Source organism: Oncorhynchus kisutch, linkage group LG8, assembly GCF_002021735.2.
Source record: "Oncorhynchus kisutch isolate 150728-3 linkage group LG8, Okis_V2, whole genome shotgun sequence".
In the NCBI taxonomy this organism is placed as follows: domain Eukaryota; kingdom Metazoa; phylum Chordata; class Actinopteri; order Salmoniformes; family Salmonidae; genus Oncorhynchus; species Oncorhynchus kisutch.
In genome coordinates, this window is record NC_034181.2 from 46,349,688 (window position 1) to 46,462,204 (window position 112,517).

Consider the following 112,517-nt stretch of genomic DNA (forward strand, 5'->3'; position numbering starts at 1 on the left):
ACCTATAACTCAGATCTCTCCCCCAATGTCTAGCGCCTGGTGACTCATACTGTCTCCCAGTCACCGGCCCTCCTCTCAGTGATTCAGCACTTTCCCACCAGAACACGTTTGCTCTCTCTCTCTGGGAAAAATCCCCTGTTCTTTTCTAAGCCTTTTTCACAAAATGCACACACAAATATACAGGATCCATGTGCACAGGCTCAGGCTTGATTTGTAAACAACACACAGTGGACTTATAATAATTATGTTCTAGTTTCTTTGGGATTAACTGAAACAAGCACTATTATTCTATACCAGACAGTTACCATATATGCACTGAACAAAAATATAAGCACAACATGTGAAGTGTTGGTCTCATGTTTCATGAGCTGAAATAAAATATCAGATAAAAGCTTATTACTCTCAAATGTTGTGCACAAATTTGTTTACATTCCTGTTAGTGAGCATTTCTCCTTTGCCAAGATAATCCATCCACCTGACAGGTGTGGCAGAACAAGAAGCTGATTTAACAGCATGATCATTACACAAGTGCGCCTCGTGCTGGGGACAACAAAAGGGCCACTTGAAAATGGACAGTTTTGTCACACAACACAATGCCACAGATGTCTCAAGTTTTGAGGGGACCGTGCAATTGGCATGCTGACTGCAGGAATGTTCACCAGAGCTGTTGACAGATATTTTAATGTTCATTTCTCTACCATAAGCCGCCTCCAACGCCCAACTGGCCTCACAACCGCAGACCACATGTATGGCATCGTGTGGGAGAGTAGTTTGCTGATGTCAACGTTGAACAGAGTGCCCGATGGGGGCGGTGGGGATATGGTATGGGCAGGCATAAGTTACGGACTACGAACACAATTGCATTTTCACAATGGCAATTTGAATGCGCAGAGTACAGTGACGAGATCCTGATCGTGCCATTCATCCCCAGCCATCATCTCATGTTTTAGCATGATAATGAACGGCCCCATGTCGCAGGGATCTGTACACAATTCCTGGAAGCTGAAAATGTCCCAGTTCTTCCCTGACCTGCATACTCACCAGACATGTCACCCATTGAGTATTTTGGGGATTTTCTGGATCGACATGTACGACAGCGTGTTCCAGTTCGCACCAATATCCATCAACTTCGCACAGAAGAGGAGTGGGACAACAGTTCATAGGCCACAATCAACAGCCTGATCAACTCTATGTGAAGGAGATGTGTCACGCTGCATGAGGCAAATGGTGGTCACACCAGATACTGACTGGTTTTCTGATCCACGCCTCTACCTTTTTTAAAGATGTCTGTGACCAACAGATGCATGTCTGTATTTACAGTCATGTGAAATCCATAGATTAGGGCCTAATTAATTTATTTCAATAGACTGATTTCCTTATATGAACTGTAACTAGTCAAACCTATGAAATTGTTGCATGTTGCGTTTATATTTTTTGTTCAGTATGAGTTCACAATGCATACCAGGTGAATAGGATTGTAAAATGTATTACCAATGTTTCAATATTTGTTAATTAAATTGCTTTTTAGTTCACCTGACTCGATGGATTGGATCATGTTATGACAATGTCTTTACATGGTTGATATGTTGCTTTTTGCTTGGCAGTGGAGCGGTATCATATGAAATGTGATAATGTCAGCGTTTCACCATTTTGTGTTGCCTTTCCTTTCTCCAGATCTTTTGCAGCACCGCACATGTAAGACAGATACCTATAGCATTCTTCAAGACAACTGTGTTTGAATGTGCGGGCATGGGCTATTCAGGGCTTTCTTTGGTGAACACACACTGCCTCTCATTCATCACAATAGTGTGACCTGGTTTCAAATAATGTGTCTGAAAACACTCTTTGTCAACCACATCGATGTGACCAGACAAGACATTAGAAGGTCATGGATTCTACTGTCATTACGGGAACTCATAAAGGACTTTGTGTTTTTCTATGCCACAATTTGCCTGGTCTTTGAAGACATTCATACCCTAGAAATTCTTGACTACAGGGCAATGAATTGACTATGAGCTAAATGGGTTAATTGTTTACACAGTTAGATGTATATGGCTCTGTAGGCTATTTGGCATGTCTGGGCTTGTGCAAAAAGTGTTCCCTTAACTCACAATTACTCCTGTGTTACTACTTTACATAGGCATTGGCATAAGTCAATTCCCTAACAAATCACCTTCTGCTGATGTTTGTTGAACAGCCAATGGCTTGTTTAGGGTCATTCTCAGTTCATGGGTGCTCTTCTGACTGAAGAAGCAGATGCAACAGACAGAGAGCAAGGTTTTAGCATCCATCACTTGATTAAATTAACCGGAATCTAAAGACTAAACATGTACAGTGTTTACCGTACTCCTTAATCCTTTCACATTGCCATTGAGGATTCTATTGCCACTGCCTGCACCTGATTTCTGAGGTTAACAGTTAATTCACGTCTGTTGACGTGAAAATAAATGTTATATCGTATTGAAAAGGTACAGGAAAAACTATAGAGGCATGGAAGTTCAGTTGCCAAGGCACATGTCACGGTAGATCTAATCCAGTGCGGACCAGAGCTAATTTCATAGTATCTTGATGACAATACAACCAGCATATACTGTAGAATCAGGCTCTTTCAGAGAAATTATTGGATAAGCACTTAAGTTTACGACATGCTCTGCTCTTAAGAAAGTAGTCTGTAAAAACGTCTATGATTTGTGCTTCTGTAAAGCTCGTGTCACCCCTTCATATTACAAACGGGCCCTTTGACAGCTAAAGGATCCCTGTGTCTCGGAACATCTTTCTCAGAAAAGGGACCCCCAGAAGCAAACTTCCCTGGGGTCACAGAGTCAGTGCTGTGTGAATTTATGTCAACTTAGAGCTTTTTACAACCCCACTGTGACGGGAAGGGACCGGCGCAGGATGAGAACCCACAGGTTGGTAGGAGACGAGTGGCTCTCTAAGTCTGCGACGTGCCTGTGTGTCTGCTCTCCCTGGGTGATTGATGTGTTCTGAAAGCAAGCAGGGCCTCATTAAGGCTATACGATCACAGGCTGTACTACCAATGCATTCCTTACCTCACAGTCACATGCCAATGGCTTTGAAAGCAGTTGAAAGAGCAGGTTAGAGGGGCGGTGGAGGATGTGAGGGGGAAGCATTAGTCCAAATGCACGTCAAAATGAAGAGCACACAAATGTGAAAGGACTGTGCTGTGTAGAGTACTGTTCTATCACGATGTCCCGTACACTGACATCATCACTAGAGTCTTTTCTGTTGCATGTCGTCTAGTTCTGGTCCTGGGGTCGATCTCATTGGCCCTCAAGGACTATGGTTGTCACAGTGCTCCACTGGGTCCTATTAACTAGATGCCAGGTCAGCCAAGTCAACATAGTCATGCCCAGAATGGTGGAGGGGTGGGGGGGGGCAGTAATAGGAATGTTGGCCATAATGGCGAGGATGGCTGAGCAGCAGAGGGAACTCAGTGAGCACTGGAAGACGAGGGTAGTCCAGCGAGGGTTTTCAGAGGAGAGGCTATGGGACGGGGGACGGGGGGGGAGGGACTGTTATCCAGTGCTTACAAAGAGAGGGGGGTGCAGTATTGGAGGGGGTAGGTCTGATAGCAGGTTGGATGAGGAGAGAATAAAACAGGTGACAGAGGATAGGATATAGATCAGGCTATGATTTAGATGGTTCAGGACAGGCATCTGCATTTTTATGAGGTGTGTAGTGGCCAATGTATTTACAGTCAGACAATGCCATATAGTATGTATGTACCTCAGTCCGATAACGTGACGTTTAGGCACTTACGTACCACCCCATCAAATGTCAAAGGGCTTTTTGATTGACATGCCTTGGTGAGGGCCAAAACGCCACAGACGACCGTGAACGTCTTGAGCCATGTTGAAACACAACCCTCTCCGACATTGGCCTAATTGGAGGGGGGGGGGGGGGGGTCGGAGTCTAGCCGAAGTCACTGGAACATATGGTGTGCGAAACCCACCGTCTAGTTGGCAGAAACCCACAGCGGTGTGTGACAGGGACTGGTTAACCCTTTCTCACACAGGAAGCCAGGGTCCTACATGGACAGCTTGGCATTTATGTTTAACCCATCCGCGAGCTGGGAATAGATACTAGGTTTGGCGGGCCTACAGTATGAGTTGTATTGCTATAGCTGTTGACCTTAGCTCTTCGACTGAAGCGGTTCAACTTACTACTACCACACATGGCTCAGTCTATAAGCAGTTGTGTTTAATCCGGCACTGCTTTAGGTTATGAGGACTCATAATGAATAGATATTTTCAATGTGGCAGTACAGTGTATGCATGTCTCACTGCTATCATAGAGGACTGAACTGGCTTTACCCCTGGCCCTCTTGTATAATTGTGTCCTGCTCATCTCCATGTGACACAGGGTGGGTGTGTGTGTGTGTGTGTGTGTGTGTGTGTGTGTGTGTGTGTGTGTGTGTGTGTGTGTGTGTGTGTGTGTGTGTGTGTGTGTGTGCAGTCGCATAGTAGCAGATGACATGCAGGGCCCTGATAAAGCATTCTAACCCCAAAAGCTGTGCCAAGGAGAACACTGAGTCACAAAGTGGTCTCTAAGCGTGGTCATCGAGCCGGTCTCAACCAGTTTGGTTTATCATTCGCCACTTCTGCTGCCCGCGACAAGGAGAGACACGCCTTAAGGAACAGAGCTATTGATATGGAGGAGGAGAGACCCTGAGCAGACTGCACTGGGTTTGCACACCCTGATCCACTGTAAATAGGTGAGTGCAGGGGCTGAATATCTTTCACATATCTAGTTTGCTGCTTGGTTGGACTTCTAGGTAGAGTCAGTATTGCTCTTCCTCTGGGTGAAAGGAACAGACAGTAGTGGTTAGCATGATAGTGGGAAAAAATCATCAGTGACCACAGTGAGAGGCCATGTGCAACAGGATGTGACACATCAAAGAGCCACGGTCACAATGACTCCGCTGTGTGCCAGACACAGCCGGTCTTACCCGGTTAGATCCAGCGGCTGCAACTGTGTCTCAGAAACCGGTCCAGTCACGTTTTTTTCTGCAAGTTGGCCCACAACATTTCTTTTAAACACAAAAAGCATATCCCATCTAGGGCCTTAGGGTGGGTTGTTGACTGAGAACAAAGAAGCCAATGTGAAGTTAACAAGGAGAAGTAACATGAAGTTCGGAGTTAGAGGCCTCCTGACATCAGAGCTGCAATGCCAGGCTCCTGCGAGTCACCTAAATAGTTTAAGGAGTGCACACAATCACATCCAGGTCATACTATAGACAAGTTTAGTACAGTTTATCCAGGGTAACGGTGCTGCTTTGCATAATCTTTGTTTCACAAGTCTCAAACAATAGGCCTTATTATTGAGTTTGCATATCAGGTCAATATTGGTCATCCTTAACTGCCTGTTGAAAAATAACGTTTTGCGCAATGAACATAACCCTGCTTCTCCAATAGCAATCCAGCTAACAACGAAATAATGAGAGAATGTTCTTTTAAGAGTCTCATTAGGTCATTACCATAGGAATGTTCCAGTGATATCCAAGGACTGTTTCCAAGAAACAATTCCCTCAATGTCAAACAGAACTTACCCAGAACGTGGTTACCATGTTCTCAGAATATTCCATGTTAAGGTTCTAGACATGTTTCATTTAAATGTTGCAAGAATATTCCAGTGTCCAATCTTCCTGAGGGTTAGGAGAACTTCCCATCAATGTGACACCAAACAAACGCAGAACATGATTGCCATATCCTCTGAATAGAAGTTATTCATGTTCTAGTCACATTTCATGGGACGTGGCTAAAGCGCTAATGTGTTAAAGTAGTTTTTTTTGTCTGGAGGTTTTTGTCTAGTTCCCGGCATCCCTAAAGACATCTTGTTTCATTGCACATCACTCCTTGTTACTGTTGCTCAGCTTGACTTGAGCACCACAGAGGTATTTACCAGGAAGTGTTTTTCTATGCTAATGTGAACTTTTTATACTCTACATACTTCTTAGGTCAACCTGTTTGTAACGCACCACCCGTAGTGACATTCCAGCAGCGGTGGGAAAAGAAAGGGAACAGCTACCCCACTGGGCATCCACTGGTTGAATCGCTGTTTCCACGTCATTTCAATTAAATGACTTTGAACCAACTTGGAATAGACTGAATTAACGTCTTTGCCCAGTGGGACATCCTTTAGCTTTGAGATAGTTAGCAGTTAGCTATCTGGCTATTCTGATGATGTCTGAGATCCTTATCAGAAAAAGGCGTTCATGGCTCAGGGTCCAAGCCAATAACCTAAGGATCAATCTCCTTAACACATGGTGATTTGAAAGGTGTCTCAGCATTGACTTAGGTTGTTGTTATTGTCTCCACAAGCAATCACACACTGACCTGCAGGATTAATGCAGTAAATCTGAAATGAATCATGAAGGCCTCAAAGCTCAGCTAGAAACGTGGCAGAGGAAATGCGCAAATAACCGGGACACAGAACTTTAGGGTAGGCTTGAGTAAACCCAGATTCTGCAGTGGCCTACTTCTAGTAGGCCTACTTCTAGTAGTCCACTAGGCCTTCCCATCATGCTGGCTCTGAGGACCAGTATGGTGTCCTGTTGTACTCTCTATGACATATTCACATTCTGAACAGAATACGTTTAGGTTTCAACTGGATTGTTCTGCTTTGGTGCTGCTGCACTAGAACGAATGGCCTTGAATTGGATTTCAAAGTCCCACCCTACCTCTTGTAGAATCACATCATCCTTTTCAGGGAAATCCTCCCCTCAAGAGTGTAACTAAGACATGGGCGAGTCCAAAATGGAAAAATATTTCTTACTTTTGATCAGGGCCATAGGGCTCTGGTCAAACGTGGTGCACTATATAAGGAATATTGTGCCTTTTGGGACACCAGGCCAGGCATTATTAAATAACCTGCTTTATATAAACCAGAAAACTTGTTGAAGTATATTACACTGACTATAACGTGCATCAATCCACGTATTATCCATATACAGTTCTTGACACAGCAAATAGTTTCACACATCATCACCCATCTGATTTAACTGTGTTAAGTAAATGGGTAGGATGAGAAACGCTTTTCACAGAATCCCCAGTACAGTCATTCACAGTTCACCCACCCACACTAGCCTGAGTGCACTCAGTCAGTGGCGTGAAACGTGGTCTGGACTGGCACATGGACAGATTGAAGGTGTCTGGAGAGGATTGCACTGGTATGTGTAATACATTCCTCACAAGCAACTCAGCAAGCGATGATGTTTGAGCAAGCCTGCCAAAGTCTTTTGTCTATCTATTGTGGTCTCCTGAAACTGGCTGCCAAAAACTGAGTCAGATGAGAGGCTTTTTTTATTTGGCACTTCGTCCCAGTGCTCACAGTGAGTCACAGAACTGGAGTAAACTGGACTGCTCTTGTCCCAAAGTGACTCTAACTTTTACTTCTCACTGCGTGTGGGGATGGATAAGGACCATAGGAGACAGAGAGACAGATGGGTTCAACAGATGGACAAATGTTACGTCCCCCAGTTTCTGTGTTGTTGTGGGTTTGTATGTGTGTGTATTTCAGGAAATGGCTTCCTGGAATCCTAAAGCAGCTGATTGGTCGGCCCCATCGCTGATTGGAGCTCTGACACCTCCCTCTTGTCAGGGATACAGCTGTCTCTTCATTAGCAACTCCTTCTCCAGCTTGATAAAAGCCAGTGTTCCTTCATCAGGGGAGAGCTTCTTTTTATGTCCTGTGTTGATTGTTGTGGTGGTCAGTAAAAGCTTTGTGAATACTATTTTGTAGCCGCTCCTTCGGAGGTATGTGTATGCCGATAGGACTTAGTGTTTTTGGTTATTGAACTTGTTAAAGTTAGGTAAGAAGTGGGAAGGCAGGTAAGGTAGGAGAGGGGACTCATTATTAACTGTTACTTTTACTTGCTTTGGTTCCGTCCAGACCCTTTCCCCCACATTACCGTGTTAAGGAATAATAAATTCCCTGTAAATGGTATTTTTCTCTGCCTCTGTCATTCACATACTTTTTTCACTCCACGGGGAGTTGAGATGCAGCGGGGTGTTGCGTTCCCTCCTCCAAGAGACGTACGTAACAACAAAGACATGTATTACATAAAGGGGGGCCCTGAGAGAGAGAGAGAGAGAGAGAGAGAGCGCATTAGAGGCTAAACTCTGGTCTCGATGGCGCGCCATGGAGCTTCTGTCAGAAGACAGACTTAGAGTTCCCCAGCCACATCGTAATTCACACAAGCACAAACGACTAGACAGCCCAGCAGGAAAGGGTGGCCACAGCTCTCAAGGAAGTGATTGAAAAAGTTTCTTCCTCATTGTGTAGTCATCTCCACCCTGCTACCACGAAAATACATTCACCCTGCCACCATACAGCGGGTGAATGAAAGAATTTCCCAGGACTGTGCCTCAAAACCTAACGTCTGCCTGGCCCACCACCCCACCCTGGACTTGAACTGCCTCTACAACCAGTCACACCTATACAAGGCAACAGTCCCCACCTTTGCCAGGACCCTGAAGGACATCAGCCTCAACTGGAGCCCCAGCACCTCACACAGGAGCAACAGAGAAATGGACACCCCGCCAACACCAGCAAGACACCCTCCCAGAGGACCTGCACCAAGTGGATCCACACCAAGAGTACCTACACCCAGACCACAGCACCACCAGCCACATCCCCACCCCAACCAGTTGACACCCCCCCAAACAAACCCTAGCCACACCCTATATAGCCCTCCCAGATCAGGCCTATGCCACTTCTGGAGGGTAGTGCAGAAACCTAACAGAAGGAAAATTAGCCAACAACAAATTCATTCCCTTTTAGACAACTTCCTGGACAAAACGTTTCACTGCAATAGTGATGGTGTAAACCTGGCAGTAGAAAGCCTAAACAGTATACCTCTCAGCTTCGCTATCAAATCTAAACATTTCAACCTGAAAAAATGTACAACAATGAAAAATGGTTTGATGAAGAATGCAAAAACTTAAGAAAGAAATTGAGGAACCTATCCAACCAAAAACGCAGAGACACAGAAAACCGCAGCCTATGCCTTCACTATGGTGAAACACTAAAACAGTACAGAAATACACTAGGGGAAGAAAGAACAGCACATCAGAAATCAACTCAATGTAATTAAAGAATCCACGGAATCTAACCACTTCTGGGAAAATTGGAACACACTAAACAAACAACACGAAGAGCAATCAATCCAAAATGGAAATGTATGGATAAACCACTTCTCCATTGGTTTCTGGCTCTATAACAAGAAGCTAGAACAAACAGCAAAAACCTATACATGATCAATTAAAAATCGCAAAGTCCGCTGTTAAAGACTTCCAGAACCCACTGAATTCTCCAATTACATTGAATGAACTACAGGACAAAATACAAACCCTTCGACCCAAAAAGGGCTGTGGTATTTATGGTATCCTAAATGCAATAATAAAATATTCAGACCACAAATTCCAATTAGCTATACTTAAACTCTTTAACATCATCCTCAACTCTGGCATCTTCTCCAATACTTGGAACCAAGTGGATCACCCCGATCCACAAAATTGGAGACAAATTCGACCCCAATAAATACCATGGGATATGCGTCAACAGCAACCTTGGGAATATCCTCTGCACTTAGATTAAGAAAAGCTTTGACTATGTATAGACTCAGTGAGCATGGCATTGCTATCAAGAGAGTCCACCATATGCAGACCTGGCTCTCAAGAGAAGCTGCACTTCCTAACCTCCTGCCAAATGTATGACCATATTAGAGACACATATTTCCCTCAGATTACACAGATCCACAAAGAATTTGAAAACAAATCTAATGTTGATAAACTCACATATCTATTATGTGTAATGTCACAGTGCTTACAACAGAAGCAAGATTTGTGACCTGTTGCTACAAGAAAAGGTGCTGCAAATAGTTGAGAAATGGGCTGCAAATAGTTGAGAGAGAGAACATTTCCTAGCAAAATGTTAAAAATATAAAACCATTAGAGAGTGTCATTTCCCCAAATTTGAAACCCTTGTTCAAGGTTTCAAAGACCTCTGATGAAAAGAGGCTACCTGTCCTGTTGGGGGAGGAAGCAGAAATCTGTGGGTTGGCAGCGCACTACATTGCTACCTGCCATAAAAAAAGGGACAAATGTCCTCTATGCTATTGTTATTTTTATCGTGCAATGTATGGTTATTTTGACCTTTGATTATTGTTGGTACTGTTGTCCTGTTGGCAATATTGATTATTATTATTTTAATTATGTTATTCCCTTTGGCAATATGTACATTGTTAGGTCATGCCGATAAAGCAAATTGAATTGAATTGAGAGAGGGTACAATGGAGTTTCAGCGACTGAGAAAACAAAAGAGCGACAAAATGACTGAATGTATGTCAAATGAGACCATGTGGACTGGAACAGTACAGAGGAGAATGTCTGAGTGAATAGATAACGCAAAGGAGCAGTGTGTGTGTGTGTGTGTCGTTAGGGGACGTGTACATGTGTAAGTATGCAGAGGGGTGGAGCTTTAAGGGTGTGTGTGGCCAAGCCTCTTGCTGGTCATTGGCTTGGCTGAATCAGCTAAAGTAATTTGGTACACCCCCCGCAATGGAGATTTCATGAGTCAGGGCCTAATCATTGCACAGAAGAGAGAGGGAGTGGAAGCATGAGAGGGTCATAAAGAGGACATTTAACTAGGCAAGTCAGTTAAGCGTAAATTCTTATTTACAGTGACAGTCTACACCGGCCAAACTGCACACCACCCTATGGGACTTCCAATCATGGCCAGTTGTGATACAGCCTAGATTTGAACCAGGGTGTCAGTAGTGACACCACTAGCATTGAGATTCAGTGCCTTAGACTGCTGAGCCACTCGGGAGCCCGATAAGAGAGAGGGAGGGAGGGAGGGAACGAGGGGGACAGAAAAGAGAGAGGCTTAAGAGAGAAAGTAAAAGGCAGGGCTGTGAGAAGAAAAGATAGAAAGAGAGAGAGTGGGAGTCGGTGGCTTCAGTACAGCAATGCTGGCAGTCAAAACTCTCTCCCTAACTCACCCTTTTTCTCTACGTGAGGAAGCTCTCACTTTCTTCACTGCAAGCACCGTTCTAATCATCCCCAAATCTTTGTTTAATCAGTGAGTGTGACAGCAAGAGCCCAAGAGCCTGGCAAGTACAGCCAAGTACAAGAAGAGCTGCAGTTTGCCCCAATTTCCTCCGCCTCCCTATCTTTTTCTCCCCTATTGACTCAATTATAGAACAAGGGAATACAGAAAATGGAAGTACCATGCTTGCTGTTAGGATTCAACACATGGGCAAGAAGAGAGATTTTTTTTAAATGGTGTGCATAAATCATAGCTAAATCAAAGGTTCTGGAGATAAACATTTAGCTGAAACAATTGTATAACATTGGCCTTTCGAGTTTGAAGACATCTCCCATCCGATCACCATCTCAAACACAAATTTTGTTTAGGATTCTGATCCCCTTGGTGGCTTTCATCAAATTGTAATTGAACCAAAACCAAGGTTGTTGCTAAGAGATTATGGGAAACACAAGCCACGGACTTACATAGTAGGCACGGTCCTGGGAGTTTACTGTGCATCACAATGAGGGCAAGATATCATGAATGTATTCATATATTCATGTGAGCAGCGCATTGCAATATACATGGTGAAGACGTATTTATACATTTTATTTTGATGCGGCGTGTTTTGGGTGTTTTCCTATTGTGGATCTGACCCATCTGTTTAGTAAGGTGATATGGTGAGTACCCTAATTATTTTAGTGCAACGAGTAAATGATCAATGATGCTGATTCCCAGAAACAATTGTGTCCCTTGTTGTTTCTTTAAGGCATTTTACTTGCCTATTGTTCCCAGGCCATTCAGTACAGAGACAAAGAGCAGGTCATGTACGGGCCCTTTATGATCAGCTGATAAGCTGTGGTACCACACTTAGGAGTGTTTGCCTTTCGCTAAGGTTCATTCAGTTTCAGTCTCGCCACAGTGCCTCAATGAAACCCCATTGGCCAGTGGACACACTCCTCAACCTCACCCATTGGCCAGTAGACACACTCCTCCACAAAGCTTCTTTTAAAAAAAAAAATGTTTTTAGCTTTTGCATGTCGCCAGCATTAATACTAGCCTAGTCCCAGATCTGTTTGGTCAACTCCATTGTCATTGCCTATTTGTCAAGTTGGCGAGAGAGCAGAAACAGACTGGCACCCAGGCTACATTAATGCAATGAAGGGACTGGAATGATTGGGGTTCAGATGGGGTTCAGATGTACTAGCGACCAAACAATGGCTGCACAACTTTGAAATTGTCTCTCTGGTTCCATCAGCCTTTATTCAGGATGTCAACAGGCAGATTCCCTGTCCTATTTCGGGCGAGGCCAGAGAGCTGGTTTTACCGCACCATAAAGGTTGCTAAATGCCTGGCAGAACAGGGGAGATTTACGGCGGTGTGTGTACAAACTGAGAGCAAATGTCAGGAGAAAATATGGCCGATACACACCCCTAGCCTTTGGTCCATTTATCCCGCAGCTTTTAAGGCTGTGCTCTGCTATAGACAGGGATTGATTTTAATGGGTTTGTTATTGAGGGTTTTCCTGAGCAGTCTCCATAAAAGATGCATTTCCTGACAAATTCCTGGGCAGAGGAAATCTTAAAAGACATAGTTGTCAGCATGTGGGAATAGTGTGCCGTGTCCCATTTGCAGTGGGTCACCCTGCTATTTTAGACTTTGTCAGCTCTTCTAAGACGGTGTTGTACAGAGACCTGGAATAGAGATGTGGAGGTATGTGGTAGTGGTCTCCATACACAACACCCTGACCCCGACCTAGAGCTTGTTCAAGTTCACATTGTGCAAGTGGTGTTCAATACCAGATTGTCACACACAGATGAATTTACAAATGCCTTATTTTATGTGAGGATAGCTAACAGAGAATGATAAGATAGAAAAGTAACTGACGGCTAGACGGACTGTAAAGGCACTAGAATGGAGAACGCTGCGATGTGCCATGAATCTCCAGTGGGACAGAAAGAGGGAATTGGTTAGTGGTCCACGTGGGGCCTTGCTTTGGCTAAGCATCTGCCATACACTCTCAGATCCATAAAGCAGGCATGCTAGTGAGTGCTTTCTTTCAGCATATGTGCTGTTCGTGCTAATTTTTCACAGGCTGCAATCAGATAGAGGGGGAGGGGGGAAGGGTCTTTGTGACTAAGGGAGAAAAACATTTGTGCTGCCGAATGCCTGTGCGGTGGGGTGAGGAGTGAGAAATGGGGGGGATGTTCTTGTCTGGGACTGGCAGGCAGAGCACTCAGGTCCTGCTGCACCTGCTGTTTTGCTGTACTCAGCCACGGGTGGGGGTGGTGGGGGGTCATGGTTCGTTGTGACTCAGGAGAAATGATCGGGTAGAGAGGGCACGAGCCCAGAGGGGAGGCTGGGCACTGAGTCAGCCATGTCTAAAAAAGGAAGCTCACTCCTCCGGAGGGAGGAAGTTAAAAAAAGAAGTGAAGTACTCCCCAGTCTCCCTACCTTAGACTCTTTGAGCAGTTGTCAGTGTTAAGTGACACCATACTAACATTTAGGGCCTAATAAAAGCACAGCATGAGCAACTTAATGCCTGCCCTATGTAATCGGTTGCGTGTCATCCATCCCAAAGTGCACAGATTTGAAACAGAGCAACATATCCCACTCAAAATTACAAGGAAGGTAGTAGACACAAGCAACGCATTCCTTTGCGCAGCTTTTACCTTTGCTCCCAAAGGCCTTCACGGAGAACAATTTTTTGAAAGGATGATTCCACGATTGTCATTTGTTTTAGTCATAATGACATGCCACCTGCAAGAAACACTCCCGAGAAATCTCTATGTTACGGTGCAAATCCTCATTAACCTAACAACTATAGTACAGTGGGGTAAACCGCAATGTCTCCCCCTATCCGGATAAGAATAGACTTGACCCACCGTGGAGAAGCTAGGGTACACTAAAACATGAGTCGGGCAGACTGAAAGGGTACAGCGTGTTGCACCATATATTCCCACATACAGCAGCTATGTCAGCTTGTCACACTGACACTGACTTTGTTTTGCTCTCTTAATCAAAATCAGAGAGTGCTGGGTCTGCCTGTCCCTCTCCTATTTACTCTGTTAATAACTCTCTCTGTTTGACTCGGTTATGTTGAAGAACACATCACTCTACCTAGGAACAGTTGTTTCTGGAGACATCAAAGTCCACAATGGACCAATGTGGAACACATCTGCTCTGGAAGGAATGTTAAAAGAGAAACCACTAAGAGAAGGTATCGCACAAGGTGCAAAGTAAGGGGAGGCATCTGTCCAAAATGCAATCTGTTCAAGTCAAAAATGAATTCTGGGTGACTTTTAATGGTGGCCTCCCATTAGGGATATTTAATCAGGCCTGACAAAGCCTTTTGTTTACCTCCAAGCCCTCCTACACCCGCCACTGGCAACCCACATTTATAATCCCTGCCTGCAAAACTACTGAAATCAACACACGGCTAATCCACCAACAACAAACGTCATACCATATTAATCTCTGCTACATTATAGTGTGTGCGTGCGTGCACGAGTTTGTGTGCATGAACATATACGTGTGAAAGTCTGAGGGCATGATTACGAAACTACAGACAGGAATGGAGGAATTGTTGTTAGAGCTTTATGTAAAGAAACATGACAGTTGTTGTAGTGAGTTGTCACAGTGAACCAAGGAGGAGAAAATAATCATTAAATGCATTTCAGACTGGAACATTTTGATCAACTAAACCAGATATTCAGCGAAACCATTCTGCATCGTCCCTTTTTCAGGACCCTGTCTTTCAAAGATAATTTGTAAAAATCAAAATAGCTTCACAGATCTTCATTGTAAAGGGTTTAACCTCTCTGGGATATGTGGGACGTCCCACCTGGCCAAAAGCCAGGGAAAATGCAGAGCGCCAAATTCAAATAAATGACTATAGGACGGCTATGACTAAATCACACATGCAAGATAGCAAATGAAAGCTACACTTGTTGTGAATCCAGCCAGCATGTCAGATTTCAAAAAGGCTTTTCGGCAAAAACAAACAATGCTATTATCTGAGGATAGCACCTCCGTAAACATAGAGAGAAAAGCATATTTCAACCCTGCAGGCGAGACACAAAACACAGAAATAAAAATATAATTCATGCCTTACCTTTGACGAGCTTCTTTTGTTGGCACTCCAATATGTCCCATAAACATCACAAATGGTCCTTTTGTTCGATTAATTCCGTCGATATATATCCAAAATGTCCATTTATTTGGCGCGTTTGATCCAGAAAAACACCGGTTCCAACTTGCGCAACGTGACTACAAAATATCTCAAAAGTTACCTGTAAACTTAGCCAAAACATTTCAAACTTCTTTTGTAATACAACTTTAGGTATTTTTTTACGTAAATAATCGATAAAATTGAAGACGGGATGATCTGTGTTCAATACAGGAGGAAAACAATCTGTAGCTAGCTTTCTGGTCACGTGTCTCTATCTAACAGTACACTTCAAGTGACCCTCGTTCAAGATGGCCGTTCTTCTTCATTACACAAAGGAAAAACCTCAACCAATTTCTAAAGACTGTTGACATCCAGTGGAAGGGATAGGAACTGCAAGAGGATCCCTTAGAAATCTGGATTCCCAATGAAATTCCATTGAAAAGAGAGTGACCTCAAAACATTTTTTGGAATGGTTTGTCCTAGGGGTTTCGCCTGCTAAATAAGTTCTGTTATACTCACAGACATGATTCAAACAGTTTTAGAAATGTCAGAGTGTTTTCTATCCAAATCTACTAATAATATGCATATCTTCTCTTCTGGGGATGAGTAGCAGGCAGTTGAATTTGGGCATGCATTTCATCCGGACGTGAAAATACTGCCCCCTGTCACCAAGAAGTTAAACACTGTTTCCCATGCATGTTCAATTAACCATAAACAGTGAATGAACATGCACCTGTGGAACGGTCATTAAGACACTTACAGCTTACAGACGGTAGGCAATTAAGGTCACAGTTATGAAAACTTAGGACACTAAAGAGGCCTTTCTACTGACTCTGAAACACATCAAAAGAAAGATGCATAGGGTCCCTGCTCATCTGCGTGAACGTGCTTTAGGCATGCTTCAATGAGGTATGAGGACTGCAGATGTGGCCAGGGCAATAAATTGCAATGTTTGTACTGTGAGACGCCTAAGACAGCGCTTCAGGGAGACAGGACAGACAGCTGATTGTCCTCGCAGCGGCAGACCATGTGTAACAACACCTGCACAGGATTGGTACATCCGAACATCACACCTGCGGGACAAGTACAGGATGGCAACAACAGCTGCCCGAGTTACACCAGGTACGTACAATCTCTCCATCAGTGCTCAGACTGTCCGCAAATAGGCTGAAAGGGTCTTGACTGAGGCCTTGTAGGCCTGTTGTAAGGCAGGTCCTCACCAGAGATCACTGGTAACAATGTCGCCTATGGGCACAAATCCTCCGTCGCTGGACCAGACAGGACTGGAAAAAGGTGCTCTTCTCTGACAAGTCGCAGTTTTGTCTCACCAAGGGTGATTGTCGGATTCGCGTTTACTGTCGATGGAATGAGTGTTACATCGAGGCCTGTACTCTGGAGCGGGATCGATTTGGAGTTGGAGGGTCCATCATGGTCTGGAGCGATGTGTCACAGCATCATCAGACTGAGCTTGTTGTCATCGAAGGCAAACTCAACGCTGTGCGTTACAGGGAAGACATCCTCCTCCCTCATGTGGTACCCTTCCTGCAGGCTCATCCTGACATGACCCTCCAGCATGACAATGCCACCAGGCATACTGCTCGTTCTGTGCGTGATTTCCTGCAAGACAGGAATGTCAGTGTTCTGCCATGGCCAGCCCGGATCTCAATCCAATTGAGCACGTCTGGAACCTCTTGGATCGGAGGGCTAGGGCCATTGCCCCCAGAAATGTCCGGGAACTTGCAGGTGTCTTGGTGGAAGAGTGGGGTAACATCTCACAGCAAGAACTGGCAAATCTGGTGCAGTCCACGAGGAGGAGATGCACTACAGTACTTAATGCAGCTGGTGGCCACACCAGATACGGACTGTTACTTTTGATTTTGACCCCCCCTCCTTTGTTCAGGGACACATTATTCAATTTCTGTTAGTCACATGTTTGTGGAACTTGTTCAGTTGATGTCTCAGTTGTTGAATCTTATGTTCATCCAAATATTTACACATGTTAAGTTTGCTGAAAGTAAATGCAGTTGACATTGAGAAGACGTTTCTCAGAGTTTCTCAGTTGTCACTTAGTAAGATCAGTAGGCTATGCCTTCCTCCACTTGGCTCAGCCTGCCTGGTCTCATAGACCATACGTAACATAGTAAATGTAAATGTTGGACACTCAAATTAATATGATATGCTAAGTTTGGTATGGTTACATGAGACAGATTGTTACTTAAGGCAAAACCAAAAGCTGGGTGGACGGAGGTTGCGAGTTCAAATCTCATCATGGGCAACTTTCTAATTGGCAAGTTAAGTACTTACACATGTTTTGCTACTTTGCAACTTCTTAGCATGTTAGCTAACCTGTCCCCTTCCCCTAACCTTAACCCTTTAGCTCACCCTTCCCCTAACCCTTTAGCCATCTCTTACCCGTCCCCTAACCCTTTAACTCCTAATCTTAACCCCAACCTTAACCTTAACCCCTAACCCTAAACCCTGGCCTAGCTAACGTTAGCCAGGTAGCTAACCTTAGCTACCTAGCTACCTAGCTAGACTTCTTAACAAATCATACATTCAGCAAATTCAGAACATAATGTAAGTTTAGCAAATTCTTAACATATGGTACGTTTTGCAATTTCATAACATTTCATATGAATTGTAATTCGTAACATGTCATGAAATGGGTGATGGACATCCACAGATTAATACACAGCTCAGATTTACGTAGAGACTAATACGAAATGCTCTGAGACCAGGTTGCTGGGCTTGCACAGTTTGATGCTTGCCTTTGAGCTTGTTATTTTTTCCTTTGAGGGGGGGGGGGGGGGGCAGTGAGGTGCAAACACACACAACCCTAATACTATGCCTATTGCCTGTGTTAGTGAGAAGGGACTTGAACTTGTACTGCTTTGGCAGTGGTGCCGACAGGTCTATATGTGTGAAGGAATGCTGAACATGCTGGTCTTTACTGTAGAGTATAGAGCCCCCAGCATGGGAACATGGCTTTGTGACTCGGGCTATCAGGTTCCTCCATAGCACACACAGGTCCAGTGTGGTCAGGGCAGGCATCAGCAGGTGTCCATTTCTCCCGCTTGCAGCTGTCACCTCTTCCTTAATGTGTTTTTCTCACGCATTGCCATGGTGACAGGTGTTGACGATGTGGCAGCAGAGGAGGAGTGTCTCACCAAGGTGCAACACTGTTTCATTGTTTGACTGTTTTCCTGCGCCTGTTCTTCCTCAATGCCTACGCCACATCAAAGCTGACAAGGTGCACTAGGCTTCTGCTCTTTCTCCTGTCCTACGCCGGTCGGTTCACTTCAGCATATTGCATCGCGAAGGTAAACAACTTGTCCTTCGCAAGGTTGTTGAAAATCCCTTGCAGAGTACTTGTCACAAGTGACGTCTGTTGTAATAACTGCACTCTTTTTTTAATAACTGCACCTGGCAGAGAGAGTCAAAGGGCTTCAAACTGGAATGAGCCAGTCTTCTCTTTGTTGTGGAAGATGATGAAGAGCTCTTACTCTCTAAAAGGTTTGGGAACATTATGGCCTCGCTGTCTAACAAACAAAACAGAGCAGAAAAACATGTGTATTTATGTCAGATATGAATAGCAGACTGCTAAGCATGGTTTTTGAAGGAGAGTGTTTGAGCTGAGGTGTGTGCAGTACGGATGGCAGAAAATAACAGCTCTGCGAAAAAACATCTAAACACAATGACTCCTTGTAATAGACTATGCCTGCAGCCTTCTAACAAGGAGAGACTTGATCAGACTGGATTTATCCTTCGTAACTAGGGGCATGTGATCTAAGCAGGAAAAACTCCTGGCCCTTGTCATAATGTTAAAACAGAAAGGAAACCGCTGCGCACTGCTGCTCATGCTGCTAGGTTTCGACCCTTAGGTCTTCATCAGGCATCCATATCCTTGTCATAATGTTGCCTTCTGGTCCCTATGCTCCTAGTCCATCAGGCTCTAAGACGCTATATTGTGCAAGCAATGTATTTGATGGAAAGAAATACTTGGGGGAATTTAATTTATAAAGCACTTTGTGTTTTCTCTAGGTTGACAACAAACATTTGGTTACTCAATGTTCCCTATCATAGATGAGGCCCTTTTAACTTTTAGTTTTCAATAGGAACATGCTACTGGGTATTGGAGTAATATGATATTAAGGGTTGGATTCAATGTTGTAGCTCTATTGAAATTGTTCCCATGTTCCCATGTTCGCGGAGCCTGTATTCACGGACTAAGTTGCATATGTCGGCTCAATCAGAAATTACTTTTAAATGTCTATGTGGATCTTCCGCGATACTTCCACTCTACCGATTGAATCCAGTCGTTAGGCCCAATAGGCCTGATGACGGACGACTTAGAGCTTGAGGCCAATAGGTCAAGGCTCAAGAAGAAACAACCATTTGATAGTGACCTTTACTATTAACTTTACAAGGAGCAGCATGCTACAATCACAATGACTGTAACGTTCCTCTTCATCTGATGAAGAGTAGCCAAGATCGGACCAAAACGCAGCGTGGTAAGTGTCCATGTTAATATTTATTTAACTCAGAACACTAAGACAAAATAACAAAAATAGACCAACACGAAACAGTTCTGTCTGGTGCAGAGACAGAAAACAACTACCCACAAACACAGGTGGGAACAGGCTACCTAAGTATGGTTCTCAATCAGAGACAACGATTGATAGCTGCCTCTGATTGGCCAAACACATAGAATGCCCACCCCAACTCACGCCCTGACCAAACCAAAATAGTGACATAAAAAAGGAACTAAGGTCAGGACGTGACAGTACCCCCCCCCTGAACCTGAACCTATAGGGGAGGGTCTGGGTGGGCATTTCACTGCGGTGGCGGCTCTGGTGCGGGACGTAGACCCCACTCCACCTTAGTCTTGGCCCACTTAGGTGGCGCCTCTGGACTGACGGGCGGCTCTGGCGGCGCCTCTGGATTGACAGGCGGCTCTGGCGCCTCCGGACTGACGGGCGGCTCTGGCGCCTCTAGACTGACGGGCGGCTCTGGCGCCTCCGGACTGACGGGCGGCGATTGACAGCTGCCTCTGATTGGGAACCATACCAGGCCAAACACATAGAAGTACAAAACATAGAACAAAACATAGAATGCCCACCCCAACTCACACCCTGACCAAACCAAAATAGAGACATAAAAAAGGACAATGACAATGACAACATAATTTCACTAGAAAACAGGATTAAAAAGAACAAAGTGGGCATGGGAACTGTAACCTCATGGCAGTCTGCCTATTAAAATCATAACAAAACCTCTTGCCAATGTTAACTTTCTTCTTGTTTCTATTCGACTGTGACAGACTTTCAACAATAATGTCGACTTTTCCGTCTGAAACGTGATTCACTTAGTTATGTCTCACATGCAAGCTGGCTGAAACAAGAGAAGCCAATAGACATGAAAGTAATTTACAGAGAGAGACATGTAAACCCAGACTTTGAAAACTAGTCATTGAAACCAAATCAGTAGTGAGCAGTCAGTAGGGAAAGAGGAGTCAACTTTCTTGCTGTTTTTTGCTCTGTTCCATTGAGCATTCCCATAAGGGCAGACAGGCACTTATTCAGACAGTTTTTGTTAAAGCATTGACCTAGCATAACTATTGTGAATGGTCATTTTCTCCAAACTACATTTTTAACTTCATTTAATGGCTTCATTATCCTCTAATGCCAGACAAATCAGTGTAATATTTATTTGTATTGTGCTTCTATTATGGCAACTAAGCTATTAGACTTTATTCACGATCTTAACACTTATCTCTCCATGTGGGCTGCAGACATCCATCCGTATGAGAATTGGCTGACATTTTTGGGGATTATACAGCCAATTCAAGTAAGAAATTCAATACCTTCATTGCCTCCATTTGCATGAGCTTTTATCACCTCAATTGTTCTATTGGATAAACATTACATTCGCATGTCCCGTAGTTCAAGTTTCACACTATAAAACCGCTATGTAGCAACACCTGGGGAGGGGAATGCTGGTAACCTGATCCCACATCTGTTTGTCATGTCAACTCCTTGTTCCATGATTTGGGACCAGGCTAGAATGCTGGAGCCAGTGGTTTCTTCACTCTGGTTCTGTGCAGAAATGTATATGTGCATCTAACTGTGACAGTGACAGTGATATCACTGTCACAGTGATGATGAGGCAGCTAAGTCTCTCCCATTGAGGCCTTGGACGTGCTTGGTCACAGGTCTCTATGGGCTGACTGACTGACTGGAGCAGTGGTTGCGGTGTCTGAATTAGCCTGTGAGAGGAAACAGCTGAGGCCTGCGTATTGTCAGCACTAGCTAATCAGCGTGCTGCTCCCCCCAATAATCCCACCCTCCTTTATCCCTGTCCCAGGGGTCAGCCAGGCACAAAGGGCCAGACCCACAAGTGTCAAAGAGACCAGGCCAGGGGGAGCGGGGCCCGGGGGAGCGAGGACCGGGGGACACACACAAAGGGACACAAAAGTGCTAGGTCAAAGCTGAGCAGGCCGCTGACTCATCATGGAAAAGAAATGTGCGTGGAACGATTACCTGGCACTTCTATGACAGTGATGCGTCAAATATGGTTAGCATCCATACTTTGAAGAGCAAAAAATCATTTGAAATGTTCTGCTGGAGGCCAGATTTATGTGCAGCTGGGTGTAATAAAAAATACTGCCATAATCAGTTAACTTCACTCAGGCTCGAGTAGAGCCAATAGCCTTGCTTGAGAATAGTGCAATTTCCATTGCTCAGAATGATCCCGTCATTGTGCGTAATATTCTACACTCCTCTTCTTGCTTTGTAATCAATTATTACAAAACACAGCTGACGTAACGCAATGGATTGTCTACGTATTGCATTGATCGTTTTGTTACCTCACAGGTCATGTATCTCTCACCCATGTCAACCATGAAGGCATTTCAAACACAACTTCAAATAGAAAATACTAATGAATTGATCCAAACTTGCTTTGTTTCTTCTGAACTATTACAAAATAAATGTATCGATTTGTCTTTCTTCATTTTGCTCAGTACAAGACAGTTTGAATGAAATGAACAATGTGTACAGTTAGTTAGTACAATGGCTATTGGAATAGAAACACCCCTCCATTGTATTTCATCTTATGGCCATCCTTTGATATCAATGCCTGATTGGAAGAAATCATGCTCCAAGCACAATTACAACCCGGTTTGTTCTGACCAAACATGGTCAGAGACAACCAGGTGAATCTCAACCTAACATCCTATCCCCTTGATGAGGAAAGTTAGAAATGGTCCAGCATTCAGTGTGAATCAATATACTGTATCGTGCGTGGCATTGGACAGTGCCTTCAGAAAGTATTCACACCCATTGACTTTTTGTTGTGTTACAACCTGAATTTAAAATGGATTAAATTTAGATTTTTTTTGTCACACAATACCCCCATAATGTCAAAGTATAAAATATGTTTGACATTTCTACAAATTTATTCGAAATTAAAAGCTGAGATGTATTTAACCCGTTTGTTATGGCAAACCTGAATAAGTTCAGGAGTAAAAATGTACTTAACAAATCACATAAGTTGCATGGACTCATTCTGTGTGCAATAATAGTGTTTAACATGATTTTTGAATGACTCTGTACCCCACACATACAATGAGCTGTAAGGTCCCTCAGTCGAGCAGTGCATTTCAAACAGATTCAACCACAAAGACCAGCGAGGATTTCCAATGCCTCGCAATGAAGGGCTCCTTATTGGTAGATGGGTAAAAATAAAAAAATAAAAATAAAAAGCAGACATTGAATATCCCTTTGAGCATGGTGAAGTTATTAATTACACTTTGAACGGTGTATCAATACATCCAGTCACTACAAAGATACAGGCGTCCTTCCTAACTGAGTTGCCGGAGAGGAAGAAAACTGCTCAGAGATTTCAACATGAGCCCAATGGTGACTTTAAAATATTTACAGAGTTTAAAACTAACCTAAATGACAGAGTGAAAAGAAGGAAGCCTGTACAGAATACAAATATTCCAAAACATGCATCCTGTTCGCAATAAGGCACTAAAGTAAATCCGCAAAACAAATGTGGCAAAGAAATGAACTTTGTGTCCTGAATACAAAGTATTTGTTGCAAATTCAACATAACACATCACAGAGTATCACTCATATTTTCAAGCGTGGTGGTGACTACATCATATTGTGGTTATGATTGTCATCGGCAAGGACTAGGGAGTTTTTTGGGAATAGAGCTAAGCACAGGCAAAATCGTACAGGAAAACCTGTTCCAGTCTGCTTTCACTGGGAGACAAATTCACCTTCCAGCAGGACAATAGCCTAAAACACAAGGCCAAGTACACACTGGAGTACCTTACTGATACAACATTGAATGTTCCTGAGTGGCCTAGATACAGTTTTGACTTAAATCGGCTTGACAATTTAAGAAAATACTTGAAAATGACTGTCTAGCAACGATCAACGACCAACTTGACAGAGCTTTAAGAAGTTTAAAAAGAATAATGTCCAGGTGTGCAAAGCTCTTAAAAGACATACCCAGAAAGACTCACAGCTGTAATCGCTGCCAAAGTTAATTATATTGTTTTATTTCTTCTTTAATCAGGACAATAGTTTTCAGCTGTGCAAACATAATTGCAAATAGGGTTTTCTAATGATCAATTAGCCTTTTAAAATTATAAACTTGGATTAGCTAACACAGCGCGCCTTTGGAACACAGGAGTGATGGTTGCTGATAATGGGCCTCTGTAAGCCTATGTAGATATTCCATTAAAGATCAGCCGTTTCCAGCTACAATAGTCATTCACAACATTAACAATGTCTACACTGTTTTTCTGATCATTTTGATGTTATTTTAATGGACGAAAAATGTCCTTTCTTTTAAAAAACAAGGAAATATCCACTGTAAGTGACCCCAAACTTTTGAACAGTAGTGTATGTAAATGAGAGATTTCTGTATTTCCTTTTCAGTAAATGTGCAAAAAATTCGAAAAACATGTTTTCACTTTGTCATTATGTGGTGTTTATAATGTGTCAATGGGTGTGAATTTTTGGGAGATTTACTCCAATTTGAATTCAGGCTGTAACACAACAAATGTGGAATAAGTCAAGGGGTTTGAATACTTTCTGAAGGCACTGTATGTTCTTCTGTGTTTCCATGCTGCTGTAGCTGTGTTGGGTGTCAGCGGCTGTTCCTGGAGAGGGGGGTCACCGTGACTTCGCAGTCCTATTGTACCTGTCCAATTTCTGTACTCAAACCACTGTGTGTGACCTATGACCTTCACATAGGTCATGACCCCTGGAGCTCCCTGAGAGGAAAGGTCATTGAGTAACTGGAGTCAGTGTCCCTGGTGTCTGTGTGTCCAGCACCTCAGATATCAGCTTTGGCATGACCCCTGAACCCTAATACCCTGCCAGAGGAACACATCCATGTTCTCTCTAGAAGATACAGCCCACGTCAGCATTTCACATCCCTATAAGTAAACACATTGTATTAGACTAGAGTAAGGCCGGGATTCAATCCAAGGCACATTATAAAGCCACGCTTCGAATTTGACTTTTAAAGGTAATTTACACTTGCAGCATTTACAGTGAATGAGAACATCAAGAAAAATGCCATTAAAAGGCGCCTTGTCAGCTGTTCAGCTCTATAACGTGGAGATAAGTTGGGTGGATATAAACTTCTGTTTTGGGTTGGGAGGCCTACAACAAGCTCACTTTACAGTAACATACACAACTTTGACCAAGACAAGTAAAACCATGTACATGTGGATATAACCGTCATGCCTGCATTGGCATTCCTTATTTATTTTGATTGTTTATAGCTACTTCCTTGACATTTCTTTCTAGGAAACCACTACCAAGGGCTCTATTCAATCCGTAGCGCTGAACAGCGATTGAAATTTAAAGGCAATGTTCCCGCATTGGCAGAGACTGCATTCACGGTAAACGTTGCATATGTCAGCTCAATCGGAAATTGCCTTTACATTTCAATATAGCGCTGATCTTCAACATACGGATTGAATCGAGCCCCAAGTTTTGTTTCAGGCTCACACTATAAAATTGGAATAGTGGATGCAGTGTAGTGAAGTCTATGTTTTTAGGAACAACCAGCAGAGGCGCTGTTGCACTAGTTTATGGAAGCTTGGGCTGCGTGTGTAGTGACCATGCTAGTGATGTCTTGCCTTCATTCAAAATGTGGGACTGCTGTACTGATATTGAGCCATTTATCTTTATGTAGTCTATGGTTGGATGAGCCTAACTAAATTGATTTCAGATAACTTAGATCAGGTAAGTTATCCGATTTTTTTAAAACCCATATGCTGAAAGTTTAATTAGGTCTCATCAAGAAGAAATGACTGATTACAACAACAATGTACATTTTTAACAAAAGTTTATTAAACTCAAAAGAAATACTAGACAGAAGGATACAATCATTCAGGACATTCATACAATATCTATATATGATCGTGATTAAGAAACTATAAAAAGACAAAAGGAGAAATTAGACATACAAATAGTGAATGAAACTAATTCAAATTAGTAATATTGCACTTTGTTTCTAAAACATTTCAGATGCACTCTCCCATTTCTAATGTTATAATTCCTCACTTTAGTCAGGAATTTAGCTTTTAAAAACTGGACTACACTGAGGCCCAAACAATGGACTATAGAATTGACCAACCTGAAACAGATTTAAGCTTATTCATTTGTACTTTAGCTTGATACATATTCCCCAAGATAAAAATCAAAACAAACAAAAGTGATTTTATCTTAGAATTAGCGGTCTATTCCATTTGTAAGCTAATTCGTTCTCTGTGGGAAGGGAGGGTTGCTGATCCACAGCTGTTCCCTGAAGCTGAAAGGTGAGTAGAAATGGGGTTGTCTGACTGGATAACAAACCATCAATGCCCAAGTACATAAACTAGCCCAGTCATCACTAAACGCATTCAGAAAAACACACAAAGAGGCTTGTCCAGGGATCGTCAATAAAAAACTTTTTTTTTTTTTTACGATTTCTTTAAAAGGAACATTTTTTTCTTCCCTTTTTGTCCCTTTGAAAAGCATGAAAGGACTAATCACACATACAAAGAAAAGAAAATAGCTAAAAGAGTAAGGTTGTAAATTATATCGACACTTGATAATGAAGCATCATAATTATGTCAGTTCTGTGTCAAGGCCACTAAGATAAGATCACTTTAATTTGTAGTTCTCTCTGTCACTGTAAGCAATATTCTTATAGTTGCTAGCTAGATCTAAACAGAGCACACACACACACACATACAAACTTGTCAACTAATTATAACTGTAAACTTTCAAAAAACGTCTTAGAAGATGAAATAATGCATTTATGTCCAACACAAACACTGCTTGACTAAATGTCTCATCAAGAAATGATGTGGGATGCCCAACTTTTTACAGACCTTCACTGTCAATGCAATTTTAAAATGTTTTCCTTATCAAAAAAAGTGCCTCATGTTTAAGACGATGCCAAATCTCCACTATTACTGGTCTAGGTGTTGAATGAGTTTGAAAACCAATGTATTACTCATTTCAACCTACCACTACTTGTTCTGGCCAGTTTGAGCGGAGCTTTAGCAACGTCCAATTCTTCCCCAGCATTTAGCTAGGCTGGGTTTGTGTCTGCCCCATTATTTGAAGCATATCATACCATGTAGTCTTACTTAAAAATAAAAAAAATGATATATAATTCTAGCATTTCAGGCTTCACTGGTCTGGAAAATAAAACAGTTGGTGAATGAAGTCGGCAAGTGCAGCGATGGCAAAAAGGGAATGTTGTTAATTTTGGAAAGCTGCCTTGCTGCTCTGTGTGTATGTCTCTTCTCTCTTGTTATGGTAATATACTTTTTTTTTTTAAAGAAATCCTCCTTTCACTATTTCAAACAATACAATTAAAACAAAACATTTTCTTTTTCAACCGTTTGGCAAGTGAGAAGATCACCTGAGACAGTGCTTTTTTATAGGCAGGTATATAAGCCTCTGCGTTATGAGTAGAGGGGCTGCAGACACAGAGTGTGCGAATTCTGATATGTCCCACTCTTTCCGTCTCACACACACACACACACACACACAATTCTCTGCGTTTCATGCTATACTTGAGTGGCAAGCTCTAGCCTGCGGCTCCTCTACTCCAGAACAAGCACAACATAAACACGAAGCAAACAATGCTTGGCATAAAAGGCATTCTAAGTTTGGAACTAAATCAAAGGACAAAACATAGTACAGAACCAGAAAAAAGGATGCCACACTTTGAACCAAACTGAGGAGGCAATATCGAAAAAGAGCTTTTGGATGGAGAGTGTTCTGCTGCATTCAAGTCCAGTCTACAAGTCATTAAGGAAATGTAGTAAGGAAAAATAAGATCTTAAAACAGCTTAAACAAGGTCAGTGCATTGTTTTTGTCCAAATATGTTCTCTGCGTTGTTCGAAGTTGTGCGGATAAGGAGTTTATGAGTTAAGCCTGCAGTCTCTTTAGTCCAGCATTGTTACTAGGCAGAAGAAAAACAATTAGTGCTGATTTTCTTCTTCTTAAAATGGAGCCACACAACTCAAGCAAAGAATAACATGTGCAAAAATCCCAAATGAGGCAGGAGGAGGCCAGTCTTTGCTCCGTTGCCGACTGCCGCTGAGCGCTTCAGACAGTGGTGGTTATATTGTATTCTCTTCTTCCTGTTTTTCTTTTTTTTCCTGCTCAGGTCTCAACATGATAGAGCAGAACTATGTGAAAGCCATGTCCGCATGTGCAGTGGTAACAGAAAAGATGAGGTCGATTAAGAGCCATAGGCAGAGATGGCCCTGGCGTGTCATAACTCACTCCACCAAGGCTGTCTCCACTAAAGATTTTTTTTCTTCTCCCCCCTCACAGGTTAGGTGGATGTTCAACCGGCCTTTCCCCGGGCCAGGCAGGAAGGCAGACTTCCTGTGCCTTTCTCTGTGGGAGGGGGCAGGGCTTTGTTCCCCTGTGGTATTTGTTTGTTTGTTTTTTTTCTCTCCTCTCGACATCGCGGGCGGAGTGCGAACGCTGTCACCGGGGGGAAGAAAAATACAAAAACAGAGTTGACTTAGAAACGCCCAAAACGTCTCCGGGCGGGGGCTCTGTGTTTCCTTCAACGTGATGGACAAGTGTCAGGTCTCCGCTCCTCCGTCCGGCTGGCTTGATCGGGATTGGGATCAATCTAGAGGAAGAGGAGGAAACACTGCTTTAACGAAAAGACCAAGACCTCTTGGCTACCAGGCTTTAGTATGATCACTTACTGCAGTGTGTAAAAGCTGGGGGGTGTACGCTGTGCTGATGCATACCTCAGAGTAGAGCGGAGGAGGCTGGAAGCGGAACTCCTGGATGTAGGCAAAGAGTGGTCCCTCGAACTCATCCCTGGCTGAGGTCACCTCCAGGCTCCGTCTCTGCTCCTCTGTCACGATCTCTGAATAGCTTGGTGGGGCTTCAGGGCGCTCTGGCAGGGCCATGCCTAGCCAGCTCATGGTCATGCTGCACTGGCTGCTGACACTGGAGGTGCGGCTACCGAAGGGGTGCAGCGGGATAGTGCCGATGACCAGTGGCAGGTTCAGAGACAGGTTCATAGCTCCGGGGATGTCCACGTACACCTGGAGAGGGTGAGCAGCACACAGAGGGTTAGAACTGAAGGTCCACCTTCATTGAACAACAAACCTGTGTGTTCAACAGTGTTAAGACTTGGGCAAGGGGCAGTCCGATGACAGGGTAAAGAGGTCATTAGCACCTCTAAGACATGGCGTCGCCACTAATATTCTAGACTGATCCTCTTAACTGCGTATGGAGAGAACACAAGGTATGATGGGAGTGTCTTTGCCATGACTGCCTAGGTCACAGGCTTTTATGGGAACCATCGAGAGCTTTCTAGGAACCACTCAAGAAACCTATTAAAATGTGCCTAGTAAACCATGTGGATCCTAATGACGCATATTCTCATTTTACAGCACACTATACTCCATATTTATATGGATGTTAGATACAGATTTCTCTCAACCCGTTTGAATTGGTTTACAAATGTCAGAGCGAGAAAGAGATGGTCTCTTCAGGGCAGTAGCTGTACTAACCATGAGAGAATACTCCACTCGGATGATGCTGCAGTCCAAGATGGAGGGAGAGATGGGGGGGATCTTCAGCATTTTGCCATTCCACGTCTCCGTCTTGCCCGAGGACAACGACTCTCCTCGGAGGTTGGCCACCAGCTGTTTTACCTCCTTCATTTTCCCTTTGGCGTAGAAGGTCTGTGTTTGGTAAATGGCTGCCTTTGGCACGACCATGCGAGACGAGCAATTTTCTATCTCAGCGAAGATCTGAATAGACTCTCCTGCAAAGACAAGTAAGAAGGGGTTCAGTTAAATCAGTTAAAGGATCCTTTGATTGAGATGGCATCAAACATAATATGGCAGTCATCTACAGTCATTAATCTACAAGTGTGCCAAATGACTAATCAATACGAGTGACAGAGTCGGGGTGTTCCTCTTACCTGGGGTATATCCCTTCCTTTCGATTTTGGCACTTAAGGAGATTGGACCTGAGGTGCAGAACCAGCAGCATAAAGTCTTGTCTTTTGTGCCTGCCTGGGGCGACTGAAACAGAGAGCGAAAACAAGGAAACGTAAGTGTTTGGAAAATACTTTATTCTTCTACCCAATCGTCCCTAGGGGGAAAATACATGTTATTGGCCCCCTGGCAGAAACTGCACCCTTGTGCAGCTAGCATAATGACATACAGCGCCTGAGGCCTGTCATTCAAATACAGGGAGATACCAGTTTCTCTTTCCATATACCCGGAAGGCATGATTAGACAGCAAGTGGCTCTCACAGACAACCCAATACTTAAAATAATTTCCCACTCAGCAGTAATTTCACACACACATAAATCAACATCATCGCTTCATTTTAACCATGTGCTGTATGTCATCATTTTTCTACTATACCAACTGATCAGGGATCAGGAAATAATCTGTTAGGTATGGGGAAACCGTGTTTTTCACAACCAATGTCCACTGGTGTCCTCTGTGCTTTGTGTCAGTTGGTACAACAACATCAACAACATGTGGGACAAGCACATTCTGCGACCACAATAATAGGCACTGGCAGCCACTACACCAAATCAGATTACAACAGATGAAAAGTAAGGGGCCTGAGTGCTGGTACTGGCTAATTCTTTCTATATATAGGCAACAATTGCGGCTAGAAATTAGTCATACTTCTGCCTTTAAGTCACTCTCTTGGCTGCCAATGAAACTCGATCGCCGTTACCAAATGAACCATTGAACAATTCTAAAGACCCTGAAGAGATTAGGGGTAACCAAGGGAAGAGCCTATAGTCTACTACACATACAAACACTGTACAGGAGAAAGATCCTTAAGCTCACCAGCAGTAAGGGAGTGTTGATGTCGATGTGTTCGAAGACTGTGAATTCTTTCTTGGTCTTCATGGGCAGAAGCCATGGCCTGTGTAGCTCGGCCTTCACCCAGTAGCGCACACTGCCATGTTTCCCTTCGAACGAGGTAGCCAGGGGTCTGAGAGGAATAAGGGAGGGGTCATTTCAGGAGAACAAAGCCAGACACTATTTCAATCTTCAACTAAGGACAGACATACGGATATTTAATATAAGTATTTGTCCTTGAAAAAAAATATGTATTTTGATAGGTAAAGAGGAGATACTTACATCTGTGGAAGCTCAAGGCTGAATGCATACTCATGTCTTCCTGAATGGATAGTGGTGAGTCCTTCTTCTGAGTTGTCATCATCTGAAACAAGAGAGGGACAATATTCCAACACGTATGCCATACCTGGAAAATATACAGTACGATGTCACCTACGTTTGAGAACACAGACATAAAACAATACCGCCACAACAGAGGGGAACAGAGCACAATAGAACTTCATGTCATAACTATTTTCATTTTCATTTTTGGACACCAGGAAGGCACAGCTTGTAATGACAATGATGAGAAGAAGAAAAAAATGAAAATGTGAAATTATGATCTCTGTGATTAAAGATCCTTTTGACCCTTCTGGAAACACATATTTACCCATGTATAAAAAAAAAACTTGAACAAGAATAATTTGACACATTGTTTAAATCAGTATTGAAATAAAAATATTGTTTTTATAAAAGCACATAAAAGTGATATAATCTGTCCCAATCAATGATTAACTGCAAAATAGAGAATTTAATAATTATTTCTCACATTATGTATTATTCTTGTGTAATAGGCGAAGGGGGGTGGGGGGGGGGACGTTGCGTTATTGAGCATTATGTGATCTGTAAGAAAATTGTGATTTTTTTTTTCTTTACATAAACTCTACCCTGCTGTGTATTATTTTAAAGTTACGCGTTATGGAGCGGGAGCTCCGTTTCTGCCAGCTCAGCGCTCCCACCCAGCCTTAAGCAGCGGCAGAGTCGCGGTAAACAACTGCCGAACTGTCACTCAAAAGCAGACTGGAGCAGGAGAGGACCGGCCTAAACCGGAGCGAGCAGCTTCCCCAAGCCGGCTCTCTCATCACGCATTCACTGTGTGCGGCATTCAGTCCGTGGCTCAACCCAACGTGCTCACTATCAGGCACAGCCCTCTCAAGACCTGACGCGTGTACTGCACCGCGTCCCAGAGAGACTTCACCCACTCAATATTACACGTCAGAAAATATTGTAACGGATAGAATAGAGGAGCACACACAGTTATTGAAAAAGAGGACAGACAAAGAAGTAAATTATATTACTTAAACCTTTATTAAATGCCACGGATACCCTTAAAAACTGCATACATGATTGCAATAGAGACACATAATAAGAAACTTAAAACTATTCAACAATTGATATAAAAACATGAGCAACATGCAAACATTAATTCCCCATACATAGACAGATCAAATACATTATTTTCACCATCAAGAAACATTCAAATCACAGCCAGTAACAAGGAAAAGGTAACTAAGGTACAAAATAGTTGAAGGCATAAATTCCCACCCCACATTAAATTAAGCTACTTCAATTCTCGGACTGACCTTTCTATCCAATCAGCTGAACGATCAACTACCTCAGAAACAAGCTAACAAACCTGTTCTAGCGACTAGGACTACCAAATTTCAGTGATGTCTAATTCTGAAGTGAACAAAAAGTAGTAGCCTACATTTATTATCCGCAAATAGGCTAAATTGTTATGCCTTCAGATAATCATATTCCAATATCTAGTTCATAGCCAATTGCAGGCCTTGTTATGCACCATTCATTAGGCTACACACAGTAGGCGATCACTAAATCACTAGATAAAAGCATAATAGAATAGGCTAAATGGAACGAATGACATTTCTTTTCATGCGACTTTGTAACATTGTGCTGACAGGTCGGATACAAAGTTGCCGAGTTTTTTTTCTGTCATTTTCTGCAAAAGCATGAGGTCATTTGAAGACGCATGAGCACTTCAGCCAATCAACGGAGAGAAAGCTCAGTCCCTTCACCCCACACAACCAGTTTCTGAACAGGATTGAACCAGCTTCGAACAATGGTGGAAACTTAAGAATAGCTACAACGTTCAACTTTACATGATCGCTCGATAACTATTTTTTGGATCAAACTGCACACATGTAAACAGACTGCTATGCACCTTCATGTACTGCGTTTTGAGAAAATAGTGTAATTCATATAATAGTTATATAGGCTAAAATGAAGGAAGGTTAGAGAAGACTCCCATTCAGGATATGCAGCCGACAGCCAACTTGATAGGCTAAAGATACACTTTACAATTATGTAGTCTATATGCCTACATGATTATGAAGTATCGTGCTTAAATACATTCCCATATGTCAAATATAAAAATTAATTGAAGAATACTGTAGTTGACATGTCTCAAGACATAGCCTACAAAATGTGTTATAGACGGCTGTATAGCCAGTAGTAAACCAAATAAAAGGTATCGTTGTGAGCTGCTTCATAGATCGTCCCCAAATCGTTCTCTGTTATACATTAAATTGTGTTCATTGTTAGCCTATATTATAGGTTGACAACACAACAGCATTCTCTGTATGGAACCTCAAGAGCCACCATGACTAGACTACACCGAGCACATCAATAACAAAGTTATTTCTTTACAGATAAGGCTGTATATTCTTACCTCTTTCATGTCCAATTAGGATGTCTCTATGGTTTAGATATTCTACTTCTTCAGTGTAATTTTGCGTATAGGCAGTGTTGGAGCCAGCATTTCGCGATTCAGTCCAACGAACTTTCGCAAATCCTTTTGCATGAATTTTAAGAGATTTCACACGGATTTCTCCAGTGACTTCGATGATCACCCTCCCTGAGACCGAGTCCCCACTTGCGAAAACGGGGACATTACTGTCATTGAGACAGTCGTAGCTGACTGTGAAGCTCTTCACCTTTCCTAGCACCATGGTGTAAAAAAAACACAGGTAGCCTACCGAAAAATGAAAAAAAATATGTATTTGAAACGCCGATCAATATCTTTGCCCTGCAAAAGCAGTGGGCATGATCAGGGCTTTCTTTGACAAAAGTTCATTTAGATGTAAAGGCTTAATAACAGCAGTGGATGCTGTTATCGTCCGCCCGTCTGCGCGTTGGTCTCTGGTCAAAGACAAGGAACTTTCGTCGCTCAGCTCACTTTAAGCGATGATTTTGTGGAAAAACAACCTATAGAGCATGCGCAGAACTTTATCAGCCCCCTCCTTCCGCCTTATGGAACAAGGTAGAGAGTGGCAGTCAGCCAAATAACAAGTTTGGTTAAACAGCTGATGGTATTACAAAAGCAGGCGTGCATCCACCGTAAACAATTAGAGTTTAGTGTTCACCCTACAAAACAATAGTCAAAGTCAAATAAGTTTAAAAAAAACTGTCACTACAGGCCTATATTATGTTGGTAGGCATACAGTGTAGCCTACATTTTACAGGAGATTTCCACAGGGGATTATGCATCACATAGCCACACTGACTTCGCCCAGACAGCATGCTAGGTATCAACAGCGAACCCACTCGTACTTAAAAAATATTTTACTTAAATCGTTTTTTGGGGGGTATCTGTACTTCACTATCTTTTTTTTACAACGTTTACTTTTACTCCACTACATTCTTAAAGAAAATAATGTACATTTGACTCAGTACATTTTATCTGACGGCCAAAAGTACTTGATACATGTTGAATGCTTAGCAGGGCAGTAAAATGGTCCATTTCCTGCACTCGTCCAGAGATGATCCCTGGTCATCTCTACTGCCTCTGATCTGGCGGACTCACTAAACACAAATGCTCAGTTTGTAAATTATGTCTGAGTGTTGGAGCATGCCTCTGGCTACCCGTAAAGGAAAAAAAGTGCAGTCTAGTTTGCTCAATATAAGGAATTTGAAATTATTTATACTTTTACTTTTGATACTTAAGTATTTTTTGCAAGTACACTTACTTGTGATACTCAAGCATATTCGAAACTAAATTGTTTTAGACTTACTCAAGTAGTATTTTACTGGATTTACTGTTACTGGAGTCATTTTCTTTACTTTTACTCAATTTGGCAATTGGGTACTTTTTCCACCGTTGGAAGCTATAGTGGGCTTCGATTGGTCAATAACGCCGCGATATCGCAGTGCTTTTGGATAAATTCGGTTTCCACAACTTTGGTCCCTCCCTGTTCACGCTCCCTCGCCTATGATATAGCATTGCCGAATGAACCCGGGCCACCTCGCTTCCCTCTAATGAAAATGAATATCTTCTGAAATGTAATCGCCTCTCGTCGTCTCCTGTGAAAATCCACTGTTAACTTTACGCTATTATGTATTTATGGCTATAGTAGGGCCTACACACCTGTGCACAACTAAGAATAGGCCTAAACCCATTGCTGGTGGACATATAATCCTGATTCAAATCTAAATAATACACAAAGGCTGTGTTTACACAGGTTGCCCAATTCTGATAATTTTTTCCCACTAATTGGTATTTTAACATCATATCTTGTTCACAGCTGATCTGATTGGTCAAAATAACAATTAGTGAAAAAAATATCAGAATTGGGCTGCCTGTGTAAATACAGCCATAGATGCTTGGTTTGAGTCAAACAATTGTGATCTGGCATCGCAGACTTTGAGGCTTGGGTCGCCATCTCGTGGCTATCTTGGATATTGTTGTCAATGGGTGCAAGTGAGCATGACACCTGTTGCATTTAGACTTCACATCAATTTCAAGGAGAGATAGAAGTGGCACAAGGCATATTTTTTAAATCCCTAATTAATAAATAAGATCATGGATCATTTAAGTAAAATGCCAACTGATGGAGGCGGCAAACATTATACTTCCACAAAGCAATGTAAGATTAGACTTCTTGTAAATACTTCAATCCCGATACAACATATGATCAGTGGTGTAGTGGGAGCTATTTGCTGGTATACGCCATAAAACCACTTTTTCTTTAGTGGGCATTATGTAGGCTATACTCACTTCTTAATCCTCACTGATGTGTATCAAAGTAGTATAGTGGAGGTATACGCCGTATCATTTTACTATCTGTACTAAATGCATGTAAAAATATATATATATATATATACACTTGAGCCTTTTTTGCTGCAGCTCTCTGCCCCCCTGATTGCTGAATCATTAACCCATATTTTCTTACCTGATTATCTCTGGTACTATCCCCAAGGTTTGGAAGGCGGTCCATGTACTCCCCCTTCACAGGGGTGGTGACTCTTGGGACCTTAATAATCAGCTGTCCGTGCTTCTACACCTGCATTGCTTGCTGTTTGGGGTTTTAGGCTGGGTTTCTGTACAGCACTTTGATATATCAGCTGAAGGGCTATATAAATACATCTGATTTGAATAATAAATCGGCCTTCTTGCCTAGCTAAAATATTAGAATCCTTGATTAATTCTCAGCTAAGATCTTATCTTTGAAATGTATTCTAAATGTACATCCGTCGAGGTTTAGACCAGGTCATAGCACTATCTCTGCTGCATCCCTAGTTAACTGTATGGATAAGAGGCAACATTGTGCTGCCCTCTTCAATGACCTGTCAAAATGCTTTCAATACTGTTGATCACTCACTGCTAATTCAGAGGCTTTCCTCAATTGGCCTAGACCTGGCTGCATGTAACTGGTTTAGATAGAACTCAATGTATATCTACTGATGGTGTTAAAATCAGGTTTCCTGGATGTTACTAAAGGTGTCTCGCAGGGGTCGATTCTGGGTCCTGTACTTTTTACATTAACAATATCGACTTGTCTGTAAAAAAAAATGTAACCTACACTTGTATGCTGATGATACTGTTGTGTATGCTATGGCCTTCCACGGTTGACCAGGCTCTATCTGAACTACACTCTGCCTTCATTGTATTACAGAAAAACTTTACTGACCTGAAATTAGTACTGAATGCAGGTGAAACAAAGTATATGTTGTTTTCTAGAGCGCATAAAAATAAATCTGATGATGTAAGCATATGTACTTTGGATTGTGTCCATATTGATCGTGTCCCTGCTTACAAATATTTGGGCATCTGGATAGATGGAAATCTGAGAATAAAATAGGCTTCTTCTATGGAAATAGTCCCTGCCTCTCGCTTAATGGTAGAAAGCAGATTATTCAGTCAACGTAACTTTCGGGTCCTAGACTATGGCGACATCAAACCAAAAATCAAAATCAAATCAAATTTTATTTGTCACATACACATGGGTAGCAGATGTTAATGCGAGTGTAGCGAAATGCTTGTGCTTCTAGTTCCGACAATGCAGTAATAACCAACGAGTAATCTAACCTAACAATTTCACAACTAACTTATACACACAAGTGTAAAGGAATGAAGAATATGTACATAAAAATATATGAATGAGTGATGGTAGAGAACGGCATAGGCAAGATGCAGTAGATGGTATCGAGTACAGTATATACATATGACATGAGTAATGTAGGTGTATGTAAACATTATATGAAGTGGCATTAAATGAAGTGGCATCATCTATATGAATGAAGCTGGCACTTCATTAAAGCCATTAGATGTAGTTTATCATAGCGCACTGCGCTTTATTACGGTGACAGTTTTAGTACTCATCACTGAATTCTCTACCAGAAAGTTGGTTGGCCCTCTTTGATATCATGTAAACTCGGGAAAAAAAGAAATGTCCGTTTTTCAGGACCCTGTCTTTCAAAGATAATTCGTAAAAATCAAAATAACTTCACAGATCTTTATTGTAAAGGGTTTAAACACTGTTTCCCATGCTTGTTCAATGAACCATAAACAATTAATGAACATGCACCTGTGGAACGGTCGTTAAGACACTAACAGCTTACAGACGGTAGGCAATTTAGTTCACAGTTATGAAACCTTAGGACACTAAAGAGGCCTTTCTACTGACTCTGAAAAACACCAAAAGAAAGATGCCCAGGGTCCTTGCTCATCTGCGTGAACATGCCTTTGGCATGCTGCAAGGAGGCATGAGGACTGCAGATGTGGCCAGGGCAATAAATTGCAATGTTCGTACTGTGAGACGCCTAAGACAACACTACAGGGAGACAGAGCAGACAGCCGATCGTCCTCGCAGCGGCAGACCACGTGTAACAACACTTGCACAGGATCGGTACATCCGAACATCACACCTGCAGGACAAGTACAGGATGACAACAACAACGGCCCGTGTTACACCAGGAACGTACAATCCCTCCATCAGTGCTCAGTCTGTCCGCAATAGGTTGAGAGAGGCTGGACTGAGGGCTTGTAGGCCTGTTGTAAGGAAGGTCCCTCACTAGACATCACTGGCAACAACGTCACCTATGGGCACAAACCCACCATCGCTGGACCAGACAGGACTGGCAAAAAGTGCTTTTCTTTGACGAGCCGCGGTTTTGTCTCACCAGGGGTGATGGTCGGATTCACGCTTATCGTCGAAGGAATGAGCGTTACACCGAGGGCTGTACCCTGGAGCGGGATTGATTTGGAGGTGGAGGGTCTGGGGCGGTGTGTCACAGCATCATCGGACTGAGCTTGTTGTCATTGTAGGCAATCTCAACGCTGTGCCTTACAGGGAAGACATCCTCCTCCCTCCCTTCCTGCAGTCTCATCCTGACATGACCCTCCAGCATGACAATGTCACCAGCCATACTGCTCGTTCTGTGCGTGACTTACTGCAAGACAGCAATGTCAGTGTTCTGCCATGGCCAGCGAAGAGCCTGGATCTCAATCCCATTAAGCACGTTTGAGACCTGTTGGATCGGAGGGTGAGTGCTAGGGCCATTGCCCCCAGAAATGTCCGGGAACTTGCAGGTGCCTTGGTGGAAGAGTGGGGTAACATCTCACAGCAAGAACTGGCAAACCTGGTGCAGTCCATGAGGACCTGCACTGCAGTACTTAATGCAGCTGGTGGCCACACCAGTTACGGACTGTTACTTTTGATTTTGAACACCCCCCCCTTTGTTCAGGGACACATTATTCCATTTCTGTTAGTCACATGTCTGTGGAACTTGTTCAGTTTATGTCTCAGTTGTTGAATCTTATGTTCATCCAAATATTTACACATGTTAAGTTTGCTGAAAATAAACACAGTTGACACAGAGGACGTTTCTTTTTTTGCTGAGTTTAGGTTGATACCTTGCTATGTTTTCATTTATAAAGTACTTTTACAAAAAGTCCCATTTGTACCTAACATCATAACTAAACTTTAGACATACGAGTTACCACACCCGGACTCATGGCTGGCTATTTCTGGAAATTGCTTTGGTCTCTACTGAGTTAGGTAAATTAACTTTTAGTTTTCTTGCACCTTATTTTTTTAATTTTTTAATTTGACCTTTATTTAACCAGGCAAGTCAGTTAAGAACACATTCTTATTTTCAATGACGGCCTGGGAACAGTGGGTTAACTGCCTGTTCAGGGGTAGAACGACAGATTTGTACCTTGTCAGCTCGGGGGTTTGAACTCACAACCTTCTGGGTTACTAGTCCAACGCTCTAACCACTAGGCTACCCTGCCGCCCCATTTGTGGAACAATCTTCAAAATGTTCTTAAACAAAATGTTCTGGTGCCTCTAAGGCAATTCAGAAAGTTGATTGAGCACTTTCTTACTGATGAATGTGATTCTTTTTTATTGTGTTTTTCTTTCTTCATGCATTTATATTTTGCTGTGTGTATTTTCTGTAATTTATGTAATCTAGGGTTCATCTGTAAAATAGACTTTGGTCTCAGTATGACTTCCTGATAAAATAAATGTAAAATAAATAAAATAAATAGTGTAGTACAATAGAGAAATCATGCACAAAGCCTACACAATCGCAAAGTACGTGAAATATATTAACATGCGCACTGCACACATACACTATATATACACAAAAGGAAACCCTTTCATATTAGTGGATTCGGCTATTTCAGTCACACCCGTTGCTGACAGGTGTATAAAATCGAGCACATAGCCATGTTATCTCCATAGACAAACATTGTCAGTAGAATGGCCTTACTGAAGAGCTCAGTCAATTTCAACGTGGCACCGTTACATAATGCCACCTTTCCAACAAGTCAGTTCGTCAAATTTCTGCCCCGCCAGAGCCGCCCGGTCAACTGTAAATGCTGTCATTGTGAAGTGGAAAGTCGAGGAGCAACAATGGCTGAGCCGCAAAGTGGTAAGCCACACAAGCCCACAGAACAGGACACCTGAGTGCTGAAGCACGAAGTGCGTAAAAATAGCCTGTCCTTGGTTACAACACTCACTACAGAGTTCCAAACAGGCTCTTCAGCACAAGAACTGTTCATCGGGAGTGTCATAAAATGGGTTTCCATGGCCGAGCAGCCGTACACAAGCCTAAGATCACCATGCGCAATCCTAAGCGTCGGCTGGAGTGGTGTAAAGCTTGCCGTCATTGGTCTCTGGAGCAGTGGAAACGCGTTCGCTGGAGTGATGAACCACGCTTCACCATCTGGGCTTGGCGGATGCCAGGAGAACGCTACCTGCCCCAATGCATAGTCCAAACTGTAAATTTTGGTGGAGGAGGAATAATGGTCTGGGCTGTTTTTCACGGTTTGGGCTAGGCCCCTTAGTTCCAGTGAAGGAAAATCTCAACACTACAGCATACAATGACATTCTAGACGATTCTGTGCTTCCAACTTTGTGACAACAGTTTGGGGAAGGCACTTTCCTGTTTTAGCATGACAATACCCCTGTGCACAAAGCAATTCCATACAGAAATGGTTTGTCGAAATCAGTGTGGAAGAACTTGACTGGCATGCACAGAGCCCTGACCTCAACCCCATTGAACACCTTTGGGATGAATTGGTACGCCGACTGCGAGCCAGGCCTAATCACCCAAGATCAGTGACCGACCTCACTAATGCTCGTGGCTGAATGGAAGCAAGTCCCTGCAGCAATGTTCCAACATTTGGTGGAAAGATTTCACAGAATAGTGGAGGCTGTTATAGCGGCAAAGGGGGGACCAACTCCATATTAATGCCCATGATTTTGGAATGAAATGTTCAACAAGCAGGTGTCCACATTTTAGAACACACACTCATTCAAGGGTTTTTCTTTATTTTTTAAAATTATTTTCTACATTGTAGAATAATAGTGAAGACATCAAAACTGTGAAATAACACATATGGAATCATGTAGTAACCAAAAAAGTGTTAAACAAATCAAAATATATCTTCAAATAGCCACCCTGTGCCTTGATGACAGCTTTGCACACTCTTGGCATTCTCTTACCCAGCTTCACCTGGAATGCTTTTCCAACAGTCTTGAAGGAGTTCCCACATATGATGAGCACTTGTTGGCTGCTTTTCCTTCACTCTGCAGTCCAACTCATCCCAAACCATCTCAATTTGGTTGAGGTCAGGGAATTGTGGAGGCCAGGTCATCTGATGCAGCACATCATCACTCTCCTTCTTGGTCAAATAGCCCTTACACTGCCTGGAGGTGTGTTTGGTCATTGTCTTGTTGAAAAACAAATGATAGTCCCACTAAGCCCAAACCATAGGGGATGGCATTATCGCTGCAGAATACTGTGGTAGCCATGCTGATTAAGTGTGCCTTGAATTCTAAATAAATCACAGACGGTGTCACCAGCAAAGCACCCCCACACCATAACACCTCTTTCCTCCATGCTTTATCGTGGGAAATACACGTGGAGATAATCTGTTCACCCACACCGCGTCACAAAGACACGGCAGTTGGAACCAAAAATCTCAAATTTTGACTCCAGACCAAAGGACAAATTTCCACCGGTCTAATGTCCATTGTTTGTGTTTCTTGGTTCAAACAAGTCTCTTCTTATTATGTGTGTCTTTTAGTAGTGGTTTCTTTGCATCAATTCAACCATGAAGGAGTGATTCACACAGTCTCCTCTGAACATTTGATGTTGAGATGTCTGTTACTTGAACTCTGTGAAGCATTTATTTGGGCTGCAATTTCTGAGGCTGGTAACTCTAATGAACTTATCCTCTGCAGCAGAGGTAACTCTGGGGTTTCCATTCCTGTGGCGGTCCTCATGAGAGCCAGTTTCATCATAGCACTTGATTTTTGCGATTGCACTTGAAGAAACTTTCAAAGTAATTGAAATGTTCCGTATTGACTGACTTCATGTCTTAAAGTAATGATGGACTGTTGTTTCTCTTTGCTTATTTGAGCTGTTCTTGCCATTATATGGACATGGTCTTTTACCAAATAGGGCTATTTCTGTATACCTTGTCACACACAACTGATTGGCTCAAACGCATTAAGGAAGTAAATTCCACAAATTAACTTTTAAGAAGGCACACCTATTAATTGAAATATATTCCAGGTGACTACCTCATGAAGCTGGTTGAGAGAATGCCAAGAGTGTGCAAAGCTGTCATCAAGGCAAAGGGTGGCTATTTGAAGAATCTCAAATAAAAAATATATTTTGATTTGTATTAACACTTTTTTGGTTGCTACATGATTCCATGTGTAATTTCACAGTTTTGATGTCTTCACTATTATTCTACAATGTAGAAAACAGTAAAACATTTAATAAAACCCTTGAATGTGTAGGTGTTCTAAAACTTTTGACCCATTGTGTACTTTTGGTCATGCAGTGTAGCTAGTTTCAGCAGAATATCAGGCAGCAAGAGTGTGCAGCTCTCAACTGGTTGTCGCATGGGAGGAGCTCATATAATTGAATGACATCCGTAGGAAAGAGATTTCAACTCATGATATCTACCAGTAAATTCCAACTAAGACAACAATGGGTATGCAAACCAGGTATTGAAAACGTTTGGTCTGAAGTCTTGGTTAAATCTTTTCAATGCGCAGTTCAGTCATCATGCTCTTTTTTAATGAAAATGTCCAAATAGAGCTTTCCAAAAAAAACTGCCCAAATTAAATGTTGACTGCAAAGTAGTCCTACCTGTCAGAATGATATCATGATGATTTGAAGCCTAACAATTGAAGGGCATTTGTTTTGCAAATTCTGCCATCACATGTAGCCTACATTGTACAGTAGGGTGAATTCAGAAAGAGTGGGATATCATATAAACTGACACAGCTTAATCCTAATGCGTTTATTTATTGTTCTGACAAGAGAACATCTAAACGATTGTTACTAAGCCTTGCAGAGAAACCACATGATCAAAATCACATCCCTTCATTGGTGTGACATCAGAGGGGGGCAGAGCAAGCTTCAAATAGGAAGTTCACCCTGTGAAGAACACTGCGAGATTATAGCTTTTTTCTGTTTTGATGATAAGGTTATAAAACTGTCAAATAATGCACTGTGCCAAATTGTGATGTAAATGTGCATACTATGTACTGGTGCATTAAAATACATAACAAAGTTGACCATTTTCATTTGTTTCCACTTTACCGACTATAGCTAGCTAAAGTAGGACAGCATGGAGTAGCTAAAGTGGGACAGTCTTATAGGCTTTTCCAATGGAGGAAAGAGATCCAGTTTACATTAGGGACACCCTCCAATGGAGAAAATAGATCCATTGGGCTCTGGTTCTTGTAGTACTATATCCTGTATTTTTTGGTATTGTAGTACTGTTATTAGTTCTGTTATTTGAGTGAATTCAGAAAAAGTGGGACACTTATTGCATTTCTGTCTTCTGTAACCGTTTCCTAAATCACACAAAGTTGAATTGTCATTGGAACTATAATAATGGTGTCCCAGTTTATCTAACCTGCTGTCCCAGTCTACAAAATGCAAACTGAAATTATGGTTTTGAGTCCTGTGAATATGATTAGAAATATATATATATTTTGTGTTTGATTATGAAACATCTTGAGGATTTCAGAAATTTGTGTTGGGCTAATATGTTGGACAGATGTTGAAAGAGATCACAGAAGAGGGAAATGCAATAATTACCCTACTTATTCCGAATTCACCCTACAGAAGTAATGCTAGCTAAATGGTCTCTTGCTAGGTGTGCAATTGAATTAAAGGCCAACTACACACTGTTACATGGTTTAAATATTGTTGTGTACTTAGAACATCATTTTTTTTGTCTTTCTATCAAATAAAAGGTTTGGTTTTCAGAGTGAAAACCTGAAAAAAATATGGGAAAAGTCATAAAAAAATGTATGGGAAAACAGGGCGCCGTAGGGGAGATTGGTGCACAAAGTAACAATTTTAGAAAAAATTGACGAGATGGAGGTAGATTGAAAATATTTTTATACAAACATTTTATTTATAACATTTTATTTTTATTTTCAATAAAAATATAGAAAATATTTTTATACAAACATGCACATCTTAGCCACCATTACACACTGTAACAATGTTTCTAGGACATACCAGTCGTTTACAATTCAACCGAAAGTGACAGACGTAAAATGGACTCCCCTAAACTCACCACTACACCACTGATGATCATGATTCATGATACAATGTTGCAAATCAAATCTTATTGGTCACATACACATGGTTAGCAGATGTTAATGCAAGTGTTTTGCGAAATGTTCCGACAGTGCAATAATATCTAACAATTCCTCAACAACTACCTAATACACACAAATCTAAAGGGATGGAATAAGAATATGTACATATAAATATATGGATGAGTGACAGCCGAGCACCATAGGCAAGATGCAATAGATGGCATAAGATACAGTATATACTTTACATATGAGATGAGTAAAGTAAGATATGTAAACATGATTAAAGTGCTATTGTTTAAAGTGACTAGTGAGTTTCTATGTAGGCAGCAGCCTCTCTGAATTAGTGATTGCTGTTTAGCAGTCTGATGGCCTTGAGATTGAAAAACAGCTTCGATCTCTCGATCCCAGCTTTGATGCACCTGTACTGATCTCGCTTTCTGGATGGTAACAGGGTGAACAGGCAGTAGCTCAGGTGGCTGTTGTCCTTGATCTTTTTGGCCTTCCTGTGGATGCTGTAGGTGCTCTGGAGAGACCACCCTCTGGAGAGCCTTGCTGTTGGGCGGTACAGTTGCCGTACCAGGCGGTGATACAGCCCGACAGGATGCAATACGTCAGTGTCCGTGACGTGGCTGGTTTTCTTTTTGTAGTTTATTTTGTAGTAATTGCCTGTAGACCCTGCCACATACGTTGTGTCTGAGCTGTTGAATTGCGACTCCACTTTGTCCCTATACCGACATTTGGCTTGTTTGATTACCTTGCGGAATGAATAACTACAGTGTTTATATTCAGCCATATTCCCAGTCCTCTTTCCATGGTTAAATGCAGTGATTCGCACTTTCAGTTTGCCGCCATCCATCCATGGTTTCTGGTTAGGGTAGGTTTTAATAGTCCCAGTGGGTACAACATCTCCAATGCACTTCCTTATAAACTCACTCACCGAGTCAGCGTATAGATCGATGTTATTCTCTGAGGCTGCCCGGAACATTTCCCAGTCCGCGTGATCAAAACAATCTTAAAGTGTGGATTCCGATTGGTCAGACCAGCAGTCATACATAGTTACTTGTATAGCCCTTTTCAAAGAATCTCAAAGCGCATAAAAAGTCAAACAACAAAGGCAACAGTAAACATGTACCTCGCACGAGCGATGCAGCTCCCCCTGTGCTAATTAGTAACAAGTATTCAGTCTAATTTGCAGAAAATGTAATAGGTTCTTATGGGAAACATACTGCACATGAGGAGCTGCATATCTGCACAGAATCTCATGACTGTAGCGCAAATGGGACAGGATATATGCTTGTTCAAATTTTGGAATTGCAGTTGATTACTATAGCGCCACCCTTGGGCCAACAAGTGTAATTGTGTAAATACACTTCATTCAACCACGTTTGTGCAAAATCGGGGCAGTGTTGTCTCAAATATTGCGTGTGACTAACCTAAGAATGTATGGAGATAGATCCATAGTCCTCCTCGGATTTAATTGTGGGGGACAACAATTATTTTTACTATTAAATGATGTAAAGTCTCTTTGGATGAAGGGCTTCCGAGTGGTGCAGCGGTCTAAGGCACGGTATCTCAGTGCTAGAGGCGTCACTACAGACCCTGGTTCGATTCCAGGCTGTATCACAACCGGCCGTGATTGGGAGTCCCATAGTGTGGCACACAATTGGCCCAGCGTTGACCGGGTTTGGGCAGGGTAGGCCATCATTGTAAATAATAATTTGTTCTTAACTGACCTAGTTAAATAAAATAAAAGTTGAGGCAGTCATTAATACAGTATTACAAAAGTACACCTCTGTCTCACTCTACTGACGTGAATACATTTGCATATGCCTTCCTGGGACCAGAGTTCGCCATCACGGGCCCGTCTTGTAGAATACTTTTTAGGCAACTGGGCCACCGTAGTTACTTTGCCGACGGAAAGTGGTGAACGTGTGGTATCTAGCTAGCTAACTACTTGAACAGGTGAATGTATGTTTTGAATTACATTTTTTATTTATTAATATTTTCCCCTCAAACATTCCCAATGCAATATTTAATGAACTGATTTGATTTCAAAATTATAAAAGCATGAGTTTCATGTAAACGAACTATAATACGAGCTAGCTACTTAGCGGCGTTAGTTTACAGCTGCATATGGATATGGCTGCAATATATGTAGCTAGAGCTGTTTTATCTGACTTAGCTAGCTATGCAACGACATTCGATGCTTTCTTTGAACCAAGCTAATCGGACGACACGGTTTCTTTCAGTAGCATAAGTTAATTTATCTAGCTAAAGTAACGTTTAGTTATCCAATTACCGAATGACCACTCCCCTCTGCGCCGAGTTATACATTTAGTTTGAAAGTGTCAACCGACTATAAAGGCAACCCAGTTAGCTAAATAAGTGACATGCCATTACGGGACAGGTAGTCCAGTAGTAGCCCTTCATCGTGACTCTCAGTTCCATTCCACATAGCTAAATAATTGGACGAAGTCGTCGTCTGTACGGGGGAGTTGTTGTTTTTTTTATCGCCCGGACGCTCTGTCTGAACATTAACACCATTTGCGGTACGGTTTTTGGAAGCATAAGGACCTTATTTAATATCACCGAGAAAAAAAACTAAAAAATAACGTTACACACCTTAATCGGGTTAGGGTTCCCACACGGTTTTATTTCCATGTTACAGCGCATGTTTACGGAAAGCAGACGACAGTGGACTGACTACCTGTGCTAATTAGCTACCTGTCTCCCCGAACAGCCTGCTCTCATAGACTAGACGTAACGTGGTCAACGTAAATCTGGGGGATTTAAATAGGTATGGTATGGTTACTTAAGGCGAAAGGGCGGTGGTTGGTCGGGCGTATAACGCAAACGTTCGAATCTCATCATGGACAATTTGATCACATTAACACATTTTCAACTGCTTACCTACTTTTTAGATACTTTGCAACTACTTAGCATGTTAGCTAACCCTAATCTTATCATTTTTAGCTAACCCTACCCTAACGTGAACTTCTAGCAACCCAATGATTTCTTCGAATCTCATCACGGACAACATTTGCATTTAGAGCAGATTAGCAATCTTTCAACTACTTACATTTTACTTACATTTTTTTGCTACATTACAACTACTTAGCATGTTAGCTAACCTTAACGCTTTTAGCTAACCCTTTAACCTAATTCCCAAACTTGGCCCTAACCCCTAGGCTAGCTGATGTTAGCATTAGCCACAACAATATAGAATGTAACATATCATACATTTAGCAAACATACATTTTTCAAATTCGTAACATATAAAAATTGTAATTTTGTCATTTATTATACGAAATGGTGATAGACATCCCCAAATGTAATACATAACCTAATTGTATTACATTTGGGGATGTCTATCACCATTTCGTATAATAAATGACAAAATTACAATTTTTATATGTTACGAATTTGAAAAATGTATGTTTGCTAAATGTATGATATGTTACATTCTATATTGTTGTGGCTAATGCTAACATCAGCTAGCCTAGGGGTTAGGGCCAAGTTTGGGAATTAGGTTATGATACATTTAAAGTGTTGGTAACATATGATACTAAAGTGACACAGATTTTCATACAGAAAAATTCTAAATGCTCTGAGACCAGGTTGCTCCGAATACCTGTGTGTTAACTGAAGACAGATGACACAAAAGTACTGTCGACTTCCACTGTGTTAAAACGGACTTAAAAATGTGTACATAAGTGTGTATTTAGCGTTTGTGAAATTATTCTGATGTGATCTTTTTGTTTTTATTACAGCATTGATTGAGGGTTTAGATGAAGTATTTGTCTGTTTTGGCTTAAAAGAGCCAATTCACCTTCAGACAGAATATGTAAAGTCCTTGGACTATAAGGATTAACGTTAGGCACCTTTAGTCCATTGGGCAAGTGCAGCAGCATCAAGTGATATGTAAAAACGAATCTCCATCCAGCTAGCTAGCTAGCCAGCAAGTGTTTTACTACTTTGATTACTTTGTAGGCTCATAGGCTACATAACAAAAGTTGTCTTTTAGTTGAAGATCAGAAGTAGACAGGCTAGCTAATTGTAGAACCAGGCATTCACATTGTATTGGGCATATAATTAGGAATTAGAATACTATACTGATCAAAAATATAAATGCAACATGTAAAGTGTTGGTCCTGTGTTTCATGAGCTGAAGTAAGATCTCAGAAATGTTCCATACACACACAAAGCTTATTTCTAATGAATTTAAGCAATTTATCTGCACTGTATGTTTGTTAGCTAGCTAGCCAGTTTTAGAATAATGATTAATTTGTTTTTACATTTGTATTACCTGCAAATACAGTGCATTCGGAAAGTATTCAGACCACTTCCATTTTTCCACATTTTGTTACGTTACAACTAGTGATGCACCGATATAAAATTTTTGGCAGATACCAATATCCAATATTTTCCTTGACAAAAATAACGATACCGATATTTACAATTTTAGCGGCCTTTTAAGCATTCTAGTACAGTTAAATAGTTAACATAAACACACACACATGGATGCAATGGTCTAAGGCACTGCATCTAAGTGTAAGATCCAGCCATGTTTGGGAGTCCCATAGGGCGGCTCACAATTGGCCCAGCATCGTCTGGGTTTAGCTGAGATAGGGCGCCATTGTAAATAAAAAAATGTTCTTAACTGACTTGCCTAGTAAAATAAAGGTTACACACACACACACACACACCACACAGACCAAAAAGTAATTTTGTTGGCATTTACGTATGTCCCCATTACCAGTAAAACATAATCAAAACCTATTTCTTTCAATTATTTGCTGTTACGTTGTTCATTTGTTCAGTCATTTCATTCTCAACCAGGATTTCTAAGGAACGGCGTTTGGTTCATTGCATGTCAAAAAAGATACAGGTCAAATAACACTATTTGACGTGTCAAATAATCTTGTTGACCAATCAGGACCTGAATATGACTGCACGTCACAATTTTTTACGTAGTTATTACACATTGATTACACTTGGATCACTCGTATTTCATATGTCACAATGATTCATCGATACATATGCTATGATGCTGGTAAAGTTGTCTCGCGCACCTACAGTGCTGAGAATAGAAAAAAAGCTAGCTAGCTCATGGATGCAAACAATAATAATAATAATTCTTCCCCAAAAACATAGCAAAACGACAATCAGGTTTCAGTAGCTATAGTTAGCTAACTATATAGCTAGGTGTCATCTAAAATAACCCTAATTTATAAGACAGTTCTTATTTGACTAATGGTGGTCGGACCCATCTGTGAAGCTTGCCACAATAGTGGACTTTGCAGTTAGCTTTCAAAATAAAAATGTCAGTGATGCAAATGCATACAAATAGTAGAATTATTCCATAATTGAATAGATCATGCTAAACGAGGTTGGATTGTTGTTGTATAGCGTCAACAAAAGACAATAATTTGTTCATTTGACAAATCTGTTGAAATCACAGTGGATGTATTATACTTTAATTTTAGTGTACAGCCTTACCTATGGATTGTGGATCAATGACATGGGGTATCAGTCTACTCAGTGACACCCAGAGAACATTAGCATCGTTGCTCTTATTGCAGGACTCTGAAACAATTGTGAATTGAGCCACATTTATTGTCAACCTATGTGTATTGAACACTATTTCAGAGGGAAAACAATACTGCATGGATTAGAGGTCGACCGATTAATCGGCAATTAGGGCTGATTTCATCGATTCATCGAGTCGATGCACTTTCGTTGCACAAATGTACCTAACCATAAACATCAATGCCTTTCTTAAAATCAATACACAAGTATAATGTTTTAAACCTGCATGTGTTGTTAAAATAAATTAATGTTAGCAGGCAATATTAACAAGGGAAATAGTCCTATAATTCCTATAATAACAACAACCTGAAACTTCTTAACTGGGAATATTGAAGACTCATGTTAAAAGGAACCACCAGCTTTCATATGTTATCATGTTCTGAGCATAGAACCTAAACTCTAGCTTTTTTACATGGCACATATTGCACTTTTACTTTCTTCCACAACATTGTTTTGCATTATTCTAACCAAATTGAACATGTTTCATTATTTATTTGAGACAAATTTTATCTTTATATATTATATTAAGTTAAAATAAGTGTTCATTGTTCATTCATTATTGTTGTAATTGTCATTATTACAAATACAGTTGAAGTCGGAAGTTTACATACAGTTAGATTGTAGTCGTTAAAACTCATTTTTCAACCACTCCACAAATGTCTTGTTAAGAAACTATATTTTTGGCAAGTCGGTTAGGACATCTACTTTGTGCATGACACAAGTAATTTTTCCAACAATTGTTTACAGACAGATTATTTCACTTATTCATTGTATCACAATTCTAGTGGGTCAGAAGTTTACAAACACTAAGATGACTGTGCCTTTAAACAGCTTGGAAAATTCCAGAAAATTATGTCATGGATTTAGGAACTTTTGATAGGCTAATTGGCATAATTTGAGTCAAATGGAGGTGGACCTGTGGATGTATTTCAAGGTCTGCCTTCTAACTCAGTGCTTCTTTGCTTAATATCATGGGAAAATTAAAAGAAATCAGCCAAGACCTCAGAAAAATAATTGTCTGGTTCATCCTTGGGAGCAATTTCCAAATGCCTGAAGGTACCACGTTCATCTGTACAAAAATAGTACGCGAGTATAAACACCGTGGGACCACGCAGACGTCATACCACTCAGTAAGCAGACGCTTTCTTTCTCCTAGAGATGAACATAGTTTGGTGCGAAAAGTGCAAAACAATCCCAGAACAACAGCAAAGAACCTTGTGAAGATGTTGGAGGAAACAGGTACAGAAGTATCTATATCCACAGTAAAACGAGTCCTATATCGACATAACCTGAAAGGCCGCTCAGCAAGGAAGAAGTCACTGCTCCAAAACCACCATATAAAAGCCAGACTACGGTTTGCAACTGCACATGTGGACAAAGATCATACTTTTTGGAGAAATGTCCTCTGGTCTGATAAAACAAAAATAGAACTGTTTGGCCATAATGACCATCATTATGTTTGGAGGAAAAAGGGGGAGGCTTGCAAGCCGAAGAACACCATCCCAACTGTGAAGCATGGGGGTGGCAGCATCATGTTGTGGGGGTGCTTTGCTGCAGGCGGGACTGGTGCACTTCACAAAATAGATGGCATCATGAGGTAGGAAAATTATCTGGATATATTGAAGCAACATCTCAAGACATCAGTCAGGAAGTTACAGCTTGGCAGTAAATGGGTCTTCCAAATGGACAATGACCCCAAGCATACTTCCAAAGTTGTGGCAAAATGGCTTAAGGACAACAAAGGCAATTTATTGGAGTGGCCATCACAAAGTCCTTACCTCAATCATATTTAAAAGTTTTGGGCAGATCTGAAAAAACGTGTGCGAGCAAGGAAGCCTACAAACCTAACTCAGTTACACCAGCTCTGTCAGTAGGAATGGGCCAAAATTCACCCAACTTAACTTATTCAACCAGCTTGTCTAAGGCTACCCGCAACGTTTGACCCAAGTTAAACAATTTAACGGCAACGTTAAATTAAATGTTTAAATTTAAATGTTTAAATTTAAATGTTAGTATTATGTTTATTGTAATATGAGTTAGTTAGTTATTGGTTGGCTGCATAATATTGCTAATTGAGTGTATGTAAACTTCTGACCCACTGGGAACGTAGTGAAATAAATAAAAGCTGAAATTAATCACTCTACTATTATTCTGACATTTCACATTCTTAAAATAAAGTCTTGATCCTAACTGACCTTAGACAGGGAAGTTTTACTAGTATTTAATGTCAGGAATTGTGAAAAACCGAGTTTGAATGTATTTGGCTACGGTGTATGTTAACTTAAACTGTGTGTGTGTATATATATACACAGATCGGCTTTTTTTGGTCCTCCAATAATCGGTATCGGCGTTAAAATCATAATCCAAGGACCAGAATCCTCTAGCGAGGATGTTTTGGAGTCTGATAACTCTGAATATCTTGGGTATTGAGTAGACTGTTACTCCATTTCATTGATCACCAATCCTTACGTAAAGCTGTACAGTGCAATATGATTGTCAATACACACAATAGGCTGTCTGGGGAGTTGATTTCACACAGTCGCAGTCTCGCAATAAGAGCTACTTCGCTAATATTTGCATAAACTCTAAACAGTTGTGTTCTGTGGGTGTCACTGAGTCGACTGATATCCCATTTCATTGCTTCACATTCCAACCTTGTTTAACATTATCTAGTCTAAATATGGCATTCCACCAATTGTAACTTTCTGCATCACTTTCAAATAGGTACAATTATTTTGAAGGCAAACAGCAAAATCCAATATTGTGCCTAATCCTTATTGTGGCTAACTTTACAACACAAGCCGGTCAGGTCGAGCCTCACTAGCCAGAAGAAGCTAGCTGGCTGCTTATAACGTTAGCTTTGGGCAACAGGGTTAAAAACTACTTGGCACCACACGTCCCGCTAGGGCACCTCCCCCCACTGCTCAACTGACACAGTAGCACACAGAACGCACAAAATATTCTTAGAAATATTTAACCTCCACACATTAACAAGTCCAATAGCTCAAATGAAAGATAAACACCTTGTTCATCTAGCCACCAAGTCAGATTTCTAAAATGTTTTACGGCGAAAACATAGCACATATTTATGTCAAACCACCACCAAAGATAGGCTAATTTACATAGCCATTTTGTAGAACAATAGATGCAATCACAAAAGCAGGATTAAAAGTAAAATAATTCACTAACCTTTTGAAAATCTTCATCAGATGACAGGAATAGGACATGTTATACAGTACATTTATGTTTTTTTCAATAATATGCTAATTATATCCATAAATCACGGTTTACATAGAAGGTCATGGCAAAAAAATGCTACAACAATGCCTGGAGAAATTATGGTAACTCTGCCAGATAACAGAAATACACATCATAAACGTTGACTAAATATACATGTTCTACATATACTTAGAAAGATACACTTCTTCTTAATAAAACAGCTGTGTTACATTTATTTTAAACTTTACAGATTTCGTTCACTAGGCTATAATGTGAGTCGGCGCTCAGGAATTAGCATTTTGGCTCCTCCACAGAAACCCAAATTTAACACATAAATGTTCCCTTACCTTTGCTGTTCTTCCATCAGAAGACCTGGAAGGGTTTATACTTACCAAAAACAGCTTTAGTTTTGAAGTCTGTGTCTTTCGGTTATCAAACACGACATATTTCGGTTGAAATGCAGCCAAAAAGTAAAGTTAGTTCGCACCAAACGTCGAAATTACATATTATATGTCGACTAAACTTGTCAAACTTGGTTCAGAACACAGCGTTAGCATGCTATATAGCTTCACCGCAATTCTCAGGACAAAGAGAAACACACGCATCGTTTAATCAATCTTGAAAGAAAGACAGAATGCGCGTGAGAGTAACCTGTTTTCTCGCGCGACCGAAAGGATTCGGCCCGTCATAACTCTCGTGAGCGCGCGATTCACACAATGAGAAGCCCCATTGAAAGCGGACACCGCGCTGAAGGCATAGGAACTGTTCCCAGGACTGTAGGTGCTTGGGAAGGGTGGGGGCGATGACGTCAAAGTTGGGCCAACTTTTTGGATGACAAGAGAGAGTTTGGGAGAATGAGTGCCCTGAGAGTTCTGCTTTACTTACAGACATAATTTAAACGGTTTTAGAAGCTTTAGAGTGTTTTCTATTCAATAATATTTATTATATGCATATATTAGCAATTTTTTACAGATTTTTTTTCTGTTTACTATGGGCACGCATTTCACCAACGGGGGCAGTATTCTGCCCTAGCCTTAACAGGTTTTAAGTAGCTGGCTAGCTCTTCAATTTCAAATTTCAACTCCCAAGCATTCCTAAAACATTGCTAAGAATAGTAAAAATGACGGCAGTTTCTACTGGTCATTGTTTTCTGGCTTGTTGTATTGGTGCTAGCTAGGTACCAAGCTAAAGCTAGCTAGCTACCCCAGAAGTTGCGGTCGAACAAATAATGCTTTATTACCAATGCGGTATTGTAAACACATCGTTTGTTGCCGGTATTTGCTTGTTTGCAGACTTTTCTTTGTACAGCTTTGACAGGGCTACTGATAGTAGTGGTGGCACTTGGCTTGCACGTGCAAATTCAGAACACACAACATGCAAAAATAGAACTGTGTTATTTGACGTGTCAAATGAAAAGCATATTTAACGCGTTAAACCGTGTCATTGTCAAATTGTGTTATTTGACGTGTATCTTTTTTGACATTCAAAGACCCAATGGCATTCCGTAGTATGTCTTGAAGCTAATACTGTGTAACTCCGGTAGGGCAACATCTGAACAATAGCGCACTTGGTAACGTTAGTATATACTGGCGCTCGATCAGTTGCCAACATCACCCACGACAGAGAACGGTTGATTGTCAAGGGCAATGAATTCCATTATCTTGGCGTTAATGGATTTTGCATTTGAGTTATCTCGCAGAAATTCTTGCTCATTCAAATGACTGCTCAACTTGTTTGCTCGATCCACACAGCAGACATTGTGGCTAGGTTAGGAATGCCGTGTCGCGGGTGTAGTGCAGAATTTTACGCGTCATTACATCATGTACTTACGTTATATAGGTATGCACGTCAGCTTTGACATCAGTTTTTCACATCGGCGTTGAACTAGACATTGGGCCGATACCGATCTTGTCATTTTTCGCTAATATTGGCCAATTCTGATATGTTCACCGATATATCATGCATTCCTAGTTACAGCCGTATTCTAAAATGGATTAAATAAAAAAAATACCCATTAATCTACAAACAATACACCATAATGACAAACCAAAAGCAGGTTTTTAGAGAATTTTGCAAATGTATTAAAAATGAAAACAGAGACCTTATTTACACAAGTATTCAGACTAGGGTTGCAAAATTCCAGGAACTTACAATAAATCCCCTGCATTCCTGGTTGGAGATTTCTGGATTTCCTGCCTATTCCCTTCTTATTCTGGGAATCCACCAACCGGGATTTCAGGAAGTATTGAAAATTCTCCGAATTTTGCAACCCTAATTCAGACCCTTTGCTATGAGATTTGAAATTGAGCTCCGGTGCATCCTGTTTCCATTGATCATCCTACAATTTGATTGGACAAGGCCCACACCTGTCTATATAAGGTCCCACAGTTGACAGTCCATGTCAGAGTAAAAACCAAGCCATGAGGTCGAAGGAATTGTCTGTAGAGCTCCGAGACAGGATTGTGTTGAGGCATAGATCTGGGGAAGGGTACTAATACATTTTGGCAGTATTGAAGGTCCCCGAGAACACAGTGGCCTCCATCATTCTTTAATGGAAGAAGTTTGGAACCACCAAGACTCTTTCTAGAGCTGGCCGCTCAGCCAAACTGAGCAATCAGGGGAGAATGGCCTTGGTCTGGGAGACGACCAAGAACCTGGTGGTCACATTGACAGAGCTCCAGAATTTCTCAGTGGAGATGGAAGAGACTTACAGAAGGACAACCATCTCTGCAGCACACCTCCAATCAGACCTTTATGATAGAGTGGCCAAACGGAAGCCACTCCTCAGTAAAAGGCACATGACAACCCACTTGGAGTTTGCCAAAAGACACCTAAAGGACTCTCAGGCCATGAGAAACAAGATTCTCTGGTCTGATGGAACCAAGATTGAACTCTTTGGCCTGAATGCCAACCGTCACATCTGGAGGAAATCTGGCACCATCCCTACGGTGAAGCATGGTGGTGGTAGCATTATGCTGTGGGGATGTTTTTCAGTGGCAGGGACTGGAAGACTAGTCCAGATCGAGGGAAAGATGAACGGACAAAGTACAGAGATCCTTGATGAAGACCTGCTCCAGAGCACTCAGGACCTCAGACTGGTGTGAAGGTTCACCTTCCAACAGGACAATGAGAGAGGGAGAGAGAGACTCTAATCGCTGCCAAAGGCGCTTCAACAAAGTACTGAGTAACGGGTCTTTCAGTTTTTTGTGTTTGTCATTATGGGGTATTGTGTGTCGATTGAGGAAAAAGTAAATATCAGTTTTAGAATAAGGCTGTAATACGCAACCCAAACCGGCTGCGCGCGTGCGCCATAGTACATACACTTATTTTGCCCACCAACACCAATCACCGATCACGACACGCAGGTTAAAATATCAAAACAAACTGAACCAATGACATTAATTTGGGGACAGGTCGAAAAGCATTGAACATGTATGGCAATTTAGCTAGTTAGCTTGCACTTGCTAGCTAACGTTAATTTGTCCTATTTAGCTAGCTTGCTGTTGCTAGCTAATTTGTCCTGGGATATAAACATTGAGTTGTTATTTTACCTGAATTGCACAAGGACCTCTACTCCGACAATTAATCCACACGTAAAACGGCCAACCGAATCGTTTCTAGTCATCGCTCCTCCTTCCAGGCTTTTTCATCTTTGAACTTATGTGGTGATCGCATCTAAACTTTCATAGTATTACCACGACAACCGGCAACAAAGTTCGTCTTTCAATCACCCACGTGGGTATAACCAATGAGGAGATGGCACGTGGGTACCTGCTTCTATAAACCAATGAGGAGATGGGAGAGGCAGGACTTTCAGCGCGATCTGTGTCAGAAATAGGAATGACTTCAATTTTAGCCCTTGGCGTCGCAGATGCTAATTGACGCACAATAATTGAATAACGTGGATTTCAAAATTTATTTTGCAACACTCATGCACGTGACGTGTCCGGTATGGTCAGCATGTTACATAACAAAATGTGGAAAAAGTCAATGGGTCTGAATACTTTCCGAATCTACTGTATGCCAAACAATCCATTCAAACAATGCATTCAGTTGATGATAGGACTTAGACAAGTTGTAAATGCAACAAGAACTGATATTTTATCATCGTATTCACAGCTTTCTAAGAACCAAAATGTAGACATTTCTGGTCTGTTGAGATATATTTTAGAGGCTATTTACACAGAATACCCCCTTGTATAATCTGTATTTATAAGTACAGTGCCTTCAAAGTATTCACACCTCTTTACATTTTGTGTTAGTCTGAATTTGAAATTGATTGTCACTGGCCTACACAATAATCCATAATGTCAGTGGAATTATGTTTTTAGACATTTTTACAAATTAATTTTAAAATGAAAAGCTGAAATGTCTGGAGTCAATAAGTATAGTATTCAACTCCTTTTATGGTAAGCCTCAATATGTTCAGTAGTAAAAAAATTAGTTTAAGTTGCATGCACTCTGTGTGCAATAATAGTGTTTTGCATGATCTTTGAATGAGTACCCCATCTCTGTACCCCACACATACAATTATCTGTACGGTCCCTCAGTCTAGCAGTGAATTTCAACCAAAGACCAGGGAGCTTTTCCAATGCCTTGCAAATAAGGGCACCTATTGGTACATGGGTAAAAATATAAAAGCAGACATTGAATATCCCTTTGAGCATGTTTAAGTTATTAATTACACTTTGGGTGGTGTATCAGCACACCCAGTCACTACAAAGATACAGGCGTCCTTCCTAACTCAGTTGCCGGAGAGGATGTAAACTGCTCAGGGATTTCACCACGAGGCCACGGGTGACTCAAACTGGACAAAAAACTGAGGATGGACCAACAACATTGTAGTTACTCCACAATACTAACCTAAATGATGAAGTGAAAAGAAGGAAGCCTGTACAGACTAAAAATATTCCAAAACTGCAAAAAAAAGTGTCAAGGAAATTAACTTTATGTCCTGAACACAAAGTGTTATGTTTGGGGCAAACACTACACATCACTTGAGTACCACACTTCATATTTTCAGGCATGGTGGTGGCTGCACATGTTATGGGTATGTTTGTCATCGGCAAAGGCTAGGAAGTTTTTTTAAGATAAAAAGAAATGGAATAGAGCTAAGCGCAGGTAAAATCAGTCTGCTTTCCAACAGACATTGGGAGACAAATTCACCTTTCAGCAGAATAACTACATTAAACTCAGAGCCAGATATATGCTGGAGTTGTTTACCAAGACAACATTGAATGTTCCTGAGTGGCCTAGTTTACAGTTTTTATTTAAATCGGCTTGAAAATCTATGGCAAGACTTGAATGGCTGTTTAGCAAGGATCAACAATCAACTTGACAGCTTGAAGAATGTGCAAATATTGTACAGTCCAGCTGTGCAAAGCACTTAAGAGACTTAACCCAGAAAGACTCGCAGCTGTAATCGCTGCCAAAGGTGATTCTAACGTATTGACTCAGGGGTGTAAATACTTATGTAAATGAGGTATTCCTATATTTAATAAAAATAAAAAAAGAAGGGCAACCATTTCTAAAAACATGTTTTGGCTTTGTCATTATGGGGTATTGTATTCAGGCTACAACACAATGTAGATTAAGTCGAGGGATATAAATACTTTCTGAACGCTCTATTTGACAATATTATAGGTTGACAATAATTGTAATACACAATATATGTTACATCACATGCCTGCCTTTTCTTTTCCTACATCGGTAAAATCAGGATTATGCCTCTACTGTCATTCTTTCCAATTAGACTGATTTGGATTTCTTCCTGACCAATATGGCTGGAATTTTCATCCCATTCTGGAAGTTTGTGGCTTCATTATGTAGTCCTCTAGTAATTTAATAGGATCTCTATGGTATTGGGTCTGTTTTTATGGCTTTCTTTTTGTTTATTGTTAGGGTTGCACTGGAGAGGTTCAGATTAGAAAGGTTTTGTTATGCATTGCCTAATTTGACATGTTTTCTTTCTGTTTTCTTTCTTGTTTGTTGTGCATAGGTCAGCAGATGGCATCAGCAATGATCTCCGTCCACACCACAGCTTCTCGCTTTGCCCTGCTTCAGGTTGACTCTGATTCGGACTCCGATTTGGAGTCAGGAAAGACCAGAGGTGGCCGGGACTCTGGAAAGGGTCGGCCTGGGAAGGCAACCGAGGGGAAATCCACCGCGAGCAATGGCAAGAAGGAGAAGAGGAAGAAGAAGCGAGAGCAGCAACAGAGCGAGGCCAATGAGGTGACTGGCAGGGGCATTTAACCTCCTCGCTGAACCCAACATCAGGTCTCAAAGGTTTCAGTTTTACTATTTCACCTGACCTTGTGGACTGATGATGACTCCTGTCTCCTGTCCCCAGTTAAGGAGTCTTGCCTTTAAGAAGCTCCCTCAGAAGTCCTCTGCCCCGCCCCCCTCCCTGTCTCTGCAGGGTGTGGCCAATGAGCTACTCCATCCCGCAGCAGGGGACCAATCCATGCCCCCGGAAGGCTGGCAGCAATGGAAACAGAGAGACTACCAGGTAGAACCTGACAGATCCCCCCCCCCCCCCCCCCGATCTGAGAGGATCAAATAGGTTTTAGAGATATGGTGAAATATGGTCCTACAACTACATTTATTTTCTTCATATCTACATGATTGCTTAGGGGTTGTTTCTGAACAGGGCTCATGGTAACACCTGACATGGTGGGCATGAATGGGCATTATAATTTCTTATGGATGTTACCCTTACCTGATATCCCCCAGCTAATCCCATCCTTAATCTTCGTCTTTGTTTCTGACCAATGCAGTTAACGAGTGAGCTGTATGAGGCAGACCTGGAGAAGGCACTGATTATGAGTAAACTGGAGTTTGAGGAGCACAAACAGGTACCATACTGCCCCAATGCAGCACTAGAGCTCTGCTACCCGAGCCGATGGACCCCGACATTATACAGTCGTGGCCAAAGGTTTTGAGAATGACACAAATATTAATTTTCACAAAGTCTGCTGCCTCAGTTTGTATGATGGCAATTTGCATACACTCCAGAATGTTATGAAGAGTGATCAGATGAATTGCAAAGTCCCTCTTTGCTATGCAAATGAACTGAATCCCGCAAAAACATTTCCACTACATTTCAGCCCTGCCACAAAAGGACCAGCTGACATCATGTCAGTGATTCTCTTGTTAACACAGGTGTGAGTGTTGATGAGGACAAGGCTGGAGATCACTCTGTCATGCTGATTGAGTTTGAATAACAGACTGGAAGCTTCAAAAGGAGGGTGGTGCTTGGAATCATTGTTCTTCCTCTGTCATCCATGGTTACCTGCAAGGAAACACGTGCCGCCATCATTGTTTTGAACAAAAAGGGCTTCACAGGAAGGATATTGCTGCTAGTAAGATTGCACCTAAATCAACCATTTATCGGATCATCAAGAACTTCAAGGAGAGCGGTTCAATTGTTGTTAAGAAGGCTTCAGGCCGCCACCAGTACAGAGCTTGCTCAGGAATGTCAGCAGGCAGGTGTGAGTGCATAGTGAGGTGAAGACTTTTGGAGGATGGCCTGGTGTCAAGAAGGGCAGCAAAGAAGCCACTTCTCTCCAGGAAAAACATCAGGGACATACTGATATTCTGCAAAAGGTACAGGGATTGGACTGCTGAGGACTGGGGTAAAGTAATTTTCTCTGAATCCCCTTTTTCGATTGTTTGGGGCATCTGGAAAAAATCTTGTCCGGAGAAGACAAGGTGAGCGCTACCATCAGTCCTGTGTCATGCATCCTGAGACCATTCATGTGTGGGGTTGCTTCTCAGCGAAGGGAGTGGGCTCACTCACAATTTTGCCTAAGAACACAGCCATGAATAAAGAATGGTACAACACATCCTCCGAGAGCAACTTCTCCCAACCATCCAGGAACAGTTTGGTGACGAACAATGCCTTTTCCAGCATGATGGAGCACCTTGCCATAAAGTGATAACTAAGTGACTCGGGGAACAAAACCTCGATATTTTCGGTCCATGGCCAGGAAACTCCCCAGACCTTAATCCCATTGAGAACTTGTGGTCAATCCTCAAGAGGCAGGTGGACAAAAAAACAAACAAATTCTGACAAACTCCAAGCATTGATTATGCAAGAATGGGCTGCCATCAGTCAGGACGTGGCCCAGAAGTTAATTGACAGCATGCCAGGGCGGATTGCAGAGGTCTTGAAAAAGAAGAATCAACACTGAAAATATTGACTCTTTGCATCAACTTCATGTAATTGTCAATAAAAGCCTTTGACACTTATGAAATGCTTGTAATTCTACTTCAGTATTCCATAGTAACATCTGACAAAAATATCTAAAGACACTAAAGCAGCAAGCAAAAATTAATATTTGTGTCATTCTCAAAACTGTACATCGTGTTAGGGCCGGGGTAGTGCCTGTTTTTTCATCAATAACTAGGTTACTGGTATCACTAAAATGATCATTAACATTTTGAAGCCTAGCCATTTGGTTGTGCTGTGCTGCGCAGTACATGTCAGAACTTCAACCTTGTCAAATATAAGACCAGAACATTGTCAGATTCCACAGGAGAGATTATTTTAATGAAAATAGTGATGTTCCTTGAGTTTTGTTGGTTTAGAGTGATGAAAAGTAACTAGTTTTATCAGTAACTGTTCTCTGTCTCATCATTGAGCAGAACAGCAAGCAGAGGCGTTTCTATAGATACTCACACCATCAGAGATATGCCCAGAGTGCATGCAGTGGAGGAAGCAAGGGACAGACAGATGAGCAGCTAATGGATACTAACAGAGGAAGTTATTTCTGGGTTCGGCCAGGGCCGGTCCTTAAATTTGTCAGTAGCAATCAGGCATGAGTATACAGCACCCTGTCACAAAACATCTGTCATTAAATGATTAACAGAAATCAGAACCATAGAGAGAGAACTACACACACATGGCTCGGACCAAAATGTTTATTTTTTGATGAGGAAATGAATGTTCCATTAAAGCAGATGCTGTTCTTTTAAATTGCCTCCTGTCAGGATGATGACGGAACAGATACTCCCTCTCCCAAGTCCAGAGGAGGAGGAGGAGGAGCAGCGGCAGGGAAGAAAGATAAGAAGAAGAGCCAGCAGGGAAAAGACAAGAAGATGACAGTGTCTCTGAAGGATTTCCAGGCAGAGGGGGGTGAGACCAGCAGTGGCTAGAGCTACACTTATGTTAAAGGCCCAGTGCAGTCAAAAAATTACTGATTTTCCTGTGTTTTATATATATTTCCACACTATGAGGTTGGAATAATACTGTGAAATTGTGAAAATTCTAATAATGCCATCTTAGTGTAAGAGCTGTTCGAAAAGACTGCTTGAAATTTCAGCCTGTTTGGTGGGATGGAGTTTTGGCCTGCCTGGTGACATCAGGTGGTAAATGTGTTAATATATAATAATAACGTGTTTGAACAAACTGAACTTTCTGTACCCCCTCGTCTCTCTCAGTAACTTTCCCATACACATATTTCCTGTTCCCCTTAATCAATAAATGATTATATAGTGACAGTAATAAGTATAATTCAAGTTAGAACCCAACAAGACCAATAAGAAAGAGTTCCAAACCTCTGCCAATAATAATAATACATTCTAGTAAGAAATCATTAGGTGAGTGCTTATATTTGTCCTGTTTCAGACATGTACAAGTGTGAATTGGAAATGTTTAATTTTTTTTACATACCACAACTCTCCCTGAGACAGCCTTTGGAGAGTGGGGTCACGGCTAGGGTCTGTCATTATCAATTGCGATTTTGGAGCAATTAGGGTTAAGTGCCTTGCTCAAGGGCACTGTTTTTTCACCTTCGGTTCATGGCCCTACGCGCTGGTAGGCTACCTGCCACACCAATAACCGCTAGTTTTCAGTTTTCCACTCCCCTCTCAGACCCGTACCAGACAGTCCTTACCTACATTTTTGCTTAAGAAATTACACTTGAAAAAGCTATTTTTGTTTCTTTTTTTTTGCCATTTCAATTGAAAACCATCACAGTAAGGTACAAAATTGTTACCCAGAAAGGATTTGACATTCAGGCGAAAAAAGGCTGCATTGGGTCTTTTAACATTGAGCACGGCCCCATTTCATCAATACAATACCAGCATAGCAGTAACACTAGGACTACTTGTTTAACAGTCAACTTTGAGCAGGTGCTGCTGCGTATGTGCTATAATTGTCTGTTTTCTCAGTGGCCTCACTCATGTAATTATTCTGTTTTTTAACGCCGTTCACTTGTTGAATTCTCCTTAAAAACCATGATTCTCCGTTACAGATCAGCTTAGTAAGAAGCAGGAGAAAGAGGTGAGGTATGGCATCATTGTTGTATTCGGTGTTTGGCTTGTAGTGCTTCGGTCGAGGGTTTTAAACCCTGTAATGTAAGGATGAATGTAATGGACAGGTGGTGATATGACGTGAACTAGCGCAAATTGTGTAGGTTGTGTGTGTGTGTGTGTGTGTGATTTTAATAATTCAAATGCTGAATCCACTCTCCAGGAGACCAAACTGCCCACACCTCCAGAAGACAAGTTCTTCAACAAGCTTGAGGATGACGTTAGCAAAATCGTACAGCAGGAAAAAAGACGGGAGCAGTTTTCTAACAGCACTGACGCCGAGGTCACGACTTCAACAGAGCATGAACCGGTGAGACGAACTGCAAATCAGTTCATTCCAAGTATAATGGCTTTATGTTCAAATTATATTCGACCATTGAGTGACTGCTGATGAGACCATGGAGGAACGGGTAACTCTATCTCTCAGAGTCTAACTGTGCCTCCCATCACACCTCCCAGGACCCCCGAACTGAGCAGCTAAAGGACGACTTGGAGAAGAAAGACCAAGAAATCGAGAAGTTAAAGAAGGTCATTTCACAATGGGAGGTGAGTCGTTGGATGGATACTGTACTGGGCTTTGGATGGAGCATGTCAAGAAGACAGAACAGCGCCATCTGGCATCTACAGTTGGTGTGAACGTGTTATTGTTCTCGATCCTCAGGTGAAGTACAAAGAAGTGAAAGCCAGAAACTCCCAGCTCCTGAAGATGTTGCAGCAGGGAGAGAGTACAGCTACTGCACTCCTAATTCAATCTGAGACGATACAGTAATCCATTACTGATGCATTAGGTAGGCCTACTTGTTCTCATTCATTCTCTTCCTCTCTCCACAGTGAAAGATAAAGCAGAGATCCTATTGCAGGTGGAAGAGCTTCTAAATATCAAAGAGGAGCTGTCTTCACAGGTGTGTGTGTGCTGTGCGTGTGTCTCAAACCATTAATCGTGTGCAAAGCTGTCGTCCTGGTTGAATGACATTTATTTCTCTCTCCAGGTGACATCACTACATGGCTCACTTGAACAGGAGAAGTCGAAAGTGAAAGGTTTGCAAACAGATCAGCCAAAACACCATCAGGTAAGACGTCACATAGATACTCCTCGCACTTGCAAGTAAAACTCAATACAACACACATTTAGTGTATCTCATAAAGTCTAAAATCAAACCAACAGCTCACGCCTGGTTCAGAGAGAGGGGTAAAGGCTGCAGTGTAGAATGACCCCAGTTTGTTTGTTGTGCTGTTCAACCTGTGTAAAGCTGTGAGTCGAATGGGATGTCTTTTTAAATATAAGGTGTGTGCGTGCGTGCGTGCGTGTGTGTGTTCCACTCTTAGATCAGGCAGGAAGTCACCTCTAGGAAGATTACCAAGTTAACAGTGCAGCAGCAGTAGTCCTCACTCTCCAGAATAGTTCACAAAACGGAACCATTCACTCTGTCTAGCTCATTACTATATGAGTGATTGAACATTTTGTTTTTTACTTAATGTATGAATATTGACAAATCTAATCATGAATATTGAAAACAAACCACCATTTTAGATTTGGAAATGTTTTCTATATATTGTTGAACATAATATACTCTATGATCATATCAAAGTTACAGTGTGGGATCTCTGCTACTTTTAGAGTTATGATCCAATTTGTAAGTGTTACCAACTGAGTGAATGTGAAAATAGATTTAAAATGGTCGCCCTCTGCTGGTGATTTGCAGGATGTGCAATTATACAAGTTATTAAAGAAGGACTGTGATTGGTTACATTGCCTACCAATTTCGCTGTGAAGTATGGGCCAAATCTTTAAAAGTAGCAGATTTCCCACTCTGGAATGTTGATATACCTGTATAGTATATTATGTTTAGGGCTGTCAAACGATTCAAATAATTAATCGCGCTAATGGCATTAGTTAATTTGCTCAAATGTGGCCCTAAAGAAAGATTTTTCAATTTAAAAAGTAATGCATTGAGTTACAGGCATACTTTGATTTGATTGTAAGGGATGGAAACACTGAATTATCTAGCCTACATCAGAATGTTTTAATAGCATTTTCACCATAAACAACACAAGTCACTGTAACATACAGTTAGCTATTAATGCTCCCAATGTTTAAGTAGGCCTACTCCCACTTATCAATGTTCTTGAAGGTTAACACTTGCTCACACACACACAGCTTTAAGTTCTGTTAAATCTTCAGGCATTCTAAATGAGTGTGACTACAGGGGAAAAAAGGACTGGCTCTATGGATACAAAGAGCTATTAAACCATCTGTACGGTTCAGAGAACTTTACACACAAGCCTACACCCTCTCCCTCCCTCCTCACACCCACTCTCTCTCACTTATGACCTAAACTCACAAAATACGAGCGTGCAAGGCATGCGTTTTAGAATGCATTGTTTTGTTTTGAATTATAATGTTCCAACCGAAGCTGGGTGGGCGGGTTGTCAGCTTTGATGCCTCAATTAGAACATGTCTAATTTTTTGCGTTTTGTCGCTGTAGGCACACACAACAATAACAATGTCGTAATTTTCAAGCTCATTTGTAGGGAAGGGTTAAGGCTTTACCACACATGCTAAATTAGACCAATTCATCCACTAATGGAAACAACATCGCTATGTGCAAAAGATATGGACTATCCTGCTAGCATACAGTCACTGTTCTGCCTGTCCCGTCTTTTCCACCCGCCTCACTCTTCTTGCGCCGCACAACACTTATGGTGAATTTTTGAGAAGGGTGAAACTGCAGCCCACAATTTGGGGCGTTCCTGTATGTGGACATTCTTGCATCTGCATAAACCCCTCTTTATACTTCCATTGGTCAATTTTTAAGCTATGACTCCAGTACATAGGTGTGAGGCATGAGCGATCTACTACAGTAGATGGTAGTAATGCACCATAACGTTGGATGCCAACCGCCAATAAACCCCACAGAAGAAGAGGCAGGAACTTCAACGTTAGTAGGGGGGCTGAAATTTTGTGGGCTGCACACTATTGGAGTTTTACTGCCGCTTTACACCTGCTCTCACATGCATCCTTTAACACAGTGGTTCTCAACTGGTTTTGCCTGGAGACCCAAATTTGACCATGACTATTGAGTCGCGACCCAATATTATGGACTGTTACTTTTTATAATGTTGTGTTGCAGCTGCCTTATTGGGCAGGTTTCACTTGCAAAATAGACTGTCTCAATTATGGTATTAAATAAAGTCATTACACAGCCATGTTAACTGAGAAAACACTTGTTATCAATTCAGGAGAATAAGCCATTTTAATTAGGAGACCAGTTCAGGAGTGGGGTGTAATAAATTATCAGACTCAGAACATATCAACACCAGTCCAAAAATATTAATGAACAGTAACATGTACCAGTGTTTAAATTTGTTTTTCCAATCATTAGGAATTCTTAATCATCAATTATCATGATAATCTTAGTGTTTGGCCTTGTAAAGTCAGCAACAATAAGTGTTGCAGCGGTATCCTTTCAAAATAAGTTTCGGTGCGAAGGTTACCTTTTTAAAATCCCCCCAGTTGAGAATCACTGCTCTAACACACACAATCATACACACCCCACTCTTACATATGCAGCCTACAGTACTTTGAAGCAGTAGCCTATTCCTTTTCAGTTCTTGCAATCAGAATGTGTGCATAGTCAATGGTCAAGTTATCATGTTGCTGGGTAACATGACTAGCTAAACAATGTAGTTTGTTATAAAACCAAAACATACTGACTCCAGAATAGTTTAAAACGACCTGCGACATGCACACGAATCCTAGGCAAAAAAAATAGCAAATAGCTTTGGGAATATTGGGCATAATTTTTAAAATTATTTTGTAGAATGGCACATGGTCTTTAGTGATGTTAAAGGCGCAAGCATTGACTGGTAGGGCTGCTGTCCAAACTCATAAAAGACACACCCTCGTCCACTTACCCTCGCCTTATGCCCTTGGGGGAATCCCCATCGCCATCTTGGCGGGCGGTCCCACTGATAAGGGAAGTTTGCAACGTAAGCCCCTCAACCCTCGTTTTTAGTCGAGTTTGAGAGTGTACAATTATGTTCACTCCGAGGCCTGAAACTCCCCTTATTTCAAATTGCGACGATTGTACATCCGCTAAAGAAGTCAGCGAAAACTTAAAAACAACATCAATGGAGAAGTCAACAACAAGTGTAAGTAAAAACGAATGCAAATAAGTTACAAATTGTGCAAATAATGTACATGACGGCACAAACACGTCTCATAAAAAGTAAATATAGCTGTACTCTCTCCCTGCTGCAACATCTTTTGGAAATTGTAGAAATAAAGCATTTTCCTTCTACAGAATTTCCAGCTAGGTAGGCTAATGTTAGCTAATTAATTTGCTAGCTTTCATACAGTAGGCGTATATTATTCATTATGTATTTTAAAATAAGTAGACATGCACTCATAATTGACTGTAGTGCATTTAAAAAACACAATCATCGCGGGATGAACGAGTGATGAATTTCCGGGCAAGGGCGGTCCATTTTAAAAACCATTCCTTCCTCCCTCACCCCTTTTCCCTGCAAGTGTATACTTGTCATGATACGTCATCAGAAGGGTCTACTTGGAGGGCTGAGGGGATAGGGTTTGTCTTTTAAGTGTTTGGACTGTAGCCTAAATGTGTTCCGTGTTGGTGTTCTGCGCTTAAAAGGGGCTGTACGGATAACATGTGTTCTTGAAAGGTTCCATGCGGTGATGAAATAGAGAAGTGATTAACGGCATTTTAAAAGATTATGCCCATAAACAGGTCACGCCTTAACATGTTATTAGGGCTTTAACGCTATTCGTGTTTATTTGTCAATATTCTTCTTTGTTGTTTTTGAACTCAAAATACTACTCATATTACCAAGTAAGCGGTAAAGCTTCATATAACACCAATTTTTGCTTTGTAACACCTACAGATGAAATATTATGGAGTCTTAAAGGAGGCCTGGGTAATGCCAAAATGTCATAAATATACCAACTTTGATTAATTACTTCTCAAGTATGCTGAATTGTTAGTGTATTTCAGTTGAAGGATATTGGGTTTGGTAACAACTTATCATGAAATGTCGAATCTCCTGAGCTGTCTTAAGCCCTTGGAGACAGTCAAGCCCCAGACAAGTGGACCAACAAACTAACAATGTAAAACTTTCTGTACTCACTCCATACTTCCTGGTCTCCTCTGATTGGCAGGGAAACAGGAAGGGGAAAAAGGGTTCAGAGTCTGATCTATGAAGACTGCAGAGGGAAGAACATTGACTGCAAAATACAACGAAGCAAAGCACTCCTATTCTTCAGGGTCTATTTGTTTGTATGGTTACTCTCTACTCTCTGTCTTCATGCACTACGCATGCCTTGTATACCACATACACCAACTCCTGGATGTGCCGCACTGCAGAAGTTATTAAAAGGCTTGTAAATGAAGGCTGTATTTTTTTTCTTTTGACTGACATTGCAGCTACTCTTTTTGTTCTGGTCTGCTCCCCGCCTTCTCTTGGGGTGATGCCAAATGACAGGTGTGATTTTTATTTTTTTTCACTGCAAGTTAAATAAACTACTTTTTCAGTGTAAAATCATGTCTCCTTTTGTGATATTACTATGTGCTAATGGTACACAAAAGATGTAAAACTGTTTTTGGTGCTGATGAGACTTTAGCATCTTTTAGTGGAGCCTCTTCATGACAAATCATATACAATTGAAGTTGAAGTTTACATACACCTTAGCCAAATACATTTAAACTCAGTTTTTCACAATTCCTGACGTTTAATCCTAGTATAAATTCCCTGTCTTAGGTCAGTTAGGATCACCACTTCATTTTAACAATGTGAAAAGTAAGAATAATAGTAGAGAATTATGATTTATTTCAGCTTTTATTTCTTTCACCACATTCCCAGTGGGTCAGAAGTTTACAAACACTCAATTAGTATTCGGTAGCATTGCCTTTAAATTGTTTAACTTGGGACAAACGTTGCGGGTAGCCTTCCACAAGCTTCCCACACTAAGCTGGGTGAATTTTGGCCCATTCGTCCTGACAGCTGGTGTAACCGCATCAGGTATGTAGGCCTCCATGCTTTTTCAGATCTGCCCATACCTTTTCTATAGGATTGAGGTCAGGGCTTTGTGATGGCCACTCCAATACCTTGACTTTGTTGTCCTTAAGCCATTTTGGATTTATGCTTGGGGTCATTGTCCATTTGGAAGACCCATTTGTGACCAAGCTGTAACTTCCTGACTGATGTCTTGAGATGTTGCTTCAATATATCCAGATAATTTTCCTACCTCATGATGCCATCTATTTTGTAGAGTGCACCAGTCCAGCCTGCAGCAAAGCACCCCCACAACATGATGCTGCCACCCCCGTGCTTCACGGTTGGGATGGTGTTCTTCGGCTTGCAAGCCTCTCCCTTTTACCTCCAAACATAATGGTCATTATAGACCAAACAGTTCTATTTTTGTTTCATCAGACCAGAGGACATTTCTCCAAAACGTAAGATCTTTGTCCCCATGTGCAGTTGCAAACCGTAGTCTGGCTTTTTTGTGGCTGTTTTGGAGCAGTGCCTTCTTCCTTGCTGAGCGGCCTTTCAGGTTATGTCGATATAGGACTCGTTTTACTGTGGATATAGATACTTTTGTACCCGTTTCCTCCAGCATCTTCACAAGGTCCTTTGCTGTTGTTCTGGGATTGATTTGCAGTTTTCGTATGCTGTTTATACTTGCGTACTATTGTTTGTACAGATGAACGTGAATACTTCAGGTGTTTGGAAATTGCTCCCAAGGATGAACCAGACTTGTGGAGGTCAACATGTTTTTTTTCTGAGGTCTTGGCAGATTTCTTTTGATTTTCCCATGATGTCAAGCAAAGAGGCACTGAGTTTGAAGGTAAGGCTTGAAATTCATCCACAGGTACACCTCCAAATGATTGTAATGATGTCAATTAGCCTATCAGAAGCTTCTAAAGCCATGACATTTTCTGCAATTTTCCAAGCTGTTCAAAGGCACAGTCAACTTAGTGTATGTAAACTTCTGACCCACTGGAATTGTGATACAGTGAATTATAAGTGAAATAATCTGTCTGTAAACAATTGTTGGACAAATGACTTGTGTCATGCACAAAGTAGATGTCCTAACCGACTTGCCAAAACTATAGTTTGTCGACAAGACATTTGTGGAGTCGTTGAAAAACTAGTTTTAATGACTCCAACCTAAGTGTATGTAAACTTCCGACTTCAACTGTATATGGGGCATACATCAATCTCAGCTCTAGATTTTGCTGCGAAGAGACGGAAACAATAGATCATATATTCTGGTATTGCCCCTATGTAGCTTGTTTCTGGTCACAGGTTTAGGAATGGTTAAAAATATATATATAATCACAACATGCATTTAAAATTAACCTTACAAATAGCAGTGTTGGGCGAGTTGCGAAAGCCATAGTCAGTCAAATGATACTCGTAGGGAAGGTTTTCATCTTAAGATCACATTCTGTGGATACTATATGATTAGAAATATAAATAATGTAAAACATCACAATTTAAAATTATATGGCACATGGAAACTAAACGAGAGTGGTCTATGGTGATAGGTGGGATGGGCTGAGAGTGGCTGAGGTTTGGGATTGAAGAGTTTGTTTGGTAATGTATTATTGTTACGACTGCTTTATATAAAAAAGTACCATGTATGCAAAATGTTTGTATATGTAACAAAAGCTGTTAAAAAAATAAAGAAAATGTATATTTGTCCTCCGAAGAGGGGGATGGGTTAATAAAAAAATAAGAGGCAGACAAAGGGTCATAATCCAAATCGGAGTCAGGCAGGTACAGGACCGCAGGCGGGATCAGGATAAGCAGTAAGGTCAGAACTGGGAAAACTAAGAAAAACTAGAGCACAGGGAAAACGCTAGTAGGACTTGACGGGTGGCTGATGGACCTCTTCAGCTAGCCGGGAGATCGGCCTAGCACAAGGCTACTTCCAGGCTCACTGGTGCTTGCTTCGGACAGAGATGTTAGCCAGGGGGTAGCCACTCGGATAGCAGCTAGCTAGCTGCGAGGATCCAGGTGAAAAGGATCAGAGTTTGCGGTAGGAAACCGGAGATGTGGAGAAGAAGCAATCTGGTATGCTCTTGGTTGAATCGTGCTGTGCAGACTGGCAGGACTTGACCGGGCTATTGTTAGCTGATGATCGCTAACTGACTATTAGCTAGTTAGCTGGCTAGATTCTGTTGGGGGTTCTGGTTCTAAAGTATAGAAAATAGCAGATCCATACCACATTGGGTGAGGTGGGTTGCAGGAGAGAATGTTGAAACTGAGGTTAAAAATATGAAAGAATATATACGAAGGGGAAAAAAATGTAGATACACGGGACACGACAAGATGAAGACAAAGACGTCTGAACTGCTATGCCATCGTGAAACCAAGGTGAGCAATGTCATAAATACTTGAGCAGAACCTTTCATGCGAGAGTTTTGCCTCCTCCCTGGAAGACATGGAACGGTGCACATCCCTGTCATTGCCGTTGGCTGTGTTGCTCAAACTCTGTCAAACTTTTGGTAAGCTAACTTCTGTGTCATTCTCTGTGAATGTTTTAACCCTTACTCGCGTAAACAACAGCCATGTAAGACAACGATTTGTGTTTCAGTGACGTGTTTTATGCAGTTTGGGAGAGGCGTTCAATGCTGTCGGAGAAGCCATATGATAGTTGTGTAGGCCAGAAAAGAGTATGGCTTACCAACTGTAAATGTACAGTGGCTAGCGAAAGTATTCACCCCCTTGGCATTTTTCCTATTTTGTTGCCTTACAACCTGGAATTAATTATTATTTAAAAAATTAAAAAATGGGGGGGGGGGGGGGGTTGTTGTCTCATTTAGCACCTTCAAGATTAACACAACATGGCTACCACTTTGAAGATGAAATATACTTTTTCTTGTGAAACAAACAAGAAATAAGACAGAACTTGAGGGTGCATAACTATTCACCCCCCCAGAGTCAATACTTTGTAGAGCCACCTTTTGTAGCAATTACAGCTGCAAGTCTCTTGGGGTATGTCTCCATAAACTTGGCACATCTAGCCACTGGGATTTTTGCAAAAACTTCAATGCAAAACTGCTCCAGCACCTTCAAGTTGGATGGGTTCCGCTGGTGTACAGCAATCTTTAAGTCATACCACATATTATCAATTGGATTGAGGTCTGGGCTTTGAATAGGCCATTCAAAGACATTTAAATGTTTCCCCTTAAACCACTCGGGTGTCGCTTTAGCAGTATGCTTAGGGTTATTGTCCTGCTGGAAGGTGAAACTCCGTCCCAGTCTCAAATCTCTGGAAGACAGAAACAAGTTTCCCCCAATAATTTTCCTATATTTAGCACCATCATTCCTTCAATTCTGACCAGTTTCCCAGTCCCTGACAATGAAAAACATCCCCACAGCATGATGCTGCCACCATGAGGTTCTTGGGGTGATGGGAGGTGTTGGATTTACACCAGACATAGAGTTTTCCATTATGGCCAAAAAGCTACATTTTAGTCTCATCTGACCAGAGTACCTTCTTCCATATGTTTGGGGAGTGCCTTTTGGCGAACACCAAACGTGTTTGCTTATTTTTTTCTTTAAGCAATATTTATTTTTCTGGCCACTCTTCCATAAAGCCCTTCTCTGTGGAGTGTACAGCTTAAAGTGGTCCTATGGACAGACACTTCAATCTCCACTGTGGAGCTTTGCAGCTCCTTCAGTGTATCTTTGGTCTCTTTGTTGTCTCTCTGATTAATGCCCTCCTTGCCTGGTCTGTGAGTTTTGGTGGGCAGCCCACTCTTGGCAGGTTTGTTGTGGTGCCATATTCTTTACATTTTTTAATAATGGATTTAATGGTGCACCGTTTTATAACACAATCCTGATCTGTACTTCTCCACAGCTCCTTGGTCTTCATGGTGCCGTTTCTTGGTGGTACCCTTTGCTTAGTGGTGTTGCAGACTCTGTGGCTTTTCAGAACAGGTGTATATATACTGAGATCATGTGACAGATCATGTGACACTTAGATTGCACACGTGGACTTTATTTAACTAATTATGTGACTTCTGAAGGTAATTGGTTGTAGCAGATCTTATTTAGGGGCTTCATAGCAAAGGGGGTGAATATTTATGCACGCACCACTTTTCCGTTCTTAATTGTAATTTCTTTTTGGAAACAAGTTTTTTTTCTTCTTTTTTTCACCTCACCAATTTGGCCTATTTTGTGTCTGTCCATTACATGAAATCCAAATAAAAATATATTTAAATTACAGGTTGTAATGCAAAAAAATAGGAAAAACACCAAGGGGGATGAATACTTTTACAAGGCACTGTATGCACTTTTAACTTTGTAATTGGAATCAAATCTGTTTGATAATGTATTTGAATAAATATTCAAGTTTTGATATAGCTGTTGCATAAATGAACCAGGGTTGTAATTATGCTTGTGTTTTTCAGATAATTTTGGAGAAGCCTTTGCATGCTTTTTCTGTAGATTTAGTTTGTGTCCCTTACTTTAGGCAGGTAAGGTTTGGGGTTACCTTGGCGGGCGGACTAGTTTATTTTTCTTTGTTATGTTTGTTGGTATTATTTGTCTTATTTTGTCACCCCTTCTCCAGACAGACCTCCAGGGCTGACTGTTGTTTTGAGGGACTATTTTGAATAGAAAGCCAGAACCAGTCTTGTGAATTCATTCATGTGTGTGCTTTCACATGACAATAATTATAGCCTAGTGGTTAGAGCATTGGGCCAGTAACTGAAAGGTTGAGCTGACAAAGTAAAAATCTGTTGTTCTGCCCCTGAACAACGCAGTTAACTCACTGTTCCCCAGTAGGCTGTCATTGTAAATAAGAATTTGTTCTTAACTGACTTGCCTAGTTAAATAAATAAAAATATATATTTTAGAAATTAAATTTACTTTTGACAAAGTATATTTAAAACCAAATACTTTTAGACTTTTACTAAAGTAGTATTTTACTGGGTGACTCACTTTCACTTGAGTCATTTTCTATTAAGGTATCTTTTACTTTAAGTCAAGTATGACAATGGGTACTTTATCCACTTCTGGCTATTATAAAAAGCTTAGCTTTCTGCCAAAAGAGCTTGCTAAGACTAATATGTATATGACATATATACAATGGGAGGTGGCTGACTCTCATAGCCATGGTCCTGGGCAACTGCACCCTATTTCACAAGTGAACAGGGTTTAGGTAGGTTAGGCCTAAATATGGAAAGATGAAGTGTGTTCTTTCCAAACCCCATCAAATGTTTCATATCTTTCCATATCAAGTTGAATTGAGATTAAGGCTATTAATTGTGTGTATTGCTGAAACTGCCAAGAGTGCACCTGGCCTGTGACAAAAACAATGTGCTCTGTCCACCACTGGAGGGGGGGCACTGTTGACTAAACTCTCTTCTGCCTAGAGAGAAAATTGAAAATTCAGGAGCCATTGAAGTGCATGTGAAACTGGAGCAGGGATCTCAGGGCTCGGTTAAATCCGTAATGCTGAAGTTCAGATTCAATCAGTAAAGCCTAAGATCAGCGTTGTAGAGTGGTTGAAATGTAAAGGTAATTTTCAATTGAGCCGACATAGCCTTTGCAGCATTTACCGTGAATGCGTTCTCCCCAAGCACAGAAACATTGCTTTTAAATTTCAATCACGCCACAACACTGATCTTCTGCGTTATGGAATAAATCCAACCCTAGTCAGGAAAGCACTCGTTTTGTATCAGATAGGTGTTACTTGATGAGGATGTTTGTGTATGAGAGAGAGTCATGAGCCTTGGAGTGTTCATTCCCTCTCTGTGTCCTCCCTTACATGCTGACTACACCGCTCGCATTGCGTGCGTGAGCGTTGCAAAATAAATTTAAACGTACATGTTATTCAATTATTGCACCCACACTGCTCGCGCGCGCCAACGAGCGTCTGCGTTGCCAAGCACTAAAATAGAAGTCGGTTCTATTTGTGACGCTGAACGCGGTGCAAGTCCTGCCCCTCCCAATCTCCTCATTGGTTTATAGAAGCAGATACCCACATGCCATACCCCTAGATGAGGGCCTTGGGTCAGTTTTGCATTTCACCCACTATGATTGAGGGAGGGGAAGTCAAGTAGGGGAACCTTCAGTCCAGAGCTGATGAAATACTGCGAAACTGTCATTTATGGACACAAGTCTGAGAGTTGAGGTTTGACTTTGAGTCACAGTCCAATATTTGCATCCCCAGGTGTGCCGGAGCACATAACAGAGGATTTATGTTGATATCAGCAGTCAAAGGAAAAGGGAATTTAAAAAACACCCTACACAAAATGTTTAGTAAACTTTTATTTTTAGTTGATCAGCAAAAGAGGAACTGCAAAAGGGATCGTGTAAATTGATTTCAGCTGTGCAAGCTACAGATTCTACCATATGTGATACAACCAGAACATCCTCAAATAAAGATGGTCCACACTTTTTATATAGTTAAAATCATTTGATAGTTTTCATCAAGGATCAAGCCATGCAAAACTATTTACATTCAGCAAGCTGGAAGCCTAGGCCTATTTGGGTGTGCAAAAGCCTGTAGGCCTAATCTGAGGCACATTCATAACCCGACTCCCAGACTAAAAGGAACATAATTCCGTCTCAACAAGCACATCGGATCTACTAAGATATTTCTGATATTATTGCGGACTCCTATTTTACCAATAAAATAACATGGACTTGCCCAGATAACATCTGACACTGCACATGAAGCCTAGTTGGCCTTTAAGAACCTGGTCCCTGGCAGTGTCTGTCCAATGTGCTTTTTTTTGTATGTTAAAATGACAATGCACTGCTCTGAAAACAGTTTGCACCCTGCAATTTCCAGACTTGACTATGCTAGCTTATTGTGTCCCCTTTAGAATGCCAGGTGATATTGTGCAATGAGATTGAATTGCTCATGACTCAAGGGTATAATATCATTGTGACATTTTGGAACGTTCGCCGTCATTGACTAATAGGAACAATGGTAAAAAGCAGGAGACGAGGGCTATGTCCCAAACGGAACCTTAAGGTCCAATGCAGCCATGTTTATCTCAATATCAAATCATTTATGGGTAACAATTAAGGGTCCTTACTGTGATTTATTTTCTGACCATTTTTAATTGAAAACCAACAAAGGTAGCTTCTTAGCAAGAATTGTGCTAGACTGTCTGGTAGTGGGGAGGGGAAAACTGGAAACTAGCTGTTATTGGCAGAGAGGTTTGGAACTCTTTCAGGTGGTCTTTTCAAACTGCTCTTACCCTAAAAGGACATCATCATAATGTTCACAATTTCACAGTATTATTCCAACCTCATATTGTAGAAATATATATAAAACACAGCCAATTCCCATTTTCACCATACTGAGCCTTTAATCCCCAAAGGGCTTTGGTCAAAAGGGAATAGGGAATAATAGGGTGTAGTTTGGGACCCTGCCACGGAGTTTAGAGTGCTTGATGAGTGTGTGACCTTTTAGCTGTTGCTCCCTGTGCATGACTATTCCGAAAGCTTTCTGATATCAGCTTGGTGATGATAATCAGCTACAGGCTGACTACAGTGTTGTCACTGTACTGTTTATATCTCCCTGCCATGAGAACATGGGTGTGCAAAAGCTAGACAGATATCTTACTGTGGTACTGTGAGAGCACTCCCTTCTCAGATAAATAACAACAACACACAAAAATCCACAAAAGCTGCACCGTAAAACTGTCAACAAACAATTACAGGCATCTGGAAGATGCTGTAAGAAACAGTAGTTCAATGTGTACAATTGTTAGCAGTAAAAACTCCAGGACTCCCAGGGGCCATCTCCCTTTATCTGTTCTTCAGCTCTGGTCCAGGTCATTAGTGAAGTGTTCCTCCACTACACACTCCTTATTGGAGGAACACAACTCCCTGGACCAGAGATATCTGTTCTTATGCTAAGACGTGGATCTATAAATACATTCAGACCCCTTTTCTTTAAAGGAAATACTTTCCACTAAATGGAAGATACTCGTATAATTCTAAATAGCCATTTGCTGCAGGGAGACCTACTCGCATTCGGAAGATATCTTAACAACCAAAAGGGTTATGTTTAAGAGTAATTTCAACAAAAATAGCTGATTTGCTTTCTCTTCAACCTATTCTGCTATGGAATACCCAGGAGTTCCTCTCTCCAACCAAATATTGATCATTTTGCAGGCATTCTTGTAATGAGTACACGTCGCTGCATTGATGCAACATAGGCCTTTCGGTTAGATACTGTACAACGTACATTCATTTACAGCAGTGACCACGCTGACATACTGTATGCAGTAGCAAAACCACCAGAAGCTTACGTTGTTCGTACAGTACCAAATGGAACTTGATCCACACCTCACTCTCCTCTTATTCTTGTAACATACAGTAAAAGCAGCTCTGAACAAAGGAGCAGCACCGCTAGTTTAAGTGAGCAGGGTTAGTGTCAAGGCAACGCTTACTTATGAAAGAAAGTCGCACACCCCAATGATTTATGGGTAAAGAAAAAAATAACTGTACCCATTAAATCATGTGCCACTTCCTTTTTCCCCCCTTCTACATGCGTTCACTATTCAGTCTACCAGTGCTCTCTGCGTTAGCCTTGGACCCCAGCTCCTTTCAGGAGTTGGGAGTCTGACGTGGGGGCGGTCTGCGCTCTGGAAGCCTGGATACGCCATTGATGTTGGCCTGTTTGGCCCCGTCTGGGTTTCCACCGAGGTCCTCACTCTGACCACACCGCTTCAGGGCTGTGATGAACACATCCAGGTCAAACGGGCCCCCTTGCCCCCTGGAGGGAGGCATCTGGAGGCGCTCATGGATTGGCGAAGGAATCGGAGGAGAAGAGGGCAACAGAGAGGGAGGAGAGCGGGATGAGGCAGGTGGGCTGAGTGTGTCGTCCTCGTCCAGTCCAGCTGAGGGCCGTACGGCCGGCGAACAGCAGTGGAAGAGGGGAGCGGGGAGGGAAGTGGGAGAGAGGGGCAGCGGGGGTGAACTGGAGTAGGGCAGGGGTTCCTGGGGCAGGCTGGGAGAGTGGAGGAGAGACTGAGTGCTCTCCACCCACCGAGATATCTCCTGGAACAGGTCCCCAGGCGGCTCCTCGACAGGCAGCTCCTCCAAACTGGCCCCTCTAGGCTCAGGCACCTGTCTGTTCCTCTTCCAGTGAGACAGGTCCAGGATCAGTTTGGGCTCGGAGTAGTGCTGCGGTTTGTCTTCCCTCCACGCAATCTTATCGAGATAGGAAGGAGAGCCCACTTTGTAGTCACAGGAACGATCACAGTCCAGCTCGGTATAGGCCCCGCCCCCACAAGCACGCTCCAGAGAGGAGTGGGAGTGGTCCAGGAAGCGCTCGGCAGAGCTGCTGTGGGAATACTTGCGAGGGTCCACCTGGGCCTCCTCCAACAAGGGTTTAGAGCCCGCCTTGGGATCCCTCAGGACCTCCTCCTCCTCTGGGTCAACCACCTCCGAGACCCCAGGCAAGCACTGACACCCACCCTGCTGCTGCCAGCACAAGTCTGATGACAGGCTGGTCTCATACCTGCACAGTGGAAACAAAGTGCTTGTCAATGAAACATCTAAGTTGCCATTTCGATCTATTGTTGTGAAGTAAATATTTATTGTCTTTATACCCGTTACATTTGCTCCTAATTTGTCTACATACACGTGCACACACACACACACACACACACACAATGAAAGATAAATGAATACGAAACTGAAACCACCTGGTAGACACTACAACTTATATTGAACAAAAATATAAAACTCAACATGTAAAGTGCTGGTCCCATGTTTCATGAGCTGAAATAAAAGATCCCAGAAATGTTCCATATGCACAAAAGGCTTATTTCTCTCATTTTGTGCGCAATTTTGTTTACATCCCTGTTAGTGAGCATTTCTCCTTTGCCAAGATAATCCATCCACTTGACAGGTGTGGCATTTCAAGAAGCGGATAAAACAGCATGATCATTACAAAGGTGCACCTTGTCCTGGGGACAATAAAAGGCCACTCTAAAATGTGCAGTTGTCATCACACAACACAATGCCACAGATGTGCAATTGGCATGCTGACTGCAGGAATGTCTACCAGAGCTGTTGCAAGATAATAAAATTTTAATTTCTCCACCATGAGCCGCCTCCATTGTTTTAGAGAATTTGGCAGTGCGTCCAACCGGACTCAACCACAGACCACATGTAACCACGCCAGCCCAGGACCTCCACACCCGGCTTCTTTACCTGCAGGATTGTCTGTGCACAAATGGCCAGAAACCGTCTCAGGGAAACTCATCTGCATGCGTGTCGTCCTCACCAGGGTGTTGACCTGGCTGCAGTTCTGCGTCGTAACCGCTTTCTGTCTGCAAATGCGCACCTTCGATGGCCATTGGCATGTTGGACAAGTGTGCTCTTCACGGCTGAATCCCAGATTCAACTGTACTGGGCAGATGGCAGACCGTGCATGGCGTCGTGTAGTTCTTCCATGGCCTGCATACTCAGATATTTCACCCATTGAGCATGTTTGGGATGCTTCGGATCAACGTGGACGACAGCGTGTTGCAGTTCCCGCTAATATCCAGCAACTTCACACAGCCATTGAAGAGGCGTGGGACATTCCACAGGCCAAAATCAACAGCCTGATCAACTCTATGCAAAGGAGATGTGTCGCACTGCAAGAGGCAATGGTGGTCACACCAGATACTGACAGGGGCGTGGATCAGATTTTTTCTTTTTAATATATCCAACAGATGCATATCTGTATTCACAGTCATGTGAAATCCATAGATTAGGGCTTAATTTATTTATTTAAATTGACTGATTTTCTTACATGAACTGTAACTCAGTAAAATCAGTGAAATTGTTGCAGGTTGCGTTTCTATTTTTGTTTATTGTAGTATGACAGAATAAACAACAGCGGCATGCAGGTGAAGTGTCTGCCAGGAGATTTGATTAAGAGTAGAATGAATTAGCTTCTATATATAACATCCATGCAACATTTTATTCGGCTTCATCTTACTCAACTTTATTTCTACTTTTCTTTATTTATTGTATTTATTGTGAACAGCATGTCACAGTTCCTTTCATAATCTCTTTCTGTTGCTTTGCTGTGTTATTTTTCACTAAGTCTGTTTGCTGCTATGTGTCTCTGTGTGAACGTTAGCTGACACCACAGACTTGTCACTAACAGAAATTGAATAATGTGTCCCTGAACAAAGGCGGGGTAAATCAAAAGTAACAGGGCCTCCCGGGTGGCGCAGTGGTTAAGGGCGCTGTACCATCAGAGACTCTGGGTTCGCGCCCAGGCTCTGTCCGTGGGGCGTCGCACAATTGACCTAGCATCGTCCAGGTTAGGGAGGGCTTGGCCAGTAGGGATGTCCTTGTCTCATCACTCACCAGTGACTCCTGTGGCGGGCCGGGCGCAGTGCGCGCTAACCAAGGTTGCCAGGTGCACAGTGTTTCCTCTGACACATTGGTGCGGCTGGCTTCCGGGTTGGTTGCGCGCTGTGTTAAGAAGCAGTGTGGCTTGGTAGGGTTGTGTATCGGAGGATGCATGACTTTCAACCTTCGTCTCTCCCGAGCCCGTATGGGAGTTGTAGCGATGAGACGAGATAGTAGCTACTAAAAAACAATTGGATACCACGAAATTGGGGAGAAAAAGGGGTAAAAATATTAAAAATAAAAAGTAACAGTCATCAGTATCTGGTGTGGCCACCAGCTGCATTAAGTACTGCAGTGCATCTCCTCCTCATGGACTGCACCAGATTTGCCAGTTCTTGCTGTGAGATGTTACCCCACTCTTCCTTCAAGGCACCTGCAAGTTCCAGGACATTTCTGGGGGGAATGGCCCTAGCCCTCACCCTCCGATCCAACAGGTCCCAGACGGGATTGAGATCCGGGCACTTCGCTGGCCATGGCTGACATTCCTGTCTTGCAGGAAATCACGCACAAAACAAGCAGGTGGCATTGCTGGAGGGTCATGTCAGGATGAGCCTGCAGGAAGGGGATGAGGGAGGAGGATGTCTTCCCTGTAACGCACAGCGTTGAGATTGCCTGCAATGACAACAAGCTCAGTCCAATCAACACATGACACATCGCTCCAGACCATGACGGACCCTCCACGTCCAAATCGATCCCGCTCCAGAATAGGCCTCGGTGTAACGCTCAGGCCTCGGTGTAACGCTCATTCCTTCGACAATAAACGCAAATCTGACTATCACCCCTGGTGAGACAAAACCGTGACTTGTCAGTGAAGAGCACTTTTTGCCAGTCCTGTCTGGTCCAGCAACGGTGGGTTTGTGCCTATAGGCGACGTTGTTGCCAGTGATCTCTGTGAGGACCTGCCCTACAACAGGCCTACAAGCCCTCAGTCCAGCTTCTCACAGCCTATTGCGGACAGTCTGAGCACTGATGGAGGGATTGTGCGTTCCTGGTGTAACTTGGGCAGTTTTTGTTGCCATCCTGTACCTGTCCCACAGGTGTGTTGTTCGGATGTACCGATCCTGTGCAGGTGTTGTTACACGTGGTCTGTCACTGCCAGGATGATCAGCTGATGGTCCTGTCTCCCTGTAGCGCTGTCTTAGGCGTCTCACAGTACGGATATTGCAATTTATTGCCCTGGCCACATCTGCAGTCCTCATGTCCTCATGCCTCCAGAGTCAGTAGAAAGGCTTCTTTAGTGTCCTAAGGTTTCATAACTGTGACCTTAATTGCCTACCGTCTGTAAGCTGTTAGTGTCTTAACAACCGTTCCACAGGTGCATGTTCATTAATTGTTTATGGTTCATTGAACAAGCATGGGAAACAGTGTTTAAACCCTTTACAATGAAGATCTGTGAAGTTATTTGGATTTTTATGAATTATCTTTGAAAGACAGGGTCCTGAAAAAGGGATGTTTCTTTTTTTGCTGAGTTTAGATTAATCTCTATGGCTGACACACACTAGCCTGGTCCCAGATCTGTTTGTGCTATCATGTCAACTCCTTGTCGCTAGTTGACATGACAGCACAAACAGATCTGGGACCAGGCTAGACACACACCTGTCCCAATGAGAGCTAAAGGCCTGGCTGTGACTGTGGCCAGGCTCCGTGATTAGGCTATCATCCAGCTCGTCCTCTATGCGGAAGGGCTGGGGCGACATGGGCTCGTCCTGAGGAAATGAGTACTGCTGCAGGAAGGGATGGGACAGGGCCGCTTCTGCCGTCAGCCGGTCCATGGGGTTAAAGGTCAAGATACGCTCCAGAAAATCAATGGCTAGTGGAGAAAGAGACATGAACGGAGAATAAGAAAATGGTTTCAAATGATGTGCATACGTGGCTGCAAGTAATGCCATATCGAATCAGGAATAAATCTTTTTTCTCTGGGAATAGTAGGCAACAAGTTAATTAGACACGTGTGTTCATGATTTTTAGCATAAAACAGTTATCGTTTAAGAGAGAACAAAGGCTCCATCTAATTCTCCACCCTCCATCCCGCTCACCATCCGCCTCCACCTCCACCTCAGGGATCAGCTCCCTAAATGACCTCTTGACCTTCCAGCCATGGCTGACATAAGTGGGCATGACCTGCAGAAGGTCCAGGCGGTCCTCTTCCCTCAACACAGGCACCGTGTCCAGGATCAGCTGCATCTGTTCCAGTTCATGGGCTCCTGCAGAGCAGCCAGGAGGAACCAGCCAGGAAGACACAGAGTACCAGGAGTAAAGAAGCATATCAATCAAATCATGATTCCAAAACTAGAAAAGGCAATTTTCATGAAGAAAAAATGAGGTGCCTTGTTTAACTGTATTTCTGTGGTAGAAGTTAAGAAATTGTTAAAGGCTAGTGTTGAAATTGAGGTTAACTTAGAAGTATTTTTAAAGACTGGTATTAAGATGGTTGGAGCAGGCTACTGGGGAAAGAAAAGCTGCGCCATCATGACTAATGACAAGGTCATGGACCACATACTGAATAAATTAGGTCTGGATAAAAGTATCTGTACGTGATATTAAACAATGACACCAAAATCCTAAAGAAACTGTCTTAAAAATGCTTATATAATGTGAGCACAAAAAACATTTTTTTCTGTTTTGTTTCTGTTCAAGTCTCCAAATGATCTGTTTTTTGTTTTTTTACTTCAGCCAGTGTAATCGTAACAACAGTGGGAGTTATAATGACACTGTCACTGCGAGACAACATAAAAGCAAATGATATGGGGTGTCTTCCAAATGGCACCCTATTTCCTATAGTGCACTACTTTTAACCAAAGCCCTATGGGCCCTGGTAAAAGAAAGTGTGCACTACATAGGAAGTAGGGTGCCATTTGGAAGACACCCCATATCATTTTGCTTCTAATAATTACACTTATTGACACTGTTAAGCAGGTCGGATAGAGAACAGACAGGCAAATGGACATTTATGTATTATGCATCCCGCTAAACGAAGTATACTATCTCTTCACTACATCAAAAAGATCCTGGACAGACAAATAGACCGTACTGCCCAACAGCATAAAAACAAAATGGGCACAACCCAGTTTATCTCTCATATCATATTCATACCCACACCTCTCCACCTCAATAGACCTCTTACCTGCAAAGAGCATGCGTCCTGTTAGCATCTCTGCGAGGATGCAGCCAGCTGACCACATATCAATGGCCTTGGTGTAGTTGTTGGGAGAGAGCAACAGGCGTGGAGACCGATACCATTTAGTCACCAAGCCCTCTGACAGGTAGCCCTGGCCAATACACACAGACGACAGCACACACAGGGTAAGCATAACAAGTAAATTCATACGTAGAAGGTTCTCTAACTTTGTTCTCTAACTTTTTAATGGCTCATTCACTAAGATATTTTGAGGGCATTTTTACAGCTGCCCCCAATTCTTTACGCTCACACTTTACAGGTAGGCTTATAGAAGACAGTATTCTTCTTCATGTCAGTTACAATGTTGAGAAATATATCTTAAGTATGGTGGAACAGAATGTCAGAGAAAAAGCGTTTGTGAAAATGTATTCCTGCACCTTCCTCCTTTGGAAGTGGTCATCTTTCACTATTCTGCCTAATGACACACCGGCTTCATCTCGTTAGAATAGAACGACTTGACCACTTTATCTCCTCTTTTTTATTTAGAACATCCTTTACACCCACACAAAGCCTATGCTTTACTGTCATTGTGGGGACCATTCAAAATCCTATCTTCGGTAACCCCTAACTACTAACCATAAAATAGCCTTTGTCTTCATGGCGACCAGGGAAATGTCCCCATGAGGGAGAATTTTCCTTGTTTTACCATCCTTGTGGGGACTTTTCCGGTACCCACCCACCCAGCCACACCTGATAGATGAGATGAGATTATGAAACACACAGCCACTGGACTGTGACCAACATCCACTGCGACCAACCTCTGCAGGATCTTGAATTTAATTGAATTATTGCATTACACAACCCCCAGTGCAAGGCAAGCATCCCCTGTCCTCTCTGTCCCTCCCCTCCACTCTCTGCCAATGGATAATGGAGCACTGTTCAATGATTGATGAGAAGCAGCTGAGACAGCCTTAGGACTTCACAACCTCCCCCTCTCTCTTTAACTGTCCTTCGTTTCACTCCCTCTCCCTCACCCTCCATCCTTCTCTCCTTTCTCACCTCCTCCCACTCTCCAGGTGATTAATAATTGAATAGGGTTAGCTCAGCAGCCGGAGAGATTCAGTTTAGGCCTCCTCCTGTCACCTTTGCTGCAGCTCCTCTTCTGTGACTAAGCAACCTGTCAAATCTCTGCTTATTGTCCAAAAGCACAGTTGAGTCAGTCACTGATGGTTCCAAGAGTCAGATTTACAATTATAGGTGCATTGTTGCGTTACTATGGGCCCTGGTCAAAAGTAGTCCACTTAATAGGGAATACGATGCCATTTGGGACACATCCTATGTCTATATTTAACAGTAACGAAATGTTGTTTGGCGTTGTTAGCCCTTCAAATCAAAGCATCTGTCATTATGACAAATTTGGCCAAAGAAATAAATGGTATAGCAACATTGAGGAGAGATTGGCACTGATAATGAAAACCAACGCAATGCTCAAGAAACTTGCCAACCCTCTGTCACAGGCTGACATGCTTACTTTCACGAGTGCAGCGGCACACTCACAGGTCAATTGAAACGATATGAACAATGCAAACAGCCTGTCAAGGCTGACGACAAAATCCCTGATGTCTTCTCGTTGTTGTGTCTGCTGCTAAGGCCTTTGTAACTTTACATTTAGGATGAAATGTCATGCATCCTCCACATTTACCAAGCAAGGACTATCCCAGCAGCTGTAGTGAGCATTGGCCTGTTAGCCTCTCTCTAAGTAAGCATGGCATAGGAAGAACCGGAGACGGTGCGGTTGCGAAAATGACACTATATTCCCGATATAGCGCACTATCATCACTTTATTCTAAGAATGTGAATAATAGTAGAGAGAATGATTTATTTCAGCTTTTATTTCTTTCATCACATTCCCAGTGGGTCAGAGGTTTACATACACTCAATTTGTATTCGGTAGCATTGCATTTACATTGTTTAACTTGGGTCAAATGTTTCGGGTAGCATTCCACAAGCTTCCCACAATAATTTGGGTACATTTTGGCCCATTCCTCCTGACAGAGCTGCTGTAACTGAGTCAGGTTTGTAGGCCTCCTTGCTCACACACGCTTTTTCAGTTCTGCCCACAAATTATCTATAGGATTGAGGTCAGGGCTTTGTGATGGCCACTCCAATGCCTTGCCTTTGTTGTCCTTAACTTCTTTGTGACTGGGAGGCAGTATGGAGTAGCTTGGATAAAAATGTGCCCAGAGTAAACTGCCTGCTACTCAGGCCCAAAAGCTAGAATATGCATATAATTAGTAGATTTGGATGGAAAACACTGAAGTTTCTAAAACTGTTTGAATGTCTGAGTATAACAGAAATCGTATGGCAGGCAAAAACCTGAGAAAAAATCTAACCAGGAAGTGGGAAATCTGAGGTTCTTAGTTTTTCAAGTCCAATGCCTATCGAATATACAGTGTCTATGGGGTCATTTTGCACTTCCTAAGGCTTCCACTAGATGTCAAGAGTCTTTAGAACCTTGTTTCAGGCTTCTACTGTGAATGGGGAGAGAATGAGAGCTGTTTGAGTCAGGTGTCTGGCAGAATGCCATGAGCTAAATCATGCGCGCGGCTGTGAGAGGTAGCTGCGTTCCTTTTAATTTCTAAAGACAGGAATTGTCCGGTTGAAACATCATTGAAGATTTATGATAATAACATCCTAAAGATTGATTCTATACATCGTTTGAGATGTTTCTACGAACTGTAACATAACTTTCACCTGGACTTGCCCGCACCTCGTGAGTTTGGATTTGTGAACTAAACGCGCAAACAAAAAGGAGGACATAAATTATTATTATATTATTATCAAACAAAACAAACATTTATCTGACACAGCGGTTGCATTAAAGAGAAGTTTATCTAAATTTCCATGCATAACCCTTGTATCTTTTATCAATGTTTATTATGAGTATTTCTGTAATTTGATGTGGCTCTCTGCACTTTCACCGGATGTTTGTTTGAGACAATGCATTTCTGAACATAAGACACCAATTTCAAATGAGGTTTTTGGACATAAAGATTAACTTTATCGAACAAAACACACATTTATTGTGTAACGAAGTCCAGTGAGTGCCATCTGATGAAGATCATCAAAGGTTAGTGATGAATTTAATCGCTATTTCTGACTTTTGTGAGCCCTCTCCTTGGCTGGAAAATGGCTGAATAGTTTTCTGTGACTAGGTGCTGACCTAACATAATTGTTTGGTGTGCCTTCGCAGTAAAGCCTATTTGAAACCGGAAACTGTGGCTGGATTTATAAGAAGTTTATCTTTAAAATGGTGTAAAATACTTGTATGTTTGAGGAATTGTAATTATGGGACTTATGTTGTTTTGAATTTGGCGCCCTGCAATTTCACTGGCTGTTGGCGAGGTGGGACACTAGAAGTTAAGCCATTTTGCCACAACTTTGGAAGTATGCTTGGGGTCATTGTCCATTTGGAAGACCCATTTGCGACCAAGCTTTAACTTCCTGACTGACGTCTTGAGATGTTGCTTTAATATATCCAGATAATTTTACTCCCTCGTGATGCCATCTATTTTGTGAAGTACACCAGTCCCTCCTGCAGCAAAGCATCCCCACAACATGATGCTGCCACCCCCGTGCTTCACGGTTGGTGCTCTTCGGCTCGCAAGCCTCCCCCTTTTTCCTTCCTGCATTATGGCCAAACAGTTCTATTTTTGTTTCATCAGACTAAAGAACATTTCTCAAAGTACAATCTTTGTCCCCATGAGCAGCTGCAAACCATAGTCTGGCTTTTTTATGGCGGTTTTGGAACAGTGGCTTCTTCCTTGCTGAGCGGCCTTTCAGGTTATGGCGATATAGGACTCGTTTTACTGTGGATATAGATACCTATTTTGTACCTATTTCCTCCAGCATCTTCACAAGGTCCTTTGCTGTAGTTCTGGGATTGATTCGCACCAAAGTACATTCATCTCTTAGAGACAGAACGCCTCTCCTTCCTGAGCGGTGTGACAGCTGCGTGGTCCCATGGTGTTTAAACTTGCATACTATTGTTTGTACAGATGAACGTGGTACCTTCAGGCACTTGGACATTTCTCCCAATGATGAACCAGTTTTTTTCTGAGGTCTTGGCTGATTTCTTTTGATTTTCCCATGATGTCAAGCATAGAGGCACTGAAATATATCCACAGTTACACCTCCAATTGACTCAAATGATGTAAATTAGCCTATCAGAAGCTTCTAAAGCCATGACATCATTTTCTGGAATTGTACAACCTGTTTAAAGGCACAGTCAACTTTATGTATGTAAACTTCTGACCCACTGGAATTGTGACACTGCTATAAGACATTAGGTCTCCTGTATTTTCCAGTAGTAAATTAGCAGACGCTTCGATATTAGTTCTATCACAAGGTATCATGAGCTGTGACCAATTAATAGGCACACATACCATAACTACTCTCCGGGGATGTGGGTATCACAACCCTGGAAAAATGTTAAGAGGGCGTGTATTAGAGCAGTGAGTGAGGAAATCTAAACACCCTGGACACCGTCGAAAGAGACGCAGACATAACCACCCTTGAAATGGCATCCGTGGTCACTGACACTCCCGTAAAAGGGGGAATAGAAGAGGAAAACTACAGCAAAGCCATGGACGCGCTGAAAGAAGTGCACAAGCATTGTAGTAATTTAGCAAACTGGACAAAATTGGTCAGCATTTCCCTGCTGATGGAAAATTCCAATCTAATAAAGAGTTCAGAGATGCTATTGTGTCGTTGGCACAATGACATAAATTAAAAATCAATACACCAGCGTTGTGATGTCAGCGTTCTATCAACAGACAAGCAAAACCGATAAAACCAAAATTAGATGTGCTTAGACTGAATTAAAAAGACTGGGTTTGTGAGTACAATAATAGAATGTGTACGTCTGCTTTCATGGCAGGTATGAAACCCATTTATCAAAACGGCTATTGCAGGGTTAGTGGACCAAAATTTTCACTAGGTTGAAATAGTGCAGGAGGTTTGAATGTGGAATCTAATTCCACTCACTTAGCAGCCGTGCGTGCGGTTAATACAGCCACAGTGGAAGTCACTAACAGTGGTTTAACTAGAGGTCGACCGATTAATCGGCATGGCCGATTATGAGAGCCGATTTCAAGTTTTCATAACAAATCGGTAATCTGCCTTTTTGGATGCCGATTACATTGCAATCCATGAGGAAACTGTGTGGCAAGCTGACCACCGGTTACGCAAGTGCAGCGTCAAAAGGACCTTGTAGCTGCAATGAGCCAAGGTAAGTTGCAAGTTGGCATTAAACTTATCATATAAAAAACAATACACCTTCACATAATCACTAGTTAACTACACATAACCATGTGATGATTGATGGTATTACTAGGTTAACTAGCTTGTCCTGCGTTGCATATAATCAATGTGGTGCCTGTTAATTTATCATCAACTTTTCCAAACGGGTGATGATTTAACAAAAGCGCATTCGAGAAAAAAACACATTTGTTGCACAAATGTACCCAACCATAAAATCAATACACAAGTATAATGTTTTAAACCTGCATATGTATTTAAAATACATTCATGTTTGCAGGCAATATTAACTAGGGAAATTGTGTCACTTCTCTTGCGTTCAGTGCAAGCAGAGCCAGGGTATATTATGCAGCAGTTTGGGCCACCTGGCTCGTTGCGAACTGTGTAATTAATTTTACATAATTATGAAATAACATTGAAGGTTGTGCAATGTAACAGCAATATTTAGACTTAGGGGTTGCCACCCGTTCGAGAAAATACGGAACGATTCCGTATTTCACTGAAAGAATAGACATTTTGTTTTTGAAATGATAGTTTCCGGATATGACCATATTAATGACCTAAGGCTCGTATTTCTGTGTGTTTATTATGATTAAGTATATGATTTGATATTTGATAGAGCAGCCAGACTGAGCAGTGGTGGGCAGCAGCAGGCTCGTAAGCATTCATTCAAACAGCACTTTGCTGCGTTTGCCAGCAGCTCTTAGCAATGACTTCAAGCCTATCAACTCCTAAGATTAGGCTGGCAATACTATAGTGCCTGTAAGAACTTTCAATAGTCAAATGTGTAAGAAATGCAAATGGTATAGAGAAATAGTCCTATAATAACTACAACATAAAACTTCTTAACTGGGAATATTGAAGACTCATGTTAAAAGGAACCACCAGCTTTCATATGTTCTCATGTTCTGAGCAAGGAACTTAAACGTTAGCTTTTGGCACATATTGCACTTTTACTTTCTTCTCCAACACTGTGTTTTTGCATTATTTAAACCACATTGAACATGTTTCATTATTTATTTGAGACTAAATTTATTTTATTTATGTATATTAAGTAAAAATAAGTGGTCATTGTTCATTCAGTATTGTTGTAATTTTCATTATTACAAATATATATATACAGTGCCTTGCGAAAGTATTCGACCCCCTTGAACTTTGCGACCTTTTGCCACATTTCAGGCTTCAAACATAAAGATATAAAACTGTATTTTGTTGTGAAGAATCAACAACAAGTGGGACACAATCATGAAGTGGAACGACATTTATTGGATATTTCAAACTTTTTTAACAAATCAAAAACTGAAAAATTGGGCGCGCAAAATTATTCAGCCCCCTTAAGTTTGCTGCGATTACAGCTGTAAGTCACTTGGGGTATGTCTCTATCAGTTTTGCACATCGAGAGACTGAAATGTTTTCCCATTCCTCCTTGCAAAACAGCTCGAGCTCAGTGAGGTTGGATGGGGAGCATTTGTGAACAGCAGTTTTCAGTTCTTTCCACAGATTCTCGATTGGATTCAGGTCTGGACTTTGACTTGGCCATTCTAACACCTGGATATGTTTATTTTTGAACCATTCCATTGTAGATTTTGCTTTATGTTTTGGATCATTGTCTTGTTGGAAGACAAATCTCCGTCCCAGTCTCAGGTCTTTTGCAGACTCCATCAGGTTTTCTTCCAGAATGGTCCTGTATTTGGCTCCATCCATCTTCCAATCAATTTTAACCATCTTCCCTGTCCCTGCTGAAGAAAAGCAGGCCCAAACCATGATGCTGCCACCACCATGTTTGACAGTGGGGATGGTGTGGTCAGGGTGATGAGCTGTGTTGCTTTTACGCCAAACATAACGTTTTGCATTGTTGCCAAAAAGTTCAATTTTGGTTTCATCTGACCAGAGCACCTTCTTCCACATGTTTGGTGTGTCTCCCAGGTGGCTTGTGGCAAACTTTAAACAACAGTTTTTATGGATATCTTTAAGAAATGGCTTTCTTCTTGCCGCTCTTCCATAAAGGCCAGATTTGTGCAATATACGACTGATTGTTGTCCTATGGACAGAGTCTCCCACCTCAGCTGTAGATCTCTGCAGTTCATCAAGAGTGATCATGGGCCTCTTGGCTGCATCTCTGATCAGTCTTCTCCTTGTATGAGCTGAAAGTTTAGAGGGACGGCCAGGTCTTGGTAGATTTGCAGTGGTCTGATACTCCTTCCATTTCAATATTATCGCTTGCACAGTGCTCCTTGGGATGTTTAAAGCTTGGGAAATCTTTTTGTATCCAAATCCGGCTTTAAACTTCTTCACAACAGTATCTCGGACCTGCCTGGTGTGTTCCTTGTTCTTCATGATGCGCTCTGCGCTTTTAACGGACCTCTGAGACTATCACAGTGCAGGTGCATTTATACGGAGACTTGATTACACACAGGTGGATTGTATTTATCATCATTAGTCATTTAGGTCAACATTGGATCATTCAGAGATCCTCACTGAACTTCTGGAGAGAGTTTGCTGCACTGAGAGTAAAGGGGCTGAATAATTTTGCACGCCCAATTTTTCAGTTTTTGATTTGTTAAAAAAGTTTGAAATATCCAATAAATGTCGTTCCACTTCATGATTGTGTCCCACTTGTTGTTGATTCTTCACAAAAAAATACAGTTTTATATATTTATGTTTGAAGCCTGAAATGTGGCAAAAGGTCGCAAAGTTCAAGGGGGCCGAATACTTTCGCAAGGCACTGTATTTAAAAAAAGGCTTTTTTTGTGCCTCCAAATAATCGATATCGGCGTTAAAAAATCATACTCGATCGACCTCTAATTGAGACACTGATCGGTCATGATGAGAAGTTAATGCTGGTAATATAAGTAGCACATACTGTAAATATATTTTCTCCTGTCTGTAAATGTACATTCTGCCAGTGTCGGTGTGTGCGAAGTTGTGGGTCTTAAAATGATAGACTCAACATGAAACACTTAGGACTGTCATTCTAAATTTGGGATGGATCATTTATCAATAGTTCTAATTATGATTCGGAAAGGCGAGAAGGAGAGAGAGCGCTGCCCCTAAGCTGTGAGGAGAGCACAGATTGAGGGGAGGGTGTACTGCTCATCCTGCAGGTGGCTTCTGAAACTTATTCATATTGAGTCTAAGGAGGGTTTACTCGCAGGAAACCTTATCTTTTCCTTTTCCTCCAAGAGAGATTTTATGAAAGAACGCACTAGATTTGACCTTGGGCTAACCGTAATAGGTACATTGATAGTAGGGGTTGTGCTTTACCATGCCATCAGTACATATGGCTTTTTGGATGATACAGTACACCTAATTACGTACAAGGCTCATAGTCTGTCTTGCTGTGACACCCAAGGATGAGGATGAAGACGACTGGGTAAAAGAGAATGGGATAACCAACAGGGAACTCATTTTCATAGGGGCCCAGTGAAGATCCAGTATCCATTGGCATAGAACAGAACGGATTAAAGGTCCTTGCCCCAATCTCACCAAGGGTGGTGTGAAAGTAATAAACACGTATTCTCTCTCTTCACTGTTCAAGTCAATATGTTTTCTAGGTGGCGCGGAACATGTGAGTGATCATTGTTCCAGATAAGGGATTGTTGGAAATTGACTAATTGACTTGAGCCCATTTTAGTATGTTTATAAGTGGACTAGCAATAGTTATTAACATGTATTGGTTAGATGGAATGTGCTCTGTGCAAATGTATTCGTGGCCGGAGGAAAAGTACAGTACCAGTCAAAAGTTTGGACACACCTACTCATTCAAGGGTTTTTCTTTATTTTTACTATTTTCTACATTGTAGAATAATAGTGAAGACATTCAAACTATGAAATAACACATATGAAATCATGTAGTAACCAATTATTATAATTTTCTTTACAAATCAACATTTGTTTTATATTTGAGATTCTTCAAAGTAGCCACCCTTTGTCTTGATAACAGCTTTGCACACTCTTGGCATTCTCTCAACCAGCTTCATGAGGTAGTCACCTGGAATGCATTTCAATTAACAGGCGTGGCTTGTTAAAAGTTCATGTGGCATTTCTTTCCTTCTTAATGCATTTGAGCAAAATCAGTTGTGTTGTGACAAGGTAGGGGTGGTATCCAGAAGACAGCCCTATTATGGCAAGAACAGCTCAAATAAGCAAAGAGAAACGACAGTCCTTCCCTTACTTTAAGAAATTAAAGTGTCAATGTGGAAAATGTAAAGAACTTTGAAAGGATCTTCAAGTGCAGTCGCAAAAACCATCAAGCACTATGATGAAACTGGCTCTCATGAGGACCGCCACAGGAATCGAAGACTCAGAGTTCCCTCCTGCAGAGGAGAAGTTCATTAGAGTTACTAGCCTCAGATTGCAGCCAAAATAAATGCTTCAGAGTTCAAGTAACAGACACATCTCAACATCAACTTTTCAGAGGAGACTGCGTGAATCAGGCCTTCATTGTTGAATTGCTGCAAAGGAACCACTACTAAAGGACACCAAAAATAAGAAGAGACTTGCGTGGGCCAAGAAACACGAGCAATGGACATTAGACGGTGGAAATCTGTCCTTTGTCTGATGAGTCCAAATTGGAGATTTTTGGTTCCAACCGCTGTCTTTGTGAGACACGGAGTATGTGAACGGATTATCTCCGCGTGTGTGGTTCCCACCGCGAAGCATGGAGGAGGTGGTGTGATGGTACTTTGCCGGTGACACTGTCAGTGATTTATTTAGAATTCAAGGCACACAGCATTCTGCAGCGATGTTTGATCCCATCTAGTTTGCGCTTAGTGGGACTATCATTTGTTTTTCAACAGGACAATGACTCAAAACACACCTCCAGGCTGTGTAAGGACTATTTGACCAAGAAGGAGAGTGATGGAGTTCTGCAGCGGATTACCTGGCCTCCACAATCACCCGACCTCAAACCAATTGAGATGGTTTGGGATAAGTTGGGCCGCAGAGTGAAGGAAAAGCAGCCAACAAGTGCTCAGCATATGTGGGAACTCTTTCAAGACTGTTGGAAAAGCATTCCTCATGAAGCTGGTTGAGAGAATGCCAAGAGAGTGCAAAGCTGTCATCAAGGCAAAGGCTGGCTACTTTGAAGAATCTAAAATATATTTTGATTTGTTTAACACTTTTTTTGGTTACTATGTGATTCCATGTGTTATTTCATATTTTTGATGTCTTCACTATTGTTCTACAATGTAGAAAATAGTACAAATAAAGAAAAACACTTGAATGAGTGGGTGTGTCCAAAGTTTTCACTGATACTGTACATAGGGGGCCTGTGTCTGAGAATGTTTCCATAAGGGTTTAAGTTTCAGATTCTGGCAGGAATATTAGTGCAAAAACCAAAAAAAGTCCCAAAAACCAAGGCGTTAACATTATAGGGAATTGGGAAAGCAGAATTGAATATGACTGGGGCGGAGATTTGTGAGGCTCATAAATTAAGGAAGTGGGTAACAATACCACTCCTCTGTGTATAGTGATACAGGGGATAGCTTGTAGTAGTTGAAAGGAAATCTAACTGTGCACAATTTAGAGACTGCTATGAAGACAAGTTGAACGTCACACATACCCAGATCATGGTGGGAGTAGCAGAGAGTAGCAGAGATAGCAGTATTCATGTTAACATAATAGAGCTTATTGATTATTATCATTATGCATTGCTTAACGCATTACTAATAACTGTCATGTTGTTTTCTTTTACTTTAAGTCTTTTTGCTAGAACTCTCTTAGGAACCCGAAGGAGGAAATGGAGAAAGTCAAAAGCTCCAGCTGAAATGTCATTATCAGCTATACAACAAGAGGGGGAATAAGAGTGTGATTACAAATCAGAGGACGTAAGTCTCAGAGGTATAAACATAGAAATCAACTGAGGATGTTCATTTCTAAGTCATTTCAAAGTTATGTTGAACAGGATGGAGTTACTATTCAAAAACAAAGGGAGTCTAAGCTTGAAATACACTTATTCATGTTAACATAAGAGCTTATTGATTATTTTACATATACAGTGGGGCAAAAAAGTATTTAGTCAGCCACCAATTGTGCAAGTTCTCCCACTTAAAAAGATGAGGCCTGTAATTTACATCATAGGTACACTTCAACTATGACAGACAAAATGAGAAAAGAAATTCCAGAAAAATCACATTGTAGGATTTTTTATGAATTTATTTGCAAATTATGGTGGAAAATAAGTATTTGGTCACCTACAAACAAGCAAGATTTCTGGCTCTCACAGACTTGTAACTTCTTTAAGAGGCTCCTCTGTCCTCCACTCATTACCTGTATTAATGGCACCTGTTTGAACTTGTTATCAGTATAAAAGACACCTGTCCACAACCTAAAACAATCACACTCCAAACTCCACTATGGCCAAGACTAAAGAACTGTCAAAGGACACCAAATTGTAGACCTGCACCAGGCTGGGAAGACTGAATCTGCAATAGGTAAGCAGCTTGGTTTGAAGAAATCAACTGTGGGAGCAATTATTAGGAAATGGATGACATACAAGACCACTGATAATCTCCCTCGATCTGGGGCTCCATGCAAGATCTCACCCCGTGGGGTCAAAATGATCACAAGAACGGTGAGCAAAAATCCCAGAACCACACGGGGGGATCTAGTGAATGACCTGCAGAGAGCTGGGACCAAAGTAACAAAGCCTACCATCAGCAAGGGCATTGAAGATGAAACGTGGCTGGGTCTTTCAGCATGACAATGATCCCAAACACACCGCCCGGGCAACGAAGGAGTGGCTTCGTAAGAAGCATTTCAAGGTCCTGGAGTAGCCTAGCCAGTCTCAACCCCATATATTTTTTTGTTGTTGTTGTCATAGTTGAAGTGTACCTATGATGAAAATTACAGGCCTCTCATCTTTTTAAGTGGGAGAACTTGCACAATTGGTGGCTAACAATACTTTTTTGCCCCACTGTATAATTAAAAAAATTTAAATGTATTTTACCTTTATTTAACCAGGCAAGTCAGTTAAGAACAAATTCTTATTTTCAATGACGGCCTAGGAACAGTGGGTTAACTGCCTGTTCAGGGGCAGAACGACAGATTTGTACCTTGTCAGCTCGGGGGTTTGAACTTGCAACCTTCCGGTTACTAGTCCAACGCTCTAACTAGGCTACCCTGCCGCCCCTAATAAATAATGAAGGTATTTGTTGGGGTCAATGAAGAGGGGATAAGAACTAGGTGTATGGAAAGTTACTGAGTGAGGAAGGGGGAGTGCAGAAAGTTTACATTCTGTTAAAACATGGTATTGTTAAATCTCATGGCTTCTAAAGAGGGGGGGGGGGGGCAACAATCTGGTTTCAGTCTCATAAGGTAGGACAGCCGGAGTAGGGAGGAGTGAGGAATTTGGCCCAAGGTCAGGACAGATGCTGTGAGGAGAAACAGTCAGTCCTGTCACACACATACATTTCCACACCCATGTATGTTCTAGCAGGAGGCTACACCAATGAGAGGAACCAATTAAGTTCCTGACGAGCAACAGAGATGCATTGGCTGTGTAGAAGTGCAAGGAGTTGACTCCGGCTCGTAGGAGGATATAAATATGTGTTTGTGTAAACATGTCTTTGTTTTTGCAGCTGTTTGACCCAGTGGGGGAATACACTTGGTTTGAGCTTTGTCTTCGTCATCTGTTTGAACTGTGTTTACACTGTGTTTGTTTAGAACCTAACAAAGGGAATAGGGTGCCATTTAGGACACGCCCTGTATCTCTCTCCTCTGAATCAACACAGGCCTGTCAGAGGAGTTCAGTGCTGAACATTCTGATCCACTCAGAGAAATAGAGGTAGCTAGGTACATATTATGTACAATGGTTGTCTGGACCGAGGAGTAGCTACGGTGCATTCAGAAAGCATTGACTTTTTCCAAATCTTGTTACGTTACAGCCTTATTCTAAAATGTTTTAAATATTTTATTCCCCTTCATCAATCTACACACAATACCCCATAATGATGAAGCAAAAGGGAAAAAAAAGAAATCTTTGCAAAATTTGAAATCACATTTACATAAGTATTCATACTTTTACTCAGTACTTTGTTGAAGTACCTTCGGCAGCGATTACAGCCTAGATTCTTCTTGTGTATGACGCTACAAGCTTGGCACACTTGTATTTGGGGAGTTTATCCCATTCTTCTCTGCAGAGCCTTTCAAGCTCTGTCAGGTTGGATGGGGAGCGTCGCTGCACAGCTATTTTCAGGTCTCTCCAGAGATGTTAGATCGGGTTCAAGTCCGGGCTCTGGCTGGGCCACTCAGGGACATTCATAGACTTGTCCCGAAGCCACTCATGCATTGTCTTGGCTGTGTGCTTAGGGTTGTTGTCCTGTTGGAAGGTGAACCTTCGCCCCAGTCTGAGGTAGAGGTCGACCGATTAACCGGAATGGCCGATTAATTAGGGCCGATTTCAAGTTTTCATAACAATACGGAAATCTGTATTTTTGGGCGCCGATAAAAAAAAAATATATATACCTTTTATTTAACTAGGCAAGTCAGTTAAGAACACATTCTTATTTTCAATGACGGGTTAGGAACGGTGGGTTAACTGCCTTGTTCAGGGGCAGAACGACTGATTTTCACCTTGTCAGCTCGGGGGATCCAACCTTACAGATAACTAGTCCAACGCAATAACGACCTGCCTCTCTCTCATTGCACTCCACAAGGAGACTGCCTGTTACGCGAATGCAGTAAGCCAAGGTAAGTTGCTAGCTAGCATTAAACTTCTTATAAAAAACAATCAATCATAAATCACTAGTTAACTACACATGGCTGATGATATTACTAGATATGATCTAGCGTGTCCTGCGTTGCATATAATCTGACTGAGCATACAAGTATCTAAGTATCTGACTGAGCGGTGGTAGGCAGAAGCAGGCGCGTAAACATGAATTCAAACAGCACTTTCGTGCGTTTTGCCAGCAGCTCTTCATTGTGCGTCAAGCATTGCGCTGTTTATGACTTCAAGCCTATCAACTCCCGAGATGAGGCTGGTGTAGCCGAGGTGAAATGGCTAGCTAGTTAGCGCGCGCTAATTGCGTTTCAAACGTCACTCGCTCTGAGCCTTGGGGTGGTTGTTTCCCTTGCTCTGCATGGGTAACGCTGCTTCGATGGTGGCTGTTGTCGTTGTGTTGCTGGTTCGAGCCCAGGGAGGAGTGAGGAGAAGGACGGAAGCTATACTGTTACACTGGCAATATTAAAGTGCCTATAAGAACATCCAATAGTCAAAGGTTAATGAAATACAAATGATATAGAGGGAAATAGTCTTATAATTACTATAATAACTACAACCTAAAACTTCTTACCAGGGAATATTGAAGACTCATGTTAAAAGGAACCACCAGCTTTCACAACCCCCCTTGGGTTGTGCCGTGGCGGAGATCTTTGTGGGCTATACTCGGCCTTGTCTCAGGATGGTAAGTTGGTCGTTGAAGATATCCCTCTAGTGGTGTGGGGGCTGTGCTTTGGCAAAGTGGGTGGGGTTATATCCTTCCTGTTTGGCCCTGTCCGGGGGTGTCCTCGGATGGGGCCACAGTGTCTCCTGACCCTCCGGTCTCAGCCTCCAGTATTTATGCTGTAGTAGTTTGTGTCGGTGGGCTAGGTCAGTTTGTTATATCTGGAGTACTTCTCCTGTCCTATTCGGTGCCCTGTGTGAATTTAAGTGTGCTCTCTCTAATTATCTCTTTCTTTCTCTCTCTCGGAGGACCTGGGCCCTAGGACCATGCCTCAGGACTACCTGACATGATGACTCCTTGCTGTCCCCAGTCCACCTCGCCATGCTGCTGCTCCAGTTTCAACTGTTCTGCCTTATTATTATTGGACCATGCTGGTCATTTATGAACATTTGAACATCTTGGCCATGTTCTGTTATAATCTCCACCCGGCACAGCCAGAAGAGGACTGGCCACCCCACATAGCCTGGTTCCTCTCTAGGAAACCTAGGTTTTGGCCTTTTCTAGGGAGTTTTTCCTAGCAACTGTGCTTCTACACCTGCATTGCTTGCTGTTTGGGGTTTTAGGCTGGGTTTCTGTACAGCACTTTGAGATATCAGCTGATTATATAAATACATTTGATTTGATATGTTATGTCCTGAGCAAGGAACTGAAACGTTAGCACATATTGCACTTTTACTTTCTTCTCCAACACTTTGTTTTTGCATTATTTAAACCAAATTGAAGATGTTTCATTATTTACTTGAGGCTAAATTGATTTTATTGATGTACTGTATTATATTAAGTTAAAATAAGTGTTCATTCAGTATTGTTGTAATTGTCATTATTACAAATAAATTAAATAAATAAATTGGCCGATTAATCGGTATCTGCTTTTTTGGTCCTCCAATAATCGGTATCGGTGTTGAAAAATCATAAACAGTCGACCTCTATTCTGAGGTCCTGAGTGCTCTGGAGCAGGTTGTGATCAAGGATCTCTCTGTACTTTGCTCCGTTCATCTGTCCCTCGATCCTGACTAGTCTCCCAGTCCCTGCCGCTGAAAAACATCCCCACAGCATGATGATATCACCACCACCATGCTTCACAGTAGGGATGGTGCCAGGTTTCCTCCAGACTTGATGCTTGGCATTCAGGCCAAAGAGTTCAATCTTGGTTTCATCAGACCAGAGAATCTTGTTTCTCATGGTCTGAGAGTCTTTCTGCCTTTTGGCAAATTCCAAGTGGGCTGTCATGTGCCTTTTACTGAGGAGTGGCTTCCGTCTGGCTTCTCTATCATAACGGCATGATTGGTGGAGTGCTGCAGAGATGCTTGTCCTTCTGGAAGGGTTTCCCAACTTCACAGAGGAATTCTGGATCTTTGTCAGAGTGCCAATTGTGTTTTTGGTCACCTACCTGACCAAGGCCCTTCTCCCCCAATTACGTATTTTGGGCAGGCTGCCAGCTCTCGGAAGAGTCTTGCAGGTTCCAAACTGCTTAAATTTAAGAATAATTGAGGCCACTGTGTTTTTGGGACCTTCAATGCTACAGAAATGTTTTGGTACCCTTCCCCAAATCTGTGCCTAAGCATACTGCTAAAGCATCACTCGAGTGGTTTAAGGGGAAACATTTAAATGTCTTGGAATGGTCTAGTCAAAGCCCAGACCTCAATCCATTTGAAAATCTGTGGTATGACTTAAATATTGCTGTACACCAGCATGAACCCATCCATCAAAAATCCCAGTGGCTAGATGTGTCAAGCTTATAGAGACATATCCAATGAGCTGTAATTGCTGCAAAAGGTGGCTCTACAAAATATTCACTTTTTTTTGTCTTATTTATTGTTTGTTTCACAATAACAAATATTTAGCATCTTCAAAGTGGTAGGCATGTTGTGTAAATCAAATGATACAAACCCCCCCAAAATATATTTTAATTCCAGGTTGTAAGGCAACAAAATAGGACAAATGCCAAGGGGGGTGAATACTTTCCAAATCATGTCCAATCAATTTAATTTGCCACAGGTGGACTCCAGTCAAGTTGTAGAAACATCTCAAGGATGATCAAAGGAAACAGGATGCACCTGAGCTCAATTTCAAGTCTCAAAACAAAGGGTCTGAATACTTTCCGAATGCACTGTGTGTGAATAGACGTTTGGACATGAGGGAACGAGGGCAGGCTGAATGGAACAGGGAGAACAAAGTTGTGTCCCAAATGACACCCCATTCCCTATACAGTGCATTACTTTGGACCAGGATCCAAAGGGCACTGTGTAGGTATTGGGGTGCCATTTGGAACACAACCTTGCTCTTCCTGTTCCATTCAGCCTCCCCTCGTTCCCTCATGTCCGAACAAGGTCTATTCACATAGCTACTCTGAACTCCTCTGACAGGCCTGTGTTGTTTCAGAGGAGAGACATACAAGGTTTTTTTCCTGCTTCCTAATAGGAATCGTCCCAGGTTATTCCTTCTTTTCACTCTAGCATCCATACAACCTGATTTTTATCCTGACAAAGGCATAAAGGTTTGATGTCCAAGTCAGCTGTTGCAACTAACACATTTCATCCATACTCTGATGATGGGTAAGGGAGGCCAGATGTGTAGTTGACACACAGAATACTCTATGGCCTGTCTCAGCCCAACTATGCACAATCCACTGCGTAAGAGCAGCATAGATGCTTTTTTTTCTCTCGACTTCACGCAGAGCACAGCACTGCCCATTGGTATTTTGGCTACACTCCTGCTCACAGCCTGAGCCATCTCTTTCCCCTGTCTACACCATGCTGCCCCGAGATCAGATCTCTGGGTCTGGGCCCGGCCAGGACAAAGCTTCCCTTCCACTGGGCCCTCGCTGGGCTACTAGTGTTACAGTGTTCCACCACAATAATAAAGCAGTACAATAAATCAGTCCATTGTCACATGAATCTCCCAGAATGCTTATCCCCCCCAAAAAAACAGACAGGGAAATCATTCAATTTGATTACTGGGTAACTTAGATCGGGTTAGGTTATGAAAGCGCGTCTCTAGCACTAGCTATAGATGGATGATAATGCAGTCGTTTCTATTTATGCAAAGCAGAGAATCATCAAAGTCTACACAAGGCAACAGAGTTGATGCATGTGACTTGGTGCAAGGATATATTCATACACGCACCACAACCACACAGAAGCATGCACAAAGAGGCATCTTAATATGGGTAGAATGCTGTATCGTTTGGAAATGCAGTACAATTGTCGTTTTTTTATGTCTCCGCCTTACATGTAGGACAGGAGTTTTTCCCTAGCACTAAGGACTAAGCTTTTTCTGGTCAGGTCACATGGTTAGGAAAAAATCCAGGGCCCTGACTCACGAAGCGTCTTAAGAGTGCTGATCTAGGATATAGGCATTTCAGATAATGAATACAACACGGACAGCTGGGACCTGATCCTAGAACAGAACTCCTACTCTGATGCTTCATGAATACTGATCCCGAGCTAGCTGTTCCCTTCTAACTGCAGCCCACTTTAACTATAGTCTCACCTTATGGGAGTAGTGTGGGTCAACGATTCTGGCCAGGCCAAAGTCGCCGATCTTGAGCAGTAACTGGTCTGTGTTGAGGAAGATGTTGGCTGGTTTGAGGTCGCGGTGCAGCACATTGGCTGAGTGGATGAACTTAAGTCCTCGAAGGAGCTGGTAGAAGAGCAGAGTGGTGTGCCCGCTAGGAAGTGGCCCCTGCTCCAGCAGGTGAGCTAGGTCCATCTCCATGCACTCCTGGACGATGTACAGGGCGCTCAGCTGGGCTGGGTTGCGATGAAGCGGGCGACCATAGGGGCCCAACACCTCGTGCACGCGCACCACATTCTCGTGCTGCAGGCGCCGCGTGATCTTGACCTCCCGCAGGGCGTGCTTCACGCTGACCACGTCACGCATCACCAGCTTCTTCACAGCCACCCGTTGGCCGCTGCGCTTGTCCACAGCGGACAGAACCAGACCAGTGGTCCCGCTGCCCAGGGGCTGGGGGTCTATGAAGATATCCCCCAGGTCAAAGCCGTGGAGGAACAGTGGGGAGTCCTGTTTGGCCATGGCTCCTGTGACCTCCACCAGTTATTGCATGACGAGGTAAAAAAATCTGAAAGGATGGTACATGATTTGACAAAGCAAATAAAAGGAACTGGAGTCATAAATAAACATAAGTAAATAATCCCATCTGTAAAATTGTCATTATTTCAAATAGAAATGTGTTTTATAATAGCAGAGATCAACATGCATGGATTTGATTGCTTTTCCTGGAATAGGCTCCATAGAATTTCAAGTGTATCACTCTTCAACAAAGTGAATATAACAACGTGTACAGTAGTCAAGCTTGTTCCATCTACCTCAGGTATCAGAGATAGTAGAGCAAGTGATGAGACAACTCTACACCCCGGTGCAGGGCAAGTGTTGCCATAGCAACGCCCCAACTGTGCCTGCTACAGATAGAAGCATGGGATGGCAGAGGCAGACACTCGGCACTGGTTTCTAATCCTAGCTGTGCGATCCCAGCTCAACTCCCCCTGGGGAAATGAGCCGAGAGTTACATTCACAGAGATTCTAGTGGATCTCGCTCCTTCCATAGCAGTCTATCAGTCAGTTAGTGACCCGCCCATCCAGTCCTCCCCTGGCCGATATTCCCAAACTTCCCACTCAATCCCAGTTTTGTGGCATTGAGTTAATGAGTGTCCATGGAATCCCTCAGCCTGTGGCTAGAGCTGTAGCCTGGCCCTGCCTCCCCCTGGACTCTGGATACTGCCGTTTGCCACCATTGCCACCTGCTGCTTCTGCGACAGAGGGGGGAGATGAAGCAAGTTATGCATGAAATACAAAGCTGATATCCTACCTGCTGCATTTTAATGTGGACTGCATGGTGATAACACACAATTCACTTGTTTTTGCCTCTCATTCACACAGAACTCCTACTTGGTGTCATGTTATCCCTACCTAAATATAATAGATGCAAGGAACAGATAGCATAGCTTATGTATAGGCCTACCTGATGCTTATATGGGATGTCAGAGCCCCTCTATTGCATACCATAGTCTAGTGGAAGAACAATCTAGACATCACCACATTCTAATGACTATTTTTAACATTAAAATGACTTAATGGTTAGATATATAATTATAACAAGGTGTACCAGGCAATTACTGGGGTACAAATATCACAGCACAATAACAGACACACACAAAAGTATGTGGACACCCCTTCAAATTAGTGGATTCAGCTATTTCCGCCACACCCGTTGCTGACAGGTGTATAAAGCATACAGCCATGCAATCTCCATAGACAAACATTGGCAGTAGAATGGCTTTACTGAAGAGCTCAGTGACTTTCAACGTGGCACCGTCATAGGATGCCACCTTACCAACTAGTCAGTTTGTCAAATTTCTGCCCTGCTATAGCTGCCCCGGGCAACTGTAAGTGCTGTTATTGTGAAGTGGAAACATCTAGGAGCAACAACGGCTCAGCCGCAAAGTGGTAGGCCACACAAGCTCACAGAACGGGACCATCAAGTGCTGAAGCACGTCAAAAAATTGTCTGTCCCCGGTTGCAACACTCACTACCGAGTTCCAAACTTCCCTCTGCAAGCAACATCGGCACAAGAACTGTTCATCGGGAGCTTCAAGAAATATGTTTCCATGGCCGAGCAGCCGCACACAAGTCTAAGATCACCATGCCGCAATGCCAAGCATTGGCTGGAGTGGTAGAAAGCTCGCAGCCATTGGTCTCTGGAGCAGTGGAAACGCATTCTCTGGAGTGATGAATCATGCTTCACCATCTGGCAGTCAGATGGACAAATCTGGTTCGGCGGATGCCAGAAGAACGCTACCTGCCCCAATGCATAGCGCCAACTATAAAGTTTGATGGGCGAGGAATAATGGTCTGGGGCTGTTTTTTATGGTTCGGGCTAAGCCCCTTAGTTCATTCTAGACGATTCTGTGCTACCAACTTTATGGCAACAGTTTGGGGAAGCCCCTTTGCTGTTTCAGTATGACAATGCCCCCGTGCACAATGCCAGGTACAGAAATGACCTCAACTCCATCGAACACCTTTTGGGATGAATTGGAACCGACTGTGAGCCAGGCCTAATTGCCCAACCTCACTAATACTCTTGTGGCTGAGCGGAAGCAAGTCCCCGCAATGATCCAACATTTAGTGGAAAGCCTTCCCAGAAGAGTGGAAGCTGTTGGCAGCAAATGGGAGACCAACTGCCTATCAATGCCCATTTTGGAATGAGATGTTCGACGAGCAGGTGTCCACATACTTTTGGTCATGTAGTGTATTTTCTGTGGTTATAGGCTAGGCTACTGTAGCACAATGCATCATTGTGTGTGGTGGTGGCGGCTACATTGTAACGCCCTTATCGCAACAAGAAACATTCAAAACCTCGAAAGGTGAAAAGAAAAGATTCAGTAAAAGTGTCATTCCCAAATGTCTTGGGACGTGAAAACCTCTGATGAACATGGCCAGTGGCCAGCCTTTTGCTCAGCGAGCGTAGCGTTATCTTTATCTATCGGCCCATCCATTGAAAACTAGAAAGGCACAAGCAAGATATCACAACACAGCGAGAGCACTCACCACACAGCATATGCTAGGATGAACATCGCAGACTGTCGCAAGAGATGGGAAGGGGAAAAAATAATCTATGCGTGTTTTCGACAATAATCCTAGTCTATTTGACTGTCAAAAAGAAAGTATGGAATCGGTCAGCGGGACTGTGCCCAAGATTGTGGTTACTGAGGGTATCCGCTAATTGCAAAAAAAGTATTTATTTAGGAATAGGATACGAGGATATCTGTTCCGGTAGTCTGCGCACAGGCTGGTGAAGGCTACACTATGAATTATTGAGTGCTGCTCTCTTCCTTTCGATACTTCCCACACCGAGCGTTGCAACCTCTTCTAAAACACAAACTCCACCACGGCGCCCCCCGATATGACGTCACGTTCGCAGCTGTCAATCACTGTCTCTGACACCTGCTGAAGCGCCATCCCACAGCCCTAGCAGAAAAACCTCTTCTCTGATATAGCCTAGCTATATCTAACAAAATTTAATTACGAAATGGTTTATGTTTGCACACTATGCAATGGCTATGTGTCTCCTTAATCCAAACCCAATTCCACCAAGAACAGAAGTGTCACTCATGGTTCTCATATGATCTCACTTAGATCACAGCCCTTCAGTCCACCATTCAGTTATACCAGGAAGGAACACAAGTCCAGAATGTAACTGAATAACATTCCTAATATTGAGTTGCAACCCCTTTTGCTCCCAGAACAGCCTCAATTCGTTGGGGCATGGACTCTACAAAGTGTTGAAAGCATTTCACAGGGATGCTGGCCCATGTTGACTCCAACGCTTACCACAGTTTAAATGGGAAACTGTTGAGCGTGAAAAACCATCAGCGTTGCAGTTCTTGACCCACTTAAGCCGGTGCGCCTGGCACCCACATCCTTTGTCTTGCCCATTAACCCTCTAAATGGCACACACACAATCCATGTATCAAGGCTTAAAATCCTTCTTTAACCGGCCTCCTCTTCATTTACACAGATTGAAGTGGATTTAACAGGTGACATCAATGTGGGATCATAGCTTTCACCTGGTCAGTCTCATTTAAAGAGCAGGTGTTCCTAATGTTTTGTATACTAGATTTAATCTTAAGGACATCATGAGTTGAGCATCTAGAGTGACCTACTGGTCTCATAAGGACAAGAAATAGAGGCCCTAGCCCCATCCACTCTGTCAAGGGAGAGGGGGGAGTTTTCCCTAGGTACAGATTTAGAATCAGCTTCCCCTCCCCAATCCTACTCTAAACATTAGTCAAGAAAACACTTAACTGACCCAAGATCGGTGTCAAGAGACAACTTCACCCTACACCTGTTCTTTGGGGCTGCCGAAACCCCTCAACAGCTGCCTCAAAGTGGATGTTGGGAGCCCAGATTATCAATGGGGTGGGGAGGAGCTCTCATGGAAGGAGTCGTCATGGAGGTGAGGTGTCATCCAATCTCAGTGGAGGGGAATCCTGAGAGCAGTCAGTGCGCTATTAACCACGTTTTCACGCACACTGAACATCTCGCTCCCCTTAAAACGCATATGTCATATAGGGAAATATGAATAATATGTTATAGGCCTGTAGGATACAGTCCTTATTAGATTGTAGGGGCACCCAGACTATGCCTACCTTGTTAATTAAACTATGTAGCTTAAGATTTTTCTTTTTTCAAAAGTGCAATTACTTTAAAGGGTTTTAACCACTTTCCTTGGAAAACACTGGTAAGAACTTTAACATTTTATATAGCTACATATGTTACAATGTAATTAGTGCTTTCTAAAGGCAATAACATTTCTGTAAGACAGCTAAAGCAAGTACACATTTTCTTCAGGAAACATACTTTTTCTACTTACCTTATTCCCCTACCTTGGAGTAATGCCTATGCAATGTTAAGTTTTGCCAAATGTACACAGATCCTGTTGTACAACAGTATTCTGCGTGTGGTGTGCCTTTTTTGAGGGCTTTTGCATTTACAACTAATTAAAGTGAAACATTTCCATGTCGCGCTCTCTCTCTCTCTCACTCCTGGTCTCTGAGCAGGTTCCTCTTCCTAATAATGTCCAATTACTGTTTGTTTCTGGTGTGTGTATGAGCCTAAAAGGGGCTGAGAAATCACTTGCTCCAACTGAATCACAAAAAAAATGTCCAACTGCTCATGAGCATATAGACAAAAGTAGGATTGTGCATGCACAATTGATGGTTCCCAACATTTCATCCAGTATAGTTTTTTATATTACACATTCCCATTTCTGCGGTATAGTTGATGACCGTTGCTATGCACGCTAAGAAGCCAACCTTACTGAAGCATAAATCACTCGTTGCCCTATCCGTCTGTGCTGGCACAAATCTACTACTCACTGGAATCCTCTCAGGATCCTTCACTCTTGACCCATCCTCTATTTTCTTAAATGCCTCAGCATATGACAACAACCTGCCTTACTTGCACTGGACACTTCCAATCCCCAGCAACATGGGCACCCCTAACAGTTGACCAACACAACTTTATACACAATCCTCTGTCCAATGCCCTCCTGCACACTTCCCACATCTTGGAATCCCCCCCCCCCCTAAACACTACGGCAACATGACCATAAACGTTGCACCTGAAACAGAACAGTGGAGTCTGCACAAAAGCTCTAACAGGATAACTGATATATGCTAACATGACATAGTCCTTTTGAGTCAGAGACTCTACCAGACAAAACAGTGACACCTCTGTTTCACCACGCTCTGCGTCGCACCAAACGACGGGCGTCACAAACACCAGGAATTTTACATTTCAATCACTCCACCTCCACACTACCCTAGAAATCACTCCATTCAATGGTGCCCTGTTCCTAGGAGCAAAGCAAGAAACAGATCTTGACCCAAGTTACATGACGCTTGCTCCCTCAGGTCAGAAGAAACAAACATCACATGTCCACGACAGTTACCGTCACTGATTCAACTGCACCAAACTCCTTTCCCACACACCCTGAAACCACAAATGGATCCATCAAAAGGCAAGGGTCCACTTTCTCCAAAAATGTCACTCCTATTTGTCCAGATTCTTCTTTATCATGTCTGGTGCCATTATTCCTCAACACACATCTTCCCACTACACTAGACTCTTCTTCCTTGTGGTCCATAACCACGTCTATCTGTTCACCCCGCTCTGGACGCGCCTTCATCCACTGCATTGCTCGCAGAGCACGCACTGATGGCATTTCTCCAAAACCCAACTTCTGTTCCTTGGCACAATTTACAAGTCTGGCTCTCTCAGACATTTCCATGCTTCCTTCACCTCGCCTCACTCTCTATGAACAGTGGCCACTCCAGTGTGGCTCGGTCCACGACACCATCTTTACCCATAACCCCTTAAAATGCTGTCCTACAAGTAAACCCAAACGGTGGCCACCAGGTGTCACAATAGCAGTAAAGGGATGTTCCATGCAAATAAACAGCTTCTCGAGAAAAAAAAACATTCTATATTTTCTTTTATATATACAAAATGTCTCTTAAAACACCGACCCCATCATTGTGACAGCATGAAGCTAAACAATAAAACAACTTTAGTTTTAATAAGTAGTTCAAAAGAAAATGACATAATATACTATACAGAGTGTACTGCGATCTTTACGTAAAAACGTGTGTTCTTGAACTGAAAGGAAAGGGAAAAAGAAAGGTTAAGACTGGAACTGTCATGCCTGCTCCCGCTCTCCCTCCTTGGCGCTCCAGGGCGCCAGGCTACCCAGCATTACGCACTCCTGTTTCCATAATTACGCACACCTGACTCCCTAGTCACGTACATCAACGATTCATTGGACTCACCTGGACTCAATCACCTGTGTTGTTACCTCCACTATATCTGTCTGTTCCCCAGCTCTGTTCTCCGCTTCAGCATTATTGTCGTCATGTAATTTTGTGCCCCTTGTTCTGACGCTGCTCCTGTCTTGTTCCATGTCCGTTCATTAAATGTTCAACTCCCCGTACATGCTTCTCATCTTTGGTGTCGGTTCTTACAGGAACAGACAAACTGGTATGCCAGGTCAGTCATGTAGTTGTTCAGTGTCTTAAAGTCTTTCAATCAAGTCTTAGTTCTAGTAAGTGTTCTTTGGTACAGGATGGTTGCTTCTTCTGGCATTAACTTCCTTTTCCATCTTTCATTCTCTCTTATTCTAAGACTTTCCTTGTTTTTGCTTTGGGTTTGACTTGTATGTGGAGCTGTCTCTTCTGACATTCACATTCCTGCTTATCTTTAGCAATTGAACCCCTTTGTCCTGGTTTGTTAAGTTATTTTTCCATTCCTTACCCAGCTTAGGTGGGTTATTTTTGTTTTCGTGGATGTCTGTGTGAAATGAGGTGAAATTGAGTTTGACTGAAGGTCTAGGTCATTCCTTGTCCTGTGAGGAAGACTAGACCAATGCTCTGAGCTTTGGGTTTCAGTAAAACAGCATCTATCAGACTTCTGTTACATTGACTCCAATGCTTGACATCAGATGTTTCTTTGCTGGTACCAACATGGATTGCCAGCTTCTTTTTAATGCACCCTTGAACTCCCAGGGCACTGTCAGCGGGACGGTGTTCTTTGTCCAAGGATACATCCTTGGTTCCTTCTGTCTCAGGAATGGAGGCCAATACAGCTTGGCTGTTACATCCTATGTTCACTAGGGACATCTCTGTCCTTAGCCACGTCTTCCATTCTGCAGAGTGTTAGGCCAGTGTCAATGGTGCTGCTGAACGGTTTCTCCTGGTCCACAGTGTGTTCCTACAGCATTCAACGACTTCTTCAAAGCTTCTGCACAAACCCTGTCAGAGCTTCCTGCATGATGAAAAGTGTGTGTGAACAACTGTGTTTATGTTTGAGGTTTGAACCTTTGAGTGTGTGTGACTGTCACCGGCCCTTTTTGCCGTTCCATGGCCAACTTTTCTTTCCTAGCTTGCAATTCCGCGTGCTCCTTTTCCAATGCGTGTTTTTGCTTCAGCTTACATTTGAGATATAAACTCAGCAAAAAAAGAAACATCCTCTCAGTCAACTGCGTTTTATTTTCAGCAAACTTAACATGTGTAAATATTTGTATGAACATAAGATTCAACAACTGAGACAAACTGAACAAGTTCCACAGACATGTGATGAACAGAAATGAATGTGTGAACAAGGGGGGTTAACAGTAATAGTCAATGTAGCTGGTGGCTACACCAGATGCTAAGTACTGCAGTACATCTCCTCCTCATGGACTGCACCAGATTTGCCAGTTCTTGCTGTGAGATGTTACCCCACTCGTCCACCAAGGCACCTGCAAATTTATGGGGGGAATGGCCCGAGCCCTCACCCTCCGATCCAACAGGTCCCAGATGTGCTCAATGGGATTGTGATCCGGGCTCTTCTCTGGCCATTGCAGAACACCGACATTGCTGTCTTGCAGGAAATCACGCACAGAATGAGCAGTATGGCTGGTGGCATTGTCATGCTGGAGGGTCATGTCAGGATGAGCCTGCAGGAAGGGTACCACATGAGGGAGGAGGATGTCTTCCCTGTAACGCACAACGTTGAGATTGCCTGCAATGACAACAAGCTCAGTCCAATGATGCTGTGACACACCGCCCCAGACCATGACGGACCCTCCACCTCCAAATCTATCCCGCTCCAGAGTACAGGCCTCGGTGTAACGCTCATTCCTTCGACGATAAACGCGAATCCGACCATCATCCCTGGTGAGACAAAACCGCGACTCGTCAGTGAAGAGCACTTTTTGCCAGTCCTGTCTGGTCCAGCGACGGTGAGTTTGTACCCAAAGCGACGGTGAGCCTGTACCCCGCACACTGACTCGGTACCCCCTGTATATAGCATCGTTATTGTTATTGTGTTACTTTTTAGTTTGATTTGATACTTAAACAAATCCAATGTGCAGGTGTTGACATGAACAACACAAAATATGTAAACAAATCAAATGAACAGCACTGATTGTATATGCGTTCTCTCCTTCATAAAGAAATAAGGTGCTGCTGGCCTAACATCCTGTATGTCTGCATTTTTGTTCCCTTGAGATTGAAATGTAAAACTGTCAGCATATTTACTTTGTCCGGTTTAAGTAGTAATCTGCGAGGCGAGACAATGTGCCTGCTGGCACTGAACACTCTCTTTGATGGCACACTGGTTGCTGGGATGCACAAAAGCTTCCTGGCAACCCTGGCAAGGTGAGGCAGCTCTGATACATGGCCCCTCCATCACACCAGTGGATCCTCTTCTGCTGGAATGGGTGGCAGAGACAGATAGACCTTAATCTCTTCTTCCACTCTAGTCTTCTGGGGTGGTCAGAATCTGACCCTCTTCGCCTCTGCTGCTTTGTTGAGGTAATCTCTCTCAGCAACCCAGCCAGGCCTTTCCCCTCCCAATTCCCCACAATGCCGCTGTGGGGGTGTTATAGGTCCTGCTGGTGCTTTGTGGTTCTTCCCTGACTTGTGCAGCTGCCAGCTTCAAGGCCTCCTGGACACAGCTATCAGTGTCAATTTTTGCAGCCTCTGGCCCATCTAAAAAGCTCCTTTTGAAGCGGGGGTCAATGAAACAAGCCGTGTGCATGACTTTTTGCCTTCTCTGTGTATTTGTTAAGGTCTTCTCTCATTACCCTTTTCATCTCATTGGTCAGGGATGGCTCCGTATCCTTTTCATCTCCTTGGATAGGGATGGATCCGTAACCTTTTCATCTCCTTGGTCAGGGATGGCTCCGTATCCTTTTCCACCAGAACATCACGTGTGATGTGGTACAGGAAAGACTTGATGGCTGACAGTGTCACTCGTGTCTCTGAGGCATCTGTAAACCTGCTCAGAGGTTCAAGGAGCTGGCACAGTTGGTCCATGATACTTACAGTGCCGCGCGAAAGTATTCGGCCCCCTTGAACTTTGCGACCTTTTGCCACATTTCAGGCTTCAAACATAAAGATAAAAAACTGTATTTTTTGTGAAGAATCAACAACAAGTGGGACACAATCATGAAGTGGAATGACATTTATTGGATATTTCAAACTTTTTTAACAAATCAAAAACTGAAAAATTGGGCGTGCAAAATTATTGAGACAGACTTTTTCCAACATCAGCTTTAACCTCGTTGTACAGGTTTGGGATTTCAGTCTTGGAAAATAATGCTTGTGATGGCACTTTGTAGTGAGGCACGGCAACCTTCAGCCTCAGAAAGCCAGGCCTCTCAACAATTTGAAATGGCGTCATGTCCTTGTGCAGACACACAATGCATACAGCAGCAGAACAACGTGTAAGTGTTTTTACTAGAGTAGGTAACACTGAAAGCTTCAGATTACATTGACAAGCTATTACAAAGTTAGACAGACAAACCATGACATTCTCCCCCATATCATGCATTGAGCTAAAAGTTAACATACCTTTAATTCGCTAGCTTTTTCAAACAAAAATTTGCATCATGTAGTACAATCTCAAAAAAGTTGGGGAGGACGGGCTCGTGGTAATGGCTGGAGTGGAATCAGTGGAATGGTATCAAATATTAAACACATGGTTTCCAT

General features: G+C 42.3%; 3 protein-coding genes across 5 annotated transcripts; 1 reads left to right on the top strand and 2 right to left on the bottom strand.

The window, feature by feature from the left end:
* Positions 1–25,580: 25,580 nt before the first annotated feature.
* Positions 25,581–33,848, bottom strand: arrdc3a (arrestin domain containing 3a). The gene is made up of 7 exons (XM_020489449.2): positions 33,351–33,848; positions 30,905–30,986; positions 30,608–30,755; positions 29,715–29,817; positions 29,299–29,555; positions 28,525–28,827; positions 25,581–28,400 (listed from the first exon to the last, which is right to left on the bottom strand). Exons 1-7 carry the CDS (start codon positions 33,628–33,630, stop codon positions 28,332–28,334), a joined length of 1,242 nt encoding a protein of 413 aa, XP_020345038.1. The 5' UTR covers positions 33,631–33,848; the 3' UTR covers positions 25,581–28,331.
* A 12,009-nt stretch (positions 33,849–45,857) lies between these two features.
* On the top strand, positions 45,858–68,727 carry LOC109894855 (G kinase-anchoring protein 1-like). 3 transcript variants are annotated; one of them, XM_031830441.1, is made up of 12 exons: positions 45,858–46,008; positions 58,853–59,085; positions 59,204–59,362; positions 59,631–59,708; positions 61,846–61,990; positions 63,111–63,139; positions 63,332–63,478; positions 63,628–63,714; positions 63,830–63,893; positions 64,000–64,070; positions 64,158–64,238; positions 68,348–68,727. In XM_031830441.1, the coding sequence occupies exons 2-12, from the start codon at positions 58,861–58,863 to the stop codon at positions 68,387–68,389; spliced, it is 1,128 nt and encodes a 375-aa protein (XP_031686301.1). In that variant the 5' UTR covers positions 45,858–46,008; positions 58,853–58,860; the 3' UTR covers positions 68,390–68,727. The 3 variants fall into 3 exon arrangements, with proteins under 3 accessions (XP_031686301.1, XP_031686299.1, XP_031686300.1); XM_031830439.1 differs by having other exon boundaries at positions 45,889–46,014; XM_031830440.1 differs by lacking the exon at positions 45,858–46,008 and adding an exon at positions 46,718–46,843.
* A 6,736-nt stretch (positions 68,728–75,463) lies between these two features.
* On the bottom strand, positions 75,464–105,386 carry LOC109895047 (mitogen-activated protein kinase 4-like). The gene is made up of 7 exons (XM_020488700.2): positions 105,034–105,386; positions 102,795–103,235; positions 101,959–102,547; positions 83,708–83,852; positions 82,620–82,787; positions 82,180–82,393; positions 75,464–78,688 (listed from the first exon to the last, which is right to left on the bottom strand). The coding sequence occupies exons 3-7, from the start codon at positions 102,499–102,501 to the stop codon at positions 77,773–77,775; spliced, it is 1,986 nt and encodes a 661-aa protein (XP_020344289.1). The 5' UTR covers positions 102,502–102,547; positions 102,795–103,235; positions 105,034–105,386; the 3' UTR covers positions 75,464–77,772.
* Between the last annotated feature and the right edge of the window lie 7,131 nt (positions 105,387–112,517).

Excerpts from the sequence above, each read along its gene's own strand:
- arrdc3a (XM_020489449.2), bottom strand. The coding sequence starts at position 33,630 with ATGGTGCTAGGAAAGGTGAAGAGCTTCACAGTCAGCTACGACTGTCTC. Across the intron at positions 29,818-30,607 it reads TCAACACTCCCTTACTGCTG|TCGCCCCAGGCAGGCACAAA; the intron begins GTGAGCTTAAGG and ends TCTCTGTTTCAG. Across the intron at positions 29,556-29,714 it reads AAGGAAGGGATATACCCCAG|GAGAGTCTATTCAGATCTTC; the intron begins GTAAGAGGAACA and ends TTGTCTTTGCAG.
- LOC109894855 (XM_031830441.1), top strand. The coding sequence starts at position 58,861 with ATGGCATCAGCAATGATCTCCGTCCACACCACAGCTTCTCGCTTTGCC. Across the intron at positions 59,709-61,845 it reads AGTTTGAGGAGCACAAACAG|GATGATGACGGAACAGATAC; the intron begins GTACCATACTGC and ends GCCTCCTGTCAG. Across the intron at positions 63,479-63,627 it reads CTTCAACAGAGCATGAACCG|GACCCCCGAACTGAGCAGCT; the intron begins GTGAGACGAACT and ends CACACCTCCCAG.
- LOC109895047 (XM_020488700.2), bottom strand. The coding sequence starts at position 102,501 with ATGGCCAAACAGGACTCCCCACTGTTCCTCCACGGCTTTGACCTGGGG. Across the intron at positions 82,788-83,707 it reads AGGACGCATGCTCTTTGCAG|GAGCCCATGAACTGGAACAG; the intron begins GTAAGAGGTCTA and ends GCTGCTCTGCAG. Across the intron at positions 78,689-82,179 it reads TTTAGCTCTCATTGGGACAG|GTATGAGACCAGCCTGTCAT; the intron begins GTGTGTGTCTAG and ends TCCACTGTGCAG.